The sequence below is a fragment of the Lycorma delicatula genome, chromosome 7 (genome assembly GCF_047948215.1).
Source record: "Lycorma delicatula isolate Av1 chromosome 7, ASM4794821v1, whole genome shotgun sequence".
NCBI classification, from domain to species: Eukaryota; Metazoa; Arthropoda; class Insecta; order Hemiptera; family Fulgoridae; genus Lycorma; species Lycorma delicatula.
In genome coordinates, this window is record NC_134461.1 from 15457319 (window position 1) to 15568090 (window position 110772).

The window sequence follows — 110772 nt, forward strand, 5'->3', positions numbered from 1 at the left end:
TGTTTTTGGACAGATTTGGCAATCAAAGAACCCTTGCTTTCCGCCATCTTCTGATTACTACTGAAAAAACAACTAAACCACTTTCATATTCCTTCCACCGACTAAACTGGGAAAGGGAACGAACTAGGATCGTTCCATACACACGCGGAGTAAAAAAAAACTACCTTCCACCAGCACGTCAGGGTCGGCACTACGGAAGAGATAATGTTCTCTCTCCCTCGCGTGCAGCTGCATGCCTTATGTGCGCATGCGCACAGCAGCCAAACACCACACCGCTGGAACTGTGAAGCGCACAGATCTATACAAAGATTTTTGTACCTCTTCATAAACTGGGGCATGGTTACTAACATTAAGCTTAAGAACTATATATTATACAAGTATAAAGAAAGAATTAAAGAAAAAAGAACATATATTAAATGTTATCGATAATATCAAGTGAAAGTAGGGGGTGCTGCAGTTCCACAGTGCCAATACGCGAGCCGCCACTGCCTCTAATTCTTAAAATGTAAGACTCCCTGTCGGGTTCGTAAGTGTTGTAGGAATATGATGTTCCATCATCGCCATGGCAAGCAGCCGTTCTGTACTGTCGTACAGTAATAATTTTTAATTCCTATACTACCTTAAAACTATCTCTGCCTGTTTATCATGAACAACGATTGTTCTGCTCATTATTGTTCACATTAAGACACTTGAGCTAGAGGAATGCAATTCATTGCAAATTTGTTTGCTTCTTCTCTTTCTGCTAGTTCTCATTATAAAATTTCCGTACATTCAGTGATATTTTGACTTTTACAAATCTGTTACAGTATTGCGAGATTTCGCCATTAAAGACGCATGTTTTCAACCGTCCTTCACCGCTCGTACTCTTAACCTTTCCTTGTTTACAATCGCCAATATGTTTTGCAAGCTTTTCTTTAGATTCCCTTTCACTTGACCATGATTTTTAAAAAAATGCAAACAATAGGGGCAATATTCACAATTTCTACGACTTTTATTATTACCAATCAACATCCTTGACAAACCTTTATATTCGTTTGTCTTATTTATTAGAGTATAATGGGAGCGAATTAATTTAACATCAGCTAATAATAATAATAACAAAACGACATTTTTTCGATTATATTTACGTTTTATATATACATCATTAGGATTAAATGATTCTTTGTCGTCTTCAATATCATAACACAAGACATTTACACCAATATTTGGGTTTTGTGCTTCAAATTTATCAATATCTTTAACACAAACGGGATATACTATTCCTTTCATGTTTAATCGATTTTAAAATTGTTTATAGGATGAAACACGAGACTTATTATTATTGTTGTTGGGAAGTATATGTGGTAGAATTGACAGCAATTCATTATGACTGCCCCCTCATAACACGCACAATACTTACTATTTAAAGAGCGCTTCAGAAACGTATGCGTTTAACACAAATCGGGCAGACCGAAGTTTTATGACACTCCTCTCGTTTATGTCTCTCATCCCCAAAGTGGAAGCACACTACCACTATATGTTTACAAAGTTCAGCTGTGTGTCGAAACTGGCTGCATTTGTAACAACGTTGAACAGCTACAACTTCTGTGACCTTACGCGAAGAGAAGTCACCAAACAATCTGCCCTAAGATAAGACGCCTTAAAAATTTTACTCTATTAACATTCAATTAATAATTATAAATGTCTTGGTTCAATTAATTATGAAACTTTTATAATATTTCACGGCTCCCCTGCGCACAGTTTGGTAATCACCGACCTGAACCATTCAGTTCAGTTTTTTTACTGATTGAGCAAAAGTTCTATAAGTGAGGAATCATGGAGTTGCCAAATGATTATCAAACGAAGTGGAAAATAAATAATTGATTAAAGTTCAATCTTTATACAAAATAGTTTAGTTTTATTTCAAACTACAAAACTGTAATTATTTTTACGTCAACCCAGTAGTAACGAATGATAAATATCTTTTTTTACAATTATGTCCTGTTGCATTACAGTACAAAAACTAATTAAAACAAAAAGACACTTAATTAAATAAGACACTGTCCAAGAAAGAAAATACCGATGAAAAGAAGAGAGACAGAGAGAATATAAATTACTTGTAAAATTGGGCTATGCAAAAAAATCTGCTGTGGTAATATTTGAACATTTTATAACTGTTGGTCAAGAACCGTTTTCTTAATGTAGTATTTTTTTTTCAGCCAATACTATTCCTGTATTATATCATACATGATTATAAATTATGGTGTGTAAATAAGTAAAAAAATCTATTACATTAAAAGACATGTGAACATAGCCACCATTATAATAGAGTAGTTTAGTTAACATCGAACACATCTCATCTATTCTTCTTTGGTTCTGAAGGTGTTGCTGAAGTATAAGTGAAATCCTCCATAAGTCTCTTTAGTTGGACTATCAAACTAATAAAATTGACTGATGATGTTTCTTCTGCACAACTATCAAAACGAGTGAAAATAATTTTAAACTCACTAGCCTCATGCTCAAATTTGTTGCAATGTTTTGAACGAAACCGTACAAGTGATTATATACTCAAAAATTTCCCTTCATCTGAATTTATCTGTTTTGCAGATGATATACATAAATGTTTTCATTTATGTACATCATAAAAAAATAAATATTTTTTATGATGTATAGCTAATATATTTTTCCTTTACTTGCAGGTTTTCATTTACACGATTAAAATTATTTAATTTTCCTTTCGAAAAAATGTGCTTTCATTTTTATAGCTTAGATAAGGTCTATTGTGTTTTTCGGATGTGTATATATTATAAGGGCATAAGCTTGGCAACTAGTGAAAAATAATATAAACTAATAGTTTTTCAGCTTATTAAGATATATCAGAGAATACTATTTTATAAAATTTTAATAATTTTTCTATTTCTTTCCTCCTTACTTTATGACAACTGCAGACTAAAATCTGCATATTGCAAGTTTTATTATTCTTGACTGCTTATAAACTGGGACAACACAAACTTCAAAGTCCATATCAATGTTTTTATGATTTCATAATAAAAAAAGAGCATGGATTTCATTCTGTAAGCGATAAACTCCTAAAATTACATACGATAGATAGAAAAGGCGGAAATAATGGAGGGGTATTCCATTTTAATTAAACAAATTTACATACATTTTATTGCATCATTATTTTTGATGATATTTGGTATATAACTAAACACCTTGTAGTGAACAAATATCTTTTAATATTTAAAAAAAAAAATTTCTAGAGTAATAGAATATTTTCCAACTTGCCAAAAAAACAGCCATTTTCGTATAAAAGAAATATAGCACTAAAAAGTATTTAGTGCTGTAAAAATTTCAGATTTTTGGGCCCCAAAAATGTGACATTTTCAAAATTTTACAATTTGGTGGCCATTTTTTTAATGAAGTAACATCCAATTTTTTTGTAAGTACTACTAGTACTTAAGAATTAAAAGGTAAAAAACAGGCCTGTTACCCTAAGCCCTTTATTATTTACTTTGGGCCCAAAATTTGAAAAACATTTTGTAAATGTAACTTCAGTAAACATTACAAGATTTGGTTACGTAACAAAATAAATTTTGGCTACACTAAGATGAAGTTTACTCTTTAAATCTTTACTTTTTCCAAAAAGCCCTTTTTGACCCTCTGTACAATGTGAAATAAGAATGCTACAGCTCATGGAAAAGTGATGAAAATGGCTGTTTTTACTGTCGCCAAGTTAGAAAATAGTCTATACTCAAGAATGTTTTTTTTTAATATAAAAAAATATTTTTTGGTCACTACAAGGTGGGTAGTTATCATATAGCAAATATCATCAAAATAAAATCAAAAATAGTGATGCACTGATCATTTGTTGAAATTACTTTCGCTTTTACAATTAGATAACCATAAAGAAATATAAAACAGCTAATATGTTTGCATATCTAAAATAAAATCTCCTCTTCTTTCTGTATGAGAGAGTACTAAATCCACAGTTTTATTGCTTTTAATGCACTAATTTAAACCAAACTAGATAAAAGAAATTGTAATGAATTTTATTTAAATACAATTTTATTTAACTCTTATGCGAGAAGTAAAAATTGTATTTACCATTATCAGAAACTTCAGTGTGATATTGTACGATAATCCTGTACTGTTATTGATATTGGTAAAATAATTGGTGAAGGATTATTATTAAAATTTTTTTATTTTAAATGATTATATTTAAGAGGTTGGCCAAAAAGTACACGAAAGGCCATTTGGAGTTCTTATGGTTTGATGTGAACCAAAATATCAATTAACTGATTATTTCTGTCTAACTAATGTGTCTGGAATTTCTAAGAAATCTAAATACACAATACACACTGTACCCTATGCCCTTCATTGCCATCTGCACTCAGATCTTTACCAAAGTAAATCCATTCCGATTCCAAGGTTCCTGGAAACTTATTTTGTGAAAACTGATTAAGAAGCAGACATTATGGAAGAAAAGACAATTACGATTCAGACTTTGAATTACAATCCAGTGATCAACATCTTATACCACAAGAGAGATAAATGACAGTAAAAGTTTAAACTTGTCAAAAATCAAGCTGAACTTTAAGATTGCAAAGTTGGAATTTAGTTACAAAAAAAAGCTACTTTAACCAACAGAAAAAGTTTTCTAAATACTTTGCTGAAGAAAATTAAACTTAGTTTAAAATACAAATATTGATGAGCTTATGACAATTAGGGCAAGTTAATGAACGTGAAAATTGACATTTTTTCGAAGTATAGCACAAAAGCATTTATTACTATTGCTTCACAATAATAATAAATATCCTTTTTCACCGACCTCTTATGTAATTAATATTAAAAAAACATATGATGTTTTGAAAACTGTTATAAATTAACAAAATGCACAGTTGGAATGTGTTGATTTAAAAAATAGTTCTATTGTTAGCCATGCAGTTAGGATATACAAAGTATTGTTGGTGTTATTTTGAATTGGACAGCTAAGCTAGAGATCAGCATTATGCAGTAAAAGAAATCTAACAAGTGTGTTAGCTGATGTAGAACTCGCTGCTTGGACAGCATTTAAAACACTTGTAGAAATTGTCTAGATATCCATAAATCATAAAATTACTAGGATATTTTAGAGAACTGATAAATTCATATACATCAACAAGATGTAATATGAATTTTAGTGACATATTACAATAGTACATTTCTTCCCACCAACCTTGGGGCAGTTAAGTGATAAACATGGTGAATGTTTCCACCAAGATATTTCAGTACTGGAAAACTGTTACAAAGGGAAATGTAGTGTTAATATACTAGCTGATTTCGGTTTGATTTTAATTGCACTGATTTTAATGTACTTGAGGCTACCTACAAAAGGAGAACATCCACTAAGAAGTTTTAATGTATTTATAAGACATCCTGTAACATCAGTGGGAGGGGGTTAACTTTTATAGACCTTTAACGTGCCATTTCTATTAAATTAAAGGTGATGGCAAGATTTTATTTACAGATCTGTAATCTACACAAAAATACAATGCAGAAAGATATCACACATTTAGAGAAACATTAAAAAAATATATCGGTATTCTGTGTAGTGATTGGTCACAATTTAATGTTTAATTGGTTAGTTTTTTGTGCTGTGATTAGTGCAAATATGCTGTTTACCTATTGGTCAAATATACTATTCATACTTCTGATTACTTAAAAAAATGTGCTACTCTGCTTATATAAAAAATGGATCGATGTAATCTGACTTTCTAAACAAGTTTGTATAGAATTATTCCAAAGCATTTTGTATTAGCAGTGGTGAAACTAGAGTGGAATCGGTGATATGCTAAAATGAATTCTCATTGGTTAATGTTTATTGGTTTTGGTTTGTGAAGATTAGTGAATTCTATTTTTATATTTAAATCATTCATAGATAACCGTCATATGCAGGCAATGTAAATGTTATGTTAAATGGTTTTATGTACATACAATTTTTGTTTTACCATGTAAATTTCTACATGCTCAAAAGATAAAGTAGTATGCTTAATCATGATAAAAAAAAATTGATTATCACAATAAAAGATATTGTTTTTAAATAGAAAATTTAGGAGACAACTAGTCTATCATTATAAAGTATATAGTCAAAGATGTTTACTGAAAATTAGTGAACTGTTTCTCCATTCTGAGTGGAATCGTGATACAGCAACCAGAATTGATCAGCAGGAAAAACGTCATGTTTCATCATAAAATGGTAGACCCCACACATCTTTGGTGATGCATCAAAAATTGAAAAGAGCTTGGCTGGAACGTTCTGATGCATACAGCATACAATCCTGACCTGGCACAATCAGATAATTTTCTGTTTTGGTTTCTACAGAACTCTTAGTGGTATAAAGCTCGTTTCAAGAGATCTGTGAGAATCACCTTCATGGTTTTTCATCCATAAAACATGGTTTTAGTGACAGGATTATGATTTTATTTCAAAAATGGCAAAAATTGTAATCGAATTAATATTACACGTATATGGTATAATATACTTGCATTAAATTATGAAGAAACTTTTTCCCTGTTCAATACACAATGTCATATAGATTGGCTACCTTCTGATGGCTGACTAAATGAAAAAGGCTACTTAAAAATTGTACTTTTATACTGACACCTACAATAATCTGTTTTAGAGCTCAGACTTTCCTCCAGGCTGGTTTATAAGAGATAAGGTTTGATACTTTTTGAAGTTTGTTTTGATTGAAAATATTAGTATCGGGATATGATAACATAAATAACCTGCATTACTTTAGGATAAATGAAATAAAATAAAAATTACTTTAAATTACAAATATCCATTATTAACATTAGTAAACAAATACAAACACCAAATTAATAACAAAAGTATTGACTTTTGTAACATTACATTTAACACAATATTTTGTAACCACAAAATATTAATAAAGAACAATATTAGAACATAATTACAAACATTGCTTCAAAATTATATTTTATAATTTTAACTTTTAAATAAACAGATAACTTATATTAAACCAGATAACTATATTAATGAAATGCTCCAAAAAATATAATATTACATTAATACATACATTTTATAATAATATTAAAATAATACAATTTACTTTGAATATTAAAAAGATGTGTTTATAAGAAAACAAACAAATTATTAACTCGCAATTAGTTAACTAATTAATGTACAAAATTACAATATTTTATCTATATCTGTGGTAAAGGCACTACGGTTGTAGAATAGTTAAAAAAACTAAGAACAAATCGTATGTAGAAAAAATAAAAACATATTTACCTAAAGAAAAAATCTTTAATAAAATTATGATTCATGTTACTAAAAACTTTGAAAACTATTCATCAAAAAAGATATAATTATACATTTGTATACATTACAAATGTTATTACAGTAAAAACTCAATTATATAGATTTTAGACGTAATGAAAAGAATTTTAATCTGGGACACTGCTTAAAATACAACCAATTACATTTCTTGTAACATATAAAAATGTTTACATTTCTTGTAAAGAAGTAGGTTTACTTCTTTACTATTCATTTCTTATTTTTACAGAAAATTTTCTTTTACCAACACTCCCAAGTAATCAATACAATTGGGATTTCACTGTATTTAAAATATAAATTAGATTTTAAATCCTATATCATTTATATAAAAGGAATGTAAAAATAATAATGTTACAATTATTAAGTTTATTTTTACTTCCATTTTCATGTGGGTTATTTACACCATGCCAGACACTGCATAACTTTTACGTTCATAATCATTTTAATATACTTAAGTGGACTAACTTAATACGGTTTAAAGTGAATCCAATGAGGGTGTACCAAGTTTTTATGTATATATAATCTGTATTCAGTAAAATAATGAATATAAAAACAATGGATACGGATCATTAAGGAACCATTTAAATACATTATAATATTGTGCGTAAATACAATTTTCATGTATGAAACTAGCGTTGAAAATTGTAAAATATGTATACAATTAAATGTATAGGCTGGCCTATGTTTATTACTAAAAAGCATTACATAAAAAAAGAAAAAATTATTGTATTAAGTAAATTGAGCATCATATTTCTACATTTAAAACTTGGAATTAATGAAATAAAAATGATTACAATTTATAGAGCTAGAAAATTTAAAGAAGGGGGTACAACAATACTGCCATAAATAAGTATTTATATCTCTAACTAAAAATTACAGTACTTACTTTTTTACATGTAATTGAAATACAACTTAAGTGTATATGTATGATGAATACACTTTACAAAGTAATAATTGAGATTATTCCTTATACTAAATAATTATGGTGAGCACATAGAACAACAACCAATCAGACATTTCTTTTCAAATATTCTTAGTATTAACAGCTAATAAGAAATACAAAACAATCATAACACATTAATTAAAAATAAAAAGACCTTTAAATCTAGATGCTCGATTAATTAAAATTTGTATGTTTTTTTTTACAATAAAAAAATCAGATAGAAAGAATATTACATGAATTTCATCTAAAATAAAAATTTTCATTTTTTTAAATATGAGAATATGGTTTATAAATATGTATAAACATGCACACATATGCATGCTTTACATACAGACTTAACTACAACTACATGAGCATTAAATTTATAATTGTACTAAACAAAAACAATATATAAAAATTTACAGAAGAATCTACATTTATTAAATTAACAAAAAAAATTTAATTTTGAAAAAAATTACTACTTAGAAAAAAATTAAAAGAAAAGAAGTTTTATTTCAAATTTAAAATGTACTTTCAAAACATTTTATTTGAAAATCCAGATATATAAATAACATTCAATGTACAACATTCAACATATTTTTTAACTACTTTTATTCAAATTTATTCAGATTGCAAGAAAGGCTAGGGGTTTATTACAGCTACAGCAATATTATATATTCTCTACGATCTACATACATAAATTATTCATTAACTACAATTCTTTTTTAAAGTAACTATCTAAAAACTAGTTCAGCCAATGTAGTATACATTAAAAACAATATTGTTTTATAAGAAGAGAATTAAAAAAAAAGTTATTGTTGTGGGTAAATGTGTAATAAAAAATTATTCTAAGCATTTAACTAGTCAGGAACCCGGGAGCAAATAACATAAGAATATTATATTTTTAGTGAAATGAATGTACAATATCATCTTAGATTTTACGTTTAACCTTAGATTATTATCTTGAATACAAACTTCATAAAAGAGTTTACTGGCCCATAGAAAAGGAAAAATCCTGAAAGGGCTACATGTTTTATTTTATATAAAAATTAAAAATTGTTAAATGCTAACAAATCTGTAAGTTTTATTTATGGCCAATAGCAACGGTGTGAATATTTTATACACAGGCGATGGTTATCGGTAAAAAGATTAATAATTAATTAGTCAATAAGTACCTAAAAAATAAGAGATAATAAAGATATTTAAGTAATTTTAGAAAAACTTCCAAAGTAAACAAAATTACTAAACCTAAGGAGGGAATTTAATTTAATTTATGATAAAAATTAAAATATTTTGAAAAGTGTTAAGACAAATTTAAAAAAAGTAACTTGTAATATAGAAGAATCTACATTTACTAAATTAACTAAAAAAATCTTAATTTTGAAAAAAAAGAAATTACTATTTAAAAAAAATTAAAAGAAAAGTATTATTTAAAATTTAAGATGTACTTTCAAAATGTTTTATTTGAAAATCCAAATACATAAACATTCAATGTATTTTTTATTAGTATAGTGTAACTGATGCATATTTTAAATAATTATTATTCTATATTTACATTGAATTAATTTTTTCTGTTAAATCTATGGTTTCATTAAAATAGAGAAGAGAACCATTAATGAAATGACAACAGATTTCATAAAAAATTGTTTTACTGAAACCGATGAGATTATTTGAAATAACATAAATAAACAGTTAAAGTTTAAACACAAAACACAAGATAAACAAGCTATAGTACAAGCAATTAAGTGACAGGTAACAGTAATATGCCACTAATAAGCATTAAGTAAATTTCAATTTTATACAGAAAACAACATATGCAGCTAAAATAACTACAACATAACTATAAATATATATTATTTCCTTTATAGAACAACAGAAACGTAAAACTTTATCCATCACATGGGTTTAAAACAGCCAACAGTAAACAACATATACCTAAAAATATTTTTTGAAAAAAATTTCAAAAAACTATATAACAAATCAATAAAATATATAAATATAATTTAATTAAAACCAATAACAAGTCTTTTTTCCTTCATTATTTTGTTAACGATGAATTAAAATGATTGGTTTTTCTCCTTTGCATATCTGTAAAAGTGTACATTTACATACTTTGATGCTATGTGCACTGGATTAATGTTCAATCTTGTCTGTGAGATAGCAACAAGTGACTGTGATTGTTGTGGATTTTGTCATTTTGTTATAGTGCGATTTTTTAATTGTGGTTGTGCTAGTTAATGGAAAATTATTTTCTTGATTTTTTAATGTGTATATTTTACATTATAAAATAATGAAATGTTTAGTTTTGTAGTATTTTTATTATAATTCTTTGTTTTACTGACTGCATATTTGCAAACGTGTGCATTTGTGTATAACAGAACAGTTTTAGGTTATGTTTGTTTTTTGTTTTCTGCTTTTACTGTCACTAACTTTGTGATATTTTAAGTTACACTTTGTTGTAAATTAGTATTTATTTATTTATTGTATAAAGCATATAACATGTCTTTTTTATATATTAATAGCCAATTGTTGAAAAAATAATTGATGAAAATCGTTTACTAGTTAAATTATACCCTTATGATAGTGAAGATTGTGAATTTGACAACAGTGATGAAGACCCAACTGTTAATTTTGCAGATACTATTGATGAAGAAGGCGGTGGTGATTTTTGTAGTTTTTAGTAACAAAATAAGTACATCTAAAGATAAGTACCAACAAATTTCTTCACAAGCTAGTTATGAAAATACTCCTGGTACTTCACAATCTCCAGCATTAAGTGTTATGGAAAAACCAAAACAAAATAGTAAAAAACCTTGTGAGCCTGCTAATTCAGTAAATAAACCTGTGTCTTGTCAACAAGATCAGTTGTTTGGAAGAAGGCCCCAGTAGTTTATAATGGAAATTGTATTGAGTTTAGTGGTGATATCTGATGTTATAAAAAAATTGCAAACGCCTTTATCAGTGCTTTAGGTACTTTTTTGATGACACAATATTATAAAAAATTGTGGATAAAACCAATTTGTATTGTCATCAAACCGATATCGAAAAACAAATTGATAAAATATAAAGGGTCTCCCTTACCACAGAACTGATGAAATTGAACACTGGCCAGTTTACAACACAAAACGAACAACCTGTAAATTTACTATTTGTAAAGGATATACATTAATATTGTGTGAAAAATGTTCAGTAAATCTATGTCTAAATAAAAAAAAAAATTGCTTTAAATTATTTGACAGGAATTAGTATATGTTTTTATTATATAATAACTGTAAATTTAATTTAGTGATTTATTATTAACATAAGTTTAGATAGTTGCAAAATTAGAGGTTTAGAAATAATGTTTGTTGTATATGTAAATAAACTTTTCATACTGAATACCATTTTTACAAGTACTTTTTTAACTTATGAAGTCATAAATCAAATATTCTTCAATAAGAGTGTGCTGAATAAAATTTATAGCCGATATATACTAATTATATAAGTTAATATATCCAGATGTTGGATGCATTTAAGGTGAGTAATTATATTTGAAATTATTCTTTTTTATAACTATTTAAATAAACAATAAATAATTTTATGTATTATTTTCTGAATATGACAAATCCAAAAGTATAATTGAAGTTTTAACCCTTTATGCGCACTTTTTCAGATCTGCAAAATGAAATGACAAGCTAAATTTGACCCTATTGCATGTGTTTGCAGATCTGAAAAATTAAATTTTCATCTGTTTCCAGAGGAAAATAGAAATAAATACTTTTCAAATTATTTTTTCTGTAACACAGAAACCTTACTTTAACTAAAAAAAAACCTTACATGTTTTAAAAAGTTGTGCATTTAAGGGCTAATACTTGCTTAAAAAAAAAAAAAAAACATGTAGGGAAGATTATATAAAAAATATACATTAGTGATATACAAATTATCACTACATATAAACAATAAAATTGTATATAAATATCTTGTCAAAATAGACATTTTTAATAGCCTTATTGAAAAGCAAATATGTATGTGAGAAAAAATGATATATCTTTTTAAAAAATCATACTGCTAATATACAAACATACTCACCCACATGTGACTACTAAAACACATGTTACGGCTTTTATGAAATCATTTATATTACTAGGCCTATAGGAAAGTGAGCATTTTATTATTTAACTACATTTAACACTTTGTTTATGAATTTTTTCTTTTTCAAAATATATTTTAAAGAATGCTGTCATGATTTAAAAAATATATACCTGGCCAACATATCATTTTGTAAATTGTCAATTCACTACCATCTAAAAATTTTTGTACTACTACTACTAATATATATATATATATATATATATATATAGTGGAACCTTGCTTAACAAGCACCTCTCATAACGAGTATTTTGCATAATGAGCAAAATAGATTGTGAAAAATGGCTCCCTTAACAAGTGACATTTTGTATAACAAATGATACGAGAAAGTAGTCCCCATCTCTTCATGTCACTCGTTTGTGCGTGTGCACTGTGGAACTTTCATCGTTAGTGCTGCATCGGTCTGTGTTTAGGATTTGTAGCGCTAGCTTGTTAGTGCCATTTGAGACATTGTTTGCAATTTTTTTTGTGTAAAGTTAAATAACCCTTGCAAAAGTGTACCTGAAAACAAACCACATTAAGGCAGCTATAAGAGAAAAAAATAACCGTAGAAATGAAACGTGAAATCATTGAAAAGAGAGAACAAAGTGTGAACATGGCTGAACTAGCATGCACATACAATCAGTCTACATCAATGATTTGCACTATCCTCAAGAAAAAGCACACCATTAAGGAGATAGATTCTTCAAAGGGAGTGACTATGTATTATTGACATTCAAAGGTTGCTTCTCATATGAAAAAACGAAAAGCAATTACATGGTGGTACTATTAATGAAAACATAATTTAAAACAAAGCGAAAGTTATTTTCACAGACCTCATTAACAACTTGCCAGGATCAACAACAGCCGAAGAAGAAATATTTAAGGGTATTCATGGTTGGTCTAGAGAACTGGCATCCACAGATTGTGAGGCACAGTGAAGTAGCAAGCTCTGACAGAAAGGCAGCTGAAATCTTCATCGGCAACTTCAAGCTTGTACATTCTAAAAGGATTCTCTGCCACAACAGGTTTTTAATTTAATGAGATGAATCTTTTCTGGAAAAAGATGCCAAAGTGAATGCACATAACAGCGGAGGAGAATGCATTGCTCGGCCACAAGCCAATGAAAGACTGGCTCACGCTGCAATTTTGTGCCAATGCAAGTGGCAATTTAAAAGTTAAACCGCTGCTTGTTTTCATTCAGAACCTCCACGGCCTTCAAGAAGCATAGTGTGCAGAAGAGCAGGCTAAATGTGATGTGGAGATCCAACAACAAGGCTTGGATGACACGTGACATTTTTACTGATTAGATCAATGAAGTATTTGGTTCTTCTGTGAAAAGATGAATCTGCCACTCAAGTCTAGCTTGTTATGGACAATCCACCTGCCCATCCTCCATGCCTACAAGATGACCTCCTTGAAGAATTTAATTTCATCAAGATCCAGTTTCTGCCTCCCAACTTATGGACCAGCAGGTTACTTCACAATTTAAGAAACTCTATATTAAAATACTCTTTGAGCATTGTTTTGATGTGACTAAAGGGACCAATCTTACTCTTGTGGAGTTTTGGAAGGATCACTTTCACATTGTTGCCTGCCTAAAGATAACTGATAAGGCATGGGAAGGAGTCACCAAGAGAATCCTCACTTCTGCTTGTAAAAGCTTTAGTCAGAGAGTGTTGTTGAATGTGACTTTGGGGGGTTTGAGACAGTACCTGTGAAGCCTACAGTCAACGAGATTATCTTTAGCTAATATCTAGGGACTGGAGGTGGATAACAATTATTGATGAGCTTATGAAAGAGGACAACAAAGACCTGATCACCGAACAGCTTATAGAATTGCACTGTCTTTCAGAGCAATAAGTTGTAGAGGAGAGCTTGTCAATGGAAAAGAACAAAGAAACAGCAAAGCAACAATGTCCTGGCACAATAAAAGAAATGCTGGAAGCATGGGAAACTGTTGCATACGTTGAAAAGCATCACCCAAATAAGACAATGGCTATGCGTGCTATAAAGTTATTCAATGATAATGCAGCGTCACATTTTTCACCAAATTTTGAAATGCCGAGAAAAAATGTCACTAGATAGCTTTCTAGTAAAAAAATGAGAAATTTGTCATAAATTTATAAATAATAAACTACATATGGATGATTTTGCTCCTTAACAATTTATGTATAAGTAACTTTCTTACATATAAAAAATTTTGAATATTTTTTGGCATGGAACGCATTATCATATACTCGCATTGTAAGATTCTAAAACACATTATGGTCCTATGTGATAAATAACTTGGTTATGTATAATAAGTTAATACAAAACATTAGTTAGGTTTAGGTCAAGGTTAAGATTAGGTAAGGTTATGAAACTAGTGATTCTGTATAATGAACTACACATACGATATCAACATAACCTAACACTTGCTTCACATGCCATCCTTGTCTAATTAACATTAATTATACAAATTATATACGATTTATTATTAATAACAAAAGTTATATTTAAACTAAATACAAATTGTATTTAATTTAGTGGTGATATTTAAAATGGTAGTGAATTAAAGGAAAAGAACTGTATATCTTGATAAGATTTATTTCATCTTATCAGTTTGTATAATCAAGGTTGATTGCTTTATAAAAATCTACAAGCCCAATTATAACTTGGCAGTTATCTGATTATAATTTTAACCAGATTTTAGACATAAAAGGTTTGACTTGTTATATTTAAATGTAAAAGATTATATTAATAATATAAAAAAATGACATACAGATAAAGTGAAGCTAGTTTATTATCAGATAATGATGCTGATAAATGCTACTAACTGAATAGACAGAAATCTTAAAGGAAAGTATTTTAAATATATGAAAAAAATAAACATGTTAATGATTTACTTGTGAATTTTTCTCTAATATGAATCAGTATACACTCAATAAAAAACAATTGTAATAAAAAAATATACTATAATGAACTATTGGGCCATGAAACCTCAGGAAATGATATTCTGCTCTGGAGATAACTTATCATACACAAATTCAAACAACGTAACTGAATACTTGAAAAAATCTTTAGCAGCTTTAAAATAAAATTACCAATGACATTCTGTTATAATAAGCGGGCAACATAACCAAATTAGCCACTGTATAATGATGCAGAATCCTGTCATAAAACAAATAAACATTTACTTTTAACTCAACTGATGTAAATAATTAAAAACACAGTTGCAGCACTAATTTGGTTTTAAACTGAACAAACTATAAATTTAGGTATAATTGGGCTTATGATTTCTGACAACTTTCTTTTTAGCGCAAATTCATTAACCAAAAACAGGCATTAACCAAAATTATGTGATTATCTAACTAAATCTTTTTTTTTCTCAAGAGCAAAGTGAGTTTTTTAAAAACAAAGTGATACCTAAACACTTACATATAAGTCTTTGTTATAAAATACTACAAAATAAAAATCTGAAACACAAAATATTAAAAGAAGTAAACAGCATTTCATATAATAAACAAATTTTCACAGAGTTGATTCCATATTGTGCTGTGATTACCATGATACAGATGAAATTCTGTTATTACAAACAGCAAACGTCTTGAACCATTTCTCTTAAATTATGGTGCACAGTTAATTTCTATAGATAACTCATAAATAATTTAATAAATAACTTTATTTAAAAAGAATTACCTAATTATTTTAAATACTTTTCTGAAAAAAATCTGGCTGATATTTATGGAATTATATTTACTGTATTCAGATAATTATGCAACCAGCATTATGATATTTCAGGCAATAGATTAAGGTAAAACACAAAACTGCCAAGTTCAACAAATCAATTCTTAAAAAAGTTGAGTGCAGGTCATGTTATGCTGTTAGCATTTTTTACGAGGTGTATTCAAAACTAACAAGAATTTTGAAATTTCACGGGTTGTATTTGTCTGATTCTCAGGATTTTTTTCACTGTAGTATTGGTAAACATGTCTGAAAAATATCTGTACATTTTTAGCCATATTGGATGTTTAGTCCGTTGTCAGCTGTCAAAAGGAAAACGTGTTTTGGTATGATCGGAGATTTTTTATTTGTATCAATAATGAATTTGTATTAAATTTTGCTGCAAGAATGGAATAAAGTGTAGCAATGTTTTAAAAATGTTAAATATTGCTTTTGGCGAGAGTCTGCTATGAGTAAAACAAAGGTTTACCAGTGGTATAAGCATTTCCTTTTCCAAGAAAGTCGTGAAGATGTTGAAGATGACGAGTGCCCCGGACACCCCAGCACATCAACAACCGATTAAAAACTTGGAAAAAGTGAAAGAAATGATTATGAATGATTATCGAATTACAATCAGAGAAGTCGCTGATTATGTTAGGTTATCAACTGGGTCACGCCACGAAATTTTTTCAGATGTTTTGGGTATGAAACATGTGGCAGCAACATTTGTTCCAAAATTGTTGAATTTCGAACAAAAACAGCAGCGAATGGAAGTTGCTCCCTTGTGACATTTTTCTATTACCAAAAATAAAGAGAACCTTAAAGGGCTGTTGTTTTACAAGCATAGATGAGATTAAAAGCGAATAGCTGAAAGAACTAAATACTATTCCACAGATCAAGTTCTAGAAGTGTTTTGGGGGCTGGAAAAAATGCTGGTATAAGTGTATACAATATCTAATGTGAACTGTTTTGAAGGGAATAACATTAATGTGAACGAATAAATTTTTTCCAAAAAACAAAAATGCTTGTTATTTTTTGCACACCTCATGGTAGCAATAACCATATCAGTAAAAAAATAAACATATAAATCCTATTTTTTAGTATTTTTTATTGTATATTTTTAACCTATATAAATTTTTGATAATTTAAATTGCATTTAAAAAACATTGTGTAATTTTTATTATTTATGCATTCAGAAGTAACAGCAGAAAAATTAAAAAAAATAGATCTTATTTGGATAAAAAGGTACTTAGCCATATTCAAAGGAATATTTATGTTGATATGATAAACAGTAAACTTATTTATTTTTTAAAGAAGAGTATCATTTTTTAACCAGTAACTTTTTTTATTAGAACTGAGTTTTCAACAGAAATGTTTTTAATTTTTTTTTTCCAGGTAACATTATTAAAATTATGGAAATTTCTTGTCCACATGAACAGAAAGTACTTATTTAAGAAGTACAAATCACTTCATTTATTATTATTTTTTTTTTTAATTTAAAGAGAATGAAAAATGCATTTTGCACTCAAATAATATTTGTACAAAATTAACATTGCTTTATTTATAAAATAAACACCAAAAATGTTTTTACAGATAATTATAATATTCCAAACATATTTTTATTACAGCATACCAAATTTATTCATTTTTCCAAACATAAAACATAGAAAAGGTTGAGTTTTATAATTTAATAATATAGTATTTACTACTGTACTGAGAATAGTAACATCATATATTATGTATGTGACATCAGATACAATATAATAAAATTAAATATACATAATATTTAATATAGAAACCAAAGATGATAAAAAAGAGAATACATACATGACAAGTATATGTTACCATAGAGTAAATTTGAATGTAAAATGTTAAGTAGAGTGTCTACTACACTGCACATAAAGGAGCAGCTTTTTTTTTTTTTTTAGTGGAAATTATTTTTTTCATTAAACAAACTTATACACACATGCGTGCGCGCATCCCCCAACAACACACACACATTAAATCTTAAATAGAAAAAATCAACAAGGGGATACTACATACATCAACTATGTATGGAACAGTAAATGTATTAAATTCAAATGACTTTATTTGTTAAATTATTAAATTACACATTTTGACAAAATAAATACACAAAATACAGTAATAACAGAATGTTAAACAGTATTGTACATAAATTTCATATATAATTTATTGCTGTAATATATTAATCAATCAACTTGTAAATATTTTGTCAGTAATCTATTATTATTTTCATTTACTTAACAATGAGAATATTATCATATTAATTTGATTCATATTTTTATTATATGTATACATCTGTATGAAAAATAAACTTATTTATAAATTTTTATTTATATACATGGCAATAGACTGTCAGTCTTTAATGTTTCAATCAGGTACCAATGTAATTATATAAATATATTTATTTTATTTACTTAATAAAATTACTAAGTTAAAAAAAATTATTTAAAATTAGTGTAATGGTTCTGTTATGTAGTTTATTTCAATTCTGCCTTAATAATATAAAATTATTTTGTACCTAATCTAAACCTTAAATTATTCTTAACGCAGTAAACAATTTTTGGCTGTAAAAAAATTTTAAACCAACAGAAAATTGATATTATTCTTAGAATAAAAATTAATATTTGAAAGCAGTTAGCAATTAGTAGTTACGACGTATGGAAGGTTAATACAAAAATTTATTAGATATTACAAGTTAATGAGATCAGTTCTTTTCCTCTGTTTAATTTGCATATTGTTTATTTTATTTGCACATGATTTTTTATTTATTTAGTTTATACAAAATTTTGTTAATAAAACTGCCTTAAAGTTACTACTTAAGCCAATTAATTAAAAAGTTTCATACAGTAACATAGATATTTAAAATGTTTTTAATTTTTTTTATAAATGAGCCAATTTCATAACAATTTTGAACTGTATATTGCAAAAAAAAAATAAAACCAATTTTATTTTCATTACACACAAACTGATCCAAAAACATCGGACAATAAAAATTGATCTATTAGTGGGAGATAACTACACTAGCTTAAAAGTAGCAGTCAAATGCCACAATCATATTACGCAACTTTGAAGAAATTCATCACTTCAATCAAGATTGCATTTTGAAAACAAAAAACGAAGGAATCAAAAGGTTGGCTTAACTAGATTAGGTGGAAACCCTGCATACTACATGAAATCAGAAAATAAGTTCTTCATTCATAACAGTTTATCAGGCCCAAAAAACAAGTATTCCATGGTTTTATTGATGCATTTAATGCCTCCTAAACAAAAGTGTTAACCAAGAAGGTTGAAAAATAACATCGTGAAATAAGTATCATTTCAAAAGATGTAAATACATAAAGAAGTACTGGAATTGAAAACTTTCTTTCTCACTTCCTTCATACTAGGGTGGAACTATCAGACGTCACAAAAATCTATTCTAGACAGCCACCAAAATCCATATTAGAAATAGGCCAATTTTTTTTTCATACACAGTAATAAAAAAAATAATAACTTCAATAAAATTGATTAAATTAACTGTACAGATGTTACCAACACCCTCAACATATAATTAAATTTTAAATTAAAAGATTAATAATAACTGAATGGAATGCTAATCCTGTGTTAAGATGACAAAGGCATCTGTTACAGCTCCGTGATTTCATATGAACATTTCAACGAGCAGCATTTTAACATTTTGGAACACGAGATTAAATAAAGTGAAAGTGATAAATAACAAAAGCTGAGTGCAGTATCACATCACTATAGCTGGCTCATCATATAAAATTATTGTTCAGAAGCAAACACCAAAGAAATACATACCATTTCACAAAATTTAACTTAAAATTAGCTTAATTTACTTAATAAAATTAAACTAATGTTTATATTATAACAATACAAATTCAAAAACAAAATGGAAGAATTTAATCAAATGAAAATAAATAAAATGATTTTATGTAACGTTTTTCACATAGAAGAAAATAAACTTTTAACATGACAAATAATATAAATCTTAAAACCCCTTATTACTTATTTAAAATTTTTGTATAGGCTCTGTATTAAAAAGAAAATTATTCATTTTCACAAACATACAAATTTAATTTAAAAAATGCAATCCATTCAATGTTAAGCACATGATATTTTGTAACAAAAAAATATGTTAATTCTATATACTTCTAAAATCCCCAAACTATAGAAAATTTATTTAAAAAGTACAACTATTTGTACTTTTTAAATAAGGGAAAAATACAATACTACCTTTATTATATATAATTAAAAAATAATAATTATTACTCTAAAAACAAACAAAATTATTTTGTACATAAATTCAATGATAAACATTTAAAAACCGTATTATAAAATTTGAAATATAACTATATAGTTACAATCTATAAAAAGAATATTTAGTATAGTCAAAGTATCAATACGACTGGCTAGTCATGATATATCAAGATTTACACTTTATTTATGAAGAGTTACTAAGCGGTGTATTCTTAGTAACAACAATACTTAACATTCCTGGATTCACTATAGTGCAGGGTCTGAAATTAAAGAAAAATAATTATTAAAAGATTGTTCACTAAATGAATATTAACAAGATAAAATTATTAAAATTTTCATATAAAAATTTAACTTAAAATTACAATTAAAGCATATAGCACACCAGAACGCCCATCAATATTACAATTCTACTTTTAAAAGTGATATTTGTTAATATTACCGATACATAGCTGTATACATGAGGTGGAATGAGAATCTCTCTTTTACGAAAGCAATGGTGTAATCTGAGATAACTTTTATTTCTGTCCATTAAGATACGGGGATCAGGTCAAAAATGATTTATGTGAAATGTAAGTAATCTAATAATCATATTAACTGAAGAAAAGTTAATTTTTCTCTCTTGGGCAATTATTCTCTATTTTCTATTAGGAGAAAATAGACAAAATACCAAAATAAATCTACTGAAAATGGATTACCAGAGAACTATAACTGATAAAGCACAAACTGCATATGAACTGAATCACCATTTCATACAAATATTTAACTTTTCACAATCTAACAAGATACATAACCAAAATATGTATATCTTACTACAACATACTGTTCCCTGCAGCAAATTTTAATTCCTCTATGTTTTTCACTCCAACAACAAAAACTAAAATAGTAAACTTGGTTAAATCCTTAAACCATAGGAAAGCACCAGGTATTAATGGCATTAAAAGCGACACCATCAAGGTGCTAACTGATGACATCTCAGATGTTTCTTTACAACTTTAGTATGGCAAGACGCAAATACCCTGAAAGCTTAAAAAATGTCATCATTCCAATTCAAAAAGGCGGTGACAAAGGTAATGCAAACAGACCTATACCCCTGACTGCATTTGCAAAAATCTTGGAGAAGGTAATTAGAAACAGGTTGACTAAATTTTAAAAATGAATTCTATAGCAAAAACCAGTTTAGGTTTAAATAGGGCTAATCACAGAGGGTGGAATGTCAAGTGTTAATACACATTTATAATAGTGTAAACAAAAATTGCATATCTTTTGCTGATCATGAAATTCTGTTTAAACTCCATATGCAGGAGTCAAAGAGTGTGTAATGACTGGTTTGAGAGTTTCATCTTGGATAGAACCCAGCAAGTCAAAGTAGGAAATTATCTAAGTACAAGTAGTAACATGTGGAGTACCTCAGGGCTTTGCCCTCTCTGCAGAACTGTTCCTGGTATATATTAATGACCTATGCGAAGGAAAATTAAACTGATTCCTCACAGCATTTGCTGATGATAGAGCATTGAGCGCCATTGCACTATTAATGGGGAACAATTATTGGTTAATAGTAGATAGCAATCTCTGAAACCACAACCTGTAGTTTCAAGTTAAGTATAAATGTATATAATACTAAAATAATCATTTTATTATTGTATATAATTTAAGAACTAATTTAGTTCAGTCAGTACTGTTTCAAATGCACAATTAATTGTGACTGTGAAAGAAAAAAGCAAGGTTTTAGTGTACATCAGTAAATAGCAAAAATAGTAATATTGAATGCAGTTTGAGTAACAACAGTGATAGTTCTTACAGTATAAAGTCACTTTAAAAACATTAAATGAATTTCTACCTAAAAAAAATGCATAAAAATTACTCACTCCTACAGCACAAAACAGGAACTTTGTTGCGATTTGCCTTCCACCAAATATCACAGCCCTGGCTCAACCAATGGATCAGATTGTAACGAGATAATGAAATGATTATACAGAAAAAATCTGATGATGGACTTAAGTCATACAATAGAAATGTACTACAATTTTAGAAATCAACATCAATCAGACACTATATATCTACTGCATGGTATCAGGTTGGAAACAGCACAGAAAAAGTCATTTTCAAAATTAATGCCCAATTTTGAAAATGACAATACTGAAGAAGAAGAAGTGATCTCTGAGAGCAATGAAATTGTCATTGTAATTCCTGAATACAATCACAAAAATGTACACGATATGAAAATATTCAATAGTGGTTAAATGTGGATGCATGTACTTCAGGTTATGAGAAAATAACCCACCCGACTTGATCTAGTGGTGAACATGTCTTCCCAAATCAGCTGATTTGGAAGTCGAGAGTTCCAGCATTCAAGTCCTAGTAAAGTCAGTTATTTTTACACAGATTTGATTACTAGATCATGGATACCTTTGTTCTTTGGTGGTTGGGTTTCAATTAACCACACATCTCTGGAATGGTTGAACTGAGACTGTACAAGACTACACTTCATTTACACTCAATATATATCATCCTCTGAAATATTATCTGAAAGGTAATTACCGGAGGCTAAACAGGAAAAAGAAAGGTTACAAGAAAATGAGTAATTTATACCATTAAAGAACCTACCCCTGGGCTAAACAGATCTCATGATCCAGACAATATATGATGATAATGAGTAGGACAATTTGAAGCCAATTTGTCATGTCAGAAGCAAGGAAGCATTAATCAAGCGCTGAAAAATTAGTTTCTTATATGGAAAATCAAGATGACACAGATTATATAGTTATACATACGACATTTTTAAAATCCGAGGAAACATCAGAAAAATAAAAGAAAAATCATTATACTAAAAAAAAATTATTTTATAAGTATTACTGTACAGTACACGTACGTAATAGTCACTGTAAATAATGAATAGAAATAAAGTTAGTTTTTGTCTGACATACTTGATATTTATTGTTATAATAGGCTTTACACAATACAAAAGTGTAAACGTACAAGGAGCATGTAACTCTTTGTGCAGTTAAATGTTTACTGCATTACCCATGAATTCAATTATCCAATGCATGTTTGTCCCCAATTATCACAGCTGACTGGTGCTATGCTATATATAAAATTATAGTAAACCAATCTCTAGTAAAGGAGATTGCTCTATGATCTGTCAATAAAATGAATAAGTTTACTCACATTCGCAGTGATTTTAATTTATTCATAATGACTGGTCTTAGTTTTGACTTCCCATTAGTACTATGTAAACCACGACCTGTAATAATATATAGCACCACTTGAGATTTTTGTTTTTCTTTAAGTCTGTTAATAGCAGAATCCAAAAACAAGTTCAAAACTTCTAAAGCTTCTTTTACCTGAATTACAAGAAAAAATAAAATAATCAAAATAAAAAAAGTAATATTTGCTAAAATTAATAAAACTACAAAGAAAATTGAAAAAAAGAAGAAAAATAGCACAACAAAGTGCTTACTATGCAGGCTAAATCAATGCGGAGATATCATTTAACATCTCACAAAATAATATAGAAAACTAATTTTTTTAGATGAGTTAATAATGAATGTTCTTTAAAATTCTTACACTAAAATATTTGTCACTTTTTGATACTTTTACACAATTTTTAGAGTTGAACTTTAAATAAAACAAAATCAATTATAATGCAGTTTAGTTAATAGAATAAAACAAAGAATAAGTAAAATAATTTACTTACTAGAAAACCTTATTTTTTTTCTTCTCTGATTAGAATCAAGTGTACAATTTGAGTTGTTTTCTCTTGTGTCAATAAATAAATTCATTAACAGTGTTATTTTTGAAGTGTTTAAGATAATTTTTTCACAAAACATATTATAAATAGCTATAACGTTATACAAAATTGATATTGAAATACAAAAAGAAAATCAAAATGTGACTTCAGACAAATCATTACCTGAACAACACTATGGTGATAAATTGTAACATTATACCAAAATTATTTCTATTTATGAATACATTGGTGTAGGATAGTTCTGAATGTTACATTACTTTTTGAAACTTTTATAATTATCTTGCAGTAAATTTGTAGTTATAAGTTCATCTTGTTAAAAAAAAAAAAAAAAATCAAATTTTTGGAATTGCAAGATGATGGGGAATATTATTCAAGTGCAGTGGGTACCAGTAAAAACAAAACCTCACACATAGCATAGCCTGTTAAGGGCTTCTGCGTATGTTATGCAGTTCATACACAATAACTTTAAGCAAGCAATTTTTTGTGAAATTTGGCCAATTTTACAATGAGTGATTTACCCAACCAATATACTACTAATGAGAGAAGTTACACGAAATTCAGGAAAATGTATATCTTGGGTCAGTTGCCTAACAATCATTAGAGTTATGGCTTTTAACATATATGTGCATTTGAATAAGTTGTTTTGAGGTGCAAGGAAAAAAATAAAAATTTCCATAATCTGTCACGCAAAAGAAATGAACATGTACAAGTAAAAATGTTTCTTTGATGAATAATTGATTACAAAAAATAAAAACAATCAATTTAAAAAACTCCAGGCAGCAAAACTATTGGAAAGTTTGTTAACATGTGCACCAAACACTTGATAAAAGCAGAACAATTTTGTTTCAGCTGTGTAGTCATACCAATCAGCTTTTTGGTTTTTGCAGTTTTCTAATTTTGAATCTATAGTTATAGTTCATGTGTTCTGTAGAAAATTTAATTGTGATCCTCCAAGTGATGGTAACATTTGTTGATGGCATTGTCAGTCTGAATGGATATCTGTGTAGAGGGAAGAGTATGGGACAACCACATGTGTTTGAAGAAACTGTAAAATGTGTCTGGGAATTTTTCCTGTGCAGTCTTAAAAAATTTGCTAGGAAAGGTGGCCATGAACTACAAATGCTGATGATGACAGCATGGAGTATTTTAAGGAAACGCTATTTTAAGTATCCATCCACACCACTTACAGTTGTAGTGTTAAGTTTTGAAACCTATTGATTACACATTTTCTGTTGACTTCATGATCAAAATTTGCAGCACGAATATAATGACTTTCTTGATCACATTGTATTTAGTGATGAGCCAACATTTCATCTTAGTAGAAAGGTTAACACACAATGTTTGTAACTGGGGTTAGAAAATTCCCATGAACTCTTACAATGCAAAAGGGAATTCCCAAAATTAAATTTTTTCAACAAGATGGACCATGAATTTTTATTTGGCAGCAAGGTGTACCCCTCCTTACTCACATAATTTTGTGCAGGATTGACTGAATTACATTTTCTCTGACTGCTGGACTGGTAAGCATGGATCTGATGACAGTGCTTGTTTGCGGTGGTCTCCAAGGTTACCCAGATCTGACATCATGTGATTTTTTCCTTTGGTGTTATATATAAAATTTTGTTTGTGTGTCTCCATTACCTACTGATCTGCCTGATTTGAGATACAGGATTGAAGCAGTTGTCACTTCCATCATCCCAGAAAACTTAAATGCATTGCCGTATGTACGGGAGAAACATAGACTTGTAGTATCGGAGAAACTCTCTTATCAGTGATGTAAGCCAAGCATTGAAAGGTGCTCACATTGACCACTTGTAGGGAAAAGTACACAACTTACGTTTGTACTTCACTATTTTAAGTCAAAGTTAAGAGATATTAAATATAGCTTTAAAACCCAGATAATCTTTCTTGTACACTCTATATAATTAAATATTATAGATATCTTAATTTAGTTGCTACTGGTTGGAAAGGTGCAGTTTTGGTTATGTTTTGATTGCTGTTTTTGTTTATACTATGAACCAGTACATTGTTCCAGACTAGGTATCATACATGAGTAAAATCTGAAAAAAAATCAATAAGATCTGGAAGAAACATGCTTTTCTGTAGGAAAGTTTATGTATGAAAAAGAAAATGGTTTGAGACTTTCTGCCATCTGGTTTTGAAAAATTTGCATATTTATTTTTTAATATTAAAAGAAATGAGAAGTTGGTCCAGATTGTGTAATAATAATGAATTTTTCATACAGTATTAACCTACCAATTGCCAGTTATTAAATAATCAGTTCAAAAATAATTAAAAAATACTAAACAATAAGGACAAATTCTTGTTTCTTGTTTTCTTAATAAAATCATAGTTTGGAAAAGTTGACAAAATATATTATACATACAGGATTTACTCAGGTTTCATCTTCCTTTTTCTCAGTATTATAAGATATAGAAATCTGGTAATAAATTTATCATTTATCAAGTCTTCATTCAAGTGAATATTAAAACTTATAACCATTAAATCAGAGATTAGCTATTCAATTATGAACTCTGAGATTGTAACAAAATTATGGTAGTCAGAAAACTGTCCTTAATAGTAACTGAAAAAACTCATTTACAACCAATAGCTTATGGAGAATATAGCAATTATCATATTCGCTGCAATGTACAATTGATTATATTTATTTTATATAATAGAGCAAATATTTATATCTAAATATAGTTAGTTGGGGTTCTACTGCACCATATAAAACAATCATAAAGAAAAATTGTTTAATTTTGTGGAATAGCTGAAAAACATATTATCTGTTTATCACTCATCAAAAATAGATAGTGTAATTCAATTTATTGATACAAATGTGTTTTATTGTTACATCTATTATTACTTCTGAAAATGTTAATTTAATATTTTTCAGTTATAGTAAAGAGAAACTGAAAACACAGATAATAAATCTAGAGATGCTGTTATATTTTTTACGCTTACCAGTATATAACTGGTTTTAATAGTTACCTGGTAAAAATGTAAATCAAGAGTAATTTCAGAACTGGATCTATGAGCACTTAGCAGTGCAGTAGCTGCTCTACTGTTGGCTTGTTCAACACATTTCATGTGAAGATTTGCCTAGAAAATGAAGCATATTCATTTTATTATTAAAATTTCTAAACAACTTTTAGCAGTTATTAACAACCATTACATTTTAACAACCTTATGACTACCAAAAAATAATTTGTACACCGATAATTGCCATAATCATTGTTGATAAATAACATATAAATCAATAACAAATAAAAATAATAGTAATTTGTGAATATTTAAAAAAATTTTGAAATCCATTATAAACTATCTTACAAAAACTGTAAGTATAATAAACTACAGTAAACTTTATTCTAAAATGAAAGTTACAAAAATTTGATGTTGTTCTGTGCTAGCTTTTGTTCTAAGCTGAATGACGGGTTCCTGAAGGAGTTTGACTTACAGCAAAAACTAGCTCATTCTAGTAAAACGTTTTACACTACTGCCTTAAAATAAACATGCTGTACCCGACAAAAAAAAAATTTATCTTTTTTTATTTATATGAAATCTTTAAAGAAGTTTGCTGTAAATTATTTTAATGGGTACAATTTTTAAAGTTTTACAAGTCCCCGTTGTCCAGTATCATGTTTACACTGGTGCATTTCAGAACAACCATATCTTGTATGCTTTCCATTTCAGAACAACTATACTTTTGTAAGCTTTCTCCACTTTAGAACAAACAGTACCTTGTAAGCTTTCACCTCTTTTAATGCTATCTGTCAGTCATTAATTGAACTACTATTACTCAGCAGTTTTATGAGCTGTATAAATATCTATCCGACCCCATACCAATCCTATATGTCCATAGACATCAACCATACCTATTCTATATGTCTGGTATCATACCAAAGTGCAGGAAGAGGTAGGAGAAATAGGACGGCTCACCGTAAATACTTCTACAGGATATAAGTAACCAGTACCAGGGCCAACATATTAAAAAAATTTCCTATTTCTTTCAATTAATTATTAAATTTACATATGGTTAACTCAAATTATACATACAAATTAATGATCTTCACAAAAACAAAAAATAAAAATAAAAGCAAACGAGAACCTACTAAAAATATACATATTTATTATTTATGTTTCTGTAACCATTTTTAACAATCATCAGTCTGTTAGGGATAATGATCTAATGGTTATATAGAGCCTAATTCCAAGAATAGTTAAACAACTATTAAAGATATATATTAGCATTTCAACAGAATCTAAGGGATGACCCGCTGCACATTACCTTAACAAGCCCACTGATATAAGATATTAAGTTCAACAAGTAACATCTTCAGTCTGTTCAAAACATAAGACCTAGCTGTATAATGACTATAATTACTCTTAGAGAAAGAAAGTTTATCTTATGCATCCTGTTGTCAAATGAGATTATGGCTGTGACATACATCGCTTAAGAAAGACTGAATGTAGAATCATAAGATAACAACCTGCATTCCTTATAACCAAATGATTCTGAGACATCTGGAACATTATAGAGAGTGGAACTCTTTAAACTGAACAGTGTGAAGTACAGAAAAATATGCAAATTTACACTGAATAAACTAGCAGATCAAATTAGTAAAAATAATACAGATGTAGTTTCAGTGCATTCTGCTAGCATTTATTACTTAAGCGATGAATTAATACAACCTTTCCTGGTATAATGCGATATATTATATACTATAGTTACCAAGTAAACGAAAAATGATTTTAATTATATATTAATGATTTATTGACAATAGCATATAAATGATAATTTCCACCTGTTTAATAAAAGCCGAAATCAAGTATCATTTCTTACGTCACAAATTTGACACAACAAACAAAACAAGCAAGTTTGTGGAGAGCCACTAATTTATATTATTTCAGTAAAAGACAAACTATGACCAAATTTCATGGAAAAATTATCATATATTATTATTAACAACTAGAAAAAAAAATGTTACAAAAAGTTTATTACTTTATTTCCTTTCCCATCCCAATACATACTAAGACTTAAAAAATTCTTATAATTTTTCAAGTTTGTATAATTTCAACTTCTGCTTCACCCTATACTCAGAACTATAGGATGGTAAAAAAAAATTGATTCCAACAAATCTACTTTTATTTTAAATTTATTATTATAATGCGTACAAATAATATTAAAGATTATTAACTGCTAATAAATGAAATCAAAATAACATGAAATTGTAGCAATCATTGTTTATTTAACTTTGGTTATCTAAAGTAACTGGCATATTTTAAAAACCACCTTTAATCATTTGTATTTCATTCCTACATAACTGCCTTCAATTTAGGATGCAACTCCCCAGGACCTAATAATCATGTTATGTAATACATCAAATAACTAAAATGTCTAACAAATTGAAAAAAAATTATAATTAACATACACTTTTCAAAATAATTTAAAAATTATTAAATTTTTTTAAAATTACCTAATCTAATATATAAATGTAAAAGTTTATCAGTTTGTTTGCAATAGCATCAAGTAAAAACTAATTGACCAATTGCTTTCAAATTTTCAGGATACATTCATGTTATCCCAGGATGATTTTTAGCCATTGATCAAGGCCCTAGCCCCCTTGAGGGTTAAGATATTAAAGATTTTCATTAAAGAAACACAAATTAACCCTTTACTTCATTATATATCAGTCACCACGGCAACAGAAATACAATGACGTAAAACAACTAATTCTTTTTTCTTCATTGGATATCAGTAAAATATTTAATATTATCACAAACATAAGGATAATGCGTCGGAGGTCTAGGCCTAGACGACTAGTATTTAATATATTTTTAAATTCAGTTGTCAGAAAAAAATTTTTTTATATAAAAGGCAAGCTCTTAGAGCCAGCAATAAGGCCAGTAAACCACTTCTTCCTTGAATATGAAATTCTGATTATTGTACAAGGGTTGCCTGAAATCGAACCTAGCAAAGATCAAAGAAGATTAATAATAATATGAAGGTAATGTTGGGTTGGAGAAAACGTTTCTTTATATTTTAATGCAAAAATAAAACAAGGTTTTTTATTTACAAATAAAATTTATTAAACCAAATATGTGCCATTTTTACACTACTGCATCCAAAGGAGACGTGGTATTGTAACAAATAATGCATATTTGTTTGTTCCCTTCTGTAAGTTCATAGATCCAACCAATTATAACCAACTTTTGGGTAGTAAGAGAGATCTTCGGTTTGGAAGTAACATACATTAGGCTCAACAAAACGAAGCAGGAATGCATTGTGACTAGCACATACATATATTATACGCCTGTACATTACCATTCAGATTTCTATTTAAATAGCATGTTTCTAAAAAATAAAACTTATACCAGTATCATATCTAGATAATTATATTGAATAATAAAGTTGTTTAAATAACAAAGAAGGGCTAAAAAAATAATTATTAAAAACCAAATATCAGACTACTAAGTGTATACATCTACCTAGAATAATTATGATGCCTGTATATGCTGTATGATGGTGACTTTAATGGTTTCCACTTAGTTAAGACTACAAGCATCCGAATACAACATGAAATGTAGAAGTAATATTAAAAATCATATTTCTCATTAATTTACTGTATCACTGAGGCACAGGGCTATTAATGGGAGAGGAGGTGTGGCGACTGGAAGCGTCAGAAGGGAGGTGTCTTCCCCTACAGGGTTGAGATATATCACTGATGCGGAGGCGCGTCGGGTGATCTGCAATATGGTATGGCACAAGGCCCCCTGGATATGATTGTATTACGGCAGAGCTCCTTGTCCATGCGCTTCCAGTACTTCTTGATCCCTTAACTAGAGTTTGTAATAGGTTGCTTTTTGCTGGTCATTTTCCGGCATGTTGGAAGCATGGTGACTTGGTATAGTTGTTCAAAGGTGGCAACAAAGATCCTACTGTTAGTTCTTCCTACCGTCCATTGTCGCTCTTGCCTGTGATTGGTAAGGTTTTTGAGAAGGTCCTGTATTTGCGTATTAATAATAGATTGATTACTGATGATTTGCTAATGGAAAACAAGTATGGTTTTTAGCCAGGCAAGAGCACTGAGGATGCCATACTAAAGGTGACAGATATAAATAACTTCCTCTAGTTGATGTAAATATGTGCTAGGGATTTTTCTGGACATATCTGGGGCTTTTAATAACTAATGGTGGCCCCTTCTGCCTTGTTTCAGATGCAGAAGCGTGGATGTACACAGAACGAATTAGAAGTGCTCTCAAGTTATTTCAGCCATTAGAGTATTTCCTGTGATGGCAGTTCAGAGGTGTGTAAGACCCAACTAAAAGATGCCCTAAGGGTAGTGTTTTGAGTCCCCTTTTTTGGATTATAAAATTTGATTCCATGTCGCACTTGAGGCTACCGAGTGGTTGTCATGTCGAAGCTTATGCTGATAATGCGCTGCTGCTAATTGAAGGGGATTCGCGAAACGAGGTAGAATTCCGGGCTGTTCATGCTTGTGAGACACTCTCGTTGTGGAGTCTCCAGCATAAGATGATTTTTAGTTCACGATGATGTTGCTGAGGGGTAGATTGGCTGCCTTCCAGCGGGTCCAAGTTCTGATGGCTGGTCTTCCCTTTTCCTAGTTAGAGAACTTCTTTCTGGATCTCTGCAATAACTGTATGATCCATGAGGAGTGGTCTATAGTGGCTGGTTTTCTTCATGCTCTTGCAGTGTGTAGATCTGCAGAGGATGTTTGATTGCAGTATATGGTTGTGGCATGGGCGGTTAGGGTTCCAACCTAGGCATTGGATTGGTTGGAGGTAGGCATATTGGTGTTGGACTACGGTTATTTTGGTATTGTTTGTGGTTCAATTACAGGGCTGCCATTAGCAGGGGGTAACTGCGCTGCCGAGGGTATGGTAGTCCATGCAACCGAGAGGCATGGCTCTGTCTCGCTGCGGTGGTCCTCGGTTGTGACTTGTTGGAACTGGGTGGGAGTGCGAGGTGTATCCCTGGTTCTTGTGCAGACCAGAATGGGTTTAAATTTTCCTTGCTAGGTAACCTAATTTAACCAACTTATTGGGTTAGGTCTGAATTTCTATGTTGCGTAAAAAATACTTTTGGCTGTTATTAGTGTAGCGCTGATTTTGACTTACTACTTGTTAATTTTCTGAGGCATTTATAGTCATGAGTGATGTTGTAAAAATTGGAATAGGCGCAGGGTTCACACACTTATGTCTCATTAGAAAGGGTGTGAAGATGTCTGTTGGAGGCCTATGTGAAGGTGAAATCTAATTTGTAATTATTTACTGATGTAAATGTCCGCCAAGGCCTTTACATCGGTGGCATCCTGACTGAGACCTGGCTGATGACTATGAGATGTAATCAGTTAGAGGGTCAAAAAACAACCTCCAGTAAAGACCCTCATAACTCGAAACAAAGGAGGTGGTGTGGCGACAGGCACAAGGTTGCAAGGTAGGTGAGTGTCTTCCCCTACGGGATAGGGATGTATCCTGAAAAAGGGCCCATTGATGTATTCCTAGTACACAGTTGGAAATGTCATTTGTGGCCTTCGCATTAGTGGCATCCTGACCAAGGCAAATGAGACTGGAAGATGTCTGTTGCTGACAGACATGAGGTACTGAAGATGACCTTTGTAATTTCAAGTGGGTGAAGTCACCCTTGCCAGCTGTTGCATGGCTTCACAGTATTTAGTTGGGTTAGGCAGGAGTCGGCTAACAATTTTAGGTTAGCCTACTTTAATTGGTGGGAATAATACTGTTCCCAAAGTTATCAACAGCTGTGTATTCTCTCAAACAACATTTGTCAGGGTTTGTTTAGTTTGGACTTGTAATTATTTTAAGATTTCTGTGTAGTTGGACCTGGAAATTTTTCAAAGTCCTGTCATTGAACGTGGGTTGAAGCATACATCTCTAAACAAGCTAAATATTTCTTGACTGGCCCACTGTAACGGAAGAAACCTCAGGAAAAGCTACAGAGGCCACCTTGGAGCCAACGACTTCAAAGCAGGATCATATAGAGGTAGTATCCATACAGGCCAGCGCTGGATTTGCATTGCTTGAAGTCCAGGTTGAGGGCCTCCTTCCTAGACCTGCTACAGATAGCAGGAGGAGAGCCAAGAGGCTAAAAGCCATTCAGTCCTTTACTGAGGAGGAGGAGATCCCTACAGAGATGGAGGATCTGGTTCGAAGGTTTGAACCGTTAGCGAAAGAGCTTTGAAAGAACATAGATAAAAATGTTAAAAGAAATATTAAAGATCTACAGGCTGAAATCAGTACTGCTGTGAAAGATTTGAGGAGGATGGCTAATGCTTTCTCAGTTACCACTGGTAAAAAACAAACATTGGAGGAGGCCACACAGATGGTGGTCACTACAGGTTGTCCCATCAGTGACGCGCTGGGTAACGGTGTGTCCTTGACTTAGAGTGTTGATTTTATCAAAAAGAGCTGGCCAAAGAAGGTATTCAGAAACACTCTTGTTGGGATTCCAGGCAGGAGTAAGGGTGTAATCAACACTAGTGATTACTGATATACACAAACTTAAGGAGAGTAAAGTGCTTAACACCTCAGATTGCACGGCTACTGAACAAACCTGGCTTTATGGCTGGAACAGTGTTGTTGGTGGCATCGGAGGCTAGATTGATTGGTGACGCGGTTGGTGATGATGCACTGATTACTAACATATGGAAATTTGATCCATTAAATTTTTCATTATTAAACCATATGGCCACCAAATACTGATTTTTTTTGTAACCAGGCTCCCTCCAGTGTTCTAAACCTTTTGTGGTTGAGTTCAATTCATAACAGACATCACAACTGCTAATGTGCTGGTCTTCTTCAATCTTTTCCATAATTTCATCAACTTTTTCAGTCATCAGTCGACCAGAGCAAGATGCATCATTAGCAATAATATTTTTAAGATTGAAAATGCTTGAACCAGCTTTGTGCCACTTGTAGTGATAATGTATCATGTCCATAAATATCACCCATTTTTTAAGCAGTCTAAGTTGCATTCTTCTTATGTATCCTAAAGCCATCTCCCATAGATGAAACGAAACTTTTTCTTCCATCCCATACTAGCTTAAAAACTTGTAATAGTTTAAGAACAATAAAAAATTAAATTAAAATAGGACAAATTTATACGCACCATTTTTTTCTTACTTTGACAACAAAATTTAAAAAGTTCTACAGGTATATTATAATTAATGTGAAAAAGATTAGAAGGTTATTTTTTCTTTCAATATACATACTGCTGTATACAATATAGCATAATGTACATATGCTATATATACAACAATATAAAGAGTGGCTGGGAAAAGTCACTGTACATCCTAAAATTAGAACTAAAAATTTGTAATCAGTTATAAATAAAAAATGTGATATAATAATGGATTATTTTATTTACTTACTTGATACAGTATTAATTTCAATGGTCCAGTGGGTCTGTGTGTTCACCTTCATGTTGCACGCACAATTCTATCAGTCGCCACGTCCTCTGTAACATGTGACAGAGCATTTCTGGTGTAGCAACATGCAGATATGTGTGCCTTGATAATTCCCCATAATGAACTGTCTGGTAAGGTGAGATCAGAACTTCATGGTGGCCATGATAATGGAGCTGGTAGTGCTGTAGTACTGCGGCCAATCCAACTTTCTAGAAATTTTTCATTCAGAAAATGCAAGGGCTGGTAGAGCAAAATGTGCAGGTGCTCCATCCTGCTACAACCATACTTGTTCCATGAGATCCTTCTCTTGAAGATGTGGTATTAACCCTGCCTCCAACACCTCTAAATAAGTTTATGCATTCACTGGCTCATCAAAAAAATAAGGACCAAACAAATGACGAGCTATCATTCCTGTTTTTATCATAACATGTTGTGGATTTCTTTCCAACTCAGTTGAGCATTCAAGGAGAGCCGACAGATCGCTGAAGACATGCCTTGTTCTGAACAACCTTTGACCTCTTCAATTGATGAAAACATTGAAAAAGTGTGCTCGATAATTGCCATTCCAGTTTAAGAGAGATACCTCGTGACCTTAACATGAATCACGTAGAATTTTGTCACTACATTTGATTTTGGTGGATATTTTGGGCATGAGACCTGTCGCTGCATGACTTGTTCAAAAGAGTTCAATTTTTTTCATAAACATTACTGTGAGCAAGTCTCTTTAGACATGCTACATCATACTAATTCTGATACCACATTCATGGAACACATCATAACTGGTGCTGGTGACAAAACATGGATCTACAAGATTGACATGCAAACAAGTCATCTGGCCCTGTGTGAATTCTGTTGGTTCCTCAAGCTGAAATTGCTGCTCCAGGGTACTTGTTTTGACTCAAATGAAGCCATAAAGCAAAATTCATGGAAGGAGCTGAAGGCCATAATGGTAAGTGCCTACAAAAAGTGTTCTGAAGACTGGAAAAAAGGTGGCATATGTGTGTTACATCAAATGGGGCCTACTTTGAAGGTGACATAAAAAATATTGACAGAAATTGTTCATTTTATTTAACAATTACTGTTACTTTTTTGACAGTGTAGTATTATTATACACATACATATATTTTTTCTAAATAAATATATACACACACAAACATTATTGTGGTGTGATTGGAAAGTTTTAAGACAGGTGCTACCAGCGCTCAATAGGAGGGGATAGGTTTATCCGTGAATGTTGAACGGAAAGCTGATTTTGTCTTCAAAACGTTCTGAAAGGATTACCGTGATACCTTTGTTCAGTAGAGAATGACATCCTCGTGAGTGAAGATGTGTTTTTGGTTCTCAGATTACTGATTCCACAAAATGGATGAAAAAACAGGAGTTTATGTCAAATTTTGTTTTAAAATTGGGAAATTAGCTTTGGAGACTTATAAACTCTTACAAAAACAGCTTTCAGGGATAAATGTATGAGCCAGTCAAATGTTTTTATCTGGTTCAACAGATTCAAAGATAGCCGCACGTCTGTTGAAGATGACTCCTGGTTCAACTGGCATCCCGCTTCAAAAAAACAACAGAAACATTTGAAAGTTTGTAATTTAGTGTGCTATGACCACAGACTTACAATTAGGCAGATGGCTGATGAACTGAATTTAAGTTTGTATGCAGTTTGGTCAATTTTAGCTGAAGATTTGAATATGCATATAGTTCCAGGAAATTCATTCCAAAATTATTGTATCCCAATATGATTAATAGGACCAAATTACCCAGATCTGTTAAATAAAGCAATTACAGGCAATGAATCATGATTTTATAGGTATGACCCAGAAACATGAGCACAATCATCGCAGTAGAAGTGTTCAAATTCACCATGACCAAAAAACAGTTGACAAAGTCAGTTGATTGTGAAGTTGGTGGTTTTCTTCGACACTACAGATAACAACTTTGCAGACAGTCAACCAGGAATGCTATAAAAAAGTGCAAAAGTGTGCAAAAATATGCAGAAGAAAATACCTCCAATCTGGTAAGACAAAAATTGGGTCCTCTACCACAATGTACCAGCTCATCATGCATCCTTGACAGTGGAATTATTGGCCAACTTCCTTTGCTTCTGTCCAACTACCCACTATTATTATAGGGAGTCTGTAACCCCGTCCTTATTCCCCTGATTTATTCACTACCAACTTCTATCTGTTTCCTAAACTGAAATTTTTGCTGAAAGGAAATCAATTTGACTCAACTGAAGACATCTTGGCAAATATAATGAATGTTCTTAACAACCTGAACAAAGAAAATCTCCAGGAATGCTTCCAAAAGTGGATACACCATTGGAGTTAGTGCGTTCAGTCAGAAGGGGACTACTTTGAAAGAGAACCATCCAATAGCCTACTGCTATTTTGAAATTGCAAGCCCAGTCTTCAAACTTTCCAATTGCATCTCATATATACAGTACATATTATGAATTATAATAATGTATTTATTGAATATACATTCAATAAACATGCTGCATCTGAAAACATTTAATAATTTATACTATTATTAGAATATATGAATACTTACCAGTTGTGAATAATATGCAGCAGCACTTTTATTTCCTTGCTTATATGCTTCTTTTGCTTTATTAAAGCAGTCATTTCGTGCTATATGATGTCTAACTGCTTCTTCTCTAAAGTATTCCCAATCGTTCAAAGCTTCCTTTCTTCTTTGTTCATCATTTTTCTGTACTCTAGGTGAATTTTCAAGAAATTCATTTTCATTTTGATAATCCACTGCCTTTAAGATAACAAAGAAATATTTTTATAGTAGGATATAGTAGAATTAATTTTGTAATTAACAGAAAATAAATAAAAGTCGGATGAGAAAAGATAATGGTTGTAAAGAATGTTGCTGTTAAACTGTCATTACTAAATATATAAATTTAACTTACCTAGTTTACACATGACATAATTTGCAACCCTCCCGATGAATTTTTTAAAGCCATAAGTAAACATAAATATTTCAAATGAATAATGACCCATTAAAAACTCTGTATATCACGTAAAATATCAATAAGAAATAAAAAATGATATTCACAGAAAATTTATTTTATCTTAAAATGTAGTAAATTCAAAAACAGAAGAAAAGCGATTAAATGTATTTTTTTATTAATTCAAAAAAGAAATGTTATAAAACAGTATGGCAATTATTTCTCCTTTATTACAAACATAATTTTTCCTTTGTAGGGGGGAAAAGAGTAGAATGTGATAAAATAATTTTTTTTGAGTAAAGTTCAATTAATATTTGGTATCACTGTAAATCAAAAGATTGTATACATGAATACATTTTGGTATCAACAAAAATTTTATAATTCTCTTGACAGAACACCTAAGCTAGTATATATTAAAACCAAATGGTAACATATTAAATTTATACATTTTAAAAATTATACCAAAATGCAATATTCTGAACATTTTCGTCTAAACATATATGCTAAAAACTATCCTTCAAATTCAATACATTAAAATATTATTTTATAATACATTTATTCAAATCACATGGATCTAGACAAATTCAAAGAAACCATTATTTTTTAATAATTACAAGGTTATGAACTTATTTCATAAAGCCATCAAATTCAGAAATAATTTTTTGATTGCTATGTCTAAACAACTCTATTTGTAATCACTCCTGTAACTTTAATGGCACTTTGGAACATGGTTTAGAGATGTTAGAACTGAACCTTCTTTAAGTTTTATTGACACTTGACCAGGAAAACAACCAGTTCCTTCAAATACATCATTAAAAGTATTAACAGTACTCTTTAATCACATTGAACTTGCTTCTGAATATTAAACAAACTTTTCACAAGTTTCAACACTAAGATAGGACTGAAATTTCCTCACAGTTACTCATTTGATACACTAACATTTCTTACCAAAAGATTTAAATAAACTCGACCAATTTCATTAATATTTGAACAACTATACGCTTTTAACAATCACCTCTGTTTATGAATTTTAATGAATTTTGATAAATATCACCTAATTCTATTTATTGAAAGTAGGATGAGAAATAACATTAACATCAGCTCCTGTATATAACCTAAAATTTACACAAGAATTCTCAATCTTAATCTGTGTAATTCATCCCTTACAATTATCTTTTGGCATTATAAAAGTATTCATAATTTTCATTTTTATCATAAATTTTATGATCCAATTTACGAGTACTAGCCTGAAATTTTGTTCTACACACTTCACTGAAATGGTTTATTTTTTATATTTATTCCTCAATTTACCTTGAGCAGGACATTAATTAGTAATATGTTTCATACCTTTCTTTGAACAGAACATATTCATGTTGACTTACTTAGGAAAAGAACAGAACTTATTATTTGTCATACAGGTGTTCTTCCTTTCCTCACTCTTATTCTAGAAAACGGGATTTTTTTTCACTATAACCAGCAAAATTTCTTCTTTGATTCATCTGGTTGACATGCTGATTGTCTGTTTCATGAAAATTACTACCTCTATCCATCTGCTATATTTGGACATGTTGAATCTCTGTCAGCCAGAATTGCTAAATTACATTCGTTAACTCATAGTACCCACAAGATAATCCTAACATGTATTTCTCTATCGTTTGAAAATAACAGAATTTTGTCTTTTAAAACTTCTTCATTTTTGAATTTACAACCTTGTAACAAAATTTTATTAGTAATATAAAAGAGATGGTTAAGGCCAGGAGATTCAGAAAACTGACTATTTAATATGATTATTAAGACTATTAATATAGATTTAATATAATTATTACATATGTATATATTATAGACTTGTGTTTTCAACCATTGGTCTGTGAAAAATTTTAATATCCTTTCTACAGTTATTTAAACCTAAATTAAACTAATTTCCACAAATATAAACCTAAATACAAAAACAATGTGTATACAACAAAAGAGAACATAATAAAGACATCCAGGTAAAGGTGGATGAAGTCAGAATAACCAAGCTGAGGTACATAAAATACTTTGGCGTCTAGTAGGACTTTTTAATGTGCATATACAGAAAGTCACAGAAAGCTGGAGAGGTCATTGCGAAACTAAATGGGCTTATGCATAAACATAAGGGGCCTCCAAAAGATGACTGTGATTCTGACTGTTGTCTCTTCTATAATCATGTACATGGTACCAGCATGGTGGGGAAGCTCTTGAGGGGAGGAGGAACATGGATAGGCTCCCCCCGGTGCAACTCCAGGGTAAAGATGTTAAGGAGGGTCCATAATAGCATGGTGAAATATGAGGCCTGGACAACTTTGATTCTTCCTCCAAGTGGCAGGAAGAATGGAATATATTCACAAAAGGAGCATGGACCAGACGGATGATTCTGAGATTGGATAATTGTGTGTGCAGGGTTTCGGGGAGGTGATTTGTTTTTTCTTTTCCTTTATTTATTTATGAGGTGAATAATTATTAAAGGTATCTTTATTTATTTATTGATTATTACCTCCTGCAATTCCTGACAGGCCACAGAAAGGTTGAAGCTTACTTGTTTCATATTAAGAGGAGAGACTCCCCTAGTTGCTGATGCTGTGGCTCAGTAGATATGATCACTGATCCCGTTTGAATTGTGATCGATTCACCGATCCACAGGTGTAAAAGGTTGGGAAACACTGATATAGACTATTCAATAATCAGCCTAAGATTTCAAAATCAAAAAATTAACTGTAAACCTTACTCGAAGCTAATATGGGTACAGATAACAATCACACTTTAGTTGTATTGAAATGTAAGTTGAAGTTTAACAGACTAAAAATAGAAAGAAAATCTTGCACAGGGAAGTTATGAAAACAAATTTAAAAAAAGAAATAGTACAGTTAAAATTTAAAGAAACCACATGGAAATTATTAAAAATTACTGTGTATGAGATATTGCTTTTAGTAAGACAGAAGTAGAAAAACAAAAATGATGAGAGATGAATTGGAACTGATTTATGAATGTAGAAAGTATAAACAAGCAAAATTTGAAAAATTAAATAAGTAGATTTATTTTTAATCAAAGCTGTTAAAGTGTTGCAATAGCTAGAAAAAGCTACAGACAAACAATCTTATAGTAAGACTAGACATAAAAAGTTTAACTTTTAATGATATTGATACATACATCATGACCTCTCTGCGATTCTTGTTTAGCCTTTTCAAGTAATTGATGTTCCCAAACGTCTAAATCAGTTTCACTTTCTCTATTCATAAGGAGTGTTGCAACTGTATTATGCAAAGAATTATTATTAGTATTATATAAATCTAACAATGCACGCTGATCAACATCTGGAAACTTCTCCAGCAATATTCCTTTGCCAAGTCTTGCAGCAAATGTTTCTTTACTTTCCTTTTTCTCTCTTTGATTTTCCTAAATAAAAAAAGACAACGTAAGTAAAAATATATACAAAATGTTTATAAAAACTCACGCAGGGGGGAAGTCAAGACATGAAAGAATAGAAAAATATCATTAAGTTTAACTTGATGTTCTTATAATCTGTTTTTAGGGCTTGCAAGTAATTTGTTAGTCTGCGCTTAATAAATAAAACTTTAGTGCTTTGACCTTAAAATACCTTTATCATTCCAAAACAAAACCAAAACTAAAAAAAATTCTAGAAATTTAAATTTTATGTGACATCAATGTTGATAAAGTCACATTACATTTTGATTTATATATATAAATTTAATACCATATAACAAAATGAATTAATACAAGTATACTACTTAACATTAAAAAATCTACATATATAAAACTGTGAATGTTTAAGTGAATGCTTAGGCAGTACAAATTCATAATAGTATTCATGAACCAGGTTTTATCTTATGAATATTTTTTTTTATATTGTTGTCTTATAATGTATTTTTTTTTTATTTCTTCATTATGGAACTATTTTCTTTCTCACTTTTTAGATTATGAATTTATTGTATTTTATTTCATTTCAATGTAAATTTAAGTAACTTTACATTCTGGTTCCATGTATTTTTTTTTTTTTTTTTTTTATGTCTGATTTATTTAACTTAATTCTTCAGTTTGAATTTTTTTTTTATTTTTATGTATAATGTTACAAAAATCATGTATTTTTGTTTAGTTAAATATTGTATCTTTTATTAATCATCCAGTTATAATGGTAGGAACTCGTGGCTGGCGCTCAAGGCTTCTTTTGCTAGCTATATCAAGGATAAATATGTTGAACGAAATTGTATATGTAATTTTCAATTGACAATAAATAAAATAAATAATTTCTGTTAATGAGGCAAATGATTGAACTCGCATGAAAGATGACAGTTAGATTTTGAAAAAAGGTTTTTAGTAAAAACTGTCTAACTACTTCAAACTTTTTATCCCTAAACTGTAAATATTACACTTATTATAAAATAGTATAAGGGGTGGGTGAAATTTAAAGCACAGTCTCTTATAACTCGCAAATGAAAAGATAGTTAAATTAAACAAGTATGACATAAAAATAAATTCTATTTGCTACTAAAACTTGAATTCATTTTTTCACACAATCACCATTTACAGCTACATATTTCTTCTGTTGTTAAACTAGTTTTCTCGTTCTGTCAATGAAGAATACCTGCAGTCTTTCCTTGATCCACGTTCTCATTGCCTCCTGTAATTCATCATGTGTGGAGAAATAAATATCATTAATATCAGTTTTTAATTGTAAAAATAAATAAAAATCACAGTATACCAAATCTGCTGAGTAAAGAAGACGTGGAGTAGGTTCAAATTTCAATTTTACAAGAGCCCTAATGGTCACATGTGAATGTGTATGAGCAAGCATTATCGTGCTGGAAAATTATAGGCTCTGTGCATTGTTAAGCATGACACATGTCTCCAAAGACAATTCAAATCTCTATGTATTACATAAAATTTACAATCAACCCCCCTTCCAGATAACCAATCACATTCACGTGTTTGTTTAGATGTGTTAACATAGCTATTAAGAAATTTCAATCTCTGGTGTAATTATCAAAATAATATTCTTTTGATCTACTCAAAGAAACATATGGACAATGTTTTCAGTGTTTAAAAACTGGTTAAAAATAAATAAAATTACACATATACCCACATTTTAGAGAAATTCTGTATAGATAGGCGCTTAAACATACAAACAAGTCATTAAATGATCAAATATTAAATTATAATAAGACAATAAATCTTACCGTATCAACTTTACATAAAGCGAGTGCAGTTTCCATATCAATTATCTCTTGTAATTTGGGAGAATTAGTGCGTCGATGGAAATGACCTTCCTTACTACCATGCTCTTCCTGTTGCAGACGTCTGGCAAATTCTTCATCTGCAAGTACAGATAATTTAAGATTACTGAGAATAATTTAAAATATATAATTTTAAATATATTATTTTCAATAAAGGCAATAACCACAGACTTCAAAACGATTACATTCAGAGGAGTCATAAAAAAAAATTGTCCTCAATTTCAATGTACAATGTCTTAGCAGCTTAGGTAACATAAATTGTATTATTTGATTATTAAAATGAACCAGGTAGAAACAATGAATTTTTATTTTGGCCATTACAATGATGTTGAATGTAATTAACTTGAAATTTATTGAATATATGAGGGTAAATCAAATATAAACAGGATTTTTTTTTTTTTTTAAATGTATTTATTGAAAAATAAAAGGCAAATATAATTTATGTTTCTACATAGTTTCTTGCTTTAGAAATACATTTTTCCTAGCAAGAAGGAAGGTTTTTTATCACAGCATCGTAGAATGAAGCTGGTTGTGTCAGGAGCCAATTGAGCACGAATCCCTCCACACCCTTGTCATCTTCATATCGTTGCCCTCCTAAAGCTTCTTTAAGCAGCCCAAACAAATGAAAATCGCAGGGCGATAAGTCTGGGCTGTAGGGAGGATGATCAAGTTGGGTCCAGGGAATTTCTTCTAGTTTTGAGACCGTTACAGCTGCAGTATAGGGCCTGGCATAGCTGTGGAGGGAATGGCCTCTCGAATCGGCTGGTCTCATCTTTCATGGTGATATGCAGCCCTCACCTCGTTCAACAGCTTGCAGTAGTAAGCAGCACTGATTTTGCGTCGCTCATGCAAAAACTCAATGAGTAAAATGCCTTGCCAGTCAAAAAAAACAGTTGAAAGAACCTTGTGAAGCTGACAGTCACGTCTTGGCTTTCACTGGGACTGCCTCCCCTTTCCACCGCCACTCCATACTGGCTTGTTTCGCCTGGTGAGTGTAGTGATGGACCCATGTTTCATCACAGGTGACAATCTGACTCATAACTGCATCACCTTTTGCAAACCTTGCTCACAATAGGTCCAGACAGATAGCCTCTGACAGACCTCCAAATGTTTCAACTTCTGATCTGCAGTCAAAAGGTGAGAAACCCATCTGGTACACAGTTTACAGAACTGTAGGTCATTTTTGATGATCACTTGACAGCTCCCATAACTTATTCCGACCTGTTCTGCAATTCTGGATACTCTCACCTGTTGATATCTCCCAGAATGTCTCGAACCACGCAAATTTTTTCATGTGTAATGCTGGTCCAAGGACAGCGATTGTGTTCCTGATTTCCCACTCGTTCTCATCCTTCCTTGAACTCTTTATTCCAGACAAAAACAGAAGTCCTTGACAATGTTTGGTTCCCGAACCGTGCAGTCAATCTCTGGGAAAATTTCCATCACTTGAACTCCTTCATGAGCAAGAAATTTTATAATTATATGTTGTGTAGTGGAAGGGAGCACGCACCTGTTGCTCCGACATCGTGAGCGTTACTGAAAATTGGTTGGGTGTGTGGAATGGCCAACTCTCCCCAATCCTAATGACCCCACCCAAGCATACTAAAACGCAAGCCCAAGTCCTACCAGCTGTAGATACTCAGGAACAAAAATCTCATTTATATTTGATTTACCCTTGTTGAATAAGATACTACAGCTTATTGTTACTTTTGTGCTAATCTTTTAACCTCTTAACAGATGGCGTGATTCATGTAGTGTTAAACGCTTTCTGAGCTCATTATAATAGTGAAAATAATGAAAAAATATTTATAAACATGGATCTAGAAACACTCCATTAGTGAGTTATGGCAAATGAAAGATGCCACCTTGATTTTGGGGCAAAAAGTGAAATAAAATCATACTGAACTTCTAGGAACCCAAATTGAAGGAGTAAAGTTGATGGTTTCTTTTTTTTTTGACCTGACAAATAAAACAGGTTCAGGACAATATCTCCAGTAGTTTTCATAATATCTGATGTAGAATAGAAAAGTTAATTGTCTAAAAATGTATTTTTTTAGGTTTGTAATACAAAAATTTTGTTAAACGACTAATAAATGCGTAAAATTTATTATCAAAACTTATAGAGAATTTAATTCTGAGAACATTGATGTAAAATAGTTCAATAATAAACAGTTACCAGTTCAACAAATTTGATTTTATTATTATTATTATTATTAACACTTACAGGAAAACGAAGGAATTATACAAACATGTTTGCTTTCCTGTAGAGTGCAATGATATAAAAAATTAAAGATAAAAATAGAATTAAAAAACAAATAGAACAAAAAAAATAGCATTAATGTTATTCAGATAATAAAGTTTATGCATATTTCTCGAGTTCACTGCCAAATTGAAAATTTGAGAAATTATAATTTTATAAGATGGTAATACAGAAACAGCTGGCCAACAATGCACTTTATTGTCATGTCATCAGTGCATTACATGTTCTGTGTTTATTGCTGTGAATCATTGCCAGTACAGTGCAGTTTAATTAAGTATATGTGTGTGTTTTAGTCTCATACTGCAGCAATGTCTTTGTTAATTACGAATGAGGAATACACTGACATGGTATTTATCTTGGGGGGTATGTGAAGGAAATGCAACTGTTGCTGCTAGTACTTCACAATTTCAAAGACGCTTTCCTAACCGCAAAATTCCCAATCCAAAAACAACTAGTGGAACATTCCATAGCTATGAGAAAACAGGTACACTTTCCAGTATTCATTAGTATTCAGTGCAACCATTCTGACCACCATGATGCCGATATTGAAGAAACCATTATCGAGGTTACTTAACACAGTCCAGATGTTAGTACACAAAACCTTTCCTAATGGTCCGGAGTTTCTCAGTCTATGGTGTAATGCTGTAGAGGACACTTTGTTACAACAAGCTGTATCCTTATTATAATCAAGGCGAACAAAATCTTTAACCAAGAAATCCTCATCGCTCACAATATTGCAACTGTTGAATATGAATCACAAACAGCACAGATTCATTTTATTTACTGAAGAGGCTCAGTTTACTCAGGACGGTATCAATAACCTTTGCAACAAACACACTTGGGCAGAAGTCTATCCACCAATGACAGTAGAATGTAATTTCTAACGATTTATCATCAATGTGTGGTGTCGTGTAGTTTATGATCACCAAACTGGACCATTCTTTCTCCCAGGACATCTAAATTCAGACATTTGGAATTAAAGGAATAATTGCTGTTGCTATTATAAGATGTTTCACTATCATCAAGACACCACATGTAACTTCAGCACAATGGTGCACCTCCCTATTTCTCACGAGCTGTATATTTAAATGAGCAATATCCAGAGCAATAGATTGGCCTTGGTGGCCACACTCCTGGCCATCAAGATCACCTCATCTAACTCAGTTAGATCTTTGTGTGTGGTGTGGATGAAAAGTGTTATATATAAAAGATAAGTTCATATCCAAGAAAAGTTGGTTGCTTGTATTACAGATGCCGCTGCACAAATTAGGTTAAGTCTTGCAAAATTGCAGACAGTAACAACAGCATGGCAGTAACTCTGGAAGTGTCCAACCAAATGTATTAAAGTAAGCCATATTATTTTAAAATTTACATTAAACTTTATTAAATGTATCAATTACTTTTTATATTTTTAATACTGTATCAACAGTACGTTAAAAGTTCTTATACGGAAATAAAAGCAAATTTCTTGAACTTGCATTTGTTTTTTATTGAGCTATTTTACATTAATTTTTTCAAAATTAAATTTCTACAAGTTTTGATAATAAATTTTATTCATTTATTAGTACAGGTATTTTTTTTTTTGTCTTCAGTCATTTGACTGGTTTGATGCAGCTCTCCAAGATTCCCTATCTAGTGCTAGTCGTTTCATTTCAGTATACCCTCTACATCCTACATCCCTAACAATTTGTTTTACATATTCCAAACGTGGCCTGCCTACACAATTTTTCCCTTCTACCTGTCCTTCCAAAATTAAAGCGACTATTCCAGGATGCCTTAGTATGTGGCCTATAAGTCTGTCTCTTCTTTTAACTATATTTTTCCAAATGCTTCTTTCTTCATCTATTTGCCGCAATACCTCCTCATTTGTCACTTTATCCACCCATCTGTTTTTTAACATTCTCCTATAGCACCACATTTCAAAAGCTTCTAACCTTTTCTTCTCAGATACTCCGATTGTCCAAGTTTCACTTCCATATAAAGCGACACTCCAAACATACACTTTCAAAAATCTTTTCCTGACATTTAAATTAATTTTTGATGTAAACAACTTATATTTCTTACTGAAAGCTCGTTTAGCTTGTGCTATTCGGCATTTTATATCGCTCCTGCTTCGTCCATCTTTAGTAATTCTACTTCCCAAATAACAAAATTCTTCTACCTCCATAATCTTTTCTCCTCCTATTTTCACATTCAGTGGTCCATCTTTGTTATTTCTACTACATTTCATTACTTTTGTTTTGTTCTTGTTTATTTTCATGCGATAGTTCTTGCGTAGGACTTCATCTATGCCGTTCATTGTTTCTTCTAAATCCTTTTTATTCTCGGCTAGAATTACTATATCATCAGCAAATCGTAGCATCTTTATCTTTTCACCTTGTACTGTTACTCCGAATCTAAATTGTTCTTTAACATCATTAACTGCTAGTTCCATGTAAAGATTAAAAAGTAACGGAGATAGAGAACATCCTTGTCGGACTCCCTTTCTTATTATGGCTTCTTTCTTATGTTCTTCAATTGCTACTGTTGCTGTTTGGTTCCTGTACATGTTAGCAATTGTTCTTCTATCTCTGTATTTGAACCCTAATTTTTTTAAAATGCTGAACATTTTATTCCAGTCTACGTTATCGAATGCCTTTTCTAGGTCTATAAACGCCAAGTATGTTGGTTTGTTTTTCTTTAATCTTCCTTCTACTATTAATCTGAGGCCTAAAATTGCTTCCCTTGTCCCTATACTTTTCCTGAAACCAAATTGGTCTTCTCCTAACACTTCCTCCACTCTCCTCTCAATTCTTCTGTATAGAATTCTAGTTAAGATTTTTGATGCATGACTAGTTAAACTAATTGTTCTGTATTCTTCACATTTATCTGCCCCTGATTTCTTTGGTATCATTACTATAACACTTTTTTTGAAGTCTGACGGAAATTCCCCTTTTTCATAAATATTACACACCAGTTTGTATAATCTATCAATCGCCTCCTCCCCTGCACTGCGCAGTAATTCTACAGGTATTCCGTCTATTCCAGGAGCCTTTCTGCCATTTAAATCTTTTAATGCTCTCTTAAATTCAGATCTCAGTATTGTTTCTCCCATTTCATCCTCCTCAACTTCCTCTTCTTCCTCTATAAAACCATTTTCTAATTCATTTCCTCCGTATAACTCTTCAATATATTCCACCCATCTATCGACTTTACCTTTCGTATTATATATAGGTGTACCATCTTTGTTTAACACATTATTAGATTTTAATTTATGTACCCCAAAATTTTCCTTAACTTTCCTGTATGCTCCGTCTATTTTACCAATGTTCATTTCTCTTTCCACTTCTGAACACTTTTCTTTAATCCACTCTTCTTTCGCCAGTTTGCACTTCCTGTTTATAGCATTTCTTAATTGCCGATAGTTCCTTTTACTTTCTTCATCACTAGCATTCTTATATTTTCTACGTTCATCCATCAGCTGCAATATATCGTCTGAAACCCAAGGTTTTCTACCAGTTCTCTTTATTCCGCCTAAGTTCGCTTCTGCTGATTTAAGAATTTCCTTTTTAACATTCTCCCATTCTTCTTCTACATTTTCTATCTTTTCTTTTTTACTCAGACCTCTAGCGATGTCCTCCTCAAAAATCTTCTTTACCTCCTCTTCCTCAAGCTTCTCTAAATTCCACCGATTCATCTGACACCTTTTCTTCAGGTTTTTAAACCCCAATCTACATTTCATTATCACCAAATTATGGTCGCTATCAATGTCTGCTCCAGGGTAAGTTTTGCAGTCCACGAGTTGATTTCTAAATCTTTGCTTAACCATGATATAATCTATCTGATACCTTGCAGTATCGCCTGGCTTTTTCCAAGTGTATACTCTTCTATTATGATTTTTAAATTGGGTGTTGGCAATTACTAAATTATACTTCGTGCAAAACTCTATAAGTCGGTCCCCTCTTTCATTCCTTTTGCCCAGCCCGTATTCACCCACTATATTTCCTTCCTTGCCTTTTCCAATGCTTGCATTCCAATCTCCAACTATTATTAAATTTTCATCTCCTTTTACGTGTTTAATTGCTTCATCAATCTCTTCGTATACACATTCTACCTCATCATCATCATGGGCGCTTGTAGGCATATAGACGTTAACAATCGTTGTCGGTTTAGGTTTTGAATTTATCCTTATTACAATGACTCTATCGCTATGCGTCTTGAAATACTCCACTCTCCTCCCTATTTTCTTGTTCATCACGAAACCTACTCCTGCCTGCCCATTATTTGACGCTGAGTTAATTACTCTAAAGTCACCCGACCAAAAGTCGCCTTCCTCTTCCCACCGAACCTCACTAATTCCTACTATATCCACAGTTGGGATACAGGTATTATTACTGCATTTATTTATACATAACAAACTTAAAAAGATGTGTTTTTAGACAACAAATTTTTCTGTTTTATGCTGGATATTATGAAAACTGCTACTGGAGATATGGTTCTGAAACCTGTTTTATTTAATTTTTCAAGTCAAAAACTATATGAAACCATCAAGTTTACACCTTAGAATTTCACCTTAATTGGATCCCTAGAATTTCAGTATGGTTTTATTTCCAGGAATCAGGGTGAAATCTTTCATTAACTGTAACTCACTAATGGCGTGTTAATGGATCCATGTTTATGTAAACCTTTATCATTATTTTTGGTAATAAAATGATCTCAGAAAGCGCAGGTAACACTACATGGATGGTCCTGTATTTACTGCAGCCTATATCCTCAAATTATCTGTTTCATACATTTCCATCTTTATCCTCTGCAAATTTTACCTTCTATATGACTTTCTATTAACCTCAGACATCTCTTTATGAGATTCTGTCACAAATTTCTATTCTCTCCTATCTTTCTTAAGACCTCTTCATTTGAAATGTCCAACATTATCTGTAACATCACAATTAAAAGGACTATTTTACTTTCTTTTCTGTTTCTTTTATTGTCAATGATTCACTACTAAACAGCACTAAGCAAATATTTCAATGAAATTTACATTTGAAACTAGCAGCAAACTTCTTTTTTACATGAAGTTATCCTGACTTATGCCAATCTACTTGTGATGTCTACATTATTTTATTCAAACTGTAATTTTACTAGCTAAAAAACAAAATTCTCTTAGAATTTAGGAGTTACTATCACCTATCTTAATATTTAATTCCTCATTATCCTCCTTTCTATCTCACTTCGTAACTGTTTTTTTAATTTTTCTTATTTTCAGACTTAAGTTTTCTACTTGCAATAAATCCATGTCATTCAGTACTTTATCAAACATAATTTGGTTTCTGCAAAAATAACAATGTTATCAGTTTTTTCTTTCATTCTACAATTATTTTTATGGCTGTGAATACTTATTAGCAGTAATAAAAAAAAAAATAATAAAGATTTCCCTAAAAAAAAGAATAATAATAATAATAACTGAAATGAGGTAACTTTAAAGTGGCTCAAAACTGATTAATTTTATGGTGATTATAATTAAATCTAACAGGATAAAAACAATTAAAGACAGAATTAAATAGTTAAAACATAATTTCTTAAGAAAAAATACTTTCTAGACACAAAAATTCAAAAAATCATATCGCATATTTTGATGAAACAATTATAAAAAAACGACAAAAAACTAAAATACTACAACTAATCACAAAATTCACCTAAGTAATTGGTGAATAACACAGGGTGTCCAGGCTAAACGTATGCAAAAATAGCAGTTTATATTAAGAGAACCAGTTAATATAATTTATTTTTAATAAAAACAGCACCTCACCATGTATGTTAGTCAAGTTCAATGTGAGCATCTTTTATAGCTCGACAGGTATCTAGACAATAATATTAACTCCTGCTAGGTGTTTAGGAGCATCTGTGGTGTTATTACACCAACAGCTTCAACAATTCTGTTTTAAATCAACTAAATATCAAGTTTTTCTTTGATAAACACAACTTTAAATAAATTTCCAAGCAAAAAAGTACACAATGATATCTGGAGACCTAGGTGGCCATGCAGTTGGATCTCTTCATCCGATCTAATATCTGGGAAGAGTATTGTTCAAGAACATGGTAACATCTCAATGAAACTGCTGTGGAGCATCATCTTGTTGAAAATTGAAGCCTGCAGATATCTGAGGAATGGCAAATTTCTCAAGTATGTCGAAGTATGTGTGTCCTGTTACATTGGGGTTCTGAAAAAAGAAAACAAAAGATCGATGACGCCATCTTTGTACAGTCCTAACCAGATACTGACTTTTGGTGTGTTCCTTTCATTTTCAATTACTGTATTCAATTTCCCAAATTTCATAATTGTGACTTAATTTTCCCACACATATTAAAGGTTGCCTATCGCTAAATAACAATTAGGATTGTTTTCAATGTGCTGAATTACCTCTGTAGCAAACTGATATTGTAGGCAGCAATCAGCTGATTTAATGTGACGAAGAAGTTATAACTTGCATGCTAGCAAATGCAGCCAGCCGCTTATGAACAATGTCATGAACAGTGGAATAAGGAATTTGCAGTTCATAACTAGCCCACCTAATCAACGTTCCAGGACTGGCAATGAATGCATCACGTAGATCAATAGTCTCATCAATAACTAAAACTTTTGGATGATTTTCAGTATATGAAACCAAGCTTCCAGTCTCCCTTAAAGTTGTATCCTATTGACGAAGACTTGGATGTAGGAAGATCGATATTCTGGATCCTACTGATGAACAGATTTGGATGCAAGAGGATCGATATTCAGTTCGTACACACTGTTGAACACATGTACTGAGTGAAACTCTGCTAACCAAAGCATGCAGTGAACATCTATTACGGGGGTCCATATCTTGACTGACTACTAATGACTACAACCAGATGGTGAGTCGGCTTACCTGGACATGTGTATTCCACTGATCTTGAGAGTATACAGAATAAACTTGGGAGATATTTTCTGTCGATTGAGTCTATATTTAAGAGATTACAATGGCTGGTTTTCTAAATATAGCTATTACTTTTGGATACCGTTAGCTCAGATACCCTGTATTAAATATAAAAATACAAATGAAATCATTACACAAATCAAAATTTACTTTACTCCAGGGAAATTTTATTAGAAACACTGAACTAAAAAAAGTTGCTTATCTAATATTAACACATGGCACAAAAGTAAACAATAAGTACAAAAATAAATATAAAAATACATATTTTCATTTTTGAAGTATGATGGTCAAAAGATCCCTAATCTGTTGATGAAAGGTGATCAGAAAGGATAAATCAAAACTGCATAAAAAAAGGATTTGAACCAAATTCTAAATAAAAACATCAAAGTAAAGACCAGAAGAAAAATAAATGCAATAAAAAAGAAAGGGAAAAATGCTAAAAGAAGTATGGAGATAAGAAACTGAAAGTAAGAGGTAAGTAGGAAAATAAAATTGTGAGAGTTGATGGACAATCTGGTGATAAAGGAGAAGTATGCAGAAGATACTCTGGTCTATAAGGCACGTTGGCACAAATATAAGTAAATAAGCACAGAAATCAATACCTTCAGAAATCATTTTTTCCATTATATTTTCTTCTTCTTCCATCTGTAGTTGTATTGAATCCATCATATAACTATGAATCTGTCTTGCTAATGATTTGGGTAATTCAACTACACGTTCAGTATCTGTTAAAAATACAAAATTCAATAAATATTAATATAGTAAACATTTTTTAACACATTAGAGAGCAAAAAGGAAATCAAAATTAAATATTTACTACAGAATTGAAATATAAAACTTACCTCCATAAATCTATCTATTACACAAAAATTAAATTAAATTTTTATTTAATCCCTTTATTACACAACTGTACTGCATCTTTAGCAAATAAGACATTACAAAAATTAAATGATATTCAAGAAAAATGTATTAATCTATCAAATGAATTAATAAATTAGTTGACAGTATTAAAATTATTTTTTAATAACATCTAAATCAAAAACCAATAACCACGGTGCTAGTAGAAAAAAACTGAAATGTTTTGGAAGCAGAACACAATGATTACAAAATTGTGGTTATATAAACATAATGTTACGGTAAGAAAATTTAATTACGTTTTCTTAGTATGGCAATTAACTCAAACTATTACGTTACCTATACTATTATATAAAGAGAAAGAGGGTTTTTGTTTGTTCAGGATAAACAAAAAAAACTACTCCTTGATCAATCGCAACCTTTGCCAATGTTTCTTGGCGGTTTTTATATATATATTTCATTTAAAAAAAAAAAAAATATATCTATGTATAGTACTAGAGATTTGCCAGCTGAAGCAAAAACTTGAACTGTGAACATGAGCTTCTACTAATGGGGTGAGGTAGGTTTGAAGTGAATGATTTGAATCAATCGACTGAATAATATTACAAAAATAATAGAGTTAAATGCATGTAAAATAAATTAAAAAAATTTCTGTTTAAAAATAATGGGCTTCCCATGGGGACTGTGTATGAGGCTAGAGTGATGAGGTATGCAAGCATCTCGTGGGAGGCTAGACGAATCTCACCATCAACAGGTAATAAATAAAGTGCCCCTAGGGTGCTATTTTGGGAGATGCAATGGGGTACTCTTCTGCAAACAATCATCTGATTTTCAAAATTCAGGGTATTTGTTGGTAGGTTGAAGGCTAACTTTTGCATGCATCAGGTACAATCTTGACCTAACAGATCACGGTTATTTGGAAATTGTATATAAATATATAATTTGTCTGCTTGTTATTGCATCACAGGAGAACTAATTGACCGATTACTTTCAAATTTTTAGGATACATTTTCATTACCCCAGGAAAGGTTTTAAGCCATCAACCAAGGCCCTAACTCCCTTGAAGGTTAAGTTATTAAAAATATTCATTATTTCTTCGCCCCCAAGTAAAGTTATAAATTAAGGATATTCATCAAGGAAAAAATAAATTTATCCTTTTACTTATATTTCTGAATTATAAAAAATTTTTTATTGAAATTCTGAATTTAAAGGTTTAAAATGAAATTAACTATTTTTTTAATTTCTCAGTAATAAATGTAGATATCAACTTGATCTTTGGTGTGAGTAATCTTCATGTGAATATCTAAAAATCAATTTCTAGATTTTTTAAATTCTGAGTTTAAAGGGTAAAAATGGATTTTTGAATTTTGGTTGAACCCAGCTATTTTTTAATTTTCTCGATAACAAATGAAGATATCAATTAGATTTTTGGTGTGTGTAATCATCATGTGAATATCTAAAAACCAATTTCTAGATTTTTCCAATTCGACCTTGAAAGGGGTGAAGAAAGGTAAAAATAATTTGAACAATGTTAACAAATTTTCCCGATTTCAGGAAATTTATCATTTTAAGTTAAGTCTATCATGAAATCCCAGTTTTCTTTTACATGGAATCTGCTCTTTCAATTGCTCAGTATTGAGAGTCTGCATTCTGACTGTTGCTCATCATGAACAGATGTTCTCCCTGTCACAAATAAACAACACCATTTCTGTACAGTTCATTCATTCATTATACTATCACCAAATATAGCAGTAATATGATGATGAATTTCCACAGGACAAACGTCTTAAGCGTTCAAAAAACATACAACCAATCGTACTTCATAGTCGGTGGGATTTTCAATTTTTTTATTCATTATAAACAATGCAAAATCAAACTGTGTCAGTACAGAAATGAAATTTTGTACAATGCTAGCAGAATAACAACTGAGACAGCTGGTCTTAGACCATTGTTATGAATGAAGCTGTACGCAAGCAATGCACAAATGGCACTTACTTTCAAGACCTATATATTTTGAAAGAAATGTATCTTAAAAATTAATTAACATAAACAAATTCCAGGAAGTTTTTTTTTTTGTAAATCAATTAATTTAATCTTACACCACTAATCCTTACTTAATTACTCAAGAACTGTTTGTTTTAAAGTAATATTTCCATAAAATACCAAAATTGAATAAACTAAAAATGTTCAAAATTTTTCTGTAATTAAAACTTATTTCTTTAAAAACTAATCCTGATGTTCCCATACCCAATCATTTTTAAATGCTGCTTTAATAAAAATATATTATCTGTTAATGAAATCAATTTAAATGTTTGAAATCTTTTAATAATTATGTTTATTTTGCAAATGTATATTAAGATTTTATTTAATGCAGGTTAATTTTACTTTATTGTACATAATTTTATACAATTTTTAATATACTTTTTTAAATTCATTGTATTTGAGTTTTTTTTTACTAGATGTTTAATTTAAAAAGCCTGTGAACAATAATTATATTAACATAATGTATGGCTTCCATATCTGAACTTGTTCTGCAAAAAGATATAAAAAACTAAATTAGTTTTTAAAAAGAAAATCAGAAAAAATAGTTTTACCTGACAGCATCACTGGTATCAGTTGAGCTTTTTATATAAGCAACATTACCAAAGATTAGCTACTCAAATGTATATCATTTGAGATACTGTAAAGCTGTGTAGTAACTAATCCAATTTCTAGTGTACCTCACAAAGAAAATTGATCTGCATGATCTGATTAAAACAATGAATAAATTGAGCTAAGGAAGGAACTTATTTATCAAGTAAGGTAAAGTAAAAAGGTAAAAATTAATTTTCTTTTACTTTTGAATTTAAAAAAATTAAAAAAAACTTCAATTGGATAATTAAGACTGGTAGGTAATCACAAGGAAATTTCAACCCAGTAACAAAAATCAAGTTGGGCTGTGCTGATTCACACAATTAATTTAAAATCTAAGCTGAAACTCAAGAAAAATCAGTTAAACATTTTACAACCTAAAAGGAAAAAAAGACTTACTCAGTATATGAGGTGGTAAACCAGGACTTCCAAAATTTTCAAGTAATGTAGACATAAAATCTTTACTTAATACAAATTTTAATGAATCATCTTCATCAGAATGTTGAAAACTGTCTGTTTCACATTTATCATTTTCTATTTCAGCAACTGCAAAACCACTAGCATTTTCTTCTTTATCCTCAACTTTTTCAACATTTTCAGACTCATTAGAAGCTTCTTCTAGATGCTGATTAGAATCATGAACGGATTGTGAAAATAAATCAAAAGAGCTTCCTTGGGAAGTTGTTACAGAGATTGGATATTTATCCTGATTAAATTCTTTTAATTTATTGTCACGAATACCACTTTCATTACTGGGATCACCAAAGTTTTCTCCTCTCCTTCGCTTTATTATTTTAAGAATATTTTCTGAATAATTTGAAGCATTAAGGACAATATTTTTTTCAATTAACTTCTTCAATTCTACAGATGTTTTATTATAACATTTTTTAGATTTTGTAAATAAGCCCTTTTTAAAACTTTTAGAACTTTGGTCTAAACTAGGATTTAGAACATTTACATCAGAACTACTCCTCTCCATAATGGACACTTCGTCATTTTCAGTAGAGGGATGAGATAAATTCTGTATGGGAATACTTGTAAAACTATCTCCTTCTTCATGACTTTCTTCTAGTAAAATCTCAGCGGCCCAGTTCATGTCACCCTGACATTTTTCAAGAAGATCATTTAAATAAATGGATGCTACATGAGGAAACATATTTGAAAGAACATCAGAGTCATTGTCTCTTTCTTCAGATGAACTTCCTCTTTCATTTTGATGTACCTCTTCTTCTTTATCATCCTGATTTCCAATTTGTTTTTTTGACACATTTGATGACATTACATCTGTCAATAGAGTAACAATATCTTCTTGAACACAGCTATTTTTTGCAGAAGTAGATGAAAAATTAAAACTATTTTTAATTTCATTTTCTTTTTCAGAAGATATATCTAATATAGTAGCTTTTTCTTGATTAGCTATACTATTTTCACTGACAATCTGCCTTTGTGGTTTAGAATATTGATCATGACTACCACTGGTGCCAGATATCGTATCTTTAACTCTGCCAAACCAATCAGAATGCGGATCAGGTACAGTAGACCAACCTAAAAATTCTTTAGGGATATTTTTTGTCTTAATTTCTGATTCTAGAACAATATTATTTGATGGATCAGGTACTCTTGTTTTTATTGATGTACGAGGAGGTTTAGGTAAATCCTCTTTCTCCACTTCAGCAGTTTCCAATTGTTCTAGTGAACTATGTTGTGCTTCCCATGATTTCCACGAATCAGTAAATTCAAATTTGTTATTATCTTCTTTTATATTATTAATATTTACTCCAGAATTGGATGATTTATTTTCAATCAACCAGTCTATCACATTTATCTTTTTTAACTCTTCTTTCACAGAAAATATCGTTGCAACTTCTTGATGACTTTCTTCCGAATCAAAAATTGCAGTTGTTTCACCTGAACAATCCTGGGACGTACTGAATGAATCAATTTTTTTATCAGATGTATCATTTGATGCACTATTATCATTATTGTCATTTTCTTTCATATCAATGGTACTGTCTTTTGAACTTTCTTTTTCATCCAAGTTATCTATTTCTAATTTACTATCAAGACCCACATCTTTATTACTAATAGCATTTTCAGCAATGGAATTCATAAAATAACTTGAAATATCATCAACATGGGTATTCTGTTTTAAATTATGTACATTTCCTTTTTCAATTACTTCAGTTTCATTAACTGAAGAAAATATAGTACCATCGTTTTTAATTAAAATAAAATCTTTAGAGGTAACATCAGATTTCAATGAAGCACCATCAGTATATATATTACTTCCAAGTGAAGAATGATTGGAAATGTTACAAATGACATTATCAGAAACATTAGGTTCATTTATTAACTCCATTTCTTTTACATTTTTATTAATGGAGGAATCACTGTAAATTAATGTTTTTACTGTCTCTTCACCTAAAGCAATCTTTTGTTCTTCATCTTTTGCTGATATTAAGTCCATTTCTTTTACATTTTTATTAATAGAAGAATTACTGGGAATTATTGTTTTTATTGTATCTTCACCTAAAGTAATCTTTTGTTCTTCATCTTTCATTGACATTAACTGCATTTTTTTAATATTTTTATTAATAGAAGAATCACTGGAAATTAATGTTTTTACTGTACCTTCACCTAAAGCTATCTTTTGTTCTTCATCTTTTGGTGATAAATTATCACATATTGATGAACCACGTTCAGTAAAAATTACATCATCATTATCATTTTGCATTAATGTATTATAATTGTTTTTCAAAGAATCACAATTCCTATAAACAAGAGATTCTTTATCATTTTTAAATAAATTATCGCTACAATTTGTCTCCACACTCTGGATATCAAATGAAGCATTGTTTTCTTTGTCTAAATTATCAGAAGTATTATCAAAAATATAAGGAGCAACTTCACATGAAACATTATTTTGACGTGCTTTTGAAAAACTTAAAATTTTTAATGCATCAATATATACTTCTTCATTAATTTGAGGTACCAGTTCAGGATGATAAGATAAGTTTAACATTTTAAGAAGTTTTCTTCCAGTAATATCTCGTTCATAGATTTTTAACCAATTTCTAACATCTTCTCTAGATGCAAAATGAGCATTTCTTTTCAATAGTTCATCTTCATCAAATTTCCATTTTGTATCTGGTTCAAGAACTTCAATATAATATCCATGGTTTACAGCCATTTCTACATAAGGTTTCATTTCTGATACGATAATATTACAATTGTCTATTATGATTGGATTTTTGTTATATCTAATCGCTTCTAAAACTCTTTTCTGACTTTTCACATCAGGATATTGTAAATAACTATTAAATGTAAATTTTTTATCAGAATTAAATATATGTTCTAAATAAACAAGTGGGCGATAATTCTTTGATAATTCATTTATCTTATCAATAAGACTATGTGCAGTGTATGTTTTACCAATAGAATGACAGCCTCGCATTAATACCATTACTTTAACATTACATAATATAAGAACAGAAATTCTATCAAAATCATTTTTAAATTCATTAATAATTGTATGAAAAACTGAACAGAACTGGATGGAATTAATTTTCATTTTTTCATTAGAAATCGATTTATTTATAATTGAAAAAGATATTTTTTCCTGATTTTCATTGGGTGTCTCAACTTTGTCAATTACTTTTATAAAATTACTCGTAACAATATCTTTATCACTGGCAGTAGAATTAAAACCTTTTTTTACAGATTGTTGAGGTGGTTTCATATTAGTAGGATACTGTAAATCATATTTTTCCAGTAACTTATCCACAGTTATATCCCTTTCAAATCTATCCAACATATATCTTATTTTCGTAATTGACACGAAATGAACATTTCTTTTTGTTAATTCGAATTCATCAAATTTCCATTCGGTATCTGGTTCCAAAATTTCAATGTGAAAACCATACATTAGAGCCATTTCAATAAAAGGCTTCATTTCCAGACTTTCAATATTACAGTTATCAACAATAACTGGAGATATATCATTTTTTAAAGCACAATTAACATTTTCCTGAACCCATAAATGTGCATCTGAAAGTCTAAGTCTGTCAAAAACATAACCAGATGGCGTATTAAAATAATCATCAGCACTAAAAACATGATTACTGTAGTTTAGTACACTGATAAACTGTTGCGAATTATTAATTTTATTGATAAGATGCTCTGCGATGTAAGTTTTTCCACTTCCTGGACAACCGCGTAACAAAACTAATGTTTTAACCTTATTTAATATTAACATAAAGATTCTATCAAAATCATTTAAAATATTTTTTGCCACTTCAAAGTTTTCATTGAATTGTTCATCTGGAGTTCTCTTTTCTGTGTATATGCCATTATAGTGAATCAAATTGGACGGACTACATTTTACAGAGGTACTACTTAAACATGTAGGTAACTGAACAGAAGATGTATTATTGTTTTCATTATTCATTTTTTGACCTTCCACAAAATCAGAGGAAAGTTTAGAAGAATATTCTTCAGTGTCATTAATTAATTTGCTATATAACTCGTTTGCAAAGCTATAATCTTTTATAAAACTTTCAAATTTTTTTGAACTTAGTTCTAATTCATTTTGATACTTTTCAAGGAATCTATGAGAAGTGAACATAGAAGAGCTACTAGATGTAGCAGAAGCAGAAGATGTGCTGATATTATCAGCATTAGAATCAACTCTTCCAGAATTTTTACTTTTACTACTAGTAACTTCATAAAACTGCTTCAATGATCTTTCATTTTCAACCAGTTTTGTATTCTCAGACACATTATCTTTTGAATTTAAAACTTTATTTTTTTTATATCTAACTCTTTTCTTTTTCTCCTTCGGCTCATCTTTTAAATTCAGACTTTTTATTGGTTGTGGTGGTTTCATATTTGAAGAATATTTCAAATTCAAGATTTTTAACAATTTATCACCTGTAATATTACATTCATATCGATCTAACATAATTTTTATTTGTTTTTTTGGTACTGAATGAGTATTACGTTTATACAATTCATTTTCATTAAATTTCCACTTTGTATTTGGTTCAAGAATTTCAATAACATAACCATGCGCAACAGCGAGAACAGCGTATGGTTCCATCTCCCAAAGTTGTGTATTAGTGTTATCTACAATAATAGGAGATTTTTGGTGTTTTAATGCTTTCTCTACCCTTTTTTGATTCCACAAGTGTGCCTCAGATAACTTGTTAGAGTTGTAATTATAACCAAATCGTGTCTTAAAAAAATCATCAGTACTAAACACATGACCAGAGTAATTTAATTTACCATCAAATGCACAAGATATATTAATTTTTTTAATAACGGCTTCGGCAGTGTGTGATTTACCACTACCAGGACATCCACGCATGAATACCAAAACTTTAACTCCATTAACAACAAATGTATAAATTCTGTCAGAATCATTTTTAATTTTTTTAGCCTGATCGTAATTAGTTAAAAATATATTTTTCGGTGAAGATTTATTGGACATAACAACAGGTTTTTTGTTTTTCTTAATATCAATTTTAGCATCTTTATTATTCTGTTTAAGATTATTAAGAAATTCTGTAATCTGTAAACTATAATTTGCAGAAGATGATGATGGCTGGTGCTGGCTGTTTAAATTAAGCGAATGAAACTGGGTTTGCACTGTGTCAAACTGCGGAAGCCCACAATCTGGTTCATCATCTTTTATTTCAAATTCCTTTTCTTCTTCAATTATAACATCAGCATCATCATCGTCTTCATCATCTTCATCATCTTCATCATCATTATTTTCATCTTCATCTTCTTCATCATCATCATCATCCTCATTGTTATCATCGCCTCTACTTTCATTGACTTGATTGCCTTTATTAACTTCATTACTGGTTTCATTAACAACTGCTTTTGTTAAATCCAACTTCTTCTTCCAACTATCATCAAGTGAATAAACATTTGGCCTCCAATTATTATCAAATGAAAACGTTGCTCTGCTAACATTAACTGAAGAATTTAAACCACCATTTTTCAAATCATCAAGTGTAACAAAATCTTCATAATCTAATGATGTATTATTTTGGGATGACTGGTTTTTATCTTTCTTGGAAACTTCATTAAAATCACACTGCAATTTCATTAAGTCTTCTGCCGATTGTTCAACTGAAAGCATTAATAAAATTTTTTGTAATTATAAATATAATTTTTTAGCACTCATTTAGTTTTGTTTTTTCACGTTCAGTACTTTCATATAGATTTCTGCTTCACCAGAACAGATCTTTATATTTAATTAAAAACATAATTTAAAATTAGAAAGTGATATGTTTACTATCATAGTCCCTGTAAAATGAAGTATTATCATGTAATAAACTTCACAATATGCGATGACATATGACAAAAAAAAAATACATATATATTTAACATTATAAAAATAAAACTATTATACTAGAAATAAAATTAAATTTTAAATTGACTTACATTAATTTCACTATTGATCACTAAAGATGTTTGACTTGAAAGGCTGCTAACCACTTAAAATGTTACTTTTTAATATACTCTAAAAATACAATGCTTTTTAAATTAAAGAATCTTATACGGAACAAAACACAAATTTTAAAACGTAATACAAGAAAGAGGTAAAACATAATATATCATACAGGAGGTTTTAGTATAGAATTAATTTTTTTTAGTTTGACATTTTTAAATCTTACCAACAAGCTAGCGTTTTTCCATCAGCTAGATTCAATTCTTGGAAAGGGTGTGATACTTTTTTTTACATATCTGGAAGGAAGCCTCTTTTTTAACTCAAAAAACATTTTGATGATACTGTTACAACTTCTGAACTCGACAAACCTCTGATTATGTCAACTCTATACGCATAAGTAAATCATACTAAATCCATATCTTACCATGTCATTTAACTATTATATAAAACAATCCAAGCTGTTGAAAATGTTAGACATAAAAATTTTCAATCGCTGAACAGATTAATTTATATTAGAAGTCTTTGATTACAGGTGATGAACATTTTTACTTTGACAGAACATTTAATTAAGTTCTTAGGCATATCACATAACAGTTTCTTCAAAATTAATTTGTTTTTAAATATAGCAAACTAATTCTTCATGACAACACATTTTTTTATTATTATTAACATTATCTCATTAACTGACAAAACAATATTTTTTTAAAATACCTTATATATATTTAAAAAAATAGTAGCTTAATTATAACTTAAAATATCAGCAAATTATATAATAGGTTATCAGAAACAACTACTACTACTGCTTCTAGTACTACATATTTATCAATTTTATTACAATAATTAAATGTTTGAAAGAACATAACTAAAGATCATTAATAATTATAAAATACACAACAGAACACAATTAAAAAAATAATTACTGGAACATCAATCATATTAAATTAAATTATAAATATTTAAATTCACACATTTAATTTATTAACAGTAAATATAAATATTGCAATTACAAGAAAATAAATATAAAAAAATTTATATCAATGTTTACATAAATAGATATAGCACATATATATATATATAATGCATACATACACACACGTGTACAAAATCCCACACACCTGGGCAAATAAAAAGATTATTTCTAATCTTATTTCTAAGCTGTTTCTAGCTTATAAAAAATACTACTGTTCTAAAAAGAGTAGTTGCTAGTAATCCCACCATTATTATACACTCGCAATACTTTAATGAATTAATAAACTTATATCAAACAACAATTGTTGAAGCATTTTTTAATAGTATTTTTACAGTATTGTTTTTCAGAAACCAATTTATTAATAGTTTCTTCGAAGAAAAAATCTACTTATGATGCCAATAGGGAGAATGAATTACAGGCGACTAACATTTTTATTTTCACTGCAATATTTATAAAGACCTCTTATACAAACATGAAGGATATCAATAACTTAATTTTAATGCACTTTTCGACGCAGTACACTAAAATAACATGTTGAAATTTATTCTACCAGATTCTTAATGCTTTTAATACGTTATCTTAATTCGCAGTTAACTAAAACAATCAATATGTTTGCAAGTAACAAAGTATGAAAACATTTTTTGAGGTCAATGTTATGTCATGTTAATTGCATGAAGTAATCTTGAAGAAATCGTTAATTTATTACTTTTAACAAATATTATATGTACTACCACAAAAGAATATGAGAAGACAAAAAGAAAAGATATCACCTTTCGTTGTTGTGAGGCAAAGTGGCTTTAGTTGAGCCTTATTTCACAAAAAAAGGTTATTAATGTACGTTATTTGCTATGTGAAACAAATAATATTTCAAAGATTGTAAGAAGATGTAGAAAAGTATATAAAATAATTGTACGTAGTACAATGATAATTCATTGTAGTATCAATGAATGGATGAACCAGTCATCTAAAAATTCCTCCTTATTAAAAAAAAAAAACCTGCTCAAGATTTTAATTTTTAAACAATGCATCTATCTACAATTAAAAAATAAAATATCTAGTTTACCATGCAAGTACAATTTTGTAATTCCTTTTTAGTTTTATATTTATAAAATTTTAAACGTAGGTAAAAATAGAGGACGTTCAATAATGAGTAACATTTTCAGAACACAGCATTAACCCTTTTACAAAATAAAAAACTATCTCTGTTATTATTCAGTTTTTTAAAACATGAATTAAAAATTTATTTCAAGAAGGGATTACCAGGAGGATACCTTTTTTGCAAAGAAGGTATTTTGGCAACATTTTGGTATATATAGTGTACAGGCTATATCTCCAGTGCATTTGATTATCATTATTTGAAAATAATTGCAAACTAAATAATGATGTGAAGCAATTAGTCTACATAACAATTCTGATAATATACATTTTAGACTTTTTTAAATTGGTAAAGTAAAAAAAAAAAATAATTAATTTGTTAAAGAAAAAATTGTCTAAAGTTACAAAATCTAAAAAATAAATATTTCTGATTATTTCAGCACATATGGTACTAAAGCTGGTTAAAATCTGAGGAGTTAATCTGCTCAGATCGTTAAAATTTAATGATTATTATACAAACTTTAACAAATCCAAAATCTAAAATTAAATTTAACAGTGAGATTTCAGAAGCTTCAGAGACTAAAGCAGAAATCAGATAAGGAAATGAACTTTCACCAGTCCTATTTAATTGTGTATTGGAAAAAGTAATTAAAAAATGAGAGAGAAGATACCAGAAAAAACAATACACAAACAGATTAAATCAGAATATAAACTCAAAATCCAGGGATAAATTGTTTGTCATTCTCAGATAATTTAGTAATTTCTTTAAGAAAATGTCAAAGCAGAATAAATAAACTTAGTAAAGTTTTAATCAACCACAAGATCAACCGACTAGAAAAATTTAAATACGAGGGTCATTCAATAACACTGATAGACAAAAAAAAAAAAATTTTTGTTTCTCTAAGTGTGACACCATTTCTTGAATTGCTTTTTTGCGTACATTACAATTTTTCTGTAAATACAATTTTTGTAAATACAATTTTTCTACCAACCTTAGTTTTAAATATATTGCGCTTCAAAAAAAAGGGAAAATATAGTTAAAATCTGTAAAATTTATCATTTTGCATGGCCACACCTATGCTAGAATGATTTCGCTGATGCTTTTCTTTATAAATAGCCTCAGGCACATCCCAAATAAATGTCCAACAGTAATCAGCTAGCAAGTTAGTGTTCCATTTCCCTTTATAGTGGCTTTCCATCACCAAAATATCTTTGTGGAAATGTTCTCCGTGTTCGTCAGTTACATCTCTGAGGTTGTCCGGAAAAAATCCAGATGTGAGAGGAGGAGATGTATTTTCAAAGACATATTACATCCCATAGCTCTGTATGAAGCTGATTAACATTATCATGGTAATTGGTCTTTAAATGAAGCTCAAGCTGCACTTTCTACATTATTTAACATTGAGTTAAATACATCATTTTTTACCAACTCTCTTATTTGAAGACCAACAAATAATATTCCTTCTTTAATTTTTTCCTTCACTTACATTCAGAAATTTCTGCCTGATGTACAAAAATCCAGGACTATCCTTTTTCACAGCTTTTACAAAATTTTTCATTAGTCCTAGCTTGATATGGAAAGGGGGTAAATATATTTTTTTGGGGTTCAACTAAGGGCTCATGAATAATAATTTTCCCAATTGGAGTTAAGTTGTCTCATTTCTTCTACTCTTTGGTAATATAATGTTTATCCCTGTGTACTAGAACCACTTTTAAACTATACTTGGGACGAATCTATGAGAAGGCGCCAGTCCTCAGGTTAATGAACTTGTCCTAAGTACAACATAAGCTCACAAAGTATGCAGTGGAAACTGCATGCTTTGACGCTTGGACTCCAGCTCAAAATTATGTGTCCAAGTCTCATCACAGGTTAAAATCCTGTCTAAAAATTTGTTACTGAAACAATTTTTAAGTTCAGAGCAAATGCAAGATCTCCCTGCTTTGTGATGAACAGTAAGCTCTGTGAACTCACCTTGCACAAATCTTATGGTAGTTCAGTTTGATTTGGGTGATGGAATAAGTTGGGCCAACACTTACCTGACATTTTTCAGCAATTTGTTTAACTGTAAGTTGTCAGTCTTCTTGGATAAGTGAATCAGTACAAGAATCTAATGCCAAGGTTGACACTGTTACTGGACGCCTGGAGCAGTGCTCTCGTTGGTCGCGCTTTTGCAGCGTGAACTTTTAAACTTTTTTACCCACACGTAAAAACTAGCATGGTTCATGTAACTACTGTTGTATTGTTTGTTCATCCAAGACAATATTTCTGATGGTTGTACACTTTCCGAAAGTAAAAATCATATCACAGAACACTGTTCTTCAAAAGTACTTTCTTCAAGTCGACACACCATCATAACTAAGACTTTAGAGGTTATGCTTATGTAAATATTAATTGAACAGCTAACAGCTGACTAGCACTCTTTGCAAGGTTGCCAACAAAAGTTTCAATTGCCTGCATTAACAGTTTCCTTCACTAAAAATATTTATTTGTTTAATTATTGAATGACCCTCGTATCTTATCTAGGAGAAATAGTTCAGAAAAAGAAGCTATCAATACTACCAAAGCTAGAAAAATGGAATTACCATTTCAATTGAAGGATAAAAAAAATATTAGATGTACAATACAGTTATATAACCAAAATGTCCACGTGCAGCGAAACATTAATTTTAATACAGAAGGAAAAATAGGAAAATTCTGACAGATCTAAATTAAAAGAAAAAGGATATATAAAAAAAAAGAAGTAATAAAGCCGTTGGATAAAATTAGAAAAAAAGAAGATTATATGGAACTTTACCAAGATGCATAACGACAGATTAACTGAGAAAATATCTGAAGATTTCAATTATAATTTCCAAAACATTAAAAAGGAAGACATTATAAAAAGACAAATTTTTAGAGGAAAGATTTACGAAATTTAAGAGTTTCCAGGAAGAAGAAAAGAAACACCAAGAACGCCTGCCAGAAATAATGAGAAATAACTAATGTAATTAAAATAGAACAAATTTTTAAAAACTGACACAGTTATAAGAATTCTAACAAAAGACACTATCAGATCGTTACAATTTTCATGCTAGAAAATCCTGTCCATAAATGGAACAGGTCCAGTATTTGTTTATTGTGTATATAATTTGAAATTATATATTATAATGTGACCATTATATATCAATTTTTTTTTTTAATTTACCTTTGCTAGGGCAAAGGAAGCATTCAGCAAAATGAGGAGAGTGCTACTTAGCAAATTAGATCTACGACTAAGGAAAAAACCTGCAAAATGTTTTGTGTGGAGTGTGGCCCTTTATGGGGCAGAGACATGGACTATTAGGAACGGAGAGGAGAGAAGACTGGAGGCCTTTGAAATGTGGGTTTGGAGGAGGATGGAAAAGATCAGCTGGATGGAGAGAGTTTGGAATGAGGAGGTGCTTCGTAGAGTGGTATAAGAGGGGGGGGGGGGGGGGCGATTATTGAAATAATAAAAAGAAGAAAATGTTGGTTGAGGCATTGGCTGAGGTGTGACTGTTGGTGACAGCATTGGAAAGATTTGTAATGGGGAGGAAAGCAAGAGGTCGGAGACAAATGAAAATGGTAGACAATACAAAAAGGGAAAGAAGTTACTATAAAATGAAATGGATGACACAGAATCAAGCAGAATGGAAAGCGGCCATGTGAAAACCTGCGTTTAGGCAGAACACTTATTATTATTTGCTTACACTTATTTTAAATAATATATTTATTGCACATGATTTACAATCCATAAACGATAAAATAATATATGACGATTGATAGACTGCTTGACTGACTGATTGATTAATTAATTATTGATAGATTTGAGTGATAACTTTGTTATTGATGACTGACTTATTATTGAATGGTTAACTGATTACTGATATTTTATTGATTTGATTGTTTAATTGATTACTGCTTGCTTATCGATTGATTGTTTTAATGTTCGATAGCTTGCTTGATTAATTGTTTGAATATTGATTAATTGATAATTAATTTGATTATTTGATTGATTATTAATGAAATGATAGTTTTTTGTTTGCTTTACTGATCGATTAATACACTGATTGATTGTTGAATGATTTATTATTGCTTGATTGAATATCAATTGGCTGACTTATCCTGGTCTACATGATTACTTGTCTGATTAGATGTACTTAATGCAGTTTTTTATCCTGTTTTCAAATATGTATTCGGAATTTACCTATGACCCACATTTTTTTAAATATTTTAAAACGATTTTTCATCCATTTGTCCATTGTCAAGTAAAAGCTCCTAGAGCATTGTAAATATGGTGGAACCAAATGAGCTAACCCAAAGAGTAGCATTGCTTCTGCTGTGCAGGTTCAGATGTGTATAGACATGTACAAACGTGATATAGTGTAGCACACATTTATCAGAACAATGCCAGTTGTGAGATAGTAGTGAACCAGTAAACATGTCATTGTGAGTGCTTGGTGTGTGTGTGAATCACGTATTACATATTTACAACTTTATTTCTTTTAATTAGTCGTTACAAAATGCCCAGTTTGTTTAAATCATCCTAACAATTTCTGTTATGTATGTGGTGAAGAGATGCTAAAGTCCCAAAGGCGAAACTTTACTCCATTAGTAAAAGTGATATGAATTTTCTTTGGGTGTAAAGTCAGGGACCAAACAAGAATGTGGGCCCCACATATCTGTTGTTTATCATGTTCTAGACTTCTCACTGCATGGAAAAATGGTCCACACCACATGCCATTTGCTATCCCTATGATTTGGAGGGAACCCAAAGACCACTATTCCGACTGTTATTTAACAAATATTAAAGGGATTACGTCAAAATCAAAACATATAGTGGTGTACTGTAACTTGCAATCTGCAATGAGACCAGTTCCTCACTGTGAAGAAACGCCATACTAAAGCCTCCAGAACATGTGATATTAGATGAAAAGAACTCAAGTGTCTGATGGAAGTAAGAAAGAAAAAGAAACAGATTCTGGTGATACAACTTTTCAACAAAGCAGTTCATCTGAGCCTCATTTACTGACTCAAGGAAATCTTAACGATCTTATACGAGAATTAAAATTAACCAAATAACAGTCTGATATGCTTGCTTTCTGGCTAAAAGGATGAAATCTTCTTCAAAAGAATATAATGATATATACTTATCATAATCGTAACTCTGAATTTAAAGACTATTTTTCTGAAGAAAATGACTTAGTGGTTTGTAATGACATTTCTTCTCTTATAGAGACTTTGTACTGAATATAACCCAACAGAATGGTACTTGTTCATTGATTCCTCTAAAGTTAGTTTAAAAGCTATGCTTCTGCAAAATGGCAATAAATTCCCATCAGTACCTATAGCTCATTCTGCTACTATGAAAGAAACATATGAAAACTTTTTATTTATACTGGAAAAGCTTCAATATGTAGTATATGAATGAATTATTTGTAGTGATTTGAAGGTAATTGCACTTATTCTTGATCTGCAGCTTGTTTACATAAAGTACTTTTGATTTTTGAGTGATTGGGATAGTACGGAGAGAAAAACCATTTCAATAGAAAAAAAATGGCTTAAATGCGAATCATTCATTCCTGAACAGAAAAATGTGAAACACGACCCACTGTGTAATCCTAAAAATATGTATCTACCTCCCTCTGTTACATATTAAACTGAAGAATTTCGTCTAGGCCATGGACAATACTCGTGGTTTCAAGCACTTAAAACAGTTTCCTAAAATTTGTAATGCAAAAATTAAAGAAGGAATACCTTATGGGTCCACAAATATGATCAATAACGCATAACGAAAAGTTTGAGAAACTATTGAATCCACTGGTGAAAGCAGCTTAACAAGCATTCAAAAATGTTACTCAGTGTTTTTTGGGAAATCGAAAGGTGGAAAATTACAGTGACATTATCAAAGATCTTACAACATCTTAAATAAATTTGGGTTGTAATATGTCGTTAAAAGTAAACTTCCTGCACTCGCACCTAGATTTCTTCCTGGAAAATCCTGGCACAGTGAGCGATAAGTACAAGGGAACACTTTCATCAAATTTCAGGTATCAAAAAGAGATCAAGGCAAATGGAATCTTAACATGCTGGCCAATTATAGAACAGTTTCTCAGGAGGCAGTTTGTGTTATAGCTGGAGTCAAACCAATACATATGCTAATATGCTAATGAGTGTAAGGAATGCTACTTTTCCAAGGTAAATAACCTATTGACGTCAGAACGAAAGCAGGAGATTGAAGACCGGGGCCTTGCGTCTTGGCAGGTCAGGTGGGACGAATCCCCCACAGGTCATTACACGCATAGTATATGTCCATCCACGCATGGTGTATGTCCGTCCTATAGTGTCTGATTTAGGTGTGACTGGATCGGTCTCCCCCAATTGGTATATTAACACAGTTTCTCTCCGGGAATGGTGCCTTTCAGGTGAGTTTGGCTAGGTTTTGTTTGGTGGATTCGTCAATGGCTGTATTGTGGAACTGATGATACAGTGGACCACATCCTCTATGTCTGTCCCTGATACGAGGTTGAACATTCACGAGCTGTTAGGGAACTTGAGAGAATGCATTCCTTTCTGGATCTCCATATTAAATGGATGATCCATGAGTGTAGTGGCTGGTTTTCTTCACGCCCTTTTGGTGTGTAGGTCTGCAAAGGGAGTTTAATCGTGGTACTCGATCGTGGTAAGATCCCAGGTGGCTAGGGCTCAGCTTAGGCATTGGATTGGTTAGAGGTAGGCGCATTGGCAATGTGCAACGGTTATATTGGTATTGTTTGATTTGATTTGGGGCTCCCACTGGTGGGGGTGGCTGCACTGCCAGGGTATGGTAACCCGTGTGACCGGGGGCGTGGCTTCCCTCCACCAGTGGCGGTCCAGATCGTGACTTGGTAATGCCAAGCGAGGTACCAAGATGGGGACTAGGTGGGGGTGCGAGGTTTGTCCCCAGCTCCTGCATGGACCGGAATGAGGTTACGTTCCCCTTGTTAGGTGACCTAAACTGGTCGATTTATTTGGGTGTAGGTCTGAATTTCTATGTTGCAAAAGACATAATTTTGATTGGTATGAGTGTAGCACTGATTTAACTTTAAACTTGTTCATTTTCTAAGGCATTAACAGTCATGAATGATGCTGTCAAATCTGGACTAGGCACGGGGCTTGAACTTCCACGTATTCAGTTAGTTAGTTTGAGGGAATCATGTTAGGTTGGATGTGAAGATGTACGAAGAGGCCTAGGTGAAGGCAAAATTTGAAATGTATTTTACTGTTACAAATGTCTGCCGAGGCATTTACATCGATGGCCCCTATGTTGTTGTCCCCAACATTAAATTATCTCTAGTGTCCATGTACAGCAAATTTTAGTGATTTACTTTCAATAAATGCATTTTTTTGCAACCTGTGATCAAACAATATTACACACTGGTTTATTTGTGACCTGCGTGGCCAGCATACTGTAACAACATATTTCTAATACTATGGACCTGTTAAAAATGTTGAAATATTTTGTGTGATGACACATGAATATTTTCATATCACACACTGTTTCTCTAAGCAGTTTTCTTTCTTATACCACTGGTCATTCTGGAAACAATCAGAATATGAACCAAAGTGGTTCATATTAATCTGAAAAATGGTGACGACATAATTATAATAATTTTTTTTTTTAATGGAAACTATTATTTCCTTGAGCTTTATTATTTACAATTTTAAATATGCCTGTCAAAAATTAAAATTGACATTTTTTCACTTAAAACATTAATAAAAAAAAAGAATGAATTCTGAAAACCAAAATTACTATTTATTTGTAATAAATTTCCGTTAAATAAAGGGTACAAAATCTTGTTTCAATATCACAATCTCTTCTTTTAATTCAATTAAACAGAAGAAGCATTTCTGAATCTATGAACTTTACTTATTACATCAATGAGGATCACAGAGTACAAACATTTAAATTACTTGGATCATATATCATCAATTACAATAAATGTTCATTAATATTAAAAATCATAAAATTGACTCACCATTCCAATTCTTACTTTCTAATACAGTAAGTATGATATCTGCATCGATCACTTCCCCAAACATACATAAAAAATTTTCAAACAACTGGTCACAATCCTCTTTAGTTTTTCCTTGTGGAAGACGAACACCTTCACTAATACCAGCCATGATTTTTAATCTAGTTTCTATTTTTTAGTACATCACTTTATTCCTATAATTTGGCCAACTGAAATACTCTTCTATGTTTAATCTTCTTTAAAAAAATCAATTTTTCTTCAGCATTCATCCTGAAAAAAAATGTTTTTAATACATATTAAACTCTTTTCAGTATTAAAATTTATATTAGGAAGAAAAATTTCAAAACATTTTATTGATATGCTACCCATTAATAGAACCAAAAATAAGTTTTTAATTCATTAAAAAACTTGGTTTCTTTTTAATGAAGAAAACTAATCCTTTTTTAATATTGAATGTTAGGGAAATAACCTACTTTGTGCACAATGGTCAACAAATCAGTACAGTAATTTCCTGTAGGTGGTGACCTACAGTTTCACAATCAGTGATACATGATAAATATCAGATTTTGTGAACTTGTTTTTATACTGAAGTACATTGACATTTCATTAAACAATTCATGAAATTTTCAATATTTTTGACTGATCCAAATGCTCCTATGGCTGTTCTTTTCTTTTTTGTTAGGAATAAAAATCTATAGCTAAATAATTATAAAAATATAAATTTTCTGTTTATACTTCTGTGACATGTTCATTTTAGAGAAATTTAATTTTTTTCTCTGACATTTACTACTTCTCTCTATCTAAATACTGAAAAGACAATAATTTGTATTTTTACTTTGGCAAATTAAATCTTGTTTTTATTCACGATAAGATATAAATTGTTTTGTACTTTGTGGCTTCTACTTCTTTTGTTCATAATGTAAATGGAATGAAGTAATAGTTTTAACAAAAATGAAGGTGTTGTAAGTCATAATGTAGGACATTTTTTGAGTCTAATAATCTTTATATATAAGTCATAATTCATTTAAATTTAATATTTTTCTAATTGTGACTGAAAGAAATATTTTTTTCTAACTTAAAAACAAACAAAGATATAAAAAATGTTATGATTTAAATAAGTTTGTTAAAATAAAATATATTTTTGGTGAAGCAATCTATTCGGATATGCAAAAATACATGAAAAATATTGTTTTTCATGTAATACTGATGGTAAAACTCATGATAAAAAGTTACAAATAACACCAACATGGTTTGATGAAGGGAACTCTTTTACCTGCAAGAAATTATTGCACTAATTTGTTGACCTCTGTGCACAAAATTTATATTTTAACTATTCTAATAGAATTTTAAACTTCCACAGTATTATCTAAAGAAATAAATATAACAAATATATCAACTGATAGAATAATTAGAGAGTTGGTCAACAGTGAATTAATTTGCAAAGTTGTTCATTATTTTATTCTTCAGTGGATCAATTACTATTATTGAATTATCCAATTCATATGATTATTATTGTTGTGTGAATTGAGATACAACATTGTTAATATTTGGGGTCATTGAATTTTGTTTGAAATGCAAGTAAAATTAAAAAATTAACTGTAAAACTGATAAGAAAAGTTAGGTCATTAAGTTCAAAGGGTTTGTTAGATAAGTAAACGGTATATTGATTTGGACTTCAAATTTTAGAAATTGTCAACAGGACATAAAATAAACTAAAATCTCAGCAGAGGAACATTTAGCTACATAGTTTGAAAAATATTTATTATAAACATAATATTATTTTGTATAATTAGGAACTAATTAATTTTCTATTTTTAATATGGGTAATTAATTAGTACTAGTATAAACATTAATTGTGATTGCTTTTGTTTTATTATTTTTTGAGAATTTTCTTAGAGAACATTTTATTTTATTCATTTTAAATTTCATTTTTTATTAAGTATAAATAAATATTGTAATGGAAGAAAATTGAATTATTTTATTGCAATCATCAAAGTAATTACAAATACCTTAATAGGTCGCATTTTTTATTAATATTATTATTTATTTAGTCAACTTGTTCATAAACATGTGGCAGTTAGCAAAGAATTAATGCAATTGTTGGAACAGTTGAAGACTTATATTAAAACAGATGTAGAACAAGTCATGAAAACTGAAATAAAAAACTGGAATGTTATGAACACATTGAAACAACAAAGTAAAAAGAATGATGAACTAAGAAATTCAGAAAAAAATTAGGAAAATAAGCAAAAACAATCTATGTAACATAAACTAAACTAGGGACATATAAACTAAATTATGAGGCTAGTAGTGGAACATGGTGGCAAGATCTAGCAGATTCTAATCACATTGTTTCGGGCATAAAGAAAGTCTGCACTGAAAAATTTCCCTAAGCTTAAAAGAAGTAAAAATTTTTGATATCTAATGAACAAAAATTGCAGATAATGTTTGACTTGCCCTTGTACTTAGAAAGATTGACACTGCTACTATTAAATATCAATATTTGGATGCTAACAAGCAGTTAAATAATGTGAGCTGAAAAAATAAAAATGTACTGGGAGGAAGGAAGAAATAAATAAAAAGAAAATAATCAAGAATGCAACAGTTCAAAGTTTTAAAAAAATAAGTTTATAATCTACAGCAATATGGTAATATAAGCAGGTACAGCAATTATTGAACTACAAAAAATAAATGTTAATAGAATTTTTTATGCGGTTCCAAATATAAAGAATTTAACATCATAGGCTAAATTTTCTTTGCTGACTTAGTTATGGTTCTGAAACGGGCAAAAAACCATAAGGAACTAGGCGAAAAAATAATTCCTTTAAAAAAAAATTCTTTGGCAAATTATTTCGAAAAAAATACTGAATTTATATAATAAAGTAAACAAAAAAAGGAGCGATGCTTGATAGTAATTGGAAATCGATAGTATTTTCTACACATAAAAGAAGCAGTTTAGAGATTGATAGATACACCATCCCTTATAAATTTTACTGAATAGAAATATTAAAAATTGTGCATATACTGATGAGCCTACATAATGGACCAGCGATACAGTCTGAAATAAAGAGGGGCATGCCAAGAACTTTGATACTCATGTAGAAGTCCAGCAGGGATGCTTGTTGAGCCCTGTTCTTTATAAATAATGAGGAAAAGATGAGAGGAGGAATTTCAATGTAATGAAGATGTTTAATAACATTATTTTAAGTAAATATTTTATGTTTTAAGCATAACTTCAAGTCTTTAATGTGGTGTCAAGGTCAATTATTTGTTATGCAACACAAAGTCTGGGGTTCCAATTGGTATGAAAGCACCGAGCATATGCAGCATTGATTTTTTGTTAAAGAGTTTTCAGTACACCAAACTACCAGATCTGTATTGAAATCAAAATATTTTCTTCCTCTTATTACCTTAAAATATTTACTCCTCCAAAAATGTACAAATCATATTACAATTTAGATAGCACAAAAGAAATAGAAAACAATTTACCACAACATTAGATAAGTACATATTATGATGGTGAAAATCATGCATGTATATGACAGTTTGGAATCAATCCTGCCTTAAGAAAATGGATTTCAAATTTTTACCCAAATTATACAGTAGAAATATAGAAATTTCACAAAGTTCGAAGCCAAACCAATGCTAATGATTGTGGATCGTTTGCTATGGTTTTTATGATCTATATGTTTTGGAAGAATCTTAAAGAAAGTTATGATGAAATCATAAACATGACAACATTCATATAAAATATTAAAAGGAAAAATGCTTTAAGAATATTCAAAAAGCTCAAAAATGTAAACTTCAATAGCTAGGTGAAAGAAAAAAATGTACAAAAGTATAACAAAATATTAACCAAAAATGTTCACTAAGGCAGCTTTAGTTGTTTCTTTATCTACATATTAAAAAGAAAAAAATACATGCATTATAATTGGTTTTAATGTTACAGATTATGAAAAAAAAAATTTTTTATTAAATATAAAATTTCTTGATTGATCATAAATATTTAAGACCAAGGCCTTTTTTTCTATTTACTTGTTTGATCCCGTGTGAGTTGTTAGTCTCCCCCATCGGGTGTCTCCCCAGATTGCAGAAAAGGAAATGTTCACTATTATGTGATTGATACTGAGGAAAAAAATACCTGGAGTGGACAAAAAATAACACTGTTGCCTTGTAGTTTGGAGTTGGTTCTTCGAAGACTAGGTGAAGAAGACCTACTCAAGACTACTCAAGCTACGTTATTGATATGTAATAAGAATATTTATTTTATTTTTGTTTATCTTACTAGCCCCTCCATAATAATGGAAGGGAAGCTGGCAGAAGAACTAATTCTTCTGCCCTACGACGTCGAGACAGGAGGCAATGGAAGATCTGTAATCCTGGTTGTCACCAGTGCTTTAACATCTAACCTTTTGGTGGAGCGCTTACCCCCCAGAGCGAATGTGAAGGACAGGAAGGGAGCCAAACAGCTGAAGGTAAAACAGTCCTCCACTGAGGAGGACTGCATGGAGAAGGTCTGGTGGCTTGAAAAGCTAGCCAAAGAACTCAGGAAAAACATGGATAAAAATGTTAAAAGAAGTATAAAGGAAATTGATACAGAGTTCACCGCTGCTGTGAAAGATGATACAGTGGACCACATCCTCTATGTCCGTCCCTGACATGAGGTCAAACATTCATGGGCTGTTACGGAAGTTGAAAGAATACATTCCATTCTGGATCTCTGTATTAACTGAATGATCCGCGAGGAGTGATCTACAGTGGCTAGTTTTCTTTGTGCCCTTGCAGTGTGTTGGTTTGCAGAGAGATTTAGTCGAGGTATTTGATTGTGACAGAATCCCGGGTGGTTAGGGTTCCGGCCTAGGTATTGGATTGGTTGGAGGTAGGCACATTGGCAATGTGCCACAGTTACATTGGTATTGTTTATGATTCGATTTGGGGCTCATGCTGGTAGGGGAGGCCATGTTGCTGGGGTATGGTAGCCCATGCGACTGGGAGGATTCTGCCAGTGGCAGTCCTGATTGTAACTTGGTAATGCCACATGAGACCAGGTGGGGGTGCGGGGTTTGTCCCCCGGCTCCTGCACGGACCGGAATAAGGTTACGTTCCCCTTGTTAGGTGACTTAATTTGGTCAACTTATTTGGGTGTAGGTCTGAATTTATATGTTGCGTAAAACATAACTTTGACTGGTATGAGTGTAGCACAGATTTAACTTTCAACTCGTTCGTTTTCTGAAGCATTCACAGTCACAAACAGTGCTGTCAAATTTAGACTAGGCGGGAGTCATGCTTCCGCGGTTTCAGTTAGTTTGAGGGAATCATGTTAGGTTGGATGTGAAGATGTCCATTTGAGGCCTACGTGACGGCAAAATTTGGTTTGTATTTTACTGATGCAATGTCTGCCGAGGCATTTACATCAGTGGCATCCCAACTGAGGTTTGGCTGATGACTGTGAGATGTAATCAGTAAGAGAGTCTAAAGACGACCTCCGATAAAGCTCCGTAGGGCTCGAAACGGACGGGGTGGTGTGGCGACCGGTAACCTCACAACGTGGGTGCTTCCTCTTATGGGGTTGGCATGTTATGAAAGACTTACGGAGACTGGTTCGTACTAGAGCCGAAGCTACTAGGAAGATCCAATTGTCAAGGCGAATACCCAGAAATCAGTGGTTACGAGGTGCCCGATACTAAACGGAATGAATAATGGTGTCTGGGTGGAGGATATGGCTGACTTAATTAAAAGGAAGTGGCCCAGGAAGATCTACTGTAAGACATACACAAAAATGCTGGATAGGAGTAACACACAAAAAACATAGAAGCAATTATGGACATCAAACAGATTACTGAGGGCAGACTAACGGACAGCTTGGTGATGAGGTATCCTCAGGCTGCATGGATGATGAGCACCCCATGACTAGTAGCAGGGAATGTATTGTCGGCAGCCATGGAGGCGACTCTTATTGGCAAAGAGTCGGGAGAACGGGTACCGATTAGGAATGTTTTACACATGGTCTTTGTTGATTCCAGTAGTGAGAACGATCTCGCCCAGGCTCTAGTTGACACGTTTCAGAAAGTTAGTAAGAACAATGGAGGTAACCTTAATGACATTCAAGCTGAAATCTACGCAAGGGAAACTGCAGAAGAAAAATACTAGTGCGAAGGCAGAAGGGCCGGGTCGTAATTACTATGTCACCGTCCTGAGTGATAAAACTCCCTCTGTCAGGCAGGGCGACCACTAGCGGAACAAACGCATAGGACGGAGACACTTTTCTAAAGTCTTATACGTCATACGCGGACTTACTTCAAACCGTGAGATCGGATGTTGCGTTGCATGCACAACAGGGATATGCTGTGTATACGTAAATCTGAACAACGTATGGAGATTAGAGTTAAGGAGGAGGTTATTTGGTTTCTCTGGCATTTCTCTCACCATCACTCCATACGGTCGCCCTAAAGCATAAGACCGAATGCCCGTGCCACAAATAGCTACAGTGCCTCAAAATATTTTAGCGACAAATATCCTAACTAGTTCCTAGAGCTTATTATATAACTGCGAAAAAAGCGTGGTGCCCTACACCACTCCCTTGCGTGTCCCACCGTTCTCTTGTCATATATTATTAAAATGGGTAGGCACACCCCGTCTACACTAAGAGATACGACTTGTCAATAAATTAAAATTTATTCCGTCAAGGACAAAAATTTGCTGCCACGCCTAGGTCGCTGAAAGCCAGCAAGTACCTGTCAACCATATTATAGCGTTTAGAGCTATATTTGACCGATGGCCAGCAATCTCTCGTGGGTAGCTTCCTATAGCAAGCGGTAGGAGTCTTAAACTACTGATGCCAGTTGAACAAAGCAACGACATCAAGCAACTCCCACACGGTCTGACAATGCGGCTCATGCCACATTGACTCGCCGCTTATGAGGCCAATTTTCCCCTTGACCTGCAAGTTAATGAACATCATGTGTTCGTTTGACTAGACCTGCCCGCAGACGCACAGTTCATCAGCTGCCATGGGAACCGAAACAAATATTGGTTCAAATTTGCGTGGTTGAAGAGCGCTTGGGCTCCCGTTTCCCTTAAAAAAACTAGAGGCATACCATCCCCCCAAGTCCTGTATAAATCTATACAATGACCTACCCTTAGTCGTGGCGTACCATTCTTGCTGCCATGCTTCCAACATGAGGCTGTAAACCCTCCTCCGCAGGCGGGAGATGGGCAACTGTTCGAAACCTAGAACCGGTGCATTGCGATACACGACCGGCTCGAAACCGCATCATAATACCTCTTCTTCCCTACCTCTTCTCAATTTCCACATGGTCATCCGAAGTTTCACCACTAAATCGATTGGGAGAGACTTTCCCAAACGAACGCAGCATAAGAGGTCATACTTTCGAAGACACCACGGTACACCATGTACAAATGACGGCCCGACAGCCCGTAATCCTTCCGAGCAATCCTCATAAGCTTTGCATCACAGAGACGGTGTCCGCCGATATTTGCCTAACGTGGTTGCTACAGCAACTTCTCATCAAACAAAACATCTAGGTACTTATGAACTCTAACTCGGCTGATTACACAGCCTTTATACTTAATGTGAGCGTTACAACTGTATGAAAATTTGTCTGCACCCTTGTGAAGCACAAATTTCGTCTTGGGCTTTAAATCTTTAAATTGTGCATGTCCATCCAGCCCTCTGCGGTTGACAAACCCGCCTGCGCCCGGTCTTCTAGCTGTGGTCGTGAATTATCATGAACTAACAGAAGACAAGTAATCAGCGAAAGCCGGGCCGTGACCCCTTCAGCGCATCCTTAAACAGAGTCGTACGGTTAGACAAACAGTCTCATACCACGGCCTGTAGGGCTACGGAAACATTGCGGCGTTCCCAATCATAGAGGACAGAACTCCAACACAAGGAAAGAAATGCATACCTCTAAGTCAATAAAAATTGCCAAAACATATTTACAGTCGGTGCTTTCCACCTCGGCAAGAGCATTTAAGATGCAATCCCCTGTGCCAACCCCATTCATAAAGCCATACTGGCCTCGATTTAGAAAACAATTCATATCGATGTCTTCCCAGAGCCGTTCCACAACCAGCCTTTCAAGCAAATTTTCGATTATAGGCAAAATGCTATATAACTGATGGGCCGATAACTGCCAACCTCACTCGGATCCTTTCCTGATTTTAAGAGCACCCTCACCAAAGCCACCTTCCAACAAGTTGGAAAGCAACCCCAGCTAAGGCACCCCGAGAACACCCTGCCAAGCGGTTCTCTTATGACAGGCAGCAAATGATAAAATATATCCGGATCAAGCTGTTCAATCCCGAGGTGCCTTTATCAGTGCCATTCGAGAAACCACTCGATCTATATCTATGGGAGCCACAGCCCGTACGCCAGGAAAAGGTTGTCTCTCACCCGCCTTGACGCCGACTTCTGCTTCATCCTCCGAAGCAACTGGAAACCGAGTATCCAAGAACGCCTAGTAAGTCGCCACAGGTTGGTTCCAACCTCCAAACCTGCATCGAACACTGGACAGCACGTGCAATGGCTTTGGCCGGTTACATGACTTAGCGAGCTGAGGGGTTGCGTTACAACTCGCGCTTAGTCTTGCCAAAATCTGAGTTTGGCTTCCTTGATAGCATGAACGTACGCGCAGGTAGATCCGCAGACCCTCAGTGCGCACGTCGTCTACGATAATCCCCATTAGGAAGCGTCACTGGTATGTTCTACGCACGGTTCTAACTCTTGCGCGCAGCACGCTCACATCAGAGGACCACCACTTTTTCCGGGTTTCCGCCTGCGTCTAACAGACGGCTTCCCAGAAGCGGAGATCATGATGGCTCCGGGCACTCGCAGATCAGCGGACTGGCTACTACCAAAGGGTCTGTCCATTAGCCTAGGCCGCCGTAGGACCCTATCGCAGCCATTGCCAAACAACTCGATCGATGGTTCAACAGAGTTGTTTGCCATCAATTCCACCTTCTCGCTGTGCTCGGTCCTTTCTTTCCGCGGGTCCAGGATCTTCTTGAGGGTTAGCTCCGTCATAGCAGACGAAGCCCCCTGACCAGGCTTAACTGGGACCACTTTTGCAGTGGCCCGCTTACTTTTGGTCGGCGCCTGTGCTGGCGGCGGCGGACCGCTTAGGCGCAGGCGCGGCAGTTATAGAGGCAAAGGAGATAGGTTCCTTCTCCTGCACTCTCTTGATTGATTTGTGGAGCTCGCCCAAAGCTTCACCCGTTACGGGTTTGAAGCCCCGAACTCCCTCCACTACCTGATCTACCTTGCCTGATAGTCGAGTTACGACTGAATCCAGCGCAAGGTTTGCACCCTGGAGGCCTTCACACTGTAAAGCCAGCCCGGAAACCATCCAAGTACACTGGCTCAGATAGGAGTCCACCAATTGGCAAAACTCCAGAGCCACTCTGGACTCCTTTTTTGAGGAATATCTGGCCCATTCGGCCCTCATTTCCTCGATCCGCCCCAAGCTATCCGCTCCGGAGGTCACCTGCTTTGACACAGGCTTCCCCCCAGAAACCTCCCGCTCAGGGACAGAATCAGCTTTGCTGCTTTCAGTCCTTCCCGACCCAAGGAAGAGGTTAAAAACGCTGGGACGTTTAAGCAGGCAGTGACGACTGCCATCAGGGATGGTACCGTACAGTCAAGAACCAGAACTGTTGCTCTCCGCATACGCGATCTAGAGCGATATGTAGGTGGCCAGCCCTGAGCTAACTGATGATTTACGAATTACGACGCCATCCGGTTACGGAGAGACGAAGATTGCAGTCTGCAGACTGCCAGCCTCCTTGGCTGCGCTAATAATACAGAAGAATCGTGTAAGGATCGGCACGGTGTCATGCAGGGTTGACACCGAGGAGCAGCCCCTGGCGGTGTTTCAAGTGCTTCGATGCGGGCCATACGGCCAGATAATGCCGAGGGAAAGACAGGTCGAGCTCTTTCTTCTACCCTCGGTTTCTTGCGAAACCGAGGGTAGAAGAAAGAGGCGGTAGATTGTAAGGCGGCAACAAGGTGCTTGACCTGCCGAACCAAGGGCCACAGAACCTGCGCTTTCTCATGCCCTAGAGGACCCAGAAGAGACAGTTGAGGAAAGTCGTGGGAGGACCGGCTACAAAACTGCACGAAAATGATGGTCATCCAGATTAATCTGAATCGCGGTAGGCTGGCAAATGATCTGCTGGCCGGATACTCATCGGAGATGGGCGCGGAGTTGTGCTCATCTCCGAGCCGTGACACCCGCCCTCGACTCGTATAATTATATTAATAATGCCATGGTTCAGTGATGGGGTCACCAATCTCAGCCTGCTTAGCAAACTTAACTAACTACGGAATATTTAGAAAATAAGTATCGGAGAAATTAAATACTAAGTTCTCATTCTAAAAAAGATACGTAGATGACATTCTAGTATGTGAATATGAACAGGATATTGATTTAATATTAAAAGAATTCAACCTATTCAATGAACATATATAATTTACAAAGGAAGTTGAGATTAACAATAATATAAACTTTTTGGATTTAACAATAACTCATTTAAAATATCAGCAACCCGTATATAAAACCAACAACTTCAGACAGATACTTAAATTTCCTATCAACACAACCAATATAACATAAAAAATCAATAGTCAAGAATCGTGCAAACAGAGTAATAAAATTTATAAACCCCAAAGTATACATAAAAAAAAAACCAAAACATCTATTAATAAATAATAATTATCCTGAAAATATCATAAATAAAATATTTAAAAAATACAATTCAAAAACACTATAATAAAATATCAGCCAACCATCCTAATAAAAATAATAAGTGAGAATTATGTTGCATTGCCATGTCACAGATCTGTCAGAAAAAATTAAAAAATTGCTGCAAAACAATTTCACAATAGCTCATCAAAATTACAAGAATCGTGAATAGTACATTTACAATACATGAATATTATGTTTACTAAATTAAAATCGACAATAGAAAAAAATCAACAAGCCAACATAGTACACAGCATACCATGTAAAGATCGTAAAGCGTTGTACATTGGGCAAACATCTCAATACCTTAAAAAAAGAACAGAAGCCCATAAATATAGAAAAATGTAAGTGACAGCATGCTCACAAAACATACAATAGAACATAAACACTCGTTTGATTTCAACAGCACCAAAATATTAGACAAAGAACAAATACAAATAAAAGGACCACTCTAGAAATTATATAAATCAAGAAAAATACAAACACTGTCAATAACAATAGAACACCAGATTAACCGGATTAAGCAACATTGTTAATTTAATTTAAAAAATCATATTTATATTGTAAATTTAGTTTTAAGGAAAATGGTGTTTAATGTTTATAATTTTTGAGAAAAATATGTGCATTGTAAAAGTTTCAATACACAGGAAATAGCTATCACGTTACATAAAGATATACATATAATTATCTAAATATGAGTCGTGTATGAGTTGTAGGATCTATTACAAGGGTGGGGATAAAATATTGTTATCTTGGATGTGTAGACCAGTTAAATTGTTAGTATATACGAATATTTTGTATGATGTATGTATGAATGTGTATTGAATATATACTTCCCTATTATAGCTAAAATAGCTAATCATACATCCAGATAATCACTATAACCAGGAAACTAAAAATGATGATGCAAGTCAAATGTACTGGTATAAAAATATTGTTTATCCGTTACAAATGAAAATGAATGAAAAGAGATAAAACAAAAATGCCTAATTTTATCTAATTTGAATAAACTACATGAAAAATTTCAAAACACTACCTCCAAAATATAAATTGGATTTTTTAAATTTGCTGAGATTAGACAAAGATGGCGTATTTTTGGATATGATCTACGATTACAATTTGGCCAGGTTCCGATACATTTTGGAATTTGTTGATGAGAAAGAAGAATATTCTTTAATTATGATGAACTGAAAAAAATTAACTGAAAATTTATCATCAATGGATTTTGACAGATGGATCTGACTCGCTAATTGTTGCTGTGCAGTTTCAGACTTCAAAATAAAACTTAATCAAGTTCTGAGAAAGAATCACTTCATTTAGGGCTCAGTCTGCATTTTTAAGAGATTTAAAATTACACACAAAAACAATTATCAGCAATAACAGTCAATTCACTGAGCGAATTGTTAACAACTTTTTGCCCATTTATTGTGTATTTAAATATGAGAAGAATGAAAGAATTATCAATAGTTTTTGGACAACCAGTAATAATTCACAGCATAGTACATCATTTTACTGTTTTTAAAAACAATCTGTTTTATTTAGGAAAAACATTTTAATATTATGCATGTCTTGTGATTATAGCATTGGATATACTCTCAAACAGTTGCAAGCCTTCAAAGTCCATTTGAAAATCAAATCTCAATGTCTCAACATTACTTTCTTTCTTTTCCTGTTTAGCCTCCGGTAACTACCGTTTAGATAATTCTTCAGAGGATGAATGAGGATGATATGTATGAGTGTAAATGAAGTGTAGTCTTGTACATTCTCAGTTCGACCATTGTCTCAACATTACTAAATTAGGGTAATGAAACTATTAATTGAACTGTACATAAAATTAAAAAAAGCTTAGGAAAATAGATCTAATGTATCTTTACAGTTAACCGAACAAGAGAATATGACTTTTTACACAAAAAAATTAATTTATTTAAAAGTGGATGTTATTTCAAGATCAGATAAATTTACAGAAGCAAAATGCTGGCCAATTTAATATGAAAATTAATGATTTTTTTTTTTTGTATTGCCTTTACGACAATAAATGATGATTAGATGTACCTAAACATAAATGTGACAACATAAACAACATTCCCAACCATTTCTATCATTTTAATGGTCCAAGCATTTATGTCCAAATCTACAGATACAGGATAATCTACAACTTATTATTTTCTGTAAAATATGTCAGCAATTACAAGTGAAATAAAAAAATAATCCACAACAGTATTATTAAAATTAGAATAGTACTGACAGATTAATGAAAAAGGAACTGTGCCAAACATGAAATTGGACTAGTTTTTAAAACTCATCATTTTATTTTAAAAAATAAATATCTTTTAATACTAGCATCTTATTCTAAATAACCTACTGTAGCAGGCAGTAACATTTTTTTCATCAATATTTTTCAAAAAAATTAAAGATAAAACAAAAGAACTATATCACAACTAAATAATAACAATACATAAAATCACAAAGTCTGAAAAATAGAAAAATACCAATAAAAAACTTGTTATATTATAAATGAAATTAAGTAAAGGCACTTTTCAAGAGGTTGTCTGCAGCCGATCTGCAAGCGTCTGCCTATCTGCTAGCTAGTCAATAGATTGTGCCACTGAAAGGAGAAAATAAATAAATAGTACATATTTTTTCTTTTTAAAACATACACTGTAGTGTAATATCATTAAAATAATACAACTATAATAATAAAATAATAAAATAAAGTACAGTATTTTTTTGAGTACAATAATTTACATTTATAATTTATGTATAACTATATATATAGATATAATAAATAAATCTAAAAGTATAAATCTAATCCAATCACCAATCACTTAACCTACACTTGCTTCACTTGCTAGTCAAGGTTAGCAAGCGAAACAAGCATAGGTTAAGTTTGGTTAGATTATATATTTTTTTTTGTCTTCAGTCATTTGACTGGTTTGATGCAGCTCTCCAAGATTCCCTATCTAGTGCTAGTCGTTTCATTTCAGTATACCCTCTACATCCCACATCCCTAACAATTTGTTTTACATATTCCAAACGTGGCCTGCCTACACAATTTTTTCCTTCTACCTGTCCTTCCAATATTAAAGCGACTATTCCAGGATGGCTTAGTACGTGGCCTATAAGTCTGTCTCTTCTTTTAACTATATTTTTCCAAATGCTTCTTTCTTCATCTATTTGCCGCAATACCTCTTCATTTGTCACTTTATCCACCCATCTGACTTTTAACATTCTCCTATAGCACCACATTTCAAAAGCTTCTAATCTTTTCTTCTCAGATACTCCGATCGTCCAAGTTTCACTTCCATATAAAGCGACACTCCAAACATACACTTTCAAAAATCTTTTCCTGACATTTAAATTCATTTTTGATGTAAACAAATTATATTTCTTACTGAAGGCTCGTTTAGCTTGTGCTATTCGGCATTTTATATCGCTCCTGCTTCGTCCATCTTTAGTAATTTTACTTCCCAAATAACAAAATTCTTCTACCTCCATAATCTTTTCTCCTCCTATTTTCACATTCAGTGGTCCATCTTTGCTATTTCTACTACATTTCATTACTTTTGTTTTGTTCTTGTTTATTTTCATGCGATAGTTTTTGCGTAGGACTTCATCTATGCCGTTCATTGTTTCTTCTAAATCCTTTTTACTCTCGGCTAGAATTACTATATCATCAGCAAATCGTAGCATCTTTATCTTTTCACCTTGTACTGTTACTCCGAATCTAAATTGTTCTTTAACATCATTAACTGCTAGTTCCATGTAAAGATTAAAAAGTAACGGCGATAGGGAACATCCTTGTCGGACTCCCTTTCTTATTAGGGCTTCTTTCTTATGTTCTTCAATTGTTATTGTTGCTGTTTGGTTCCTGTACATGTTAGCAATTGTTCTTCTATCTCTGTATTTGAACCATAATTTTTTTAAAATGCTGAACATTTTATTCCAGTCTACGTTATCGAAAGCCTTTTCTAGGTCTATAAACGCCAAGTATGTGGGGTTGTTTTTCTTTAATCTTCCTTCTACTATTAATCTGAGGCCTAAAATTGCTTCCCTTGTCCCTATACTTTTCCTGAAACCAAATTGGTCTTCTCCTAACACTTCTTCCACTCTCCTCTCAATTCTTCTATATAAAATTCTAGTTAAGATTTTTGATGCATGACTAGTTAAACTAATTGTTCTGTATTCTTCACATTTATCTGCCCCTGCTTTCTTTGGTATCATGACTATAACACTTTTTTTGAAGTCTGATGGAACTTCCTCTTTTTCAAAAATATTACACACCAGTTTGTATAACCTATCAATCGCTTCCTCACCTGCACTGCTCAGTAATTCTACAGGTATTCCGTCTATTCCAGGAGCCTTTCTGCCATTCAAATCTTTTAATGCTCTCTTAAATTCAGATCTCAGTATTGTTTCTCCTATTTCATCCGCTTCAACTTCCTCTTCTTCCTTTATAACACCATTTTCTAATTCATTTCCTCCGTATAACTCTTCAATATATTCCACCTACCTATCGACTTTACCTTTCGTATTATATATTGGTGTACAATCTTTGTTTAACACATTATTACATTTTAATTTATGTACCCCAAAATTTTCCTTAACTTTCCTGTATGCTCCGTCTATTTTACCAATGTTCATTTCTCTTTCCACTTCTGAACACTTTTCTTTAATCCACTCTTCTTTCGCCAGTTTGCACTTCCTGTTTATAGCATTTCTTAATTGCAGATAGTTCCTTTTACTTTCTTCATCACTAGCATTCTTATATTTTCTATGTTCATCCATCAGCTGCAATATATCGTCTGAAACCCAAGGTTTTCTTTATTCCGCCTAAGTTTGCTTCTGCTGATTTAAGAATTTCCTTTTTAACATTCTCCCATTCTTCTTCTACATTTTCTACCTTATCTTTTTTACTCAGACCTCTTGCGATGTCCTCCTCAAAAATCTTCTTTACCTCCTCTTCCTCAAGTTTCTCTAAATTCCACAGATTCATCTGACACCTTTTCTTCAGGTTTTTATACCCCAATCTACATTTCATTATCACCAAATTATGGTCGCTATCAATGTCTGCTCCAGGGTAAGTTTTGCAGTCAACAAGTTGATTTCTAAATCTTTGCTTAACCATGATATAATCTATCTGATACCTTGCAGTATCGCCTGGCTTTTTCCACGTGTATATTCTTCTATTATGATTTTTAAATTGGGTGTTGGCAATTACTAAATTATACTTCGTGCAAAACTCTATAAGTCGGTCTCCTCTTTCATTCCTTTTGCCCAGCCCGTATTCACCCACTATATTTCCTTCCTTTCCTTTTCCAATGCTTGCATTCCAATCTCCAAGTATTATTAAATTTTCATCTCCTTTTATGTGTTTAATTGCTTCATCAATCTGATGAGGTAGAATGTATACACATTCTACATCATCATCATCATGGGCGCTTGTAGGCATATAGACATTAACAATCGTTGTCGGTTTAGGTTTTGATTTTATCCTTATTACAATGACTCTATCGCTATGCATCTTGAAATACTCCACTCTCCTCCCTATCTTCTTGTTCATCACGAAACCTACTCCTGCCTGCCTATTATTTGACGCTGAGTTAATTACTCTAAAGTCACCTGACCAAAAGTTGCCTTCCTTTTCCCACCGAACCTCTCTAATTCCTACTATATCCACGTTTACCCTATCCATTTCCCTTTTTAAATTTTCTACCCTACCAACCTTTTTTAAGCTTCTAACATTCCACGCTCCGACTCGTAGAATGTTATTTTTTACTTTTCTGGTGACCCCTTCCTTAGCAGATTATATTTATAACTATTTATTTATTGTACAGTTAGATTATAATTTTAATTTACTTATATTCTCCTTTCACTGGCACCATCAGACAACTAACATCAGCTACACATCGGCTACGGCCATCTTCTTGAAAAGTACCTTATCAAAATTGATGTTCACACAACCCATGTAAATTTTCATAACAAAATTATCTGTGCAATATTGTTATCAAATATTATTAACAAATCCACTGAACACAAACAAACATGATTATGATTACCCATGACACAACAGATACTTTATAGAATTAAAGATTATTTTCAACATTATTACATAATGTTCACCATTGCTTGTCACAAAATTAACTGTCAATATCAGACTAATTTTAATATTATTATAATAGTAGCTTCTTTGCATGATGTTAGTGTTTACTAGTAACTGATAGCAGCCACAGAAATAAATACAAAATTTATAAATAGTAAATGTTGTTTACATTATTTTCATTATCATTATTATTTACAATATTCATTTTGCTGTATTATAATCAATGCATTGTAATTACTTTTATCATATAATGGATACTTCAAAAGAGGAGTAAAAAAATTACATACAAAAAAATGCTCATGATTTGTTACATTATTTTATTATTACAATTTACTAAGTTTGATAGTTATTTTAGACATAATTTAAACTTACATAGAATCACTGATTATTATTTAACAATAATCTGACTTTCATATTAACAAAAAATATAAGAAAGAAAAAAATTTGAACTAATAAATATGAAATAAAAGTGCTGAATTATAACATTTTTTGTGAGGGTAAGATGTAACATATAAGGGGCAAAACTCGGATGAAAGGCGTTTCGACAAAAAATTTCAATTGTAATGAATAACTTAGGTCCTAAATACGGTATAATTCAAACTTCATCAAAATCAGAAGATAGTCTCCAATTGTAAACAATTATCTTGTGCCATTTGAAGATTACATTAAAGAACTAAACACAATAAAACAATACCACACATTCAACAAATAACAGTGCAGCACAAATACCAGTTAATGCACTTACTAACACACTCATATATAAAATAACTCTAAAAACAAAACTCAAAAATATACCACAATAACATAAATAAACAATGATTTGACACACACACACACATTGAGTAATACTGTTTCTGAAAAATAAATACGTTAATTTAATTTTAAATAAATGAATTTGGATATTTTATTATAATCATTTGGTAATAAATTAAATAGAGATTGAAGCAATATAAGATTTCTTCTCATCAGCCACATATTATGCTGTGTAATAAGAAAATTGTGTTGTCATGATTAAAAATGAATACTGGCACTTTTTTTGGAATATATTACTATTTTTTATTTTTATTTAAAAAACATTTACATTTGTAAAAATAAACACAAATGTAAAAATTCTTAATTAAGTAAAAATTAAATCTACATATTTATTAGCACCAAAGATTTTACATTTTATATTGCTGTAATTCTGAGCAATTACTTGATCTACTTCAATTAAATCATATTTTAATATAACACAGTAGATACGCTCCAGAAAACATAAAATCTAACTATCGGAAAAGCAGGTGGCCTGTGCAAGGTCAAAATCCACACTGTTATCAGTTCTCTAGTCAATTAGCAATCAGTTTTGTGAGTTATACATCCTGTTCTGATGCTAATCTGTTCTGTGGAGATGTTAAGGGTAAAGTACCAAGATATGGATTGACATGCCTTATATTGACTAAACATCATTTCATAGGACACTTAGCTGAATTTATATTTAAATTGAAATATAGTCATTACAGGAGAAAACTAAACCACATCTTCTGTGCTATTAGTAGGGTATGATTGAGAATCACCTTATGAAGAGCAATGTCTGTCATCTTCAATGCCTAACTCAAAGTCTGACTCTGACAACTATTTAGGTTAGTTTATGGTTATTTTGTATTTATGTTGATGTTTAATTTTTCTGTTCTTAACATAATCATATATCCATATGAAAATATCTGATGCTGATAAAGTTAATTGTTCAGTATTACTCTGAAAACGTTTTTTATTACTTTCAAGAAGTCAAAAAAAGTTAATTACATTTTGGAAAAGAGTTATGTAAAGATAATAAATATTTTTTAAAAATAACAAGCTCAACAATTCATTAACACACTTCAGAGTGAACAAGTACCTGTTACAAATAACAAATTGGCCATCCAAAAAAAACTATTAAATTATATATAATTTAACAAGATGTTCAAGAATTTTACATTACATGCAACATAAATACTACTTCTACCATAAATGGGAATACCACCCATAGCAATAATAATATACTCGTGAATCAAACTACAATTATTATTGTCAAACTTAAAGTATTACAACCACCCAATTTTTTAAACTGCTAACTCCAGATAACATAATTTCCTAGTTCTGTTAAGTAACAAATATTTTAATTAAGTAACTAACCTTCTAATGCAGTTGTATCATTACAAGGGTATCAGAGAATATCTTGGGGAAGATAATTAACAGGCCGGGAGCATTACTCGCTGGGGAGTTAAATGTTACAGACAATTAACTTCATTAAAATTCTGCTGAATTAACCAAATTAAACTTGACAAAACGTAAACACAAAAATTAATCAATTCCCAATCTAAAAAAATAATAATTTATTCGGACAAAAGTATAAAAATATGAGTTGATGCAATTTCTCAAAAAAAATTTGACATAAAAGCTCAATATATAAAATAAAACGCAATTACGTTAAATAACCTGCAAAGCAATTCACAAAAATCACGTACAATCTAAATATTAAAAACATTTCAGATGAGTTACCTTCAATCTACAGTAATATCAATTGACTGAATATTAAATGTGCGAGTTGTTTCTTGGCAGAATACTGATTTCTGTTAACAAGTAAACGCTGTTATCTCTAACGATTTAGATCAACGTAATAACTAGTCCAATCCAGATAATCAATTTATAATTATATTATAAATAAATTTTTAGTTAATTTTATTTATAAATGTCATGATGAACACGATTATATTTCTACTGCTTTTTTTTAGTAAATATAACGTACAATTTAAAGTTCAATAGCAACCCAAACCACTGGAAACACAAAACAAGGCGAAGGAAAACAAACCAGGTGATACTTACAAGTCCCAATCTTCCAACCAATAACTTTCTACGTCCTTTAGGTATTCCATAACTGAAACGTGAAAAATAAACAATTTTAATTTTTCAGAAAAAACTGAAGTAACATAGATTACAAAGGAAAGATATTTTCAAATATTTGATCAAAAGTGAAATGAAAATTTCACTAATTGTTTTAAAAAATTTAAATATTATATATGTGTATGTGTGTGTATTTAACGATTAATATAGTTTTCAGTTAATGCAACATGTTAATAACATTTAACAATAAAATATTTAAGATTAGAAATACAGAACGCAATATTCTCTTAACAAACACTGTTTACCTCTTTGTAGTTTTTTGTTCAACGGATAAAGGTTGTCAATAAATCATTTGATTGACGTAACTGTTAATCAGTATGTGGTATAGAATAAAAATGTACTGTAATTTTTTTACATCCATATTTGTTGTTTTTTTTATAAATTCATTAAGAAAGTTAATTCGATTCATGATTTAAATACATAAAGTAATGTAGCAGGTGCCTGGTTTTGGTAGTAATAATAAATTGATTTTGCTAGTTCCAGCTGATATTAATCGGCGTTATCCGTCTGAAATTTGGAAAATAAGTTTTTCTTCATTTTACCAACAGTTAAGTCCTACGGGTATAATTCCCTTAACCTCGAAAGATGAAATTTGGCATATTAGCATTCATGAAGTAATAAAACTGACAAACTTATGTAAAAAAGGATGCAAACAGCTAGAAAGCTTAAATCAGATTAGTACGTTTGTTACTGGCGTGAATTTTTTGTGCAATTAAAAACTTTTTTCATAGAAAAATTGAAATTTGATTTTGTTTTTTTCACTACCCCGTAATACTAAGAAACAAATCAATTATCGAAAAATGAAAGCTCTCGTCAATGAATTTAATAAATTTTTCTTTTCCTTTTAGTTACAGAATTTAAAGTTTGACATATTTATTACAACGGCGTCTAAAAATTTTGGAAGTAATAAGTTCTCATTCAGCAACTGTATGAAATAAATTTCTGATCCTCCCTTAAAAATGAAATTCATAGTTGTCATTTTGGGGTAAAAGTAAGTAGATCGAATTTAGTTCTAGAAGGGATTCGAAACAATAACTGTATATATCTTAGGCTATAATTTAATCACTACTAAAAGTTGCTAATCGATGTTGAAGAACATCAATTACTTACTATTATTAATTAATTTTCCTTTTGTAAAATCCCAATTTATTACGGGGGCTAAGCCCCAGACAACAATAAAAGTTAAGCAAGTACACAACTGTTAGCCGGCCTCCATGGTACGAGTGGTGGCATCTCGACCTTTTATCCTTTAGTACCGTTCGAATCCCGATCAGGGATGGTATTTTCACACGCTATTTGTCATCCATCTCGTCCTCTGAAACAATTCCCAACGGTGGTCCCGTTGGTACACAAGTGTTTAAATTTTATATTAGCTTTAAGTCCTGCAGAGTAGTGAAACATGTTCCTGACCACCTTTTAAGGATGTGTGAGAACCATATTTAATTTTTCTGTCCAAAACGTAATGCACACAATATGACTTCAATAACTATCATATACAATAATCTAAAAACAATCTCCCTACTCTTGATTTCTGTCATGTTAATTTCTTGGTACTTATGGACTAAAATTAAGCAATCATTTTTTTTTACTCCTGGGTCAGTTGCATTTGGAAGTATCAGCAATACCCTCTATAATACAGTACCACAACTTAATATTAATATTTATTGTAATGAACTGGCTTTATACCAGTATAACTTTGTTTAAATAGATGGTTTCAACTTAAAATGTTGGTTATTTTAATTTTGTTATATAACTACAATAGTTTATTCATTCACAAAATTTTACTTTTTATAATTTTGTTAATAACTAATGCAACTTATAAAGTATTGTTTTTGTCATATCTACTACTTTTGTAAGTTTTTATTTTCTTTTAACTTATCCTTTAAATTTTAATCATATTCTTGTTTTTAAATTTGTAATAATCATATCCTAGATTTTAATTTTCATTTGAACCTATTTCTTCCCAAAAGAACAATTTTCAATTTTTTTTTCATTTTATCTACATTGTTGCTATCAAATTTAAAAAAAATGAGACATGAAAGGGACTCATATTTATAGCTTTTGAGTTATGACCTGTTGTGTTCACACATTGGGAAATGATGTGAACAGTAAAGATATGACTGATAATTATGTAAAATAATTTTATTAGTAGTAATAATAAATATTAATAATAATTTCAGTTCACACTATTTTCTGTAATAATTATAATTTTTTTTTTTCACTGCCTTGTAACATTTTTTAAAACAACCCACATGTAAAAAAATACTTGGCATTTCTTACAAATACAGAGTTTGACTACGATACACTTTATTTATATCTTTGTTTTGCATTAGTTTCATTTCTGTCTATAATATTGTCAATTTTGTATGTTCGTCTGGTAAACTCGTTTTACTGCAACGTCCCAACAGTAAATTTCTGTCACTTATGTAAGGCTCTTCAATTTTTGCTGATTGAAGTTACAATAAAACTGTGATTTAAATTCTATTTGGCTAATTTTATTTCCTGTTGATAAAATATATAATTTCCAAGCATTTACCGATGTAACAGCAGTATCGGTGCCATTTATAAATAACGCCCACCATTATTTTTTACCTCACTCGTAATTGGCAATAAAATTATCATGGGCATCTACTCCCCACATATTTTGATTATAATTATTTATAACATTTGATTATTTTATATAATTTTCTTTTTCCATCAAACATAGGTTCTACTGATCCATAATTTATTAATGTAACACAGAATTATCTCGCCACTAAACTAAAAAGATATTTTCAGCTTTATCAAAAGCATATTCATAATTTCCTTTTGGAGCTTTGAGAATTTTTTTCACTGAAGTCAGTGGAATATCATGAAGTCTGTTTTTTCTACTTATTCCAGCTACTAGGTTTTTTTAGTCAGTTTTTGTCAGTTTACTTATTAAACTGCAAGTACTAAAAAAATTATCAAAGAAAATAACATGATTTTCTGGATTTTTAATTACTTTTAACAAATTAGAAACGACTCTCTCCTAGACAAAAGCTGTCCTTATTTCACCATCTTTTCTACTGTATGGCTCAGTCCTGTAGCCATAACCACCAACAGAAGCAAAGCACTAAATTTTGAAAACTGAATCTCACTTGTTTTCCTGACATCAGCATTTTTACTGAATGATGTCCAAAATAAGGGACCATCTGCTTGTCAATTGAAATTTTATGAGAAAACACTCCAAGTAGGCTGAATTTGACATTCAGCCTATAAATTCATTATAATATGGGTTTTGAATATTTGTTCTATTTATCTAGTTTTACGTTATCTGATAAATGAATGCACTTTTTTCATCAAATCAAAGATTTCATCAAATCTATTTCGTGGGGTTGTCTCCTGTACAAGAATTATACCTTTATTGGTAACTTTACTCCAGTACATTTTACATTGAGGAAGCAAGTGATAGCCTGTCACAATAAGAATTTCAAAAACTTTTTTCAAGTCTGGAAGAGTTACAAAATGCTGTGGTTATTTTTTTAACATACGAGATAGAAAATTCAATAACTTTGTACAGGAACACATCATCAAAAATTAAATTGAACGTTTGAATTACTGTTAGACAACCATATTGGTTTTTTATTTCTCCCACAAATTTATTTATTTCACTATCATCTGGAATTTTTTATGTAGATGGTAAAAAATTTCCCCATTTGCCAGACAATTTAGATTCTTTGACTTTTTGTTTTGCCATTTTATATTTAGTTAGTTCAATACTAATGGAACTATGGACTTTGAAGAACCAACGAAAAAAGTACAAGTTCACCCCCATCATTGATAACAATTTGGTTATCGTCAATGTTTTCTTCGTCCATATTTTCATCGACATCAGGTGGTACTGCATTGACAACACATGATGTCAATGTCTCATTCTTTGACATGATCATTGGTGATCATGTCTCTTCTTTCCATGATCTCATCGAATGATGCAAGCAGCTTTCTGCCGTTCTGTAACAATCTTGTTGAAAACTCATAGCAGAATATACCATACTGGTCAAAATAATATGTCAATATTTAGGCTTACCTGCTGAATTTGAAATAAATCATACATTAGAAACTAATAACTAAATTTGTATTATGCAAAAATGTATTTATCACACATTAAAAATATTCCTGTTCAAAGTAATAGTAATTCATTATTTGTCAAACTAATATGGCATGCTAATAATTACATCTATCTGTTCAGTGATAACATAAAATACATACTAGAAACTAATAACTAATAAATAAAAAAGCTATTTATCATGCACTAAAATCTAAATACTGTAAATAAAAATGAAAGATGTATATAACATAGTTAAGGTAATGATGGGTACAATTTGTTTTGATCGATACACTACATACGGCAGCTGTATCTCAACTAGCAGTAAATTCCAACATTGTGCCAATGCAACATTTGCACATTCCATTAAATAACAAGGAAACCCAAAGCTGTCCTAATGAAAATGACTCAGCAGCAAACTAAACATAATAAAAAAACTGACAAAACAAAAAATTTGGTTTAAGAATGTATATATTTTTATTTCTTACGACAAAAAAGCAGATTCTGAATGCATTGGTTTTATTATTATTCAAGTAACATAAGAAAGAAAATATGTATAAAAATATTTTTAAAAATGCATCCATAAAATCTCCATATACTTTAGAATTAATATCATGAATTAAAATAAAAGTGACATATCACTGAAAAAAATTATACACATAATTTTGTACTGTTGCATTTATGCAACGCTTGGAAGAAATGGGCTAAGAAAGCCCATTAATAGGAAGTTCTGAATGCCTACATTTGTTTCTATTAATACGTAATGTTTTTCAAAAAATTCTGCTAATCCTCTTTTTTTGGCTGACACTAATTGTCAGCGATCACAATACAATATCTTTTGAGATCACTTTGTTACATTCTACATTTGACAACATGTGATATTTCTTCTGTCACCATCGATCTGACAGAATGATAAATGCTGTGACCATTAGATATTTCTTCTATACCTTGGTCTAGGAATAAAAGAAAACACAGTAGACAAGTTTGTAGAAAGTTAAAATATTTCACTTACAAATCCCTTATGTTTCATTAATCATGAATGTTGAATACCTCCAAAGGCTACCTTCAGGAAATTAATCTTAAATTCCTTGCTACAGGTTGTCATGTTAACAGAGCAGCAGTACTAGCACATGACTGACTGCACATATACTAGTACTTCAGGAGATACATATTTGTTTTACACCGTTTCTATTTTTCAACAAATCTTTTTAACATCTGTTTAGAATGAACGTTTCAAATGCATATTATTAAAATAAAAAGTAAATCGGTTAATTTGTAGTGAAATGGTTGAATCAATTCATTCAATGCTATTTGACAACAAAGTTATTTCTCTTTTGCCGTTCTTCTTTTTTTCATCACATTAATACAAACAATATATTTTTCATTACCAAAAGAACATGTTCTTTTCGAATATACAAAGTAAAATGAAAAACTAATTTTATGAAAAAATAAAGGTCTGAAAAAACTATTTTATCTTATAAGAAATAAAATCTAGCTTATATTGCATTAAAAATAAAGTAAATCATTTGCTATCATATAACTTATTTCATTTAATAATAAATTCCGTCCTGGAATATTTATCAAATACTTAATTGTCTATTGATGTGAAATATAATTTCATTACTTTCCATAATAATTGTGATTTCATTTGCATCATCTACTTACACACGTGATATACATATAATGTATAATCTGTATACTTGCATAACACATATACTGATATATACACAGGCACATGAACATATCGCTAACTCCTTTCAACAACGTCATATCTCAAAAATGAGCGATTTTTAGTTATGACTGTTTCTAGAATGCCTGGAAGGAGAAGTATTTTCTTGTAAGATCATCATAGGTGTAACTCAATATGCAGCCTCTAGAGAGCGAAAGTGTCGTTTTTGCTTTTCATTTGTCTTCACATGTGTTCTTTTCAAGACTGTCACAATTCAGTTGCTGTTGAACCATTGGCCAGTATTCACCTGTGAGATTTTGTGCAAGAGTGAATTATTTGGTGATACGACATTATTGTACACAAGGTAAGTGCATTTTGTATCCTCAGTTTTTAAGCAAGAACATATTATTCTGTTTTATGTCAGTATAGCAAGAAAAACGAATGGCGTCCTACCATGTTTTATTTTTATTTATGACGTTCTTGCATGGTAAATGAGATACGTCGATTGTACTATTTCAACTTTTGACGTTTTGACGATGAAAATTTTTTCCTTAGACCACGTGGCGTTTGGATTATTTGGTTCTATGACACTATTGTACCAAAAATTTGACTCCTACATAATAAAATGTGTAGTTTCATTTCGGATTATGTCATTATTGTCAATGAAGCTATCCAATGTTTACAAGTTACGACAGGTTGAATCTTCCTTCTGTCTGTCCCTTCGGACGTGGTTTGCGTGGACTGCATTATGGTTTCTCTTAACTTCCTTCATCTGCAGATCCTATCATGATAGGAGCGCTTGCAACCACGTTTCATACAGTAACTTAAGACGGGTCACCCTGCTAGTCATTGTAATTATGAATAAATAAGCCAGTAGAGGTAAAAAAAAGGCTTTTCTTCGGTCTATGCTATTTAGCATCTGCCTGGGTAATTATTAATTGGTAATTCTTTCGTTTAAATTTCTTCTTTTTCAGTTTGAACATTATGACTTCTCGAAGGTTGTTAAAGTTAGCACTTAATAATGCTATGGAGTCTCAAGTAGATGTATCATGTGGCAATTCACCCGAAAGTTGTGTAGGTAAGAAAATTAGAATTAGAAAAATAAGAATAAGAGTAATTTTGAGATTCTATTTGCTTACTGTCTTACCTAATTTCATACAAATTTTTTGTGTCGGCTTTAATTTTGCGGCTACTGGGTGACTGTTTTTTTCTTTCTTTTCTTTTTACAGACTCATCAGAAGGAAGATTGGAGAAAACGAGCAGGGAAGGTAACATTCATGCAAGCGCAAGTACAGTGCAAAATGCCAACCAATTGAATTTCAGTGATGACAGTGATTATGAATATTTCGATGATTCTGAAGCAGACAGAGATTATAACCCTTTAGTCGACAAAGAAAGTAGCAGTGAAGACGAATGCCAAGAAGACATCAAGCGTTATGTTGTGGTACCCCAAACACCTTTAACCAGTAAATTTTGTAAGGTAACTCCAACCGCCACCGATCCAGATGTCATGCAATCAGCGTCTTCAAACAGCACTGCTGGTCAAACTCCTGAATTATCTGTTACTACTACCCCTACGTCGACCTCCGTTTCTACAACCCCAGGTTCATCCGTTGAAATTTTGAGTCCAGTTAAAAAATGTAAACGAAAAAGGAATGAATCCAGTTGGAAGAGGAATGTGCTGAAGGTTGCTAGAAATAGTGGAAAAGAGTACCAAAGTCATTCAAAGAAACCTGAAAAGCGAGTAAGAGGAGAAAGAAAAATGAAACCCCCATGTAAAGAAACATGTCGATTAAAGTGTTCTGAAAAAATAACTGAAGAAGAAAGGAATAGTCTTTTTGATTCTTATTGGAACCTAGGGGATATTGCCAAACAAAGGGAATTCATCAATAGCTGCACTGCTGAAATTAAACCTAAATATCGTTATGTACGTGAAGGGGGCACAAGGCCCAGAAGGAATAATAATTCCGCGTTCTATTTTAATATTGGTGACAGGCGCATTCGCGTTTGTAAGATGTTTTTTAGAAATACATTAGATATCAATGACCGTCCTATTCGCACTGTATTTGAGAAGAAAAATAAAGTGGCCGGTGCCGTGATGGCTGACGATAGACGAGGAAAGCATGGCAATCAGCCCAAGATGGACGAAGCAATCAGAACAAGAATCATAGAACATATAAACAGAATTCCTAAAATCGAGAGTCACTACACACGCAGAAATACTACGAAGCACTACATTGAAGGGGGCAGAACCATAACTGGCATTTACTCGGACTACCTGAACGATTGCAAAAAAGATAACGTTGTGTCCTGTAATTTCAATTACTTCTATCATGTTTTCACTAACGACTTCAATTTAAGTTTTTTCCAGCCCAAAAAAGATCAATGCGAAACATGTGTTGCTTATGAGAATGCGCCAGAGGCCGAGAAAGCTAATTTGAAGGCAAAGTACGATCAGCACTTGGTAGAAAAAGAGCTATCAAGGAAAGAGAAGGAAAATGACAAGCAGACACTAATGGGTAAAGCCTTATTATCAGTTTACGATTTACAAGCTGTCATGCCATTGCCAAAAGGCGATTGTTCTGCCTTTTATTATTCTTCCAAATTGAATGTCCTAAACTTCACAATTTGCGATCTTCATAAAAAAACAACCGAATGTTATGTTTGGGATGAATCAAACGGGCACCGTGGAGCAAATGAACTAGGTTCGTGTGTTCTAAAATATATAGAGAAGAATATTGGAATATATAAGGATGCAATTTTTTATTCGGATAATTGTAGCGGTCAGCAAAAGAATCAGTTCATGTTAGCCGCCTATATTTATGCTCTCAGTAAATACGGCCTTAACTCAATCACTCACAAATTTCTTATCAAAGGGCATACACAAAATGAAGGTGATTCTGTCCACTCTTTGATTGAGAGGAAAATTAAGCAAGCCCTTAAAAGTGGCCCAATTTATACCCCCGAAGGTATCATTTCTTTGATCAGAACAGCAAGAAGAACTGGTGAACCATTTTATGTTAATGAACTTAGGATAGTTCATTAACATAAAAAGTCTTCATAGGATTGAAGACTTTTTTGATTTGAAACGTTTAGCGTCTGATATTGGACCTGTGCGTATCATCAAAAATACAAAAAATGAGCCTGTTAAATTTACAGAAATAAAAGTTATGCGAGTTCAATACAATTATCCGAATTCACTTTTTTATAAGATTTCGTTTGAGGAGTCAGACTTTATGGAGGCTGTTATTATCAGGAAAAATAAGCCTTTCAATGTCACGTTACAACCTGCCTTCACTGAAAGAGTTAAGATTTCTGATGCCAAAAAAACAGACCTAATGGCACTCATTGAAAAGAATTTAATTCCAAAAGTTTACAAAAGGTTCTATGAAAATCTTTGAACTTGAACCTACACCTGTTTATTTCAGTATTATTCAATATTATAAGTTTTATATTTCTATAACAATGTAGTTTATACTTTTGTACTTTGTTGTATTGTCCATGTACTAGATTTTTGTAATTTTTTCCCGAGTGCATCTGGTATTGTTCTAAGAAAATAAAAGATTTATCTCTACCAAAGTTTTATCAGAATAAATAGAAACCTGTGCCTTTCCCACATCCTTTCTATTTCATCCCATGAGGTAGATATAATAAAAGTTATAATCTACGCAGGATGTGAAAAGATGACCAGATTCTCCGTACAAGTGTTTATTTAATGCTAAGCAAGGTCACCTTTACCTTCACTTCTCGGCCTGTACTCCGCTGTCACTCATCCCTGAGCCCTGAAGATGAGGCCTTAGTGCCTTGAAAGTGCTTTATGTTAAATAAACACTTGTACGGAGAATCTGGTCATCCTTTTCCATCCTGCATGTCGAACTCCGTTAGCAGCATAATCAACAAAGTTATAATCTATTCTTTGCTTAGTAATTTCCAACTGCCTCTCTGAAATATAATTATCCTTGCAACAACGACGTCGTTCAAGTTACTTCAATGCCAGACTTCGAAATTGTTCTTTTTAAGTGACAATAACGACATATTTTGACTTACTCCAAGCACCATTCATTTAATTTAGATGAAGAACGTCATAAATCAAAAGGTGTTTTTTAAAATTTAACTTTTTTTAACATCTTCTTCTTCAAAAAGGGGAAAAAAATCAGGGCATAACTACACTGTTTTGCTGCATATGAAAATGGTCAATTGTTTGCTCAAAATTTATTTTTAATAAGTTTTATTCTATTTTGAAACTTTAAAATCGCTCTTCTGAAAAATGACAAATTTTGAGATATGACGTTATTGAAAGGAGTAAGCGATATGTATATGAATTGATACATAAAAACAAGGAATAAATTCTGATTATTCTTTTTTTAATAATAGTAATAAAGTTGTACTGTTTGCAAGATAATAAATACACAGTTTGAAAAGCATGTAAGGTTACTCAAATGCATTTCTTGTAACAAGATACATTCAATACATTAATTACAGATTCTCAATTTTGTATTGATGTTAGTTGCACATTAATTAACATTTTCTTCAGTTATGTTTACAAAAAAACTTGAAACTTGCTTCAATTATGTGTGTTTTTTCAATTAATTGTTTTATTTATTTTTCATTTACAAATAATCTATAATGTTATTTAATAATCTACTATTTTTTTTAATCATTAATATTGTGAGAATGTCTTGCCACACTTTTTTAATTTTTGTTCTTTTAAAATTCCAATTTGTCTGTACACCTAAAATATTAAAATTTACCTTTGAAACCTTTTCACACATCTTCAAAAATGTTTATAAGTAGGCAATTTTTCATTTGATCTTTGAATAACTAGTGCATTAACAATGAAGATTTAATTACATATTGAATTTTAAGATTCCTGTTCATAACAAGCAATAGGAAAAACTGAAATGCTTGATTTATATATTTTAGAATCAATTAATTAAATTTTCTAAATATGGTTTTATATCAAATTTCTTTTAGTTTCAGATGGTATAAAGGGAATTAAAATGTAATTTATCTGATGTTTTATATGATTAAAATATATTGTTAAATTGTATTCTTGAACTCTGTTAGTTAACAATAAAAGTTAAAATGAAGTTTTGCAGACACTTTCCAGAAGAATTTTTATAATTTGTAGAAAATGGGAACAAATAAGAAACAAGCCTATGAAACTGTGGTTTCAGTAAAACATAGTTTAGATTCTCTGTGTTCAAATGTTTAAAAATTGATTTTTAAAAAAGACTATTTTTTATATTCAAAACAGTCACTCTAGTCACAAGTTAAGTTTCCGCTTCATCTATATTTACTATTTCTTTGTTCATGCAACGATTAGGCTAATATAACATATGTAGGGACATACATATCTTGGATGGTCTTCCTAAATCATGTCAATATCTCAGGATTCTGTTTCCAGGCATTACATAGCAGGTATTAATCAAGTTGTATTCTTGGATATTTTTTTGTGTTTCCACATCTATTTTTTTTTTAATCTTTTAATTACAAAAACTATCCATTTCAGAGGAGTTCTGAAATGAAGGATTTTTTGAATGAAGAAACCTTAATTCAGCCAACTGAATTCTAACTTCGTGTGCATTAGTCGATATCTAAGTTTCATTTCTATATGTTTAAAGAATATTTTGTTTTAGTTTCAAAACTTGAACTGCTACTGTCTGTAAAATCTCAATTGTGTATACTTCCTATACTGAATTCAGTTAGCTTATAGAGTGAAGAATAAACAAACACTGCGTTAGTGCGAGTGAGTGATTCTGCTCAGTCACATCCTGTGTATCAGTGCTTTTTCACAACCATATACATATATACATCCATACCTATATACAACACTATAATCACTACTCATATATTAGTCACCATATAATTAATCATATAGTAGTTACGTAATAAAATGTTTATACATAATGTCTTCTAAGTTCTATTAAAAACTCTTGATATTTTCATTTGATCACTCTTGTTGTTGAGTCTAATTTTTGTGTTTCTGTTATTTATTTACTCTAATGTTATTTAAAATCAATATAATGCAATTTTTTAAGTTTACTGGAATGTGAATGTGGTATATTCCTAGATTTGTATCTGTATGACTCAAGTTATACCATTTTTTTGACACCATGATTGATACTGAATCAGCTGATAATATTGCACAATTATTGATATCATCTCTGAAAAAAAAAAACCGTGAAAAAAGTTCTTAGTCATGCAGAAAAACACATCATTTTAAATGCTTACAAAGGCGAATTATAGAATAATCCAACAGCTTTGATTTTGTATGTCGATAATAAACTTGCTAAGTGGAAGATGTGCTGCTTCAGTGTACAACGTGATTTGTAAGTATAAATTTACTAATGAATTACAGTCTTCTAGAAAACAAAATTCCACAGGTCAATTGAAGAAAAAGTTGATGATTTTGGTAAAAATACAATTCATAAAAAAAGTACACAAAATTTATTTTCAAAACAAACTGCCTATAATACACAAAAAATACTAGTTGTAAATGACAATAATGATCTACCAGATTTCCAAAGAACAAATTTTTATAATTTGTTAAGAGTATGAATTTTAAATATGAAAAACTGGCTGAGAAAGTGCTTTAATTGACAGGGATGATATCATTATACAGCAAAGACACACACTGAAATAAAGAAAATGAGGCAAGAAGGCCGTAGAATACATTAATATCTGTAAAGTCTTGGGTCAACAAAGGCCACATGAAAAGTTTTGTTAGGAAAGATAAAACTGTGAATTCATCAAAAGAAGCATTTCTATGTGGCTTATTAACTGGTAGTAAGATCCCACCGGGTAAAGGTAGGCATCTCATAATTACGTATATTGGCAGTCACATCAGGTTTGTCAATGGTGGTCATCTCTGAATTTTTGAATGTAAATCTACAAGAAACTATCATAATGAGATGTTTAGTGGATTTATTACCTCTTTTGGAAGATAATTTGATTATTGTCTTAGACAATGCCCCTTATCATTTACATAGAAAGGAAAAAAATTCCAGCCATATCTTAGAAATAGAAAATCAAAATGTGGTTTAGTTCAAAAGGAGTGATTTTTGAAGTGGATGAACTTAATGTACAATTATTGCAAAAGGTTTCGCGTATTAAAAGTAATTCTAATGTGCATAAAATTGATTAGTTAGCAAGATCCATTGGTAAAACCGTGCTTTAATTACCTCCCTACCATTGTGAATTCAACCCCATTGGGTTAATTTGGAGACAAATCTAAAGTTGTAAAGCATCAGAAAATATTCTTTTAAAATATCTGATGTTAAAAATTTATGCTTAAAATTCATCAAGAAAACTGGCCAGCAGGAATGGGAAAACTGTATAAAACTGCAATGAATACTGTTGAACCAATTTATTGGAAATTGGATAATGTAATAAAATTAAAAAACAAAATTGAGCCTCTCATTGTATGTCTTACTACTAGACAGAACTATGGATTTCTTGCAATCAGATGATGAAACTTAAATTGAATTTATTATTTTATCATCACAGAATTTAATCAAAAATATTAGTGAACTTTTACAGTTAGTGAACTGACAATTTCATAACTCTTAAAAAACTCAAGGAAACCTCACAACAATAAGTAATTTTAATAAATAAAATACTCATGGGATACCTAGTTGTGCCGAACAAGGTAAGAAATATTTATTGATCATTTTTTTTTTTTTTTTTTTTTGTCTTCAGTCATTTGACTGGTTTGATGCAGCTCTCCAAGATTCCCTATCTAGTGCTAGTCGTTTCATTTCAGTATACCCTCTACATCCTACATCCCTAACAATTTGTTTTACATATTCCAAACGTGGCCTGCCTACACAATTTTTCCCTTCTACCTGTCCTTCCAAAATTAAAGCGACTATTCCAGGATGCCTTAGTATGTGGCCTATAAGTCTGTCTCTTCTTTTAAGTATATTTTTCCAAATGCTTCTTTCTTCATCTATTTGCCGCAATACCTCCTCATTTGTCACTTTATCCACCCATCTGATTTTTAACATTCTCCTATAGCACCACATTTCAAAAGCTTCTAACCTTTTCTTCTCAGATACTCCGATTGTCCAAGTTTCACTTCCATATAAAGCGACACTCCAAACATACACTTTCAAAAATCTTTTCCTGACATTTAAATTAATTTTTGATGTAAACAACTTATATTTCTTACTGAAGGCTCGTTTAGCTTGTGCTATTCGGCATTTTATATCGCTCCTGCTTCGTCCATCTTTAGTAATTCTACTTCCCAAATAACAAAATTCTTCTACCTCCATAATCTTTTCTCCTCCTATTTTCACATTCAGTGGTCCATCTTTGTTATTTCTACTACATTTCATTACTTTTGTTTTGTTCTTGTTTATTTTCATGCGATAGTTCTTGCGTAGGACTTCATCTATGCCGTTCATTGTTTCTTCTAAATCCTTTTTATTCTCGGCTAGAATTACTATATCATCAGCAAATCGTAGCATCTTTATCTTTTCACCTTGTACTGTTACTCCGAATCTAAATTGTTCTTTAACTTCATTAACTGCTAGTTCCATGTAAAGATTAAAAAGTAACGGAGATAGGGAACATCCTTGTCGGACTCCCTTTCTTATTATGGCTTCTTTCTTATGTTCTTCAATTGTTATTGTTGCTGTTTGGTTCCTGTACATGTTAGCAATTGTTCTTCTATCTCTGTATTTGAATCCTAATTTTTTTAAAATTCTGAACATTTTATTCCAGTCTACGTTATCGAATGCCTTTTCTAGGTCTATAAACGCCAAGTATGTTGGTTTGTTTTTCTTTAATCTTCCTTCTACTATTAATCTAAGGCCTAATATTGCTTCCCTTGTCCCTATACTTTTCCTGAAAAGTATTGATCATTATTAATACTATTGATCATTTAATATGTCTTAATTTATTTAAGTTTAAAATATATGTGTAATTTTTGTAAAATATAATAGCGTACGATTACTGAATATTAATGTTGCATAGTTACTTTTACATGCATCAGGATTTACAGGAGATGCTTGTGAATTGACCGTCTGAATGCTCATACGTGCAATGTGTTTACTTTAATTCTATAAGCTACAGTTAAATACTTTATATATTAATATTAATTACAATATTAATATATATTATTATAATGTTAATATTTTAATATTCCTCCTCTATGAATCATGAGACCTTGCCGTTGGTGAGGGGGCTTGAGTGCTCAGGGATACAGAGTAGCTGGACCGAAGGTGCAACCATATCGGAGAGGTATCTGTTGAGAGCCAGACTAAGGAATTATTCCTGAAAGAGGGCAGCAGCTCTTTCAGTAGTTGTTAGGGGCGTGAGTCAGGACGACTTAAACGGCCGTATCAACATCACTCAGTCCTCTGAGTACTGCGCAGCTGAAAGCAATGGAAAACTACAGCTGCTTTTTTTCAAAGAATATGTGGCTCTCTGCATTTTCTCATAGCAATAATGGAGGCGCCTTCCTTGGTAAAATATTCCGGAGGTAAAATAGTCCCCCGTTCGGAACTCCGGGTGGGGACTACTAAGGAAGGGGTCACCAGAAAAGTAAAAAATAACATTCTACGAGTCGGAGCGTGGAATGTTAGAAGCTTAAAAAAGGTTGGTAGGCTAGAAAATTTAAAAAGGGAAATGGGTAGGACAAATGTGGATATAGTAGGAATTAGTGAGGTTCGGTGGGAAGAGGAAGGCGACTTTTGGTCAGGTGATTTTAGAGTAATTAACTCAGCGTCAAATAATGGGCAGGCAGGAGTAGGTTTTGTGATGAACAAGAAGATAGGGAGGAGAGTGGAGTATTTCAAAACGCATAGCGATAGAATCATTGTAATAAGGATAAAATCAAAACCTAAACCGACAACGATTGTTAACGTCTATATGCCTACAAGCGCCCATGATGATGATGAGGTAGAGTGTGTATACGAAGAGACTGATGAAGCAATTAAACACGTAAAAGGAGATGAAAATTTAATAATAGTTGGAGATTGGAATGCAAGCATTGGAGAAGGCAAGGAAGGAAATATAGTGGGTGAATACGGGCTGGGCAAAAGGAATGAAAGAGGGGACCGACTTATAGAGTTTTGCACGAAGTATAATTTAGTAATTGCCAACACCCAATTTAAAAATCATAATAGAAGAATATACACTTGGAAAAAGCCAGGCGATACTGCAAGGTATCAGATAGATTATATCATGGTTAAGCAAAGATTTAGAAATCAACTCGTTGACTGCAAAACTTACCCTGGAGCAGACATTGATAGCGACCATAATTTGGTGATAATGAAATGTAGATTGGGGTTTAAAAACCTGAAGAAAAGGTGTCAGGTGAATCGGTGGAATTTAGAGAAGCTTGAGGAAGAGGAGGTAAAGAAGATTTTTGAGGAGGACATCGCAAGAGGTCTGAGTAAAAAAGATAAGGTAGAAAATGTAGAAGAAGAATGGGAGAATGTTAAAAAGGAAATTCTTAAATCAGCAGAAGCAAACTTAGGCGGAATAAAGAAAACCTTGGGTTTCAGACGATATATTGCAGCTGATGGATGAACATAGAAAATATAAGAATGCTAGTGATGAAGAAAGTAAAAGGAACTATCGGCAATTAAGAAATGCTATAAACAGGAAGTGCAAACTGGCGAAGGAAGAGTGGATTAAAGAAAAGTGTTCAGAAGTGGAAAGAGAAATGAACATTGGTAAAATAGACGGAGCATACAGGAAAGTTAAGGAAAATTTTGGGGTACATAAATTAAAATGTAATAATGTGTTAAACAAAGATGGTACACCAATATATAATACGAAAGGTAAAGTCGATAGATGGGTGGAATATATTGAAGAGTTATACGGAGGAAATGAATTAGAAAATGGTTTTATAGAGGAAGAAGAGGAAGTTGAGGAGGATGAAATGGGAGAAACAATACTGAGATCTGAATTTAAGAGAGCATTAAAAGATTTAAATGGCAGAAAGGCTCCTGGAATAGACGGAATACCTGTAGAATTACTGCGCAGTGCAGGTGAGGAAGCGATTGATAGATTATACAAACTGGTGTGTAATATTTATGAAAATGGGGAATTTTCATCAGACTTCAAAAAAAGTGTTATAGTTATGATACCAAAGAAAGCAGGGGCAGATAAATGTGAAGAATACAGAACAATTAGTTTAACTAGTCATGCATCAAAAATCTTAACTAGAATTTTATATAGAAGAATTGAGAGGAGAGTGGAAGAAGTGTTAGGAGAAGACCAATTTGGTTTCAGGAAAAGTATAGGGACAAGGGAAGCAATTTTAGGCCTCAGATTAATAGTAGAAGGAAGATTAAAGAAAAACAACCCCACATACTTGGCGTTTATAGACCTAGAAAAGGCTTTCGATAACGTAGACTGGAATAAAATGTTCAGCATTTAAAAAAAATTAGGGTTCAAATACAGAGATAGAAGAACAATTGCTAACATGTACAGGAACCAAACAGCAACAATAACAATTGAAGAACATAAGAAAGAAGCCCTAATAAGAAAGGGAGTCCGACAAGGATGTTCCCTATCGCCGTTACTTTTTAATCTTTACATGGAACTAGCAGTTAATGATGTTAAAGAACAATTTAGATTCGGAGTAACAGTACAAGGTGAAAAGATAAAGATGCTACGATTTGCTGATGATATAGTAATTCTAGCCGAGAGTAAAAAGGATTTAGAAGAAACAATGAACGGCATAGATGAAGTCCTACGCAAAAACTATCGCATGAAAATAAACAAGAACAAAACAAAAGTAATGAAATGTAGTAGAAATAGCAAAGATGGACCACTGAATGTGAAAATAGGAGGAGAAAAGATTATGGAGGTAGAAGAATTTTGTTTTTTGGGAAGTAAAATTACTAAAGATGGACGAAGCAGGAGCGATATAAAATGCCGAATAGCACAAGCTAAACGAGCCTTCAGTAAGAAATATAATTTGTTTACATCAAAAATGAATTTAAATGTCAGGAAAAGATTTTTGAAAGTGTATGTTTGGAGTGTCGCTTTATATGGAAGTGAAACTTGGACGATCGGAGTATCTGAGAAGAAAAGATTAGAAGCTTTTGAAATGTGGTGCTATAGGAGAATGTTAAAAGTCAGATGGGTGGATAAAGTGACAAATGAAGAGGTATTGCGGCAAATAGATGAAGAAAGTAGCATTTGGAAAAATATAGTTAAAAGAAGAGACAGACTTATAGGCCACATACTAAGGCATCCTGGAATAGTTGCTTTAATATTGGAAGGACAGGTAGAAGGGAAAAATTGTGTAGGCAGGCCACGTTTGGAGTATGTAAAACAAATTGTTGGGGATGTAGGATGTAGAGGGTATACTGAAATGAAACGACTAGCACTAGATAGGGAATCTTGGAGAGCTGCATCAAACCAGTCAAATGACTGAAGACAAAAAAAAAAAAATTTTAATATTATTTTATATTTTAATATGTTGATTTTTTTTTTTGAATTACAGTTAAATATTTGAAATAATGATTTATTAAGCAAGGATTTTAAACAATGATTAACTGATATTTCTCATTTTTGCTAATATATTTTACTCATAATCAAAAGATAATATATATCTGTAGTATTTAAATTTACTGATCTACTCTAAAATGTTTTCTTCTCAAAAAACATTTTGACCAAACATGCCATTTAACTAAAAAAGTCATAATTTTTTGTTTTCTGTAGAGAATATTCACTCAGAAATCCTTGCTAATGCACTACAATTTGGAAATTTGCAAATTGGATTTTGTCTTTAGCCAAATATTTAAACTTATCACCTGCATAAAGTTATTAAATGTAATCTGTATCAGCTACCCACTTTTTTCCACCAAATAGATATGAGTGCAGTATTATAAAATGTATCGTACAAGAACATCCATGTTAATAAATAAAAAAAATACTTGTACTACTTTATGTTTATTCTACTTTGTTAAGTCAAATTTCAAAGTGCAATACAAAGTGTCCAATATAAACCTCAACCCATTGATCTGCTTTCTGCTGATTATTATTATCAACCGCATAAAGAGCCCTACAATTCACTGAAATCAATTCATCTTAATGTCTATCCTGATGTCTTTAACTCATCATAGCGGTAAAAATAATGTGAATAGTAAGTATTCTCCATGTTATACAGTAAAGTCAGTTTATTTGCAAGTGGAATGTGTTTTTATTCTTGTGGTACAGTTTGAAAATGGTCTGTACATAAAATACAAGAATATTTTCTCCACAAGATACCCCAAAAAACCAGATTCTAATGAGATA

At 31.5% G+C, this 110772-nt stretch overlaps 1 protein-coding gene across 2 annotated transcripts; it reads right to left on the reverse strand.

The window, feature by feature from the left end:
• Positions 1 to 17143: 17143 nt before the first annotated feature.
• Positions 17144 to 91735, reverse strand: LOC142328260 (uncharacterized). 2 transcript variants are annotated; one of them, XM_075371927.1, is made up of 10 exons: positions 91697 to 91735; positions 71996 to 72262; positions 55854 to 61592; positions 52571 to 52693; positions 42714 to 42850; positions 40669 to 40914; positions 37095 to 37307; positions 27082 to 27192; positions 23505 to 23680; positions 17144 to 20599 (listed from the first exon to the last, which is right to left on the reverse strand). In XM_075371927.1, the coding sequence occupies exons 2-10, from the start codon at positions 72141 to 72143 to the stop codon at positions 20524 to 20526; spliced, it is 6969 nt and encodes a 2322-aa protein (XP_075228042.1). In that variant the 5' UTR covers positions 72144 to 72262; positions 91697 to 91735; the 3' UTR covers positions 17144 to 20523. The 2 variants fall into 2 exon arrangements, with proteins under 2 accessions (XP_075228042.1, XP_075228041.1); XM_075371926.1 differs by lacking the exon at positions 91697 to 91735 and adding an exon at positions 91373 to 91687.
• Positions 91736 to 110772: the final 19037 nt, after the last annotated feature.

Coding starts and splice junctions, on each gene's coding strand:
- LOC142328260 (XM_075371927.1), bottom strand. CDS start 72,143: ATGGCTGGTATTAGTGAAGGTGTTCGTCTTCCACAAGGAAAAACTAAA. Junction 37,308..40,668: donor AATCGCAGAGAGGTCATGAT/GTATGTATCAAT, acceptor GTTATCTTAAAG/GCAGTGGATTATCAAAATGA. Junction 27,193..37,094: donor CTGCATATTATTCACAACTG/GTAAGTATTCAT, acceptor TTCATTTTCTAG/GCAAATCTTCACATGAAATG.